The following is a 144,179-nucleotide window of genomic DNA, read 5'->3' as shown; positions in this document are numbered from 1 at the left end:
CATATTTTGCAGCCTTAAAGAAGACATCTATTGTTTTAGCCTGGCCAACATCCAGCTCCCCTCTGTAAGTCAGCCTCTGGTGTTCTTTCAGGGAACCAGCCCCTTCCCAGCTCCTCTGCCACATGATTAGATGAACTGACCCCACACCCCCACCAGCCCCCACGCTCTAGAAATGAGCATGTGATTCACATTGCTCAATTAGAGCATTCCACTTTCCAGGCTACAATGACTGATTCAGGAATGGACCAGTGACACAAGATGCTTCAAAGAGAACTGGCTCTAATCCCTTTGTTGGAACTGGTGGAAAAGGTGAGCTGTTTTCCCAGAGGTGCTTGGCTGGCATGATGATATCCTTGTCACCACAAAGGAGAATGTAGCCGAGAATGAAGCCAACACAAAGAAAACAGAATCAGGAACTGAGAGAGACATTACTGATGGTGTTTGGCACCTGGATTTCACTGTGCCTGAAACACTCCTGCTTGACTCTTCAGATATGTGGGCAGATATTTATTCTTTTTCTGCCCAGGTTAAGCAGTATTTCTGTTATTTGATACTGAAACCGCCCAAGGTCTCCACTACATTGATTAACAATGAGATGTAACATTCCCGGTATTAACAAGGACGTCGGTCAATAGGGAGCGGAGCAGCTGAACTGTGATTTCCTTTTGAAATGAGCTCCACTCTTGTGGTCACATGATGATTTATGAAAATGTTAGTGAATGTCCAAAATAAATATGCTCAAAGAAATCATGGGACTTTGCAAATCAACTCACCTCCTTTCCTTCGTTCTTTCGTGGTCTCAGATCTGGCTTCCAGAAGCTAATGTTAAGATGAGGATTCACATGCAAGGGATTGATTTAGAAGTGGAGAAACTGGTAAGACAAAGGAGGAAGGCAGACAAGGAAGAGGGGGAACCTAGCCAGGTCCAATCCAGCAGAGTCCAGCGAGGGTGGCGTCAGCCTGATCGTGCTGGAGAGCTCTGGAGGGTGTCACACCTTAGAGTGCTTCCCATTTGAGGCAAGGAGCTGGGGCTTTCCCCACTCCTGAATCTGTACAGCCCCCAGAGAGTATAAATTCTATGCACAGTCAAAGGCATCCAACCGCTCAAGGACAGACCTCTGGAAGAACCAGGGACTTCTGAGGAAAAAGCACAACGATGGAGGAGACTCAAAATGGATAGGAAGGACACACAAATGTCTGTGTGGAGCCCCAATATTATCTACCACGTTCCCCCTATCCCTTTGCCACTACCAGTGACTTCAGGCAGGTTCTTCTAAATTTATACTTGAAAGAATATGGAGAAGGACTATTATTCAGGCTTTCAATCATTGTTTTTCATTTTCTGCAATCATTTTAAAATTAATCTTTATTAATACTAAAAAGACTATATTCTAAACTTATTGTCAGCTGGGCTTCAAAAATTCAGTAGAATTAATATGGAAAAAAACCCCAGATTCTTCCATTTGTAGTTCTTCTGGCTATTTAAGTCAGGAACTTTGAAAAGTTTGAAGTCTTTCAGATTCCTTGGTTTCGATTCATAAATGCTCTGGTGGCCTTAGAAGATTCACACCTCATTTATGAACAGAGACTATGTTTACCCTCTATTCTACCTTGGCCTTCAATCTCTTTGTAGATTTGAAAAAGCACATCTTTTAGATCATAATACAACGTGCAGTCATCATACTTCAAAAATATGAGCTTATTTTTAAATTGATAGTCCATGAGTGACAGTGGTCTGAAGGCAGAAGACATAAAATACCATGTATGTTATTTACTCATACACATCCTCATCTTCTAGGAACATCAGATAAGTATAAAGTCATATAATTGTCCTGTTATATCTGTTTGTATCTATTGTCCATGATCTCCATTGATCAGTATTTAAAATCATTCACATTCAATGAATTTTTGTTTACTGGGTTATTTATCTCACTTTTTTCTAAGCTCTCTCAATGCATAAAATTTTGAAGATTGGTTGACCTCGATTTACCAAAAACCTTTCTAACATCAAGATATATTCTAGCCACTGAATGCCTAAGAGGCTGCCCACTTTCTTTAAACATGTTACAGAAACTATGAATCATTTTACTACCAAGTTATAAAACTCTGAAAATGTGAGAGAACTGATGAAGATGCTAAGATTCCTTGGAGTGTCTCTGACCATATCAGCGACTGTTTTCCTCCCTTTTGCCCAGGAACACATTCTTCCCATTTCAGGTAGAAGTCAGCTTTTGATCATTAAACTCTATTGCAGAAAGAGCTGGGTACAACCATGGGGATTGTGATAAGGAAGGAATAAGAGAGAAATTAATAGGTCTTCTTTTGAAAAGCTTTTCTCTAGATAAATCTGGCTTGAATGAAAGGAGCCAAGCAGACATTGTTGATCTCTGATTCCTGAAGATGAAGAGAAGAAAGACATTTGCAGGTCGGGGTAGGGGTAGGTATCAAATTAGAGTCTCAGATATCATTCAGTATTCTTTTGCCAAATGGTTAAGCACTGAAGAATATTAAGTTAAGGTCTGAGAAGACTCACGTTGCCAACAGAAATGAACTCTTTATTTGAAAGAAACTGAGAATCCACCGACCATCTGTCATAAAACTCACAGAAGACTTTTAAGGGGATCCTCTTCCAGGAAAAAGAAAATCATGTTATTCCCCAAATACTAACACCACTTTTCTCTTTCTTACCATATACACACTCACAATTCTTTATGTCAGCATCATAGTACTATTAAAAGACAAATCTGCTGTCATAACCCTTCAGTGTCAGATTAATCAGTGGGTATTCCTCCTCTGTTGGGACCCAAAAAAAAAGTTTTAATAAAGAAGTTGGTACTCTAGGAAACATTCACGCCAGTTCATGCCAGTTCTCCTCACTTCCATACAAAAACCAAAGTTTCCCAGACTTCTTGATTCCTTTAGCCTTCAACACCTGCTCCTTCTTAAGCTCTTACCCCAGCCCACAACCACAGAACAAACACCAACAAGCTCTTAAGCACTTAGGGAAAATTGTTAATGTTTTGATCACTTCTCTGTTTTTCCAAAAATAAATAAAATAAAAGTGTACACAGTCATATATGCCTGTATCCCCCTGCTTGCTGGCCGGAGGCAAATGTCACTGGGATTACGTGTGCTTTATGGGTGCATCCGACACGCAATGACTAGTACTTTGCGATTGTACAGTAGGATTTGTGGAGCTGTTCTGAGCACAGTGCTGAACTGATTAATGCATCATTGAGGGGTCAGCATTCATTCCTCAGACTTTGAGGGCATTACAGCGTGCTTCTCAAGCTCAAAACTGTCAGATTGCTCTTGTGAGCATCCTCTAAAACCACATCCACTAGAAAATAATTTGCCAGCCTAACTGGAGCAGAATGAAAAACCTCAGGAAAAAGACACATTAGTTGACTACTGGGTTCAATGCCAGAAGCAGGGAACTCAAACTCTGTGAGATTTCAGGGTCAGACCCTAGTCTCTCCTGTGAGATAAAGGTCTTTGCGACATAAAACTGTCTGGATTGATGCAAATGCTGCTCTCCATTGTGACAGAGTATTATTTTAGTCATAAGAATGTACTTAATTGCTGTCTTGAGGTCAGAGCCATAGCAATTCTTCCAAAGATAAAGCCTATAGAATAAAATAAAGATATTTTTAAAGTTTGGGGGAATGTATGACATCATGCCTTTTTAACTTAAATCATTTTTTGGTTGACCAATGAATATCACATATGCTGCCTAGATTAACTGAGGTAGTCTTAGAGAAAAAATAATGTCCAACATGTTACACGAAGTATATCGGGTATGTATGTATGTGTGTGTGTGTGTGTATATTTGCTTCTTAGGCTCAGTTTATCACAGGTGTCCCAGTCCTTTTATAAGTACTAAATCTATAACTATTATGCTTTCTTTTCTAAAAGTAACCACATCAAAACACAACCCATTGTACGTTTTGTAATTTCAAGTGCTTAACAAATGCTAAGTGATTTCATTACCAAGAATAATGACATATACAAATTTCAGGTTAATAATCATTCCATCTAACGTTCTTTAATTTAAGATCAACAGAGACAATTACAGGTTCTTTTTCAGTAATAATGTCCTTTATTTCCATGGTCTTATAAGGAGTGTAAAAAGGAAAAATATTTGTCAACATGCTATTTAAGTTGGAATGATATTTAGTTTCTTAAAACTATACACAAGCCAGATTCTTGAAGCAAAAAGTACTTCTTTGTGCCTCTTGTTAAATTTAAGTCAGTGGTCCAATATTTCTGTGCTTAGTCAAAGAAGACTTTCTTTTCCTCCTGATTATCTACCTCTGTATCCTGAGTTTTAAGTGCTGTATCTTTGAAGTCATTTTCACATTCTGACTTCAGGCTCTCAGACATGTATTTCACAGATGCTATTCCTCTTGTTTACTGATTTGATGCGTGACTCCTAGAACTTATGGTCTTGGGAGAACTGCCAGGTAAGATCCAATCAACTTGCAGCTCACTTTCAGTGAGGAACCTAAAAAACATTTAGAAATAGAATACCTTAAAAGCAAGGTGATTTTTCCCCCGTTTCCTGAATGTAATATTCTAAACACGCTGATGGCAAATTTCGCAAACTAAGTGACACTAACCACAAAGTCCCTTTATTTTTCTATTACCAATTTATTGAGAATTAACATATATAAAAAGATTAAATGACTTCAACATTTGATTGCCAGCTTGCTGTTAGATGTAAATGATATTGTTCTGAAAACGACTCTCCAGGGCTGAAAACTATTCATATTGAAACAAGGGTATTGAGTCTTCAGTGATCAAAGGGGACTAATACAAACATCTTTGGTGAGTGCCATTTTCGTAAGGAAGTAAATTTTAAATAAAAATATTCTGCTTACATTTGGATACCAGCTTTAACTCTGTTCAAGTATTCATAAATATGTCTTATTAATTACCACTGTAACTGTATTTTCCAAAGGATTTCTCCTACACTCTATCCAGGTACCCAACGCAGTGACCATGGCTTTCTCATTCATCAGCCCATGCACTTCATCAACTTACTTCGGCACATTCATAAGCAATGTTAAGAGGAACACAAATAAAATGTAGCGGACCTGGCATTTTAACACATTCTGCCCAGTCTTGGCAAATTAACAGAATTATGAATATAAAGTTAAAGCAATCACTCTCGTGGCAGTGATGGTCGTAAGTAAACAGAAATGGCCCATCAGCTGCTGACTGTTGTGTCTCTTATTTACTGTTTTGAACTTCCTGCTTTTGAAAGAGATTTGTCATTAAAATCTGCTGCTTTAATTAGTGTATTGGGGAAGCCACACAAGGGAGGGAAGCTAAATTACCTAATTACCTGAATTACACTAATTATCTCCACGTGGTAAAGCTCCTTCCTCTCTGCAAAATTTAAAGCCCTCTCTCAAATTAGGAGTGTCTTTCCACTCCCAATCCTGGTAAAGGGGAATCTAGTCCACTTTGTGGTTATTCTCTCTCCATTTTGACCTCTAGAGGGCGATCCTTCCTAATTTTAAAAGGATCTGATTCTAAAAGGAAAAAGCTGAGAAACTAACCAAGCCTCAGAATTGGAAAATAATCACTCATAAAGGCTATAACAGGAGAAAAAGCTGCTTTCAAGTTACCTGTGACCCAGCAACCACCCGAGTCTTTGTTCTTCACACAATGCCCTCTCTTTTCATTCCCGCATTCATAATGGTTGACCCACTTTAACTGCCTTGAGATAAAGAAAAAAATTACATAATCTCCTAAAAAACCCTTTCAGCTTTATAAATCCTACCTGCTTCATTGTGCCATTTTGTTTCTGTTTCCACAGGTTAAAATATTGACATGTTAGGTTTCCCACCTCTATTTTCCTCTTCCTGGGCTTCGTTTGTTTAGTGTGGTATTGTTTTTAAGAGAAGAAACATGCCACTTCGTACATGATAAAGATGGCCTTAGATTGTGGATTCATGGAATATATCTTACCTGTCCTTTATAAAGTAAAGTTTCCAAATAAACTTATGGTTACCAGGGAGGAAAGGGGGCGGGAAGGGATAAACTGGGAATTTGAGATTTGCAGATACTAACAACTACATACAAAATAGATTAACAAGTTTCTTCAGTATGGCACAGGGAACTATATTCGGTATCTTGTAGTAACCTATAATAAAAAAAGATATGAAAAGGAATATATGTATGTATATGTATGACTGAAATATTATGCTGTACACCAGAAATTGAAACATTGTAACTGACTATATTTCAATTTATTAAAAAAAAGGAATGATAATGTTTTGAGAGATCTGAAATAGAGAAAATTTAAATACATCATCTACAAATCAAAAAAATATTATTTACAGAATGATTGACGGTTATTTCGCATAAGCAAAATTTTAACTGGGGAAGTTTTATTGTATTTTAGAGAATCACTGTGACAATTATAATATCCTAATACTAAAAGATTATGTTTAAGTATTGAACGTTGAGATATTTTTAAAATTTCATTCTAAGTTTAATATTTTCTCCTAAGTTTCTCCTGACAGAAGTACTGCATCATTTAAGATAAGATTTTGTTAATCAGTACATTTTTCCCCATGAACAATTCAAACCTAATTTGGAAAAAAATAAAGCAATGCATACAGGTTTAAAAAGCAAAAAATAAATAAATAAAATGTTCATCTAAGATTTCCTTGTTAATCCACCCACATTCTATAATTCCACCACTAGGTTCCCTATAAAAACAAGGACCAATGTTTATTTATCGAACACTTTCTATGTGCTAGGCAATTTACCTGAATTTTATCATTTAATCCTTAGAACAACTCAAGGATATATTATTACCCACTTTACAAGTAAGGAACCCAAAGCTCAGAGACAGTAAGTAACTTGCCCAACATCACTCAGTAGGTTTCACTAGAATTCGAACCACTTCCGTCTAACACAGGGTCAATTTTCCCATCCACAGCTGCCGCATCAACCTGGGAAGACTGCCCTGAAATGCCTCCAAACCTGCAAGCTTTTAAGTTCTCCTTTCTTTCAACAACAGTAAAGAGACCTTAAAGAAATCTCGGGAAAAACAAGGAATTTATTTTCTCAGTATTCCCCCTGGCAAAACTGACTCAATATGGCTTAGAAAAATTCCAAATCCGGATTTCATACCATACTGTAGTGTTCACATTTAAGCTAGCCAGACAGCCTCGATCAAAACTTTAGCTCTTCCCTTAACTAGCTGAAATCCTTCTAACACATGGTTTAATCTCCCTGGGCCTCAGTTTCCTCATCTGGAAACTGGATAATAGTGTAGACTTCACAAGTGAGGCTTAAATAAACAGCTCTATGTGATGGACTCACACCAACACCTAGTCAATAGTCAGTAAGTGCCAATTCTAATTGTTTTTCTTGAGGTCAGAGGAGAGAGAGGTTTAATAATGGGAAATATGAGAGAGGATCGCCAACCTGAAAATAAATGAATAAATAAAAGGATGTGCACGTCGTTTAAACTTAACAGATAAGATTTTTTTTTTAAGTCCCATGTAAATAGGCCCGTTTGGTTTTGGTTTCTGTTTGTTTTGTTTGGGTGATACAGCTTCCGTGGGTACATAGGAGGTTTTTCTGGGTGAGAAAAAAAAGTTTACCTAGTTTAACAGGTTATGCGCATATTTCACTCCAAATGCCGAGCTCCACCCCTGCCCCCACACAGCGAAACTGAAATGCCTTATTTCCTTAAGAAGATTTCAGACACCAAAGCCATCTGTGCAGAAAAACTAAGAAATCGATTACGCCAATCTCACTTCCTTTCTATCAGGTGTTTCACAGAATTCACTGTTCCATCTCAGTATCCCAACCCTGCCAGTCACTTTGTGTTGCCTTCGGTCCTCAACAGCTCGGTCTGAACTTCAGAGTAGGGCCTCTCCTTCGGAAATAATGTCGTGCATCTTCAGTTCAGGGATACCTCCTAGGAAATGTACCGGCCATGGGCGATGAATCCACAGCACGTCTGTTGCATGAACTCTTCAGCCTCCACTCACTTGCCTTTGAATTTCCTTTATATTGAAAGCACTCAACCAGTAAAACAAGACGTCAAATGTGGTAAACTCTACCACCTGCTGGGAGCAGTCGGTGGAGAAGGCACAGTCAGTGGGTCCACTGAAGGATCAAGGACCTTAGGCTTTGCTTTTTGGTTTCTATCTGCTTGTACGATTATTGCTCTGGATAGCAGCACATTCATCTTTGGCAACGTGGCGGGGGAGGTTTTCTATGTGAAACTCTAAGCTCCTTTTTAGTGAAAAGAGCTTCTTGTTATAGGAGGAGCTACATGCTTTATATATAATCGATTTGATTAATCTGGCTACAAATCCATGAAGCGATCAACACCACCTTTAACCCAGTGCATGGCAGCCTTTTATCTATACCCCTAACTATTTCTAAAATGATCCTGTCATATTAACACTCATATAAATTTGTTTCCTTTCAACCTACTGCAGGTTTCTCAGCCTTGTCTCTATTGACATGTTGGACCCAATAATTCTCTGTTGTAGGGGACTGTCCTGTGCCCTGCAGGGTGTTTCGAAGCATCCCTGGCCTCTACCCACTAGACGCCATCAGCAAACCTCTCTCTGTTGTAACCACCAAAAATGTCTCCAGACATTGTTAAACATCCCTCGGGGGCAAAATCATCCCTGTTAAGAATTGCCGATCAACTAACATTGTCCAATAGCACTAGGTGTTTGATTTTCATTTTGAATATTAATAGTAATTATTGAGGCTTTATTTTTTTTCCCCTGATTTTGGACTTTGCTTTTCTCTGCCAGCGGATGCAAAAGCATTCTATAAATATCAAAGATCCTTAAGTCGGCATTGTTGAGTTGTGAAAACCATAATCAAACAGCTGTGTGATGGTCCAGGACATTGACAGTGAAAGTAAGCGCCAGCATCGTGTAGGCACCTGCTCTATGGTTCAGCCTGTTGTGCTGGCTTCTGTGATCCGATCCTAGCAGTCTTCCTGTGGATGCTCCCTCCAAAATGCCTGCATGAGGCAGGGCCCACAGGAGCCTCAAAACAAAGGCAAGCAGTTGCCTAACTATGAATGATGCCATATCCATGCACAGCAGGTGTGACCCGGGCCCCAGGAAGCAGTGAATTGGACAATACTGCCTCTATGTCACCTGACTGCTGAGGAAGTAAAAACAACCTGGTTATTCAAAGCACAGATATCTGTGGCACTGGGGCCAGCCCTCCATCAGGTTCTGAAGTATGCGCGGGTCACCTGGGTCACATGCTTCGTCTTTCAGCATCCTCCCTCATCACAAGTCCAACCTGTCTCCTGCCCCAGAGGAGCTTCTGGGGCATCCTCCACCTGGGTTTCCTGGACTAAAACATCTTTTCATTTAAATGTTCCTTCCTGGAGTCATGTGCAGCTGATCCCACAATCTGATCTGCAGTTATCTAGATCCAAGTGTCTAAACTGGCAGCCCATGGGTCAGGTCTACCCCAGGAAACATACATCCCTTTAGCTAGCAAGGTGTTTTTTAAACTTTTTGGTCTAACTGCCAGCATGTATAAACCTGGAAATTTTCTCTAAAAATTCCAGATTTCCAACTGCTCTTGAAGACCTTGCCTGTGACACCACCGGCACCCAGCAGTCACCTGTGGCCACAGAGCCATGCAGCCTGTTTAGACAGACCGGATCACATGCTCCCTGGACCATCCCCGGGCCTGCTTCCCTCAGTTATTTGTGTCACCTGCCTCACCCCCATAGGCATCTGAGTAGGTCATCCCCTCGTTCGAATCCCAGAGATTCACGTGCTGAAATTGTAATTATTTCCGGAAAACAGAATCAGCAAGACTGATGGAGGATGTAATAAAATTTAAAACAACCACGTTTTAATGCTATTCATGCCCTTTTCCTAGACACCATTGTTTCCTAACAGACAATCATCAAGTGCCTCTTACCAAGCACCATTTTCGGTGCTGCAGCCCATTGCCAGTCACAGTTGGAAGCACTTGACAAGAAATATCTCATTGAATTCTCACAAGGGACATTTGAAGTAGGTACAACTATTATCCTCCGATGGGAGAGAAGGAAACTGAGGTACAGATGGGTTAAGAAATGTGTTCTAATGTCAGGATCCATATGGGGAAGAACCCAAGTGGTCTGACTCTCGACTCCAGGCCAAGCTTGCCTTGGCTCTTTACTGCCTCTCAAATCGTGAATTCCCACAGTAACTCAGAAGCAATCGTTATTACTATCCCACCTTTACAGATGAAGGAGTTGGAGATCAGAGAAGTTAAGGCGCTCTCCTGAAAAGAGTTGTCCAAGTGCTTCAAAGGAGAGACCAGCTACTGTCTACACCAGCTTCTCAGAGTCAGCCCCAAGCAGCAGTGCTGGGTTTTCAGGACCACGGACCACCCAGGGCTGCAGGCCCTTCCCCCTCAGACCTTAACCAAAGGAGGCTTGAAGGGCGGTCTGCTCTGCTCTGCTCTGCTCTGCTCCAGCCCCCAGGCCCTGTGCGGGATCAGCACAGGCAGCCAGCAAAGCCTTCCAGATCGGCCACACCGCCCAAAGGGCTGGACCCGTCCAGCAGGGCCGATGCCAAGTCCGCTGAACTTGCCGTGCCCTGCAGGGCGGTTGCTGCTGTGCCGAGGTCAAGAGGAAGTAGCAGAAGTGGGAGCGGAGAGCAGGGGTGGAAGCTGGGACAGCTGGGGGAAAACTGAAGCCAAAGTCACAAAGGAATCCACCCTGCGTATACAGAAAGAAAAAAACCTGAAGGATTCCGGAAGCAGCAACATCTCTTCTTCAGTCTGACCAAATCTATAGCCCAGTCTCAGTTCCCACGGAGTATCGCACACACAGGCTTAAATGAGCCTGTCTTGTACAACACAAGAACTTGCTCCATTTTAAAATACACAGCGGGGCAGCGGAGAAAGTCCTAGATGTCCCAACAGACACATCTTCAGCCAAAGCCTGGAGATTATCCTTGGTCCCCCTCTCCCTTTCACTTCCCATGTTCTATTCTTGTAGGTCCAGTCCCCTCTTCTCCAAACCTTCTCCCACACTCATCCTCCTCTCTCCATCTCAGCTGCTAAAACCCTTGGCCAGCGCACAGGCATCTCTCACCTGGATTGTTGCCTTGGCCCCCTCATGCTTTCCTTTTCATGCCCCCTTGTCATTTTCACCCCTCCAATCCATCTTCCAAACAGCAAAACATAAATCTGATCGCATCATTCCAACGTGCAAAACCCTCCGACACATTTAAAGTCGAACTTCTTGCCATCCTAGAAAAGCCAGCCTCTCCATCTTCACCTCCGACGATCTCTCTCGTTTGCTGTCTAACACTGGGAATCCTAAACTGCTTTGCTCCCCAGACACATCAAATTCATTTCACTTGCATACACTCTGCCCAAAGAGAGTAGCAACTCTCTTTTCTTACATTTTCCCATTGCTATTTCCTCACTTCCTTCAAGTTTCTTTTCTGATGTACACGCTTTCTGACCATCTTTTCTAAAACAGCCTCATTCACTGTCTCCCCCTTCCCAGGTGTCTCTGTGTCCTCACAGCACTTGATCTTTTTTTTACCTCTTTTTTTTTTAGCACTTAGCACAGTCTGAAATTGTCTAATACATGTATCTGCTTTTTTTTTTTTCTTGAGTCTCCCTTCACTAAAATATAACCTCTGAGAACATCTACCTGGTCTGTCTTGTCCAGGGCTGTGTCTTCAGAACAAAGAACCATGCCTGGCACACAGGAGTTGCTCAATAAATTTTTGTTGAATGAGAGAACAGAGTTATAAACTCACCACCACAGTTCTAGCTTTGGAGAGAGAACAAGAGAGGAAGAAGACAAAGAGAAATTAGAAAGAGGACAGGGAACCCAGTCACGTTTTTAAGGGCCTCCCAAGGGCACACAAGAGCACAGTGCCTCACATGTACTGAGTCCCCAACAAATGGTGGCTGTATTTGTTGATCCTATTATCCACTGATTTCCACACTTAAATGAACTTCCTGCTTTCATGGGTCCTGTGAGGTAGACATTAGTGTCCCCAGTTTAGAGAAAAGGCCGCTGAGGCTGAGAGATGTTAAGTCAAATGGGCCAGTCAAACAGCTAGAGAGTGGCGGCACTGACTCTGAAGCCAGAGATGGTTTCCCTCCCACCTGTTTATGACTTTGACCATCATTTCTGAGATTCATGGCCGTGACCTTATATCCCTGCACTTTCTCTTTTTTAAACAATGAGGGCTGAAAAGAACTTGTCTCCTAAATCCTAAATCCTAAATGTGACAAGGTAAGAGATAACACTCAAATAGTGTTTTCAACATCTTGGAAGAGGAGCAGCCGAGGATGACAAAGTGCCTCTTGATTATCTGGGATGCCAGAACCAACTGTGTCCGCGTGGATAAGGTGAGGGCAACCGTGCAACTATGGCAGGTCTGATGTGCTTGTTTCTGTTCCTATCCATCCAGCTTAGCCTCTGGATCTGTGGTCTCTTGTAAGCCATTTACTAGGATCCGAGTTTTCCCCATCAATTGTGTTGTCTGACTTTGCAAACAGAACATAATGCAGTTAGACAGAATAATCACAAACCTATTCATAAACTGACTTGCTCCATTTGAATATCTTTATCAAGAATCAGTTTCCAAAGGAATCAATGCTTGATTTTTTTTTTTAAGAATAAAAATAGCATGCTGGGGGTACTATTTACCATAGCCAAGACATAGAAACAACCTAAATGTCCATTGACAGATGGCTGGATAAAGAAGATGTGGTATGTTTATATAATGGAATACTACTCGGCCATAAAAAAGAATAAAATAATGCCATTTGCAGCAACATGGATGGACCTGGAGATAATCATATTAAATGGAGCAAGTCAGACAAATATCATATGATATCACTTATATGTGGAATCTAAAAAAAAATACAAATTTTATATATAAACCAGAATTAGACTCACAGACATAGAAAACAAACTATGGTTACCAAAGGTAAAGGAAGGAAGGGATAAATTGGGAGTCTGGGATTAACAGATACACACTACTATATATAAAATAGATAAACAACAAGGACCTACTGTATAGCACAGGGAATTACATTCAATTTCTTGTAATGCGCTATAATGGAAAGTTATCTAAAAATATATACATATATATGTACATGTGTAACTGAATTACTTTGCTGTACACTTGAAACTAACAGTGTAAATAACTGCACTTCAATAAAAAATAAAAATTAAAAAAATAGCAGGCTGGGAATGGAAAATGGTACAGCCACTCTGAAGACACAATTGGGCAGTTTCTTTAAAAAACTAAATGCATACTTACCAGATGGCCCAGCAATTGCATTTATCCCAGAAAAGTGAAAATATGTGCGCACACAAACCTGTATACAATTGCTCACAGCAGCCGTGATTGAAATAGCCAGCAGACTGTGGCACATTCATGCCAGGGAATAGTGCTGAGTAATACAAAGGAATGAACTGTTGATGCACTCGACAACTTGGATGGATGGCAAGGGTATTATGCTGAGGGCAAAGAGCCTATCCCCAAAGGTCACATACTCTATGATTCCACTAATATATCCCCAAAATGACAAAAAAATAGAAATGGAAAACAGATTAGTGATTGCCAGGGTTTGGTTGTGGTGGAGGAGGGGCAGGTAGCAAGAGGAAAATCTCTGCGGTGTTGGAATATTTCTGTGTCTAGACAGTGGGGGCAGTTACACAAATCTACACATGTCATAAAATCACAGAGAACTATGCACACACATTGTACCAATGTCTATTTCCCGGAGGGTGTTTCTCACTTGATGCCATAGTGCCTTGTGCACATACAGAAAACACTATTCTCTCTAAAATCAGACATTCTAATAGAAACAATTAAGATAAACCTTGTTCCTGAGGTAGTCCCAGGAAACTCCTTTGAGTTCCAGGTCAATCCCAAATCACAGTTCTTTACAGCTGGATGTAAAGATAACTAAATTTTGAGGGTCCTTCTATTGGTTTGAAACCTCAGGAGCTTCCCAGGTGAACTCTGAAACTGGCCCCTGTACAAGGAGGATAACGAGAGACGGAAAAAAGAGGCGTCTCCTCCAGATTGGTAAGTGGCAGTGTTACTAAGCAAGGAACTTACATAGAAGGCTTGTCCTGGGCAGCTGCGAGATGAATGGATCTCTGCATCTTGAGTTTAGATGGAGACTTTACCTGGTTCAGTCATGTATTCAGTCCAGACGGTCCCAACACCTTACTCTCTCAAGGCTGTGACCTTGAAAATGGCTCCCACTGTGGGAACAGTGGGCAAAGCGTACATTCCAAGGACGGGGTTGAGGGGTGGGGAGCCTCTACTTGGCCGTGTCCAGCTCGCAGGTAAAGCAGTGGTCACGTCGTCTCAACTTCCTCCAACACCTTCCATACAGGTTTCAACTCGATTCTGGAAGCAATGATTGAAAATATATTTATTCAAGGATGGTGCTTTCCCCTGTATTTTCCTGACTTAAATAAATAAATTCAGCCTCGATGTCTATTTCCTTCTGTGGTTTAGTCGGCCGTGGCATGGGGGCCGGCAGGTGATGTAAATATGTCAAATAGGAAGTAGTGAGACTTACAGTGAACAGAGGAGGGCACCTCATTCAAAGTCATTCAAATTCAAATATTATAAAAAGGAAGAAAAACCACACACATTATCCCAGCCCAACAAATTTGCAACCTCTGGTTAGACCATCCCGGCCCACAGCAGCAGAGTGACTGCTCCCCTCTGTAAACAGTCCCACAGGTGCACAGTCACGGAGGTGGAGACCAGGCTTGTTTGTTTTCTTTTGAAGCAGTCATCATGAGGAAGTGGGGAACGTGTTGCCATGAAATACTAAGGGTTCCTCCCAAAGACACCCACCTGTTGAACTGTTTACTTTCCAAAGAGTTTGGCATGGAACACCAAGGTGTCACTGATGCAATGAAACAGAATGTAACTCTTACAGCTAGTAGGTTGGGCACATTAGGGTGCAAAAGGCTGCCACAAAGTATTCCTGAGTATTCTGCTCCCTCCCAGTCACAGTCATCCAAAGTGGGCCATTGGTAACATTTGTATCGTCCTGGAGAAATCGGGAGGAAAACAGAAGAAAAGTTGCAACAATAATCAGGAGTTCCTAAAATCTTGCTTACTGTTGAATTTCTGTGGAGCACCATCATTCTAAGTTCCAAGAATCACTAAATCTGTTAGACTTAGCTGCAGATACCCATCCCACGTGTCCATTCCCCCATCTTCGAGCAAAATCATTCTCAATCTAGTAATGCAGGCTGGAAATCTGGAAGCTGCCATTGTGTGAAATTCAGAAGCTCATTTGATTCAGGATCCAAATTGCTTATGAAAAAAATATGTAGCCCTGATGCCTATTTACTGCTAAGTGTTATTCAAATGGTGACATCTGGTCTATTATACAGTCCGATGTAATTTGGGTCCTGGTTATGTTGTGTGTTCCTCTGTCCCCTGTGGGTAGGATGCTCTTACAAATGCCTTCCTTTTTAATTCCAGGATGCCCAGGATTATTTGGACTTTTTTTTTAATTATAAAACAAATATAGGTCAGTTTTGACGCATTTTTGGACACTCATTTATTAATTTATTTAGTCAATGGCTTTTACTGAACAGCTACTATGTACGAGCCACCATGATAGAAGCCTGAAAGGAAAGAGTAAGTAAAATATAGTGCTCGTCCTCAGCAAAATCCAGCAGAGAGAAACAGAGTAGGTGGACACTGGCGATGGTCTATGTAGCATGTATTCCCTGCTTAGGCCTTCCAGACAGAACTCTAGCTGAAGGGTAAATCCATTCCTTTTGTCAGTGATTAGCAGGAGAAAATCCTTGCCAATGAGTCATGAGAAGAGGTGTGCTGGGAGCTTCCCTCATGCTCTTCAGAAGGAAATTCTGGAAGCTTTTTCTGTCTTCCTCTGATGATATTGTTCATGGATTATGTGTCTGGAACAGCTGCCTCTAATTCACAACCAGCCTGAGGATGGAACTGATCCATGGAGAGGTACAGAGCTGAGAACGTCACAGGCAAATGGAGTCAGTCAACGGATTAAGGCAACTGAAAATGTGTCCTATGTCTGGGCTTCCTCTTAGGGGACCCAATGAATTTCTTTGTCATTTAAGCCAATTTTGAGTTGGGTTTCCTTATACTTGCAAACAAAATTGTTTGATATATTTTTACCCAAATCTCCTCCCAAGGAGAAGATCCTTGGTTGGCACCATTTTGGCCTCAGTGCTGAGACTGACATGTAATGCCACACACATCTCATCACACGGGCTTCTTCTGACTGTTCTTCTTCTTCTCAGTTAAGGCCCCTGAGGTTATCGGACACTTTGTCCTTGCTCTTTGCCCTTGTAGTTAACGGTGTTCCTTCACCTATTCCCAACTAATTTAACCTAAACTGCAACATGAGAAATGCAAGGTTGGCATGGGGGAGTTTCTCAAAATATAATGGTTTCTGTAGGCATATTTTCAGCTATAAAAATTATTTTTAGTAAAAGTATATTTAAAATTAGAGATCGATTGCATTCACCTGGCATGGCTTTTGGATAATTTGGCTGAAATAAGGCCACAGACACAGAGTAGACAGTCTCTCAAGAGTGGTTCCAGCCCCAGCAGCCTGTGAGTCACAGCTCTATGTGTAGCAGACACAGCAGAAAGCGAGCTGAACTCTCCTCATTGCTATCCTCAGTAGGAAAGGGCTGAAAGAGAAAAAAGATGGGCATTTAGGGTGGCTCAATTGAGGGACAGGGTCCAACACCAATATGGCTAATTCTAACACTGAGTATCTGATGGTCTTGAACTAGCTGTGGCTTTGGGTTTTCATCCATCAGTATTTATATCAACCATAAAGGATGTCATTCTGGGTGTAAACCTCATCAATTCAAAATTGAGGGGCAGGGTACCAGGGAGAAAGAATATTCTGGAACTGATTTTACAAAGGTTGTGCTGATTCCTGGTGCATCCTATCCACCATCTCTAACCTTGTTTGCACATCATCATGAGCAGCCAAAGTCTCTTTGAGGGGTTCCTCTGAGAATACCAAAGTGACACAGAGTCGGTTACTGATTAACTTAGGTTACCCTTATTTTAGACTATTATGAAACTATTATTTCAATTTTAAGGTAATAATCACAAATAGCTTAAGGATAACTCTCACATGACTTCCCTCTACCCCACATTGCTTGTCCTAGTGCTTTAAACGTAACAGGTCCTGAAGTACCCCAGGCCTTCTATCTAGCATGTGTAGGAGTCAATAAAGGGCAGTAGCTTGAAGCAAATTCCATCTTTCCAAGAGGTGCTGAAATACAGCAACAGAGGTCAAGGAAAAGCATCCTGCTCTCACTTTCTTACCTCCAACAGGGTCAAAAGGGAGCCCCAGATATTCCACTTTGCCCAGTCCCTAACATTCAAAGCCTAAACACCTCTGCCTTGAATCCCCCAGGACAAATCTCATTATGCCCTGTACGTACACATCAATCACCCTAATAAGGCCCAGATTCTCAGGTCATCCTGAATCTTCCTCACTCTAACCCCCACAAAGCTCTGCAGAGCCCCTGCTCAGTCCCAGCTCTGACTCCTTGGAACTCTCAGAACCCTTCCCACTCTGCCCTCTGCAATTCCCAGTCCATCCTTCGCAATACCTATATCCTTAAGCTGTCTCTGATGTTTCCATCTTTATCTTGCTCTGACTGTAACCTGGCTCTCCCTTGAGGATGCTGTTTCCCCTGCAGCCTCCCAGCCGTTGGACCTCTTTTCTCCCACAGCCCTTGTGTTACCTGGATGTCTAATAGGCATCTCAAGGCTAAGATGCACAAAACACCTCCTGATCTGCCTCCACAAAATTCCACTACAGACTTCCCTATTTGACTGATGACAAATCCACCCTTCTAGACATTCCAGTCAAAAGCCTTGGAGCCATCCTTGATTTCCTTTTCCGTCACATCTCACATTCGATCTGTAGGAAACTTGTTGGCTCTACTCTCAAAAACACTACATCCAGAATCCGTACTCTTCTCATTTACCCCTGGTGATCCACTACCATCCCTCACCTAGATTACTAGAATAGCATCTTTGAAAGTCTCCCTGCTTCCACCTGAGTCTCTTCTGTCTTCCTGGACTCTATTCTCAAGTCATCAACCAGAGCAATCCCTTAAGAGGTAAGTCAGATCAGGCCCCAGTCTGCTGGAAACCTTTGGTAGACCCCCGGTTTAAACTGGAGTGGTACAAACCAAAGTCCTCAGTGGCCTACCAGGTCCTGCAGGATCTGCCCCCTTGACCCATCAGGTCTCTTCTCTCCCTGACTGAATTGCTCTGTTCTACACATTCTTCACTCCCCAGTGCTCCCAGGAGGAACTAACAAGGACTGTCTCTCTTAAGACATTTGCACTGACTGTTCCCTCTGCTCTTTCTCCAGATATGTCCCCCAAACCCACTCCAGCACTGCAGATCCCCATACCCTGCTCTGTGCTGCCTCCTAGCACTCATCCCTCCAACATCTGTGTGATTTTCTCATGTCACGTTTCTGTCCCCAGCCTTCCATGAGAATGTAATGGCAGAAGCTGGAAACTTTGCTTGCTTTGTTCACTGAGGTGTCCCAAGTACCTACCTAGAGAACAGGACTGACTCCTGATCATCTCTCACAAACCTGCTTCACAACAGACACTCCCACATCTCGGGTGATGGCAACTCCATCCTTCCAGTGGCCCAGGTCAAAACTATTGAGGGCATCCTTGACTCTTTTAGCTCTTACACCCACATCCAATCAGTCAGGAAGTCTTTGGGGCTCCACCTTCAAAATAATTGCTTGGTAATTTCATGTTGAAAGAAGGACTGATTGATCCATGAAATTGGCTAATAATATGACCCAATCCCAACAGAATGCCATGACCTAATCCCAACACATCTAATCCTTTTACATATCCCACCCATTGATACCCTACTAATTATATGTATATGGGTAGTCTTTCTAAATATTATTTTTGAATCTAATTTTGTATAGCTTGACTTATACTTTGTATAGACTTCATTAACTTCCTAAGGGCAGAAACTATGTGCAAGATAGTTCATAAATTTTGTAGGTCCAGTTTAGTCCTTCTGGCTGTGAAAGCTCAGTAACTGTTAGTTGATGGTGAGGCAAAGAGTAATGTCGCAATCTGCAGTCAAAAATCTAAACATGGAGTTCTTGAGATCCTATTAAAAAGTCAATCCAATTCAACAAGTCTTCACTGCATGACTATAGTAGGAATTCTACTGGATGCTGAAGAGGACAAAATACATAACTCTGAAGACAGAGAACACAGTTATTTAAACTAATAATCTCAATACACTGTGGTAAATGCCATTTGAGCATTGATACAAGGTGAGAGGAATTAACCCCAGAAAGCCAGAGGAAGGCAAAGGCAAGTCAGAATTTATCAGGAATACAATATGGGAGAAAACATTACAAGCCAGGGAAAATTGAACAGGAGTTTTTTGTTTGTTGTTAAGCTTCTCTTCTTTATTATTAGTGATGCCGCTTTTGGCCATAAGAGGCCTGATGGGGAAGGGAAATTCAATTCACGGACCAGAACACATGTATTAGGTAAGGAGTTTGAATTAATCTGTTTCTGGATCCCTTGTGAAATTTTGATACATAATGACTCAAATGATCAAAAAAGGACTATATTAATTTATTTAAGTTTTGACTCATAGTCACTCATGCTTTTGGCAAGGTTTGCATGAATAATACTATTTTATGTGTCTGATGCCAAAACTGAAATATTAATACACTGTGTTAAGATTTAAATCTAGTCATAAACATGTCTCCAAGATAAGATGCATGATAATTAGGAGAAAAAATAATCCAGAGCTGTTTCTTTCTGTGAACATGCAGAACAGCTCCAATCTGTCTTTGCATTTTCCTTGAAAGTAAAATAGAGAAACAACAAAGAACAAAACTGCCTGTACTTGTACAACAGTCTGAGTATAATTCTGTTTCAGTTCCATTTTAAGAAATTTTGACCACTTGCTATGGAAACGTTTTCTTCTGGTATCTGTAAATTGTCATCTCTTTTCCAGTAGGCATGTGTAAATACATTCACATCTTCCCCAAACTAAAAACAAACAAAAATTTCATCTTTCTTTGGAAAACAGTGTGCTTCTTTTGACATTCCTTAAGCTATTCTTGAAAATAGAACTGGATCTGAGTGCTGACATTAGCACATACTAAGCAGTTATCTCTGATAGTCCCTGTTTCCCTACCTGGAAAGTGGAAATTACAGGACTTGCCTTATCTCACAGTATTTGTGAGGCTCAAACCGATATCATAAATGTTAAAACATCATATGCTAGCAAAAACTTATATACGAACGTTCATAGCCATATTATTTGTAATAGCCAAAAAGTGAAAATAACTTAAATGTCCAACGACTGATGAATGGATAAACAAAATGTAGCATAGTCATACAATGGAATATTATTCAGCCGTAAAAAAGGAATAAAATACAGATCTTCCTCGATGTATGGTGGGGTTACATCCCGATAAAGCCACTATAAGTTGAAAATATGAAATGTCATAAAATGCATCTAATTCACCTAACCTGCCAAACATTATAGTTCCGCCTAGCCCACTTTAAACATGCTGGGAACACATGCGTTAGCCTAGAGTTGTGTAAAATCACATAACACAAAGCCTACTTTATACATGAAACGTTGACTACTTCATGTAGTTTACTGAATACTATACCGAAAGTGAAAGACAGAATGGTTGCTAGTGTGTCGGTTGTTTACCCCCATGATCACGTGCCTAACTGGGAGCTGTGGTCACTGCCGCAACCTAAAATCGTAAGTGTGTCACACCCTATATCACAAACCCAGGAAAAGATCAAAATTCAAAATTCGAAATATGGTTTCTACTAACAGGGCGTCACGTTTGCACCACCATGAGGTGGAACATCATCAGTCCAACCGTCACAAGTCAGGGACCACCTGGACTGGTGCATGTTACAGCATGGATGAGCCTTGAAAACACTATGCTGACAGAAGCCAGGCACAGAAAGCCACATTTATATGATTCTATTTTTATGAAATTGCCAGAGTAGGTGAATCTACAAAGAAAGAATGTAGATTAGTAGTTACAGGGCTGGGGGGAAAGAGGACAGACTAGGGAGTCACTGCTAATGGGGACAAGGTGATGAAAATGTTTTGATATTAGGTCAATGATGATGGCTGCAAAATTCTATGAATATCCTAGAAACCACTGAATTTTGCACTTTAAAAGGGTAACTTTATGATTGATGAATTATATCTCAATTTTATAAATTATACATTGCTAATATAATATATTAATTCTTAATTTTAATTATTAATATTTATTGTTATTATTATTAAAGATTTAATTATTATTGTCATTATTTAGGAGTCTATTTCAATTAGTGAGTATTTCCCTGTGAATATGCTATAGTTCCTTCCCCCTCTATTCAAAGTTTCTCCCTAAAGTACTTAGAGCTGCCCTACCGGGCTTCTGGACAATAATACAGAAAGTAATTGGTATTTTAAAGAAAGCAGGTGTTGGGGAAAGGGTTGGAGTTCATAAACATGACGGCATAAAAGAGGTGGTCCCAGGGCCAGGTGTGTTGTGACATCACTTTTTATGCACAGTTGCACTTAGTGCTTATTTTGAGCCATTAGTTTCACCTGGGTAAAAATGTGTATTTTCAAGAATGTGTGTGTGTGTCTGTGTGTGTGTGTCTGTGTGTGTGTGTGTGTGTAAGGAAAATATGTGAAGATAGAACACAATTTTACCAGGGCTCTTGTCTTCTTGCCACTAAAGTTCACCAACTTCTTACCATTTCCCATGTTTTGGAATAATTTTTTCTTAATTTCTAGAAATTCTGCATAACCAGTTTTAAAAACTTCTGTCAGTAGATGAATGATGAAAATCTAATTTTAAAATTGTATACTCTCATCATCCAAATGTGGCATAACATTTATTTTCTACCCACCAATTATTTTCAAACAAAAGAGAATATAATTTTATTTAGCTTGGTCACTTTTTCAGAACAGCTAGGGAATACACATCACACCAAAATATGTTTTTAGTAAATTCACAACATGAGTTTCATAGAGAATTAATTTGTTGTTGTACTAATTACTTTCACCACCCAAAGAAATAGCATGGAACAATGCATGCAAAAAGAATTCTTTTAAATAACTTCCTTCCGTGTAAAACTATGAATACAAAAGTGAAAGCAAATTAAAAAGCAGCACACGTAAGATGCTCTTGTTTTCTTGTTTGTAGTGCATAAGCGTGAAAAGAAGAGGAAGTGAAGGCTGTTATAGTAGCTGTCTCTGAGCAGATGGATGGCTCATCTGTGTCCTCTGACTTTTCTGTCATAGAGATCTCATAAAAGAGGATGGGACCAAAATGGCAAAGTAGGAAGACCCTGAACTCACCTCCTCCCAGGGACACACTAAAATTACAACTATTTACACAGCAACTATCTGTAAGAAAAACCTGAAGACTGGCAAAAAGAAAAGAATTTCCACAACTAAAGACATACAGAAGGAATCACAAGACAGGCTGGAGGGGCAGAGATGTGATATAGTCAGACCCACATCCCTGGGTCAGTGACTCACAAATGGTGGGACTATCACAACTGTAGAAGCCTTCCCCAGGGAGTGAGGGGTCCAAGTCCAACATCGGGCTCCTCAACCAGGGGCTCCTGCCCTGGGAAGATGGGTCCCCAGATGTCTGGCTTTGAAAACAAGCAGGGCTCATGTTTGGGAGAGCTGGAGGGTTACGGGAAACACCGACTCTACTCCTAAAGGGAGCACACAGAATCTCACATGCCTCAAGTCTAAGCCCAGAGGCAGTACTTTGAAAGGAGCCTGAGTCAGACCCGCTTGCTGATCTTGGGGAGCCTCCTGGAGAGACAGAAGGCAGCGGGGACTCCCCTGAAACACTGGAGGCAAGCACTTCTGGGAGCTGGTTCCAGCACAACAGCAGCAGCATTGTCAAGCACCATTTTGGAATACTCCCTCCAGCCTATCAGCAATGGGGACCCAGCCCCGGCCTCCAGCAGGCTGGCATGAGCATCAGGCCACACAGACAGACCCTACAAGACCTGGCCCCCCACCAGCAGGCTAGCAGCAGTCCCACACCCCCTAGAACTCACAGCCAATTTGTCAGGAAGCCTATCATACCTTACAGCAGGCCTGTTGCCTCCTCAAGAGAGATGGCCTCCCAGTCAACCAGGCCCGGATCCAGCCCCGGGATCCAGCCCCACCTACCAGCACGCTCACAGTTGTCAGCTCCACCACAGCAGAAGAGTGCATCCAGCCCTCATAGGGGGCACCCCTAGAGTATATAGCTCTGGTGACCAGAAGGGAGTGTGCTTCTGGGCCCCATAGGACATCTCCTACATAAGGCCAGTTCTCCAAGATAAGGAAATGTAACTAACCTACCTAACTCATAGATATAAACACAGACAACTAGGCAAATGAGATGACAGAAGAATATGTCCTTAATGAAGGAACAAGAAAAAAACCTCAGAAAAAGAACTAAATGAAGAGGACATAAGAAATCTACCTGATAGGTTAGGTAAGGATCATAAAGATGCTCACAGAACTCGGGAGAAGAATAAACATACCCAGTGACAATTCAAGAAAGAGCTAGAAAATATAAAGAAGAACCAAACAGAGCTAAAGAATGCAATAACCGAAATAAAAAATATACTAGAAGGAATCAACAGTAGATTAGATGACACATAGCAATTAATTGCCCATCTGGAACATAGAGTAGAGGAAATTACTCACTAGAACAAAAAAAAAAGAAAAATGTTTTTTCTAAATGAGGATAGTTTGACACTTCTGGAACAACATCAAGCACACTAACATTCATATTATAGGAGTTCTGGAAGGAGAAGAGAGAGAGAAAGGGGCAGAGAATTTATTTGAAGAAATAATGGTTGAAAATTTCTCTAATCTGGGGAAGGAAACAGACATCCAGGTCTAGGAAGCACAGAGTCCTAAACAAGATGAACTCAAAAAGAGTCACATTATAATTAAAATGGCAAAAGTTAAAGATAAATAATCTCAAAAGCAGCAAGAGAAAAGCAACTATTTACATATAAGGGAACTCCCGTAAGAGTCTGAACTGACTTTCCAGCAGAAACTTTGTAGGCCAGAAGGGACTGGCAATGATATAGTCAGAGTGATGAAAGGGAAAAAGCTACAGTCAAGAATATTCTACCCAGCAAGGTTATCACTCAGATTTGACAGAGAAAAAGAGTTTCACAGACAAGCAAAAGCTAAGAGTTCAAGACCACTAAACTGGCTTTAGAAGAAATGTTAAAGGGACTACTCTACACAGGAAGACCAGAACTAGGAATATGAAAATTATGAAGGGAAGAATCGCATTGGTAAAGGCAAATATACAGTAAAGATAGCAAATCACTTACAAAGCCAGCAGCAAGGTTAAAAGACAAAAGTAGGACAATCAGCTATATCTACAATAAGTAGTTCAGGGATATGCAAACAAAGAGATGTGAAACATGCTGTCAGAAACATTAAATGTGGGGAGGACTAGTAAACATGTAGGGTGGTTAGAGTGCATTTGAACTTAGGAGAACATCGACTTAAAATAACCACGTACATATATTGGTTGCTATATATAAACTGCATGGTAACCACAAAACTAAAACCCATAATAAATACACACACAAAAAAAAGAGAAAGGAATCCAAACGTAACGCTAAAGATAGTCATCAGATCACAAGGGATGGAAGCCAAAGATGAAAGGAACAAAAAATAACTACAAAAACAACCAGAAAACAATTAACAAAATGGCAGTAAATGCATACCTATCAATAATTACTTTAAATGTAGAGAGACTAACTGCTCCAATCAAAAGACACAGAGTGGCTGAATGGATTAAAAAAAGAAAGAAATAAAGGAAAAAAGAAGACCAATTTACAGGCTGTTTAAAAGAGACTCATTTCAGATCTAAAGATACATATAAACTGAAAATGAGGAGTTGGTAAAAGGTATTTCACACAGTGGAAACGAGAAGAAAGCTGGGGTAGCGATACTTATATAAGACGAAATGGACTTTAAAACAAAGGCTATAACAAGAGGCAGAGAAGAAAATTACAGTTGTCTCTTGGTATCTTGGGGAGATTTTTCCCAGGAGCTCCTGGATATAGCAGAATTCTCAGATACTCAAGTCCCTCATGTAAAATGGCGAAGTGCAGTGCGCACAGCTGGCCCTCTGTGCCCGCAGATACAAAGCCATTCGGCCCTCCTGTGTCCCCATCCTGCTGTTCACCCTGCAGATCTTGGGATTAGGGTTTGTCAGCCCCCGTGTGTGTGTGTGTGTGTGTGTGTGTGTGTGTGTGTGTGTGTGTGTGTGTGTGTGTGTATAAAACCTATTCGTGCACTTTCTTTGGAGAACCCTGACATACTTACCAGATTACAGAAAATAGGACCCCCAGAGAACCTAAGAAACACAGATCATGCTACTTCCCAACTCTTAAAAGTGGCCTTTCTGGATGAAAAGTGTACTGGGGCTGGAAAATTGGTTTAGACATCCACTCTAATACTTTTACTAGAAACAATACTGAGAAATCGGCCTACATTTGCCCTTTTTTTCATATTTGTTTCACATCATCTTAAAGGAAGCTCAATTTTGACATGTAAAATAGCAGCTAATGTTTACTGTTCCTGTCCATCTGGTACAAATGGTCATGGTGTAAATTGTAGATAAAGGTTTGTTGATAAGTCAACAGGTTTGCTAGACCGTGAGAAGAGGCTGGTTTATAACACATCCTTCCAGCTGCGGCATAGAACTGCAACCACAATAAACAACACATGTATTTTTTTGCAGGTGAGTTGTAGATAAAAATACCAGGCAAGCAGCCGCTGGGGTAGGTGTGCCAGGACTGGGCATCGTTTTTGCTCAATTCAATTGCATTTGACGAAGGAAGGTTTTTAATAAAATCTCAGAACGTATAGCCACGCCTGGTATTGGACTGGAGGAACAGAAGGATATTATCAAAGGAGTTTTATCACTCATGAGGGAAGCCAAAGACATGAAAATATCTGGGAAATAGGCAATTGTTCGAGAGGGAGATTAAGAGCTGAATTTACACTTCCAGAAAAGGAACGATTTGATAATAAAGTCTAATGGAAACATGTAGACAGTGAGTACACATGCAAATAAATGGACAGTGGAGACTTTAACATAGCAGTGCTTTCCTCTATACATGGCTTTATCTGACACTTACATCTCCACGAGAGAAGAGCTACGGTCCTGTTTCACAAAATAAGAAATGGACGGCTTGGAGGAGTCAGTTGTTTTAGAATCCTAGACTCGCAATCAGGGCAACATACCACCTTTCATCCGTGTCCCATAAACGTTCCACTTTCCCCAGCCACTTACTTCATCGCGTTCATTATTTTCTCTGCAGTCCCAAGACAACACTAACTGTACTTCCCAGTGAAAGTGCATTATTATGAAACTCATGGGGTAGAGTTTTTCTCTTTCTCTTTGTCCCTCTGAGGCATTCGCTGCCTGCAGGATGATTCTTCTGGACTTGAGTAGCCTGTGATGAGGGCTCTGTGTGAGTAGGGAGTAACGAGGAGACAGACAGCCCTCTCATAGACACCGCCTTGAGTGCCTTTGGCTGAAGCGACCTTAAAGCAGACCCCTTAAAGAGTTAATCCAAAGCTTGCAAACAAAACCAGACACAAAACAATTTGGCACACAGGGCATTTTTTTTTTTTAATTAAGCTAAAAGCCTCTAGGTGAGACATAAACTCACCATAGCCCCGAGCTGTCTTACCCGTGGCTGCCTCTGATATGTGACACCTCTGTGGCCCCGAAAGCCCCTGAAGCAGTTCTTTCCCTCCAGAATAAGTGATGCGTATTCCGAAGCTGCACTGCATAGGGCATGAAGGGACTGAGGGTGGGATCAAATATTGTAGCCCTTGTCTGGATACTCCGTTCTTTAAAACCTCACTGTGGCTAAGATTTCATGTCTCACTTTGCTGGGTGAAGGGATTAACCCCATAACGAAGCATCCAAAGCTTTCAGAGGGTGCCCCCACCCCGAATCCCCCTTGTTTCCTATCTCCAGTCTCCCTTGAACCCCGTCTTCCCCTCTAATATCCCAATCCCTTGATCTTTTCCGGGTGCTTTTCATCCTCTCTAAAGAAATAACCAGGTAAAGTCCACATCCCCAGGCACTGAGAGCCAATGACAACAATCATGATAGTTAACTTGGGTAGAGTTTATACCATGTGCTTTCATACTGTATATAACACTAAGGCAACTGTTAGCCATGTTTTCCCTATGACAAAGTTGAGGCTCCAGGCACAGATTGACATTCTATAGGATCCTAATCTAAATTGCCTGTCCTGGGCCCTTGACCCCAGAATCTCTTCTGCCTTCTCCTCCAGCCATCTGGCACCCTCTGCTCTGAAAAGGAGAGAGCTGGACTTTGACTCAGGCTATGAAAGTCTGCCCCTGGGAAGGGAAGGCAAGGGGAGGGTGGCAGAAGAGAGGGAAGGCAGGAGTCTTTCTTCCAGGCTCCAATCCCACTCCTACCTGCTCTTACACTTCCTTTGCAAAGAAGCAAACCAAACACATCCACCAAGAAGACAAAAACCCATTTCCTTCTGAAACTTCATCTGGGGGATCTAGAATAGAAATTCATACATTCCCCATTAACATAACTTAGACTTTATTTCTTGCAAATTAATGCCCTAATCTTATGAGATCTGGAAAGCAATTGCCTGACTTTTCCTCAGATCACATCATGAAGAATCCATGTAAACTAGACAGTGACTAGTAAAAGGCTCAAATCACCTTTCCCAAGAGAGGAGGCGGGGAAAGGGAAGAAAGAAGTAGAGGAGGGTCTCAGTGTTCCTTTCCTAGTTGAATATATGATAAATTTCCATTAAACGTTGATGCATTTTTAATATGATGTCTTTAAAACTACACAAGAAGAGGAAAAAGGCACCCAGGACCTGCAGTCAGATGCAGAGCCCTCAGGGTCCAGGAGCACCTACAGATCTCAAACCTGGCTCTGTCCCCATGCGTCACAAGAGGCTGGCTTCTTTCAGGGAGGCTGGGCTGTGCGGGTCACCCAGAGAGCCTGCTAAGTGGCCTAAGCCTCCTGTCACCTGGAAGTCCATCCATGTGATGGTCACCTCGGAGGCTTTTTGTGTAAGTTAAATAAATGGATAGGAAAATAAATAAGACATACATGCATTCATACATTTGTAATGTATTCAGGGCAGAAATCCATTCAAAGCTAATTGCTAAGCAAATTAACAGACTAACTGAATTGCCCAGAAATTGTTACTTAGTGTGGGTAACATAATACAGTGTGTTAAATATAAACTATCGTTGACCCTAGAGGAACTTTTATTTAAGAAGAGGAAGAAATTATGCCTTAGAGCCTTCATTTTTTTTAAGCTCTTTACCATCTGTTTGGGTGAAAGACTATATAAAGGCCACTAATCACCATTATCACTAATTATCTGTCACTAGAAATCTTTTTCAGTTTACCATTAGCATTAAATTCTAAGCAAGAAGCAGGCTTATGAAATCCTAGAGTAGATTTTTATTCTCTACAGAGACAAGTAGTTTACAAAACACTTTTGAGATTCTAATGTGGACTCTAAATCCAAAAACAGGGCATCCAAGCCCATTTTACCTTTGTGCAGGGAGCTGCCTATTTGGTGCTCAGACTCAGAGCTGCATAATCCAGGCTCAGTTAGGTTCTGACCCAGTTAGGTTCTAGTCGGTTACCAAGGAGGCTCTGATAGCTGCAGAGGACTAGCAGGGGAGTGGTAGAGGCGACGGCCCTTGGCTTGGATTGCAAAGGCCCTGCAATTCAGTGAGTTTAGGCCCTGAAAGAGACAGGTTGTGTATGTCTACTAGACCATGAGCAAAACCCTCCCTCACTTACCCTGCTCCATTCACGCAACCACTAACACAAAGAGGGACCCGTAGAAGAAGCTTGACAAATGTTAGTTGTCGTTGTTTGTGGTTGTAGTGGAAGGACTCTTGGCTTTTTGGCTTGATTTTCTAATAAGTTGTTTCTAGGGATCAACTAATTTTATTTTAAAAGAGTTGAGATATTAGATAGTCCATCTTTTTCAAGAGCTTACTAAGCAGACTTGAATTCTAGTTTCCATATATCTAGTCATTTCGTGGCTTGATTTCCCTCTCTACACACTTAAAACTGTATTAACCTGCTATCCAACTCTGGAGCCCAGAACTTACCCAGGAACCAAAGAATATTTTCTAGGAAAACATGGCAGCTTTCCTCCATGGTGTGCCCTCCGGGATTACGGACACTCTGGAAAGTCTAAATGCCTCAGTTTATCTCTTATTATCCTTGACAATATGATACCATCCTATATTTCCAGCCCCATTGCCCAATTGTTACCTACATAAACCTTGGTCTATAATAAACTCAGACTATATAATGATCCCTGAACCTCAGAATTTAGTTCATCTAGAAAATTTACTGACCATATACAAAATACCTTTGCTCTGTATCTTTGTTCATGCCATTTTATCTTCCAGTAATTAATTTCTTCCATACTCCACTCACACTTTAAAGTTGTCATAGATAGTTTTTGGAAATTTATCTTCCCAGACTCCCTTTCTTGCCACCTGACACCATCCGCCCCATCCCACTAGGGCTGCTAAAGGAATGGGTTTAGGGGACCGTGTTTTTATCATGGATTCCTATTTCTACTCTCAGCAGAGTGAATCATGTTGGGTGCTTAGCTGACCCAAACTGGACCTATCAGATTCTTTTCTTGGGAATCTAGAAATAACACAGAGTCAATTCAACATAGAAAACTGTGTAAGACTCATCGAGGGTCTATTCTTGTGTCAGTCCCATGTTAACCCAAAGTTACATGCAAAACAAAGTTATGGAGCATTGCAGACCAAGGATAAGCAAACAAAGTCGGTTTGCCATACAGAAGAGAGCATGCCTTGCAAAATTATGCACGGAAGAATTATGCAGCCACTGAAAGGAAAAGCAGCGATGGTCCTTGGCAGCTCCCCAGGGTGCAGCTCCACTCCCAGCTGTATCTCATTTATGTGAGAGCTCCACTTCCTAAATATAAACCTTCTTTTCAATTGGAATTAATTTGAGTGGATTTCCATCCCTTACAACTATTGAGTTTTGCCTTTAAAAAAATACTCTCGCTCAGTTGACAACTCTTCCATGACACTTTTTCGACTTACCTCAGCCGAAACCATTCTTGCCTTGCTATGCTACCTCGTCATGAGCTCCCTGCTTCTCTATTCTCACTGCCTTTCAGTTGCTGCATGGACCCCCCAGAGGCTTAATCCCCCCCAACCCAAGCCCTAGGATAGATCACGTTTTATTATCTGGGGAAATTAGAGAAACCTTAGTTTAACCACCTCACAGTGCTCTGCTAGGAGTTCGTGCTGTCAAACTTCAGCTTGTTTCTATTATCAAACTCCCATCTTTGTCCCCTGCTTTGATAATTTTGTATATGAGATCTTCCTAAATTGATTCCACCTTGCCCTGACCAGTTGTTTTCTGAAAATCCAGTTCAAAGGCAGGGGCTCTGTTAGTAACCACTTGGTATTGGCAGTGGTTCTCAAGAAGGGGGAATGATTTCGACACATGACCATGTCTGTTATCACAACCTGGGGGGAAGGGGCGTTACTTGCATTTAGTGGATAGAGACCAGAGAAGCTGATAAAATCCTTCAATGCACAGGACACCGTCCCACAACAAAGAATCATCCAGTCCAAAATGAGAATAACATGAATAAAATACTGAAATTGAGAAACTCTACTTTAGTGGGCAAATAGCCTTGAGCCAGTTATGTAACAGAATTTCCCTCCATAAAATATAGGTATATACTTCCTGTAGGGTTATCATAGTACCTAACACAATGCTTTCAAAGCTTTTGGCACTTTGTCATGATTATGTTTGCACAATGAAAAAAGTTTCTTAAATAATTATGTCATTATCTAACTATTCCTTCCTTACACCATCTAAACTTTCGGGTTAGAAAAATTCTTGGCAGTGATGGATTCTATGTTTACTTGTCAAATCTCTCGGGATTCTAAAGGCTTTGATCATATTTGTCTGTTGATTTTTTTAAATAAAATTTTTAAATAAAAATTTTTATAGTGATAAAATATACATAACGTAAAATTAAAATTTTACCATCCTAACCATTTTTAAGTGTCCAGTTCAGTGGTGTTAAATACATTCACACTGTTGTGTAACCATCATCACCATCCATCTCCAGAAACCTTTCATCTTCCAAGATGGAAACTCTATACCCATTGAACAACCACTCCTCATTTCCTCTTCCCCCACCCCATGGCAATCACCAGTCTACTTTCTGTCTCTATTTGACTACCCTTGGCACTCATGTAAGTGGAATCACACAGTATTTGTCTCTTGGTGACTGGCTTATTGCACTTAGCCTAATACTCTCAAGGTTCAGACATGCCATAGCATGTGTTAGAATTCCATTACTTTTTAAAGGCTGAATGATAGTCTATAGTATGTATATGCCACATTTGGTTTATCTGTTCATCCATCAATGTACACATGGGTTGCTTCCACATTTTAGCTTATTGTGAATAATGCTGCTATGAATATGGATGTACAAATATCTCTTCAAAACCTTTCTTTCAATTCTTTTGGCTACATACCCAAAAGTAGAATTGCTGGATCACTGGTAATTCTATTTTTAATTTAATAAGGAACTGCCATATTGTTTAGCAGAGTGTTGTACAATTTTACATTCCCACCAACAGTACACAAGGGTTCCAATTTCTCCACATTCTCACCAACCTTGTTATATATATATATTTTAATAGTAAGCATCCCAATGGATGTGAGGTAGTGTCTCAGTGTAGTTTTTATTGGCATTTGCATAACTATTAGTGATATTGAGCATATTTCCATCTGATTATTGGTCATTTGTACATCTTCCTTAAAGAAATGTCTATTTAAGTCCCTTTGCCTATTTTTGATTTGAACTCTTTGGTTTTATTCTTGTTGCATTTTAGGAATTCTCTATATAGTCTGTATATTAATCTTTTATCATGTATATGATTTGCAAATATTTTCTCCCATTCTGTGGATTGCCCTTTAATTTGTTAATAGTGTCTTTTGATGCACAAAAATTTTTATTCACATGAAGTCCAATTTGTCTGTTTTTTTCTTTTATTGCCTTTGTCTTTTAGTGTCATGTCCAAGAAATCATTGCCAAATCCAACGTCGTGAAGCTTCTGTTCCATGTTTTCTTCTAAGAGTTTGGTAGTTTATTTATATTCTCCTCTTGATTTATTTTTGAGCTTTATTTTTCTAGATAAAGTCTGTAGTCTAAACATGCTCTGGGTAAAATACACACAGATGTCTTACTCATCTATAAAATCTGAAGGTAACTAGCTCTCGTGCCTGCACTTGTGCACATGTGTGTATCCAAGTCCTTGTGCATCTGTGTTAGGGTATCATTGTTGCAAGAAATAGCAAAAGCATTTAACACCAGGACAGGAAAATATGAATCTATTAGATAGGGTAGGCTAATGACTAAACAAACAGACCCCCAAATTGATAGCTATTCAAACAAAATAGAACTTTTTTTTTGTTAATGTAACTTCCAAAGCAAATATTTTTGTTTGATGGCGAGCTTTCCTCAAAGTAATGTTTCAAAGACCCAGGCTCATATGATATCACTTACATATGGAATCTAAAATAAGCAAACAAACTTATTTACAAAGCAAAAACAGACTCACAGACATAGAAAACAAACTTATGGTTATGGGGGGAAGGGGTGGGAAGGGATAAATTGGGAGTTCAAGATTTGCAGATACTACCTAATATATAAAAAATAGATAAACAACAAATTTATACTGTATAGCACAGGGAACTACATTCAATATCTGGTAGTAATGAGATATGAGAATATGAAAATGAACATATGTATGTTCCTATATGACTGAACTATTATGCTGTACACCAGAAACTTACACAACATTGTAAACTGACTATCCTTCAATAAAATATATATATGTGTAATTTTAAAAAGACCCATGCTCCTTCCTTCTTGTGCCATCTTTAATAAGCTGCATGTCCATTGGCATCAAGCTGGTGAAAAGGGACAGAGAGAGTAAAGAAGCTACATCTGCTTCTTAACTATCTAGAACAGGTTCTCAGGAAAAGGGCACAGGTAGGTTCGCCCAGCAAGTAAAATGTGGAAACACTACACGGGCTTGGCAGCTATCAACAGTCCCCAATTTTTACACTTTAAAGACTGTATTTACTTTGAGGCCTTTTGTAAGGACACTGTGTTGAATAGATGATAAATTTAATCCGAGAGTAATCTATTTAACTCACATCATCACTAAAGAAAACATGTAACTAATCTTTACTTCTGGGGTTTGTACCAGTGCCCAGAAACAGTCAACCTCATTGACAAGGCTTGAATTTTCAGCAGTGTACCTTGGGCTCAATACATACTCATAGAACGTCAGATTTAGCCATAGGACCAGGCTCATGAAATCAGACGCAGAAATTATGTGAGGGCACAAAGTTAATAAATGGTGGGATACCCCCCAATATAACTCTCCTGTAGGACTGAAACTTACACATTTTAAAGGCATCCTCTGGAGTTTAAGAAAGGTCTCCAAGTAGCCCCTGTTAGGATATGTGTATATTTGACTTACAGAAATTACCAGATGTGTTTATAGTTTCAGGAAGCATTTATATGCCAGTCACTGTCCTAAATCCTTTATACCATTAACAATTTATCAGAAATGTTTTTCTTTTTCAGATTATTATCTTCCACTTAAGGAATGGCATACAGGGGAGTAACTTTTGTTAAAACGGGATTTGGTTAGCTTCAAAATATGTCCAGGGGCCCTGCACAGCCAGTATGTGCACTGGGATTCTGTGGGAAACAGGAGACAGGAGTGTCACCAAACACGCATCCTACCTCCTTTATTTTTCTGATAGAACTTGATTTTGACAATGGCACTCCTTTTGCTGGTCCAATTCCGTGGCCCTACTTTGAGGCTATGACCTTCAAAGTTAGCAAGCATCTCCTAAGTCTCTGAGATTCTTTTGGACTTGTCTCAGTTCATGGATGACCTTCCAGAAATAAGCTGACATTTCTTGTGGCATTTTTAGGATGCTGAGTGGGGCTGGCTATAAGCTGAGCTGTTCAGGATATATCTTTGCCTTTCACTCTCCTCCAGAGCTTACTCAGAATGCAGCGGGCGTGTGGGTCTGCCAGGAGGTGGCCTCCACTCCGCCTGTGCGTTGACCATCTCCCACTGGCATAATGACCTACCTCCCAAGAAGCCTAGCCTATTCCTAAGGGGGATACTCTCACCCTTTCACAAGTAGAGGTGGGGTGAGCGTGCTCCTGCCAGCTGTGCTCCCCTCTCAGCTTGGAATCCAGGCAAATTCCAGAGGGGGGCATTTTGCCAGGAAGTGGGATGTAGTAACACAAAGAGCTTAGGCATCTTCCACAACTTGTGGATGGCTTGGAGGGCTATGCATAAATCTTGATTGAATCATTGGCCTTGTAATTTATGTAACAGATAGTAGTTCTTAGCTCACGTACTTTCTAGCACATGTTCCTGAAATTAACATCTTGCACGTGTTAGATTGCACATGCTAGATTATTAGTTCTATGAACGCAGGGACCACTTCTGTTTCAGTGTCCTGTTTTTCCTAGTGTCCTTAGAGCTAAACACTAATTGAATAAATGAATGAATGGATGAGTGAACAATGAATTTACTAATACTCTTGGTGTTATGTTGTCTATGTTGACTGTGCATCTTTGCAATAGTCATTTTTTCTGGGAAGAATAAGATCTGTTTTAGTTTATTCTGTTTTATCCGGGAACCACTTACTAAAAATTATTTGCTAATAAACAATTGCACAAGAACACCCAGAAATTTGAATTGTAGAAAATAACCCTTTTCTCTAAAGCATGGACTTCTTTTTTCCACTTGCCATGTGAAAATAAAAAATAATGGAAATCACACAGAGATAATAAACAGTATCTGCCCAGAGTTCTGTCATGAAAAAAAAAAAAACAACTTCACATACCCTGTTTCATTTTATTTTTAGAGCAATTTTCTCCTAAATAGAGCTGGCATTACAATCTGTTTTATTGATAAAAGAGTAGCTGAAGACCCAGATAGTGCGTGTCTCCAATAAAACTAGAGGGGTTGAGATCACTAATTATAACGTGTGGCTTATTTTAACTTTGAAATCTGGGTACAGAATTCTGTCTCAAGTTACAGACACAATTGTAGCCAAAACCCTTATTTCATGTCTTACTCCTACACATCCCTCAGATCCCAATTCAAATGTGTCTTTCCCAAGGAAGTCCTCTCGCTAGTCCCCAGGCTGGGTCCAGTCTCCCTAGGACGTGCTCTCATAGTGCCTGGTAGCTTCATATGTGGTACGTACCAGAGGTGGCTCCTATGGGCTTTTTGGGTGACATTATTTGATTACTATCTTGTCTCATTAACCAGGAAGCATGCCGTTTTAGCACGGTATTCCTGGAGCTAAGCACACAGTAAGCGTTCAGCAAACATCATAGCATTAATAAGTAAAGGAACAAACAAATGTTGACTAAGAAAAGGTAAGCATTTAAATCATTTTCAGAGGATTTGAATTAATGTTTACTTCTCAGAAGAATTCAGAAGAATTTTAAACAGTTAAATAAATGTAGCAAAGAAATTAATTGAGTTATTACTAAGATACATTATTTTTATAGCTGCATATATGCACTAAGACTATTTAAAACATTTAAAACAACTTCTTAACATCCATAAATCTGCAATACAATTTAAACTTATTTTCAACTTGATTTATTTTATGGTTTCTTCCTAAAAGTAGAGGTTAAATTATGAATTTCATTAATTTTTCCTCCATAATGGTCTATTTTTAAGATAAAAATATTTGATTCACATTATTTATAGCAAAACATTTCATTAAAATGATGCTGAGGATGAAAATGGCTAGAAAATGTCAAGAATAAAAATAACATCATAGTACACATGAATCAAATGTATAGGAAATTCTACTCCCTATTTAGAAAAGTTTTATAGGGCAGTGAGATATCAAAAAAAAATTTTAAAGGTGGCTAATGGAAGTAAAGAAAGTTTACAAGTTTTTCTAACTTTCTGGTTCATGATAAAAATAAATGCCATCCAAACAGAATTCAATAAACAAAAAACCAATAGCTAAAAATAAAGCATGTCTCATTAAAACTGTCAAAATTTTAATGTGAAAAACTATGGTTATTTTTCTTTCAGTCTAAATACTGATAAGGTACTTATAGAAAGATTATAATTTTCTTATTTTTTTCATATTTACATATATACACATATATGTTATATTGAGATATCCTCAGATTTAGACAAAAAATAATAATACCTAAGTTAACAACTGCAAAAATGAAAAAAAAAAGGATTTTGGGGGAAACTCTTGAGATAATTTCCTTAATATAAAGACTTAATATAAAAATATATATGTCTAATATAAAGACATAAGTATATATGTTAAGGTGATTGAGTCCTTTAAATTAAGAGATTAAAAGTCAAAGCAGAGTAAGCCAAGAGGACTGTTTGGGCAGAATAAAAGGGAATGAAAGTCAGGAATTTTATTAGAGTGGGAAAGAGGCAGATCTATAGATCTTTAAAGAGATAGTTTCCATAAATATGTCTCTCCCTTAGTAAACTGTAATTTCCTACTCATGTGTTTAGCTTAATAGCAGAATTTTATCTTAATCGAAAGTTAAGTAGGCTTACTAAAATTCTTGAGTGTTTTGTTTTGGTGAATTCCATAGTTACTATGTTGCCAATTCACAGGAATCTGACATAAATAATACATAATGTTAGAAAATTGAGTTTAAAATACATTTCTCTTTTATATTCTCATTCCCATAATAGAAGAATAGAAAATTGAATTTAAAGCTGCTGTGTTACTGACACTTCAAATAAGATTTAATTAGTTTCTCTGACAAAGCTGTAAATCTTTAAATTAAAGAGTTCAGGAGTGCTTAGACCCATAAATTCTCTAAAGAAATTTAAATAGGAATAATAAGTTTTAAGCACATCCTTCTTGGTGCTTCCCATGAGGCAGCCAATGTTGGCTCAAATGATAAATATAAATAATACTTGAATCTATAAGAGTCCATCTCAGGCATTTATTTACTAACACAAGGCTTCTTGATGTTCAGGAATCAGAAGTCAACCTCCAGAATGTCAGAGAATGATATAGATGAAATCGTAAGCAATCAATAAATGTCATCTTCTTTATAACAATAGCCAACATTTACTAAATGCTAAGGAGATGCTATGGCCTACTTAAAGTATTTTACACTGATTGAATCTTTAATTCTCCCATCAACCCTATGTGGTTGGCGCTATTATGATTCTCATCTTATAGAGGAGGAAACAAGGGCTTAACAGGTTGAGTGACTTCCTAAGAATATACTGATAGAGGATGTCTGTAGCAAACACAGTGGGTATGCAACTATATTCCCTTGGCCTTATCAATGTAGTGCACACCCAGGCCGTACTTCCCACTGCCAGGGCCTCTGCAGGCCACTTTGTGCTGTATGCAAGACAAGCCAGGCAAACCAGAGCTAGAATCCACCCCAACCTCCTCCCAGGCACCTGCAACCACTGACAGAGGGGATTTGGTCCCTCGCCCCTCAGGTAGGGTAACTCAGAGGCACCTGCTCTATATTGCCTACTAAACTTTTGTCATCCACAAACTTACTTGAAAATTCATCATTTATTGGCTGTCTTCCCTCCCCTTTCTGATTTCCTCAGTCCTTAACAGTGAATTCTGGGATTACCTCCCAAATAAACTGTTTTCTCTCATATCTTTATCTCAGAATTTGTTTCTGGGAGAACCCAAATAACAAAGAGCCCGGACAGTCTGGTCACAGAGTCTAAATGTTTAATTACTATAATATATTGCCCATTCTCCCAAAAAAGATGACATACATTTTGTAAAAATTGTCTCAAGACATGGTAGGAGGAAGAATCTTCCTCTCCTTTTTACATCCCATTCTTGTCAAGGATCTTGTGAAGGGTCTGAGATTTTACTCTTCTTGCAGCAAAGAAATTGGCCAGCCATAGATTCATGAAGGCTGGTGGAAGACATGAGACTCCTGGGTCAGAGACCAGAGACACTGTTAAGCACAGCAATGGCAGTAGCTAAAGAATCAGCACTTGTACCAGCTCCCTGAAGCCCCTTTCCCACTGGGTGACATGGACAAGCCCAGATGGAAAACTGCACAAGCAGTGGATTGTGTTCCAGGAGAGAAACCTTGAGGTTAGGGAACCCAGATTTTTATACAGGACAATAAACTTGGCTGCTCTTTGCCCGAGAGAGAGACACTATCTCTGCTTTTCAAGGCTATTAGTTACACAAAAATCTTTGAAAATGTAGTCCATAATAAAGTCAACCAGTGCCTCACTTGAAAAGTCTGCAGATATGCAAGAGACCCGTGAAGAATCATCTTCTATGCTGTGAAATCAAGAAAGATGTTCACAGTTTCATCACACAAAGGAAAATATAACTATGCCTTACAGAAAATGAAAAAAAAAAAAAACAAATGGCGTTGAAAAGTTGTTTATTGCATTGTCTTCAATTTTTATTTATTTATTTGGTTTTCAAGGCATAAACCCATTTTCCTTTGATATCCATGACAATCCTGTCAGGTAAGTATTTTGTGGCTGATGGAAAAATGACTCAGAAGACAGGGAACTTCACGGAAACTCATCTAGTGAGTGGTGGACCCACAAGTTAAACCTAGGACTTCTTACTGCCAAAGCCACTGAACATTTGACCAATAGCATTGGAGCAGGTGAACGACTACCCAGAACTTAAAACCTAACAGATTTAGTGGGTCTCTTCATTTCTTCAATGCTGTGACACTCCCATGTCAGAATTTAGGGAGCAGAACTGAAGACATGAGTTGAGGTGAAGGGAGGGATGCAAATGGAGGAAAGGGCATAACTATGTCTTCTTTGTTTTTTGATACTCAGTTTCCCCTTATCTACATTCAGTTTTTTTAAAGGTAGTTTGCACTGTGTAAATCAGTCACTGCTAAAGAAATAAATAAATAAATCCTAGAAACTCATGGTTTTGGAATTGAGCTGTGAAAAAAACTCCATAATTATCAGAATTATAGCATTTTCACTCAAATAGCTGCAGTATATATTCATTTCAGAATTTTGTGCATTTTCCCCCACCGGGGAAATGTGCACAATTTCAGTGTATTCAAAAGCTCAGGCTAATGTTACATTTTTAGACATACTGTTTATAGCATCAGGGTGCCATTGTTTATGACATGTATGATACCTGAAGAAAAGTATATAGATCAAATTCTACTTTATCAAATTATGGTTGAAGTGCATTATGGAAATTTGTTACTTAAAGGAATCCTATAGTGAATCCTTTTTATGAAAAAACAACTGTATCCAGAGAGACATAATGACCAGTGGCAAAAGCCTTGGCCAAAAAGTAGGAATTCTGAGCTTCTTTGTGTCATTTGTCACAAGGGGTGGGGAAATTGAACTAGATAATCTCTGAATGTCTCCAATTCAGATTGCCCTTTCCTGGAGTGCAGAGACGAATGTGTTTGCTGTAGACGCAGATGGCTGTGGCTTGACTCTCAGCTGTGCTGCTTACGAGACATACACCTTCCTGCAAGTTTTGTAACCTTTTTACACCTTTTCCTAACTTGTGAAAAAAGGATAATAATATGTACTTCAAACAACATTTGTGAGTATTACATTAAATTAGTTAACACTTACTGCTTCGTACAATGCCTGGCACATACTAAGCATGCAATAAATTGCCATCAGTATCATTACTTCTACATTTTCATGTATCAGATTCATCTACTGTGAGACTTCTTATAGCACAGGCACATCCTGGACTCCTCTTTTCAGTAAAATATAACTATAAGTAATTTAATCCATGCATTCATGTTTTATTCCAACATTTTATTGGAAAATTTCAAACCCACTACAAAGTTGAAAGAACTATGCAGTGAATACCTATCTCCACCACCTAGGTCTTACAATTAACACTTCCCTAGATTTGTGCTATCACATATCTATCTGCCTACTCCTATTTCCCTCCAGCAAGCCGTCTTTTTTAATACATTCCAGATTTAGTGGAAAACATCAGTACACACCTCTCTCCTAAATGTATCAGCCTGCATGTTGTTAAATAGAGTCCAGAATTTGTTTGAGGGCTTTTTTTTCCCTATTTGGGGTAAAACTTCATGTACAACAAAATTATGCATTTGCTTTTATATTCTGGGGTAATTTGAATATTCCAAACTGACTCTCTGGTGATGATAAATATTTTCAAAATTAAATCACCAATTATATTTGCTGTAACCTGTAACATAATGCATTAAAATGCCTTCAAAGTCCTGGTGCTAAAGGGCAATCTTACCTTACAGGTCAGGTAAACTGCATCGTTTCTCTTTGGTGGTGGTTTTATTTGGGCACATTCCGTTTGATCTTGGTGTCATGTATCCAAATCCATTTGTATATCCATTTGTAAACTATAATAAAAAGAAATTCTACCACCAAAAAAAAAATGTGTATCTATGTGTGGTGTTGGGTGTTAACTATTATTGTGGTGGTCATGTCACAATATGTACATATATTGAATCATTATGTTGTACGCCAGAAACACATGTAACGTTATAAGTCAATTGTATCTCATTTTTTAAAAAAAGAAGTAAATAAGTCTATAAATATGTAATAAGAAGACTTCAAAAAATAAGATGAATACCACAAATCAAAAAAATTAGAATGATGACAAAGGTGACGTTCTGGTTCTCCAACTTTTGTTTGATTCTACCACACTGAAGCACTCAAACTCAACAGTTCCCCATGTGTAACACCAAGGGAAGGATGCCTGAAGAGATCTCTTACTGAAGGAAGGGCTTTGGCAGTCTTAAGTCTTATTGGGTGTATGGCAAGAAAAAGGATTTCAACAAAATTATACCCTAAAGTGTACCTGCTCAGAGTGAACTTATAATTCACACTTACTCCCTTCCCAAGCCTCATAATACTTGAGGTACAAAGTAAACCCTGGGCAGAAAGAAAGTTCCGCTGTAGTTACTGTTTAAAAAAAACATCAGTTAATCATAGCTGGGACCTTCAGATATACCTACATGTTCTGGTGAACTAAAGAAATTCATTTAGCTCCAAAATCTTTATTGAAACTTCAGTTCCTTTCTCTACTATGTGAGAAGGACATACTCAGCAAAACTCAATCTTCCCTAGCTAATTTATGGCTTAAAGTACATAGAGATGGTCTTAACGAGTAAAGATCAGAGTAACATGGATAGACTATTATTACATTTTCAGGCCATCACTCAAAATTGCAACACAATACAGTCTTCCCTCGGTATCCTCAGGGGATTGGGCCAAGGACCCCCATGGATACCAAAATCCATGGATGCTCATGTCCCTTATATAAAATGATATAATATTTGCATATAACCTACACGCATCCCCTGACAAACTTTAAGTCATCTCTAATTTACTCATGATACTTAATACAATGTAAATGCTACGTAAATAGTTGTTGGTGCATGGCAAGTTCAAGTTTTGCTTTTTGGAACTTTCCAGAATTTTTTTCCCAAATATTTTCAACCCTTAGTTGGTTGATGGACTCTTCAGATGGAGAACACACTCAACCTGTCAGTCATTCACCAACATCTACTTAGTGACCCCCTAAGAACAGAGCACTCAGGAAGAAGACCAAAAAAATTATTTTTGATCCCCAGCTTTTAGGCGGTTCATCCCATTATCCTATGAGGAATAGAGTGTGTGAAATAGATGATTCAGCATGAATACGACATGCTTGTGAAACATGCAGACTCTAGAATTGGATAAACCTGAAATCAGATAAAAGCATTTGAATGCCTCTCTCATGACAACTTACTGATGTGGTGACCTTAGGCAAATTACTTAACCTCTCTCAGGCAAGTCAAGTTACTTATCTCTTTGAGATACGACTTTCTGTAAAATAAGAAAAACAATAAAAGAAGAGCAGGTTTTTACTAAACGCTTATTTGCAAGGGGCTTTACGAAGATCATTGAAGGTTCCTTAACCCGTTTAATTCTTTAAAGAATTTCATGAGAGTAGTTACTGTCTTTATCCCCTTTTGATATAGAAGCATCCAGGTCATTCAGTTAGTTAGTTTAGTGACAGGGCTTGAACCCAGAGCTCTTCATCATGATGCTAATAATACTGAATTGCACAGGATTGCTTTAAAGATGAAGCGAGCAAAGTTGAGGCGTTAAAGTCAGGTGGTATATGTCCAATCAATGGTAGCCTCCTTTCCTTTGCAATGGTACCCAAATAAGAACACTTAGAAATTGTACTTTAGATGTTTTCTTATTTATTTATTATTTACTCATTTACTCATTTATTTAATTCAAGTATAGTTGATGTACAATATTATATAAGTTATGGATGTATAATATAGTGATTCACAATTTTTTAAGGTTAGGTATTTTCTTACTTTTAGGAATTTAGTGAATGTAAAAGCAAGCAAAACAATAATACGTTAAGACTAGATCTGACCTAAATATAAAATACTAACTTCTATTCCCAAAGGAAAATTTCCATGTTTCGCCAGCTCTTCCCATCTTTGGGAGACACACACCTCTGCTACCAAAGAGCAAAGACAGAATCAAGAGCTGTAAGGGTTCCAGGATGGTTAATAAATGTTTTGGCATCAGTCAGGTATAAACATCTCTGAGCTAAACATCTGAACACAAAGTTCTCACAAAGCTACTCACTCCCTTGAGGAGGGTCTAAAATGAACCCAAGGTCATACTTCATTCTTGGGAGACATCTGGATTAATTTCCACTGTAACGTGGACAGGAGCCAATCGCTTACCAACAAGCAGGAAGTGAAATAAAGAGCGAATCCCAGGATTCCCCTCAGGAGCCAAACCAGGAGAAGAGGATATCCCAGAGAACCACACAGCCCTGCTCCCAAGAGCCCAAGTTCCTGGTTTCTTCATCATATATACTGGCTCAAGTAGGGTACACGTTTGAACCTCATTGTCACATTATTTTCCCCTAGGGTTTATACAGACATGTTTTTCTTGTTGAAAATCTAAGCAGAATGATAAAGAAGTTGCTTTTACCTTTTTAAAGATCCTGCCCATCTAGGGAATTTGCTTGTTTCCAGGCACACTGAGCATCTATGATGTAATAATTAATGCTAAAGTGTTGGTGGCTTCATGTAGTCTTCTTCCCACAAGCATTTACTTTAGAAAAAAACTTTAGACATGCTTTATCCAAGAATGGAACTGGTGGCTTTGGGGCTCATAGTGGAGTGCTCTGGGGTTGGGAGAGACAGCACCGAGCTCATAGCCAACAATCTTGCCCACCTCAGCAGATGGCTAGTTCGATCTCTCTGTGTTTTTGTGCATTTGGTTTCCTTTTTTTAAAAAAAAAAATGTATATTTTATGATTTGTTTTTTACATTTTTTGGAGGAAGGTAATTAGTTTGATTTATTTATTTATTTATATTTAATGGGGTACTGGGGATTGAACCCAGGAGCTCATGCATGCTAAGCATACACCCTACAGCTGAGCTATATCCTCTCCCTGGTTTGCTTTGTTTTGTTTTTAGAGGGGAGCATTTTGGAGGGAAAAGAGGTCTCCTCATTTCCTGTCAAGTTGCTCTATGTAGACATCCACCTTGGCCTCATTTGCCTGGTCTACAGAGCCCATGAAAGCAGAATATGGGCTTCTTCAGCACCTTTGAGAGACAAGCCTGTGACCCCCTGAAAGAAGTGTGCAGGTGTCTGTACAAATGTGCATACCCATAGTATCCTTTGAAATACGCCACACCTTTCTGTGGGTCCCTGGTGGTGATGCACTGCTCTTTGATCTCCTTATCTGTGTTTGAGAGCTACCTTTTCATTGTAGTTTGGGGCCTGAGATCATGCCTCTTCATTAGCCAAACAACCTTTTATTCACACACAAACACAGATAAACAAACTTACTAATTTCCATGTAAAATCTCTTCACACTGAGATACATAAATGTGCTCTGTACTAATAGATGGCAGTAGTTGACCCTCCAAATCTCTTCTACTCCAATGATTAGTGTAAACTATGCTCATGTCCCTTGCCACTGAGTGGGTTAAAACAGACATGTAACCTCGTCTTGGCCAATGAGCCTTGAGAGAGTCTCCTGGGACTGCTTCTGGGAACTGTTTCCTAGCTCGTTACACGGAGCCAAAAGAAACAGACAATCTCTCTTTTTCCTCTAGTCTGGACTTTGTTGTGTCTGTAAGTGATACCTGCACCGACTACAGCCACCTCCCCAGCAGCCCAGGGCCGGGGCCAGGAAGACTGCCTGCCATAAACCTGGGCTGGAGCCCTGATGTACCACGCCCGGAACTCATGCTAACTCTGGACTTCTTGTTATGTGAGATAACAGCCTTGATTGTTGTGTATGACAATTTGAGTTGGGTTTTCTGTTACCTGCCACAAAAAGTAATTTAGCTGATTCACGTGCACTATTTTTACGGACAACCTGAACTGTTCTCTTGCTTTGATAACTTCTGTTTGATTTGATAACTGCTAATATTCTTTGTCCAGACTACGTGCCAGGTATTTATATAAAGGAGAGTCTGCTGGCTTGTTTTGAAATGTGATACTGCTTAGAATGCATTCATTTGTAATCCTTCTCTATCCCTACCCATGGTCACTTGTTACCACACTGGTTAGGTGCTAAATGTGTAAATTCACCAAAAACTGATGGTGAATGTGTTGATCAAACCAGAGCCACATAGATCTTTTTTTTTTTTTTTTTTTTTTTTACTTCTACAAGTGTGGACACAATTATGAAAAGAACTGCTTTCTTATCAATAGATATAAAAAATTCAGATAATATAGGATCATATTTTCAATCAAAATCTTAGGGATGAATTTAATTCACCGTGTACTTTTGTATGTTTTGTATGTTTTGGAAAGAAAGGACACATAAGACGGATCATGACAAGGGACAGTCAGGTTACATTGCTTCATGTGTTTATTTTTTAAAGTTTATTGTTTAACCTTAAAATAAGCATAATAGATTCAAAGTTTTAACCCTAGAATTGTGGTGAACCCACATCTTAAACTACAGAGAGAACATCTTAACAATTTAAAGCTTGTCAAAGATTTTGACATGGCTTGAAAGTCAAAGCCATCATTGTTTCTTCTTTTCAGTTGCTTTTAGGAGCCTTGCTGCTCCTGAGTCTCTCTGGGAGGACAGATAACTTGCGAGTATCCTCCACAGATAAGAGACAGCTAGTAAATAGGCCTGGGGAAGCAAAAGTGGCAGCGAAAATGAATGTTGATTGGAAAGTGATGTGATTGAGAGGATGAAAGTGTAGGTAGTGGATACAGATGACAGGAAGTCCATCAATTAAGGGGGTGATGGGACTGCTGTGGCGGCTGCAGGAATGAAAGACCAAAGAATGGTTTTAGAAATTAACCACAAAATAATTGTTAGTGTTCTCTGAGTTCAAACTGCATGCCAGGTGTTGTTCTAAATACTTCATCTCCACTGTTTCATTTAATCCTCACACTAGCTGTGTGATGTTGGCATTATTACTAACCTCATTTCACTGATGAGAATACATGGGGCTCACTTGATACACTGCAGAACTCAGATTAGAATCCAGGTAGTCTGGTCCCAGAGCAGGCACGCTTAACCACGGTGCTATACTATGTCATGGTTTAAAATATTAGCGTACTGGCAATGCTCAGCCACTACTCATCTATATGATGGTTTTAATGCAAATTAGAAGAGTCCAAAGGGCCCTGCCCACCACCCAGTGAAATCCAGCCCCATAGCTTCACCGTTTAGAGGGCAGTTGGCATCTCTGATCAAGGAACCACCTGCTCCGATCTTCAGGTAATGACAGCATTTGCAAGGGCACATGCCTTGAGTACCAGCCTCTACTTACTTCCTCAGTAAGGCACCTTCTCACAGTGCACAGACTTTGCAACTATGTGAGCGGGGCTTTAAAAATGATCAAATATGTATATTTTACTTTTATCCGTCAAAAGTCTTTTTCGCAAGCACTTTACAGGAATATTCCTGGTTCCTTCTCCAGATCTATTCTCTACCCTTCCCCATTCTGCTGTGTGCTCTGGAAGGATGACCTTTATGGGCTCCACCAATGGGATTACTGGCCTTTTGGCTTCCAGTTAGGTTCATCCGATAGGAGGCACCGGCCAAAAGTCCAAGGGAAGCGAAGCTGGGGTATTTCATCCCCTGGCTGCCTTTCTATTGAGCCAGTTACTTGGGTCCTCCCCTAAGGCCTCAGCTTGTCAGGCAGCCCTATCCCACAGGTACAAAGAGAATTCTCCATCCAGGTGCTGGTGGCCACTTCTCCTCTTGGCCCTTCTAGCCTAGAAGCAGTGCAAGGCTCCCTCTTGTTGCTAGTCTTGAGATGCTTCGTCACACCCTCATCACTCCCTAACTCTGCCCACACTTCTGTGAATAGTCCCCAAATTAAAGTCGCCTCAATTTCCCTGTTTGAGTGAGCCATCTGTTTCCTGCTAGGACCCTGACTGATACACAGAGGAAACAAAATGATTATTTTCAGCAAACATGGAATTGGGGGAAGGCATCTTAGGAGTCACAGAAACCAGGGGAGGTGGGAGAACCAGAGCTGGAGAACAAGCAGGAACCTGGGGACCTCCAGAAAGCGGAAGAGCAGGAATGACAGCACAAGTCACTCAGTAGGAAGAGCCTAGGCCACTAACTGTCACTGCCCACATGCTCACTGACTGTCCCTGTGACCTTTAGACACCTACTCAAGAGTTTCCAGGCAAAGGTCTGATGGCCTGAGTCCCTAGTGTACATCCCCAGGCTGAGCTGGGGAGTGGCTGCCATAATAGGAAGTGGATACTACTATCCACCGAGACCAGACCCAGTGAGTGAATCCTTTAAACTAAGAAATCAGGGTACTAATAGGAAGCACTCCCTCCTCAAAAGGACAAACCTGGCTACAATAATTAATAAAATAATGTGAAACTGCCTTAATAATCCAAGCATCTAAAGCAACTTTTCCCAAAAGCTGAAGGTCTATGCAGAGAGAGGTACTTCTCAACAAGGATTTCAGTAGCAGAGAAGAACCATAGCGAAAGGTCTCATAAATGAAAATTTACAAGGTTTTTAACTGGGTTAGATATAAAGTTGCTGGTTTCATCTTAACAAGGTGTCCATGTTGTCCCTTTCTTAGAACCACCCATTCAGTGGGTCTTCTGCTCAATAACCAGCCACTCAAAAACTAGAAGATTCAGATACCAAGAAGTTCAAATCAATTTAGTACTAGGAATTAACTGATTATATCAATTTGGGGCTAGAAATTGGCCCCAACATTTTTTTTTTTAAATCTCTTAGTCTCTTAAAGGCTACTCCTCATCTCTACCAGTACACCTTTGCTTTGTTCAGATTCTAATTTTTACTAGTTGAAGATCTAAGAATAAAGAATACAATTTTACTGTGAACTAAATACAAACAGCTTACTGCAGAAGTTTAAAGATAATACTATTATATTATATTTGTTGACGTATTTATAATTCACACAATTACTAAATCTAGCATAAAATTTAGACTATTTAGTTTTACAGCTTTCTGCAACCATGCTTTATCTCATCTCCAAAATTAACTTACTTCGCAAAAAAAGAGCTGATGAGCTATAAATTTTAACATACACTTTACTTGTCAAGAATGAAAGCAATACATACTGGTAACTGTCCCCTGGAGGTTTCTTGATACAGTTACTGTTATCAGTAAGAGGAAATTATTTTTCTTCAAAATAAAATTACATGAATGCAATGCCTATAATTTTTAACTGAGAAGATATATTCTGTTAAGTTAGGTTAGTTGATTATATACACAGATATTTTTATTTTCAAAATATTAATTTACTGGATAATATGGAATAAACAGAATACTGTCCAGGGCAACTAGAAGGTTTCCAGAGTTGCTGTGAGATGATTTTGTTTAGTATGACAATGTCAAAAAAAAAAAAAAAACCAAGATGGATTTTTATGATATAATAGGCATTTAAGATTTTCTTTTATTCAAGATATAACTTGTCTTATATGCTCATAGATCTTATAGGCCTCTCGTCTTGGTGCTATATATAAAAGAAAGTAGTAAGGACAAAGTAAAAAAGGTGGATGAAAAAGATCTACAGTTTTCATAAATGCAACTGTCTGTGGTTATGTTCTCAATCGGATACTCCTATGCCATCATGTAAAGTACATATGAATGGTATTACTCTAAATATGTACAAATTTAATGGCCTACAATACTTACCAGTTGCCTAATAGAGACAAGAAAGTGGAATATCTAGCCCTTTTTTTCAAGGAAGTGATAATATTTACAAATCTTCCCCTTCCAATTTGAAAAACATGCATCTTTCCCTGACACAAAGCCGTTGAACAGAACTTTCTAACTGAATTGGTAGATAACCAATACCTGCACAATCAAATCAGCAGGTATGATACAGTGATTAATGTGGCTTGGTAGCCTGGATACCTAGAAATTCACAGCCAAGAAGCTATTGCCTTTCACTGGCTTCTCACAGTCTGCACTGCCCATTTCTAGACTGGGATGTAGAAAAGGGACAGGTCCACTCAGCCTCCTGGCTTCTCTGACTGCACGCGCTCCACACGAACAAATGGAAACGGGGCCACAGTTCTCCTGTGTCAGGACACGGTCAGCATAAGTAGGAATACCAACCAGCAGGCATGTAACATCTAGTGAGTTCCTATTCCAGCGCTGCTTTCTCTGTTAGATCAGGTGGCAGTTGGCAGAAAAATGAATATCCTGAAAGTTCATTTGCTATTTGCAAGTCAGGGAATACTACTAGAACAGAAGAATGGTCAACTGCTGCTTTAAAGAGTATTTCTTAGACATTTTGAGGATGCTGTTTTCCTAGGAAGGAAAATCTCTGATTTCTGGACTGAAGTGTATAAAAAGTTGTTGCCAAATCCGACTTGGGTCCATGGTTTCCAAATTTTGAGGCGGGGAAGAAGGACTATATATTCTGTGATGGCAGTTCTCATACGTCTTAGTCACATTAGTGCCTGACATAGAGCAGCCATTAAAGAAATATTTCTTAAATAAGTGAATTAAATAAATGAACCAATAAATGGGCAATAGATTTTTGTATGGCAGTGGCAGACAAATTCATTTTGAAGAACTTTTCTGAGTCTTTGTGGTTAAAAGCCTAACAGAAGACGGTTGACAGTGATTCTTTTAGATGCAGCTAAATTTTGCTTAAGCAAAACCAAAATATGAAAATCTGGGTCCACAAAACAAACAAAGGGTGATTATATGCTTCACAGTTACATGGAAATATGCCTTAATGCAGGACGTTCTTAAATGCTGGCCCACGGTGTTTCCTCAGGTTCACACTGAAATGAGAAAAATCAGTTCAATGTATTGTTTTTCAGAAAGCTAAATTAACCAATTTAAAGAACTGTCCTTTATACACAAATTGACCTTCCTCTATTTCTGTACTTAAAATGTTTTTAAAAAATAAGATAATGAAGCTAGTCTATACTTTTACTTAGCTATTCCTTTTTAATGCTCTTACTTGACAAAATAAAGTTGCCAACTCTACAAGATGGTTCCTTAGCTTTTTGAAAACTTTATTGGTTTGTGAATCCAAGTGTTGGAGATAAGCCTAATTTTAAAATAAGATTCATTTTATAAAAGCATACTGGGGGGGGGGGGTATAGCTCAGTGGTAGAGCACATGCTCAGCATTCAAGAGGTCCTGGGTTCAATCCCCAGTACTTCCAATAAAAAAAAATTTTTTTTAAAAAGCATTCAGCATTTTTAAAGAAACTTACATATTGAATAAAGGAAGTTAGTGTAACCTGGGCCTTAATTACCCACGGTAATAACAGCCAACAGATTTTGAGTGGCTACTCTGTGCTAAGTACTGTTCTCAGAGCTTTTAAAAATGTATTAATCACCTAAATTTCATAGTAGCCCAAGGAGGAAGTATTATTTTTATCCCCATTTTAACAGATGAGAAACTCTAAACAAGAACAGTCCAGTCCTTGCCCCCAAAGACACAAAATACAGCCAGTAAAGCAGTAGAGCTGGCCCTGGGACATATAGTCTTACATTGCAAAGAAACTGGGCCATATGACACTATAACCAATACAAAAACATTGGTTGTTAATATAGTCTAATGATTATGGAAATGGAGGTTCAATCAGCATACAGATTATAAACTTCTATCCAAGACTCACAGTATCTCATATTTAAATCAGAGCCCCTCCCAATCTCACCTTACCAACACAATTCTTGATGACCTATTTTTAGCTTTTGTATTTACACAGATACTGCTTTGAGCAAAATCCTTGTTTCTTAAGCTCTTGTTTTGATTATAAAAAAAGTAAAATAAGAAAATAAAACAAGAAAATACGACGTTTCCAGTGGGATATTTCAACAAAGTAAGGGGTGAAAGCACAACACTCATAAATCTGGTTATCAGGATTAAGTTCATCCAGGGCAAATTCAACCTTATAGTGAACAAATCAAAAGGTATATTTCAGTTTACTTATTTTTTTTAAAAGAAGTATTAAAAACCCCCAGCTTCTGAACGCTTCAAAAGTATTAAACCCCATCTTGTTTTCAAAAAGGTATTAAAAATAAATTTTAAAAGTATTAAAACCCCAGCTTCCAAATGTAGATACCCATCCCAACAGTAGGTTCTTATTTAAAATGAGATCACAAACTTTAGTGGGAACTCACATATACCCCTGTAGAGTCAAAAATCCACATATAACATCAATTAGCAAAGAGGTAAATTAGGAAGTAAAATTCATAATAAATGAAAAGCAAAACTGGTGAATCAAACTAGACTTTTGGACCACAATGTCAAAAAAAATTTTCCCCCAAACTTAGAGCAAACTGGAATCAAAGACAAAAGGTTTCAAAACCTGTCATTTTTTTTAATGTTAAAAATGACTTGGCAGTTTAAAGATAGGTTTTTATCATCCTATCTTCTATTCAATACCATTTACCAGAAATATTGCACTGCATTAAGGGAGTTGTCATTTTATTTCAACGGCAACGAAAAAGAGATTTTAACTCTAAAAGTCCTGGGTCCCTCAGGAAATATTACTGAATCAAGAGCTTCTTTAGTTTAAGGAAATTTTGTGGATAACACTTCCACCCCTTAATCCCGACAGCTGGAGTGTGCACATACAAGCCGAATACCTCGGGCATACAGGACCCTAATCTCTGACACTGAAGGTAACTCCTGCACAAACTCTTCTTTCAACTTTCTGGCTTCTGCTCAAGGACCCATCCCTAGTCCACATGCCCTAGAAAAACACAGGAACCAGTTCTAGGACGTGGTTATCCACCTAGCAGCCCACGCTCCTCCGTCAAGACTATCCTGCTACCTCCCTAGCCCAGCCCCGCCCCGCTCAGCCCCGCCGGACCCAGCCTACTACAGTCCCGCTCCTGCTCTCGGAACTTCCCCCGCCCCCTCCGTCCACGTGAACAGGACCCCCCCACCCGCTCCGCGCTCCACCAATCAGCAGCCACCTCCGCCCAGGATACGGTCACCAACGCTCCCCTTTCAAAAAGTCAGCTTACTCCTCCCGCCCTCAGTCCCGCCCCTTTCCCACCTCCCCGCCCCGCTTGCCCCTCCCACTTCCCCAACTCCCTGTTCCTCTCCTCCTCTCCGGTTGGCCCCCTCCCGCTCTCAGACTTCGCCCCGCCCCACACTGGGCCGCGCGCTCGCCCTCTTCTCGCGAGATCTGAGCGTCCCCGCCGCGGCCGCCCGCCTCCCCCTCCCGTCCTCCCACCCCCCTCCCCCCAATCTCTCCACTCTCCGGCTCTCCTCCCTCCCTCCTCCCCCCTCCACCCTCTGGGCCGGATCTCGTCTCGCTGAGGCGGAGGAGGAGAAGGAGGAGGAGGAGGACGTTCGGCCTGCGCAGTGAGATGTTTGTCCGTCGCCGCCGCCGCCGCCATCGCGGAGGAGCGCGATAAAGGGAGCCGAGCCCGGCGTGAGGGGCACCCCGCGGAGCCGCCGCGCCAGTGCAGACCCCCAGCCAAGCCCGAGCCGCCGGAGCCCGAGCCGCCGCCGCCGCCCCCGCCGCGGCCGCCCAGGGGCCGGCCAGCTCCCCAGCCCAGCCCGGGGGCAGCGCCGCCGCCGCCGCCCCCAGCGTCGCCCCTTGCCTGCCCGCCCGCCTTAAATGTGACACCGGCGCCTCGGAGTGCGACCCGAAGCCGCCGCCGGGGAGGGGACGAGCACCATGTCGAATCTGAGCAAAGGCACGGGCAGCCGGAAGGACACCAAGATGCGGATCCGGGCCTTTCCGGTGAGTCTCTTCTCGGCGCCTGGGGCCCGGGGGCCGGGGGCCCGGCCGAGAGCCGCACGCGAGGCCCGGGCTGAACTCCCCCAACAGGCCGCAGGCCCGGCCTCCCCTCCCCCACGCCGCCGGCCGCAGGGCGCGAGCCTTCCCGGCAACCGGGAGGCGCGGGGCCCCGGCGCGGCCGCCCTCCCGGGCCGTTCCCCGCGCCCGGCGCCGCGCCCCCGCCCCGGAGCTGCGCCTCGGGTCGCCCCGCTGGCGTCGGCCGCAGCCGGGGCCCCTTCGACAGTCCCAGCACCTCCCCACGTTCCTGGGGGTGTAGGCCCAGCCCCAGCTCTCCTCTCCGCGCTCGGTTTTCTGGACTCCCAGCCCTGCAAGGATGGGGACTGTCGAAGTCCTCCTCGTGCGGGGCGTGTGTGTAACTTTTCACGTGGGGCTTCGCTGCGGTTGAAAAAATAACCCAGCCTAGAAGATGGCCAGCCAAACGTTTAGGATGATGAAGGGGACTGTCCTCTCCCTCTCTCCCTCTCCTTAGGAAGGGCTGTACCCTCAGCTTACCCCCGACGCAGTGACAGTGGTTCCACGTAATGCTCTGTAGTAATACACTAATAACATCGAGTGTGTTTATATCATCCACAAGCTTCCGAAGCACTTTACAAACTCTTGTGCGGAAATTGCCTTGCCACTCAAGAGGAAGCAAGCGAAAACAAACTAGACGATGGAGTCTCCATTTCTTAGCCCTGGAAGTCCAAAAGAATGAGTAGTCGCCACCCTGAGTTGCTTTACTCTAGGCTTTAGTGACAGCAAACATATTCTGTTTAGAAACTTTCTCTTTTAGCATTTCATTGAGTTACACGCTTGCAGTGTTTAGTATATAGGATATAACTTTGGATGTCGTATCTGATTTAGATAGCCAATGGCAAGCAATTAAAATGCACTGTTGGTAGAGAAACTGGACATACTTGCTCATGTCGCTACAGTAACAGGTACACGTCAAGACAGACAAACTAGCAATTGGACAGAAGATTTTAAAACGGTAAAACTAGAGAAAGACCTTGGGTTTCCTTTCTTAGAATCATAAACATTATATCCTGTGAAGGGGAAGAGAGGGTTTGTACTCAGTTTTTAAAGCGTGCTCTTTCTAAAGTGTAGTTTGCAGAGAGGGAACATTAACAGTTGTCTTAGTTTGAGTAAGAAACAGACTCGGAGAACTTGAGGACCACCCTGAATTCTTCAAATTTAAAAGAAAAAAATACATCTGATGCAGAATTCTGGACTTGTAATAACAAATATTAATGTCAGCGACTTCCTGCTTAATGTACATAAAGGTAGGATATACTCAGGAGAATGAAATGTTTTGATGTTAATTAAAGGAGTTTTGAATTTTTTGAAGTTTTTCCCTAAGTGAATGTGAGGAACTACAAAGAAAGTAAGAAATGTTGACAGAAGAGCACTAATGAAGTTCACTGGCAACTTTTCCCTCATAATGGAACAATGAACTGGGTTTATGAATTTGTGAGTAATGTTAGTTTTCCTACTAAATCAGTTCTGGACATTTTTAGTAGAATCTATAATTATTTAGAATTTTAAATAGTCTTATACTACGAGATTTTTAGGAAAATTTGCTATTCTTGAAGTCTGACTTTTTCTAATTCACATTATTACTAAGATGTGGAATAGGTCACATATGACACCAACTCACTTACGTTAATACTCTGATTAACCAGCTGTATCTTTATCTATGTGTAATCAACTCTTTGAGCTTGTGATTTGCCTGTTCCTACCTGTCCTCTCATTCCTTCATTCATTCAACAAATACTGAGGACTCTGTGCCAGGCACCGTTCTGGGGGCTTGGGATATGTCAGTGTAACTTGAAAGACCAAGATCCCTCCTTGCTAGATCGGTATTGTTGGGAGGAAGTGGTGGGGGAGAATTTCATTATTCCCTTAGCTGAAGATACTACTATGTGACAGGTTACCACAGAGTACTGATTTTTTTTTAAGGAGCACTATGGTCATGAGCTAATTTGAACCCTTTTGGTCTATAACTTGTTGCCCTCAAAGTTTTTCTAAAATCCTTTAATGAAGTTTGTAAGTGTCTAGCGTTTGATAGTCATCAGTAGTTAATATCTGCTAATTTTTGAACACATAAGAGTTTTTTTAATTTGGTAAATATTGACATCACTGGTAAGTAGTTTCCACTGAAAAAAACCATTGTATTTTTTAATATGTAAATCTTAAAGTCATAGTTCCTTGAGCCCTCATTAAGGATACATACATACATACCTCAGTGGGGTGACATTTCACTAATATATTTGGTAAATGCTTGGGTACTTATAGACCTTCAGAATTTTTCTTTTCTTCCCGGTTAGCAGTCTTATACATAACTATATTCTGCATGGATTGCTAGTCAGAAGTAGTAAATGCATATTATTTCATAAAGAAAATATTGTTTATGTGTATTCGTATGTACATACATACAACTATTGTATTTTACATTACCATCTGAGATAATATAGTTACTTTAAGGGAAATTGTAGTTTAACCGAAGGTCTCAATTGTTTGTTTCAGAGTGTTTTATAAAATTGATGTGTAAAAAGTATAAAATATATTTTGGAATTGTTTTATTTTCCTTGAAAAATAGTAAGTAAAGGTACAGGGTATTTTATACATGTGTAAGCCTACTCCAGGTATAGTCCCATCAGTAAAATCAGGTTCTTTTTAGTGCATATATTAAGTATGCCTTCCTCACTGATCACAAGAGTAAAAGTTATCCCATACCACAATTTTTAGCGAAACTTGAATTTTTAGTAGATCTTTTTACAAAATTTTAAGAGAAATTCGTTCTTTTTGAAATGAAAAAGTGAGGAACTTTCTATATGTACAGATGGTGATGAAGGAAATGTTTATTTCAGTTTATAGTGTTCCTGCAGTGGACAAAATATATGTCATTTCACATCTTTTTGGTTTTTTTGGTACCCAGAGTAACAGCAAGGGCCACAGAACTTTTTCAAGGAAGGAAGCTGTAGTTGTGAAACTGGAAACTATACGGATTTGGACCAGAGAATGCTGCTCCAAGGAGTTCCTGCTCTTCTTTCCTTGCTGTTGCCATGTGTGTCACTCCTGAGCTTTTGTTCCACTATGTGGGGTTAGTTGCTGTCAGGTGAACCTTTTGTCCTTATCTTTGAAAAGCCATTCCTCACCATCTGTACTGTCCAGTGTTTGTCCACATGAGCTTGAAGAGTTTGATTGGATTGAAGAGGATATGTTTGAATGGAAATACTGGCCTCTCTGATTCGCCTTCCTTACTTAGCCTTCACAGTTTAGGAGGCATATTATGAAAGTGAATGTCTTTAGACTGTGATCTAGAAATGTCTTCAGTTAATTGGTTTATAGAAGCTGCTAAATCAACGAATCTCTTGTTGTGATGTCCACGCCATAATTCTGAATACACTTCACAGAGCACTGCCTGTGTGGCGTGGACAGCTAATGATGTAGAGGTTGCTGTTACATGGGACCCATAAAGTGACTGACCGTATTAGAAAGTTTTAAGATTATTTGGGATGTAAATACTTAAGACCACAAGAATTTACCAACAAATGGGGACAGTTAATGTTTTTATTCTTCTTAGCTACAGTGATATTTGCTAGATTTAGGGGAGCAGCTTTGATCTTCATAGTAGGTTTCTCTTCCTTAGGGAAAGTAATTGTTGCCTAAAACTACCTGGGTTATACCTCCAGGAAGGCTGAATAATAGTCTCGGAAATCGCACAGAGTTGGGTATTAACTATAAGTGTGTTTTTCATTCTGTAGTATTTTCTTGTAGAGATAAGGAGTCAGATGTAACATTCATTAAAATGTCGCTTTTACTTAGACTGATTTTTTTTACCCTGTTTAATGGTCTTAGGACAGGCAGCTGTGTTGTAGCTGTTAGTACCTCTCTGGCTTTAGAAGTTTAAAATAAAAGGATAAAGCAGTTGTCTATAAAGTGTCTTTTTTTTTTGTCTTAGCTCCCTAGAAAGTAGTTCAGAGGAGCCAAGAAAATTATTAGTACCGAAGTTACTGAATTTGCAACAGTTCTGGTAGTATAGAATAAAATGAGAATTTGACCTTTTAAATAATACACTAGTCATAAGGGCAATTCATTCAAACAAAATAAAATTTCCATTGTTTGTACATCATTCATTCATTATGGCTAAGTAATAATATCATTTCTTTATTTCAGCGAGATTGTATAATTAAGACTAGAAAAAGTAGTATGTCTTCCCTGTGTGTTATAAATTGGGAGATCTTAGAATTTTTTGCTGATATTTTTATTCAAGATTATCTGGGTGTTCTTTAACAGTTTTGTTATATTTTTATAAAAATTACTGGACAGTTTGTAGTTTTAAGTAATGCAACTTTGGAAATGATTCTCATTTGTCCATTGTTAAGTCAGCATGAAGTAAAGGTGCCACTAGTAAGAAATCACTTAGATAAAATATGAATTACAGTTAGTGTCTATCAGTGTATTGTGAAAACTATTTAGCTGTAGTCTGTCAAAGCTATGAATTCATTTTAGTAGCTTTTCTAATTGTAAAAGTTATGTGTATTCATGATAGAAAACTTAATAAATATCTAAACTTATAAATAGGGAAATAAAAGTCACCCATAACCCTTCATCTTTTGGAAAAAAGCAATATTAACATTTTGATATGTTTCCTTTTACTCTTTCATACGTGGGTGAGCACACAGTAAAATTGAGGTGTGATCTTTTTATATGCTTCCTTTTAAAAAATATAGTATCTTACTATACATGTATTTCCATGTTAAATATATTGGAAACATGATTTTTAATTTCTACATAACTCATTTTCTTTACCCATTTCCCTACTGCCAGTATTTTGATTGATTCCAGCGAATCCGTATTTTCTCTGTTATGGATAATGCCACTGTGACTATTTAGGCACATAAATACTTGAGCCCATCCATGATTATGAAATTACTGAGCTAAACATAATTGATACATATTACCAAATTGACCTCCAGAAAGATAGGACTAATAGTAGTACCACCTATTGAATGATTATCATGTGCCACATGCTGTTCTCTGTGCTTTGCATGTGTAAACTCATTTAACTTGCACAACTCTGTAGAATACTACTGTTACCTATTTTACAAAGAGGCCTTGAGAGGTTAAGTAATTTGCTTAAGGTCATTTTGCTTGTAAGTGGCAGAACTAGGGTTGTTTCTAACCCAGGCAGCCTGGCTCTTAAGTGAATGCTTTAAGAATTAATTACACCTCTCAAGGTTGTATCACTTTTAACTTCTACCGTGTAGCAGGTCTTAGCGAACATATTATGTCTTTAATTTCATAGGTAAAAAAATAATGCTTTAATTTGCATTTCTTTGCCTGCTTGTAAGAATAAAACCATAGATAGTCCATAGAGAATTTTCATTTAGTTTTTCATCAAGAGTGTTCAACATATGTTTTTGAAGTATGACTAAAAGGTAAAGACTGAGAGCATAATAGTTAAGCATGTGGACTTTGGACTGCCAGCGTTTGACAGCTCCACCTCTTTCTAGTTGTGTTATCTGTAACAAGTTACTTAACCTCATCTAGCCTCAGTTTCCTCTTCTGTAAAATGAGAATATTATAGGACCTACCTTACAGGGTTCTTGTGAGATAAAGAAAATAAAGCATTAAAAGAGCACCTAGCACACGGTTAACTATTGGTAGTTATGCCTGCATTTAGCCATGATTATGCCACAGTTTATGCTTTTTTTTTTTTTTGCCACAATTTGAATGTTATTTTTGCAGGTAGTTTTATTGGAATACTGTATACTTATTTTAGTGATGCTGCCATTTTTTGGTGCTTTATTTTTAGAACTTACATTTTGAAAAGCTTACAGAGTCAACTTGTGAACCACACTAAAAAATCAGTCTCAAAGGATATAGGTCTGCTCTGATTTAAGAGAATTCCACTGGCTCTTGGGAGGTGGGGAGTAGACTCAAAAGAGAAGTTTCAATAATGATTCTTACATGGTCATTGGAGTAAGTGTAACCTTTGCGGAGTTACTTTTTTGAAGGAGTAAACACTCATTTGGTATGTGCATTCTAATATGTACATGGTGTTCATCTAAAAGTACGTTTTGGTTTTCTTATTTCCATCCTTTTTTCTTCCCTTTCTCCTCCACCCTCTTTTTTTGTTTCACTCATCAACTAGGCTGTTGTCCCTGCCCAAAGCTTATATCAGACACCCTTTTGAACCACAAAGTACTTAGTGTTTGACATAGTGTAGGTAGTTAGTGAATGATTAAGTGAGAAACTAGTCCTTAGATAAGTCGATGCAGGTAGTACTCCGAGATGTTTGAACTCTTTGCAACTACAAGTGAAGCCTTAAATTGTAGGTCATTAGTGATCTGAAAGGTGAATCAGCCTCATCTCCTAAAACAACAACGACTTGAAAGTCAAGGCAGTATGCCGTGGCGGTAACCTTGGATTGCCTGTCAGAAGACTTAATCTCATGTCTAGTCTTTTCTGTTTACTAGCTGTACTCTGCATTTCACTCCCTTCACCGTGACTCCTTCCGACCAGCCTACAGCCCTCGTCCCACTGCAGACTGACTACTCTGTATCATCAGCCTGTTTGGGGAATTTTCTTTACCTTCTTTTCATCTGAGGTTTGGCTTTGCCTTGAGGATACAGGCTCATCTTCTTGAATTGAGGTGTCTGTTTCCTTATAATCCTTGCATCATTGGGCCTAGGTGCCATTTATTGCCACATCTATCATCCTCTTTTATGGCTTGGGCTCTTGTGAACTACTCTTTTGAGTGCTTCTTGTGACCATCTCGTAATTTCTTAACACATGCTCCCTTAGTCACTGAAGACTTTAATACCTTCTGCACAGACGTTCTTGCTAGTTTAGATCTTTATCCATTGCATGTGTGGCAGAGTCATTCATTTAATTTGTTTTAAAATATATTTATTCAGTGTTCCTGCTAGGGGTCTGGCACTAAATATACAACGATGATTAAAGAGATCTGGACTTTTCTGTATTACAGTGATCTTCACTCTGTCTTGGAGCTTGTCATCCCACCACTTCGGACATCTTTTAACTTCAGTATTACATTCTTTCCTAGCTCTTTATGTATTAGGTGTAGGACTTGAGCAAATCACTTACCCTCTGTTTCCTCTTTTGTAAAAATGAGAAGACAGTAGTACCTACCTCATAAGGTGGTTGTAAGGGTAAAATTAATACATGTAAAGTTCTTAGAATAGTGCCTAGGACATAGTAAGCATTATAAATAAATGCAAGCTATTACTATTAAATTATTCTGTCCTGCTTGTTGCTTGTGTCCTTCTCACATTAATGTGCTCTTAGATTTCAAGAAGACCCCTTTCATTCTCCCAAGCTGTGGTGCCTGTTACTAGTTGCCACTTCTTTCCTACTACCTCCCCAGAGCAAGGCCAGAAATATCAGCAAAAAGCCTCTTGAGTCATTTCACTCATCTGCCTTCACTGCTCATATTTTTTAGATTGTTGTGCACTCCGGGAGACAATTCCGAGACTGTGGTCTCTAACTTAACTGGACTCGAGTGCCTCTGAGCAATTTTTTTGTGTCCCTGGTAAGCTCCCTTTCCACTTTCTTACATGAGCTATTTCTCACTTTAATCAGAAGCTCTTAATTGAGAATTCTCTTACCTCTCTTTTTCAAGAAACTTAGCTACTAATGTTGTCTTGTGTAAGTTCCTTCAGCTTTCTTCCTTTTCAGTTATATTATTCTTTAACCTGTATCCTTACTCATTCTTGACTTCTTCCCTCAGGTCTCAGATAAAGAAGATGTTCCTTTTTCTTTCTTCCCTATCATGGCAACTACCATACTATCTCCCTTCATAGCCAAAAATCTACAAAAAATAGTATCTCCTTTATTAGAACATGGTTTTTTTTCAGAGGAGACAGCAGGGCTTTTTGTATTGATCTTTGTCAGTGCCACACAATAGTATCCAGCAGTGTTGAATGAATGAACTGACAGACTCTAGTTTTTCTCATCTTTAAGATGAGAATTTTAGCAACCTTTCTCACAGATTAATTGGGAGGATTAAAAGAGATAATATCAGAAAGTGCTTGCTAACAAACAGTGGCATCCGTCAGACAGAAGAATTTTCTAATCAGAAAGTCAGTAATTTCAACTAAAAGTAATATGTTTCATATAGGACAGTTTTCTCAAACTCTTACAGGGTCTCCAGGGACCCAGGAGGTCTAGGAGGAGTGGAGTAGGTATTTTCAAAAATCTCCCTCTAATCGTTTAGAGCAGTTTATACTTTGCTCTTTGTATAGAAGATTTCATTTAAAAAGTTCTCTAACCATTGCTTTAAAACCACTGTCATTAATCCAGGCTTTTTAAAGTCTAGAAGAGTCCTACTTTCCCAAGTTGACACAGTTAATAGGAAATCGAGAACTGATCCTGTAGTTGCCTTAACCCCTAATCCAGAGTTTTTACTGCTAGAAAGCACTCCTTTATTTTTAAGTCATTTTTAAAGTTGAAAATGTAATTAAGTTTTCTTAACTTCACTTTCATTTATTTAGTAATTGAAAAAGGAATGGACCTGAATTTGCTCTTTAGATGAGAAAGGTTACTGCTAAGCAAATGAATAGACTTTAAAGGAATATCTTTTAGCTACTTCACGAAAATATAAGATTCTTTAGAGATGCTTTTCTGTAAATGCAAGCCATCATTGCTAAGAGGAATTCTTTAACATACTGATTGTAAGTCATTCTTATCTAAAGCTCTTAACTGAGTGACACTTAGCCTCTTGAGTTTGCCCTATCCTCTTGAAAGTAATCATGAAAAATTCTTTTTCACTTTTCTTTTCCAGTTTATTAATAGTATGAGATGTTGCTTTATAGAATTAGTAACTACAACTTGTTAAATGTCCACCTTGTGTTAGGCTCTGTTTTAAGCACTTTGAACTATAATTATCTCAGTTCCTCACAACAGTCTTCAGATGTTGTTTCTTCATAATCTGTCCAGGGGCTCAAGAGAGACATAGTAAAATGTGTATGTTACATACACACCTAGGGAAGGGCAGAGCTGGAATTCAGATCCCAGGTGTGTCTGACTCAAAAATTCATGTTCTATTACACCACAATGCCTTAGTTATTTTCTGTGAAGAATTTGCTAGATTCTGGAGTATTTACTTCCTTAATAGGAATATATTGGAAAGTTAATTCTGAGCTTGCCATTTAGATGACTCCCCAGGGACAGATCCAGGGCCCCTGAGGCTTACACAGTGCAGTGCTCTCTTTATGAAAAGAATTCAAAATTAGTTTCCCGACCTTAGAAGGAGCTTTTGCAAGCTTAAGCTTCATAAGATTCAAGGTATATGCACCTCTCATAAGGAATACAGTTATAAAAACTTTGAATCAATTGAAGTCTGTATTGTTCAGTAAAATTTGAGTATATAAGTTGCTTAAGGGGGTCCTAGTTTGTATGGACTTGGTTAAAGCAGTCAAAATCATAACCCATAAGGAAGATATATTTAGTGACGTATTTCTAAGTTAACACTTTTTAAATTTTTAAGTTAAAGACCAATAATACACGTTTTGAAACTTTTTTCAGTTGTTAGAAAGTTATCTTGTTAAATATATGTTTAGAAAAAGTAATTCCTTAAAGTTAATATGTTTAAATACGTTAATATAATCTTTAATTTTTTGTGTCTTTCAGAATATGCTAAGTAGTAGTAGGTTAAATAATGAAGTGAGTTTTGAAGTACAAAGATCAGATACTGTAATTCACTTTTCCTCGTGGAATATGCAAATGAGACATGAAAGAAGTGTATTCTGATGAATGTTATCACTAGCCAAATAAACAAGTGATTTGTTTACTCCTATTTGTTTTCATATTTTAATTTTTAAAAGCTAAAAAGGACTTCAGAGAGGATCTATTCTAATGTTATTTAATAGATGGGGAAGCATAGGACTGGAGAGGGTGATTTACCCAACTGCTCATGACTTGAATTTATGGAAGAACCATGACTAGAAGCCTGATTTTTGGTTAAAAGCTCTTTTCTCTAGAACAAACTGAAATAAGCAGATAGGCTTAATAATTCGTGTTAGTACTAGGCTATTCAATTATAAAATGATTTCTTAATACCAAATACCCAGGTGACTTGAGTTGACACAGTGTAATGGAAGGATACTTAGCTTAGCTAAGGACATGTGGATTCCTTCATTGCTCTGAGAGATCATGGATAAGCTACTTAGCCTCAGTTTCCTCATTTGTAAAATGAAGAGATTTTAATTTGGGATTTTCTTAGGCTCATTACAGCTTTCAGAATTTCAGTCTAGGAGCTGAATTCTTGTGTGTTCTCCTGTGGCCTAAAACATTTTGTGTGATTTTGCAAAAGTCACTTATCTTTTCAGCCTTAGAATTCTCTTAAAAATAAGAATGGTGTATTTCAGTGTTGATTGTTAAATCCTAATATGAAGTAGTGGGAAAGTTAGCTGTGTTCTTACCTCTTTCTGAGTAATCTGTTAGTTTTAGAGAAATTTTGAAATTTGATACCAGGTTTTTGTAAAAATTTCCTATTATAGACCTTTGCTGTCATATCACATTTGGTTTAGTTAGGTTCATTCAGAGACAAAACTGGCAATTACACTGTTTCACATTTTTTTTTTTCTCTTTCTTTGGATTGTGTGTAGCTGATACTAGTAATATTTTGGATTTAGTAGTATGTTGGGAAATACAGCACATGTTTTTATTATTTTTAAAGTGTTGATCTTGTAGATGTAATAACTTATTTACTTAATAGTGAGGGTCTCTAATTGTTCGAAGAGTTCTAGTCAAGTTAAATATTGTATTCTCTGGATAAAAGATATTTCATGGTGCCCAGTAACATCTCTTTATCGGTGAAAACAGCACCAAAAGGACAGTGACAAGCTTCTTGACTTAATGAGAATACTTAAGATTGCATCGTATTTGTTGTGGTCATCATCAGACTATGAAATGTTACACATACATTTTTAATGTATGCAAAAGTCACTCGCAGAGATATAGTTGAAAGAATATTGTTAAGTACTTTTAAGTCACTTGTGACTTCACTGGACTTTTAGTAGGCTAATCTGAAAGCTTGGCCTTATGTCTTTGACAGAAATTTTCCAGATTTTCTAATTGATTTTTGAAAAACCTACTCATGTTGAGAACTGAAATGCAGATTAAAATAATTGAACCTTCTGTTGATGATGTAGCTTTCTCATAAATGTTGCTGTTGTTATATAGTGATATTAGAGGCCACTTGAATGTAGATCAGACTGAGTTTGATTTCACAGCATTGTCCCAGACTAATAGGCTCTTCTAATTGATAATCTTTTTCTCCTTCCTTGACATCAGTCATTACTTTGGCAGCACAATTCCACTCCCATCTTATCCTCACTTTTAATCAAGAGAAACCAGTTAACCAGACATCAGCAGGCTTAACTTTATGTTCAGGTTTAAGTCATTACATAAGGTTGAATGTCTCTTCTGTGTAGTAAAGAAAAAAAGAAATTTATTGAGCAAGTGTTGTATGTCAGATACTTTCACAAACTTTCTTAATTGCCACATAATACATCATCTCCCATTTCTCTTGTTACAAGCAGATGAGGAAAGTGAAGTTTGGAAAGTTAAATTAACTTGCCCAAAGTCTGAGTATATTCCACTGAGCTGTTTTCCTCAAAGCTTGGATCTTTGGCTATATTTTTGATGGCTGAGAATGTTTAAAGATTAACTGTTGGGTAAATGGGATTATTGCTGATGTCATAAGTCATTGCATAGCCATTGGTCATCAAATAAGATCATCATCATTATTAACTATAACTGGACTGCATTCAAATCATCTAAGCATCATGCCATGTATTGTAAAGGATACAATAAAATAAGGGAAGAGAAACAGTATATTACTCTGAGGTGCTTATAATCAGGAGGAGGGAGCATCCTTCTGTCGTTTATGGCTTAGTTGTATTTGTCTAGAATATTGCCATTCTTCAAATATTTGTACCAAAGCAACTTTTTTGAGGCTGAAACTCAAAATTAAGATCAAGCATTTTCCCTTGTTTATTTTTTTTCTAGCTGTGTCATTCTGAATTGCTTGGAATTTCAAATTCTCACCCTTTTCCCCCACCCACCCTGTTCTAAATTTCTTATAGAAAATTATTCACAGGGGACTAAAGACTTCTTGTCCTTTGTAGTGGATGTGAAGAATACAGTTCTCTTCATTCTTGTTTTAATTGGCTCATGCTGTAGTTCTCTCCAACTCTTAGTAATTACAGAACCTTCAAGATGTGTAAGTATGTAATAGACTGACATCCTTTTAAATGCAGCATTTCGGAAGTTATGTTTTTATATTTTAAAGTAATGTAGATGAAAAACCAGAGATGTTTGTCAAAGAAAATAAAGATTGTTAGTGTTATTTTTGTTATTGATACTTAATAATGAGGGAATTATAATCCTGGATTAGGAGAAGGTAAGGGGTGAAGGTCACTTTTAAATAATAAAGTCTTGATTTGGTTTCTGAAAGCTCTCACTAAACCATGGGCATTTAAGAATACTCAATTATATCTTTCCTTCAAAAAGAGCTTTTTTTCCTTCTTTTGCTAAATGAATTTACTTTGCTGAACACTTTGTAACTAGAGCTTCTCAGGGAAAGAATACAGTACATAACTAATAATTAGCAGACATTAAATAATTAGCAGACATATGTGTGTGCACATTTTATCATTTTATTATTTTAATGAAGGATTGTTAACCAGATCCCTTCCTGAGTAAATCTTGCAGCCTAAGTAAGTAAGTTTCATCAATGGGATTAAAATCCTGCTCAGATAATTTGGAATATTACTTTAAAAGACTGTTATTACTCTTAAGAATGTACATAATGTTAGGGCCTTTAAATGACTTTCAGTGAAGTATATAGACTGGTGTTTTTATGGTTAACATATTGATGAAATTAGAATTTAACGTTTAGTCCTTTTAACAGTCATTAACAGTTAATGTTGTGTTCTCTGTCCAGGATGGGTGAGAAATTAAAGTTCATCAGTAACATAATTATGTTGCTGCTGTTGTTGGCATGTTCACTTGATGCCAAGACCAAAGCGTGTATATGTAGGAATTTGCACTTTAATTTCCTTCAGTGTATTGTTTTTTAGGCCTGTTTGATATAGGGAAAGATTGTAGCTTATGGATCTTCTGCTGAAGAGCCTATTCTATCCACCATTTTCCTCCTAGGTAACATTTATTAATAAAATTAATGATTAAGCAGTCTTCTGAGGCGTTTAGTTAGGTGAATGGGAAAACCTGAAAATACTACTTAATATATGAAATTTGAGAGGCTTTTGCTTATACATCATTGTACTTTATTTCTATTTGAAACAGGTATTTCATTATCTTAAAATTAAATTAATTGCTGTAATAAACTCAAAATATTTTTCCATATCATTGTGCTTAGTAATTCAAATGTTCATGTTTTCAAAGTTGTGTTGATACAACTTGGGTAAAACAACATTCCCCAGACATTTGTTTACAGCCTTCTAAGTGACATTGAAGAAAAATGCACAATCCCTTAAGTATCTCATAGTCTAATTGAAGAAAAAATTTCACAAACATAATTGTGGAGCAGAATGGAAGTGTAGTGAGAGGTATAACCCGGGTGTCATGAAAGAGCTAAGAAGGAGTTGCTAGCTTTGCTTGAAGAGGTCAGGGAGAGATTTTTGGAGGATATGACACCTGAGGTGTGCTCAGAAGCCATATAAAGAATCAGCTAAAGAAGAGGCAGAAGAGAGGGTATGAAGAAGACCCAAGAGGGTGGTGTATGGAGGAGAGATGTGACAGTGGACAGGAATAACCTTTGGTTTAATGTTGCCAGGGAGTAAGTGTAAGACAGGGAGTAGTGAGTGAAAGCTGAAGTTAGGTAAGTAAGCAGAGACTAGTTCATGAAGTGTTATGTTTCTTTTAAAGCACCCCCCCCCCACTGTCCCCCACTGTTGTTAATGAGAGCTGGGTTTTGAACAGGGGCATGCTGCTCGTATGTTTATTTTAATGATGATTTTGAGGAAGATAGATTCCAGGAGGTTATTAGATTTCATGATGGCTGGAAGGCTGTTGCTGTTATCTAGATACAAGTTTTAGGACAGCTGTATTCAGGATGAAAGAATGGGAACATATTTGAGAAATACCTTGGGCCTGATGTTGGATTGTACTTGATGATTGGTTGAGAGGATAGAAGAGAGAGGAGAGAAGAAAAATTAAGGCTTATGCTTCCAGCTTGTGTAACTAAGTGGTTTGTGTTGCCACTGCTGAATTAGAGAATGCAGAAGGAAGATTTGGGTGGGTTTGGAGAGTGAGTTTACCAGGGATTTGGGGCGGGCATAAATTTGATCTGTGTCTGGAGCACTTGGTTGGACATGTCCAACAGGTAGTTTAAGCTTTGCAGGAACATCTAGGTAACAGTATAGATTTGGGAGCAATTAACATGTAAGCCAGTAATTTATCTTCTTTGAGATGTGGACCAAAATTCTTGGGAAATCTGATAAGAGCTAGTGACACACTATCCAGAAAAGAAGTGTGTATGTATTGTGTTTGCAAAATTTTATATGCAGTTTTAGGAGACCCCAGAATCTGTTGCCAGTCTAGAGCCTCGTAAATTTTGGAACCCTAAAAGTGTGAGTAGTAGTTGTAACCATGATAATGAATGGAAATGAATAGGGATCCAGTGTAGAGTGAAAAAGAACCAAGGACAGAGCTCTGGGGATTAAAATGATGTAAAGGACACTGGATGAATAGGAGAGAATAAATAGAGGAATATTGTTTCTGAAAGAAGGCTACATTTTACTGACTTGCATTGAGTATAGTTGTGCTCCTAACGTACTTTTGTTTTAACTATCTGTTTATTTGCTAAACTTGCAAACTATTTCTTTCTGACATTTTTTGCCTATAGAGAGTTTAGTAGATTCTATCATTTTTGGTTGATATGTGAGGGATTATACAGTAGTCCTTCGGTATCCGTGGGGGATTGGTTCCAGGACTCTCATAGATACCAAAGTATGAGGATGTTCAAGGCCCTTACATAAAATTACGTAGTACAGTTCGCTCTGTACCTGTGGGTTTTGTGGGAGAAGAGAGCTGACTGTACTGTGCCCTAGGCTGGGCTAAATTTTATTGACACTCACATATAATTTTCATGATACTCACTTGAGATAGACACTGTTATTAATACACTTTATAAATGAGGAAATAGAAGTTTAGAGGAGTTAAGTAATTTTCCCAAGGTCACATGGCTTGTGAATTTAGCAAATCCACGATGCAAATCCAGGCCTGTCAGACAGCAAAATCTATTTTCTCGACTAACATACCATGCTATGTTTACTAAGATAATCAGTGATCATGCTGTAATGTCACTTTACCCTATAAGTGTCGTGGAATAGGAGGTGAGTCCAGTGGTTTGGACTAGATTTGAGAATATGAGTTCTGATTCCAGCTGTGTGATTTGGGGTAAGTCATTTAATCTCTCTGGGTTTATTTTCTTCTCCTTTGTTTGACAACATTTGTACCTGAGCAGTCACCAGAATAAACATTGTCGTCCCATGTCTTCATCTCTGTCTGCAAAGAACAAATACTGAGGAAAGTACTACGTATAATCTTAGATTTTAAAGTAACTTTTGATTTATATATGTGAGAAATGATTCTTTTATTATAATGTAAGAGTATTTGTACAGTATTTGAAGCCTCTTAATTTATATTTTTAAAACTTTAGTTTCTCATAGAAAATGAGTAAAAACCTTTTTGTGTGTTTTCTATCTTTCATGGGATCTTATGTCATAGAGCCTGAAAAGGTCATTTGAAGTTTTGTTCAACTGTTAGCAGTATAGTTATCTCTGGGGTTTTTAGTCCACATTAACTTTGCTCTTTCTTTGAAATTGTTTTGAATATTCTGTTTCATATGTTTGTTATTTAACATCAAGGGTGGTGTCTTTGTCTGCCTAATAGCCCTATACATATCCTGTCAGCACATTAAAACCACGTTGTGCATATATGGAGTATTTGAGGCCATCCTTAGCACGTTGGCTTGTGGCTTTAATTTGTGAAAAATTGTAAATAGCCACATTTTATTTATAGTTTATATAGATGGTGTCCTGTTTATCAGGATATTGATGCAAATAGGTGGTAGTTTAAATGTTAGAGTAAATTTTCTTAAGGCCATTTCAAAGAAGTCTCTCATAGACCTGGATTTGAATAAGATTTGAGTAATAGGAAAGAAGTTGTTCTCTAAAGAGTTCCTTTTTCAGCTCTCCAGAAAAGATTAGAATAATGACTCAGTTTGAGTCATCTACTTAAGAATCCTCTTGACTGGGAGTTGAGCTGGTTTTTTTTGCTTGAGCAACTACAAGAACTATTTTGCCTACATACGCCTTCCTCTTGACATTCATATTCATTGGCTAGGACTTGGAGGGGATTCCTTTTTTTTTTTTTAATACCACTTGATTGAGGTGTGATTGACATATGAAAGGCTGTACATATTTAATGTAGGCAATTCCATGAGTTTGGAGGTAAGTATTCACTTGTGAAACCATCACCATAATCTATGTAGTAAACATATCCATCACCTCCAAAAGTTTCTTCCAGCCTTTGGAGAGGATATTACGAGCTTAGTAATTTTTATCCATTTCAGGTCAAAAGTATGTGTGAAGCTGATGAGTACTTGGTACAGTGTTTTCCCAGGTTGTAAACACAGAACTTACAGGTTTTATGTGGCATAAAAAGGGCTGCTTAGTCAGAGATTAGTGAAAAAATCAGTCAACAAGTATAAGTGCTTGTTATATACCAGGTATTATTTTATTGGCTGAGGGATTCATCAGTGAAGAAAATCCCTGCCTTTGTGGAGCTGACATTTGACTGGGAGGAGGGAGGCCAGGACAAGAAATAAAGAATATGAGGTTGGAATTTGAGGGTCACTACCAGGAGGAGGCTGCTATTTTAAGTAGAGTGGGCAGTTAAAGCTTCATTTTAAAGTGACAATTGAGCAGAGTTTTGAGGTTGATAAGTGAGACCGTGGAATCCAAACAGAAATGAGGAAAATAAGAGAATGCTAGGTGAAACAGAATGTGTGGTTTTATTGTTGTTTTGTTTTGTTTTAATTGCAGATCTTCTCTTGATCTTTAATTTGCTAAGGAGCTCTGCAGACCTTCAGGAGAGGAAAATAATGTTCATGTGCCCCATGTTTTTTTCATCATGGAACCCTTTCTGCCTCAGTATCTCTCTGAGCTTATATTCTACTAAATAAATGTAGGGAAAAGATGTCTTACACTTTTGGCTAAAGCAAGTATTAACATCAGGGCTTATGATTTTATTTAAAGTGGAGGGTTGTGCTGCAAATAAGAAAGAAGGGAGATCTTAAAAGGATTTTTAAAAATTGATTATATCAGCTCTAAAAACTTTAAAAATGTATCCCTTTATTTCTGTTAAAATAGATTAACATCCTTGTAAGTTATGCAGATTATGATCATAGCCATATAATAAAATATTTACTGTATGGACAAATACAGAAAGATTTTCAACCATTGGTTTTTTTTTTTTTTTTTTTTTTTGTCTCTTTCTCTCTTTTGGATATTACAGATGACCATGGATGAAAAATATGTAAACAGCATTTGGGACCTTCTGAAAAATGCAATTCAAGAAATCCAGCGTAAGAATAACAGTGGTCTTAGTTTTGAGGAGCTCTATAGAAATGCATATACAATGGTTTTGCATAAACATGGAGAAAAGCTCTACACTGGACTAAGAGAAGTTGTTACCGAACATCTCATAAATAAGGTATCCAACTTTAAAGGACTGTTGCTAACTATATTGAATCTAGAAGTATTATTTTTAAAGGTTACAGGAAGTCTGTAGAAATAGTAATCAATTAATAGCTGTATTATAAAACTTCACTTAAAACTTAAAGTCAGCTAAACCAGAATTTTTGATAATTGAGGGGAGGTGAAGTTTGTGATCTATGACAAATATAACCTTGGAAGCTTTTAATTTATAAATGCTTGTTTATTAATATGTTAATTACAGATTATTCTTTTTTCTTAAAATGTTTGATCAGCCCATTTTAGCTTTTTCTACTTCCTCTGTATATTTAAAAATAAAGTAAGACTACATTGTTTGAAAAATAATGTCTAAGACTTTTCACCAAGTGAAATTGACTGTTCATTTTAACTGAGTTTTATTACAGTGAATGTGAATTTTTTTTAAGACAAATTAGTGTTGGACTGTTAACATTATAAAATGGTTCTTTTGTTCCAAAAAGATGTATTTTTTTTTTTTAGAACAAATGTCTTTATAGAGCAAACTCTTCCACTGCAAGTATGTCTTGCCTTAAGATTGTCAGATAAAATGTGAAATACCACAGATAAATAAAAACTTTTCAGAGTTTTTGTGTGGTATTAGGGTCTTTGTTTTTTAAATTTTATTTTGAAAAAAATGGAAAAGTTGCATCAGTAGTACAATGATTTCTTATATTGTGGATTTATCAGTTAACATTTTGCCACATTTTAGTCATTCTTTCTGTTGGTAAATGTTATTACTAATCTTGGTATTATTATTGCAGAACAATTAGAAAGTAAATTTTAGATTCATTTACCCTCAGATACATTGGAATGTTTCTCCTGAGAACAAGGAAATTCTCTTACTTAACCAAAGAACAATGTTCAAAATCAGGCAGTTTAACATTAATATAAAACTGTGATCTAATACGATCCACATTCAGATTCACCAGTTGTCCTTTGTGGCAGTGATGTCCATTATAGCAGTTAGCAGTTTTCTTTTCTGATCCAGGATCCAGTCCAGGATCACCCACTCAATTCCTCAGCCTTTCTTTGTCTTTCAGCACATTGACATTTTTGAAGAGTATAGGTCAGTTGTTTTGTAGATTGTCCCTCAGTTTTTGGTTTGTCTGATTGTTTCCTCATGACTAGTTTCAGGTTATGCATTTTTGGCAGGAATAATACATAAGTGATGTTGTGTCCTCAGTGCATCACATCAGGAGGCACATGATGTCAGTTTATCCCATTATTGGTGATGTTAACTTTGATCACTTGGTGTCCGCCAGATTTCTCCACTGTGAAGGTACCTTTTTTCCCTTTGTAATTCATAAGTAATTTGTTCAGATATATTTTGAGACTGTATAAATATCCTGTTCCCCAAGAAACTTTCATGATGATTTTAGCATCCATTGATGATTCTTGCATGAATCATTATTACTGTGATGGTTACAAAATAGTCACTTTCTATTTCTAGTCTTCCTTCTAGAATTCTTTTTGCTTAAATGGGGTTACATAAGCAGGTAGCTAGTATCCCATGAAGCAAGACGATTGTGTTCTTCAAGCATTCAACAGTTTTTTGTTAAATGCCTACTATGTACAACTTTCTAGAAAAATATAGTAGATGTGAAGAGATTCGATACTGTCCCTTCTTGGGTTTGTTTTTGTTTTTATTCTGATGTGAGAGATGATTCATACATTTAGGTAACAATGTGAGACATTATCTAATTAAATGGCAAATGAGTTGTATAGACAATAAATGGCTTAGGAATTCAAATGAGGGAGAGATTACCCTGGGCTGTAAGATTTCATGGGAAAGGATGAAATTGAGCTGAGCCATGAAAAATTTGAGCTGTAAGTGAACAGTGTGGAAGGAGTCCCAGGATGGCAGATGTCACATGATTATACAGAAATAAACTTAGATGGTAGGTAGAGTTTGTGAACAATTAGAAAGTAAATTTTAGATTCATTTACCCTCAGATACATTGGGGGGATTTATGGAGTATAGTGTTGCAAAGTTTGGGAACAGATTGAAGAACAACTTAAATGCCAAGCTAAGGAATTTGGACTTAACAGTGGAGATTTTATTGGAGGTTGTTAAGTGGATGATAATGTGACAATATTTTAAGATGATTAAGATGAGAATGATATAAATGTAGACTTGGGGGGGTGTGCTACGCTAGATGCAGAAGAGCTGGAAAAGTCTGCAAAAGGCTAGAAATGAGTGGTAGTGTCAGAAATTCTGAAGTAAGACTAGGCAGAATTTGGCTACTGGGAGAATTATGGTGTCGCAAATAGAATTATTGTGAACTTATAGTGGAAAACTGATTTGGGATGGGTAGAGGAGATGACAAATTTTGTTTTAGATTATATTGGAAATTTTTTATAGTTAGAAGGCACCTTAGGAATCATTTTACGTGTGAGGAAATTTGAGTGTGAGATGGTAATAAGCTGTCCAAATAGAAATATGATGTGTTTGGAGATATACAGGTTTAGAGCTTGGGCAGGAACTGAAAATTAGAGATCAAGATTTGACATTTGGTAGCACGTACTGAGAAATACATGTTGAAGTTCAGAGAATGAAAGTCCCAGAGCCAAGGGATGACTCTTCAAAACTATGGTAAGTAGATGTGGGAAATGAAGACTAATTTAAGAAGCTTGGCGTCAAAAGAAAGAAGGAAAGTAGAGTGGGAGAATTTTGCTTAAAGCTGTTGAAGGGGAGAAGATTGGAGCAACTGAATTTTTGGTTGTAGAGAGAGTGTGGAATTGAACAGTGGAGAAGTAAAGGTAGAAGGGGGCGGCTGGCTGTCATTTGCCAGAGATTCTATAGGGCATAATAATGATCCCAACTAACTTGTTTACTGTGTGCTAGGTCCAGTTCTAGTGCTTTTAGGTGTATTAACTTAGCTAATGGTCACAGCCCAATGGGCCTATTGCCTCTATTTTAAAAAGCAAAGGAACTGAGTGGCACAGAATTGGTGATTTGTCCAGATGCATGTAGCTGGTAGGTGGCCTAGCTGGAACAGTATTCAAGCAGTGTGGCTTCAGGCTGAGTCCTTGACTTTTCTATAAATCTGCTCCTGAGCCATAACTAATGGATCAGGGTGCAATAAATGTGCTGAAATTGAAGGTGCGTGTGGGGCTTCAGGTAAATTTACTCAGTGTTGGTAAAGCTGTAGTCCTTTACATTTAGTTCTTGATTTATTTATAATTAAAATGAAGGAATTGCAATAATATCTTTGAGATTCTTTAGTTCTAAAACTGTCATGAATCTAGTAATTAAGCAGTGCATCTTCTGAAAGTGAGTTGAGAGACTTGGAGTAGCTCCTGTGGGGAATATACTAAGGAATTGGCAAGTGAGGAGAAAGATAGCTCAGTAGGAGTTGGCCTGGATGTGTGATTTATCATGTTTTTTCTTTCTTTTCTTTTCTTTTTTTTTTTTTTTTTTTTTTTGAAGCGGTGCTTTGCAGCTTGGGCACAGATGCAGAAAAAACATCTGCAGCTGTGTGCTTTGGTTGGGAATTGGCTCATCCAAAAAGTGAGGCGAGGAAGGGAGGCCAGAGTGTGAGGTCAGTGTTAAAAGTGACTGATTTTTGGACTCTGAAACATGGTTAGGTAGAAATTGAAGTCATGTGAACAATAACTCCATGGTAACTGTAAGAGCTTCAGCATGTTGTTAAGTCTCTTTAAGTGGACCTGTTTTTGAAGATTAACTGTCACTTCAAAATATAGGCAGTTCTAATACTCCAGAGAACATATATTCAACTTGATTATGCTAAAGAAATTAAAAATACATATACTAAATATTTATTTCTCTTACAGATATTAAATAATATAGCACTAGTTTCTGAAAATGTTCTTCTATTTTTTTTTTCCACAAATACTCATCTGACCACCTTAAACTACTCAATTTCTGACTAGGATATGTACCAATATCAGCATTTTTATTGATTTCTTTATTTCAGTTGAATTATGTTTTTGAACCTCTGCTAGTATCTATGCTTTAATTTTTGTATTTCCTATTGATCTTATTTCATTTTTACTCTTATTTTATAAGACACTTTAAAAATCATAAAATACAGTACTGCTGTCCTAAGGGGACACTGTCAAAGGAAGTCTTAGCTGACAGGGCCTTCTTGCAGTAGCCCAGAATGTTTGTCCCTGGTGTAAGAAGTCTCCATTTGTTCTACCAAATGGGGCTCAGGAAGGTTACTGATACAATGTGAAGAATTGTCATTTGCATGGAAATCAGTACTGCCTGTTTGACTGGAAGGTAAGAGAATGGTTTAGGGTTCAGTGGTGTCAAAGAAACTGTCTTTAGTCTCACAGAATATATGCCTTTTTATAGTTCTGAAAGCATTACTGCATGGTCCATTCATTTTTTTGTTCACTATGCTTTTAATAGTTAACTGCATTGCCTAACAAATTTTTTTTAAGTGAAATTACTTTCCACTGAAGTGGACCTTTTAGTGCTATGATATAGACAGCCAGGACCTTTTTGCGTTGAAGAAGAATTGGAAGAAATACAGTGTTTACGTGCAGAGTTTGTTGGTTCTCTGATTTCAAGATGAGAACAGTGATAGTTCTGAGGAACGTTCTTGGTAAAGCAGAGTGATAGAAACTACCAGAGGGCAGCTGAAGGGAGGACAGTTCTTTGAGATGAAAGTAGCTGATTATTGGCTTTGGAAGTAAGTTCACAAAATTGAAGCAGGCATAGGAAGAGCTAAATGCTGTTTCTCTTTCTTAGTAGTGTATTCTTCCTATCCCTAAAGGAATGTTTCCCCAGTAAACTGAGACCCAAAGTAATTCAGGACATTTCTCAAGACCCCAAAGCAGAACGTGGGGTGTGTTGTGGCCTGTATGCCTCATCATAAGAAAAATCTTGTCTTATTTCAGTAAATATGGAAATATTTCAGAATTCACAGGGATTTTTTTCCTTTAATATTTTTTCTAAATAAAATACCTTTAAAAGCATGGTTATATTGGAGGAAAAGTTCTGCTGCTTTCCACTTGTAAGGATTTTTAAATTATAGGTCATTTTGTCAAAGCCTCAGAAGTATACTTACAGATTCATCATCACAGAATTCAATGTTCAAAAGTATTTATTATTTGCCAGGCTAGGACTTGGGTGTAAGAAATATATTGGTAAATAGAATGCATCTGTTCTCTACATCCATGGAACATATAAACAAGTTAAAAAATGTTTAGCTGTAAAACAAAATGAAGAAAACAGGATGCATAGTAGGGAAGAATAATGAGAACTGCATAGGCCAAGAAAGGGCTGTTTGAGGAATTGGTGATATTTAAACTGGGACTGTAAGAATAAGAAGGTGCTCATGAGAGAGCATTCTGGCAAAGGGAATGGTTATAGAACATTTTTTTTTCTGTAAAGGACCCGATACTCAGTATTTTCAGCTTTCTGAGCCATATGCAGCTCCTCACTCTCCTCTTGGAGCATGAGAGCAGCAGCAGACCATATGTAATGGATGGGCATAACAGTGTTCCAGTACAACTTTATTTTAAAAAGACAGCAGGACTTCCTTTGCCAGTCCCTGGACTAGAGAAACTGGGGTTCGGGGAAGCTTGTTGTGGATGAGGAATTGGGTTGGCTGTGGGAAAGAATGGGACAAGATGAAGTTGGAGAGAAGAGCAGAAGCTGGATCATGCCAGGCCTTGAAGCCATGCTATAAGGACTTCCTGCTTAATTATATATGTACCTTAGGAAGCCATTCAAGAATTTTAAACAAGACAATGAAATCCAATGTAGGTTTTTAAAATATTTCTTTAGGTGCTATGTAGTGAATAAGTTACAGGGCCTAAGAGTTGAAGTGAGGGGAATAGGCTAGAATAATCCAATAATTCAGATAAGTGATAGTGGTGATTTACATCAGCCTAGCGACTGGAGACAGAGAAATGCTTTTCAGATTCAAGATACATTTTGGTTATAGAAAGCTTATTACCTGCAGATAGACTGATTGTATGGAATGAGGAAGAGAGTAGAGTCCAAGATGACTAGGTTTTTGGCTCTTGAACAACTAGGTGCTTCCATTTTTTGATACAGATTTGAGTTAGGAAAAGGAGCTCCATTTGAATAGATTAATTTTAAGATGCCAACAAAATGAGATATGTAAATCTAGTTCTCTGAGAACTTTGGACTGGAAATGTAAATGTGGGCATTGTGAACATATAGATGATAATTAGAGCCCTGGAAGTAGATGAAATCATTTGGGGGGGGTGGGGGTAGAGGGTTCCAGATCTGAACCCTGAGGAACTTAAACATGTCAGGTAGATTGAGGATTACAATGGAGACAGAAAAATGTCCAGTTAGTTAGTTGTACTTTAAGACTTAGCTCTAATCTTAAATTATGAAATAATTTTGACGTCTGTTTAGCAGAGTTGTGGTTTTTACAGCTATTGTGTGTGTGTGTTTAATGTTAAAAGACAATTTTAAATTCAAAAATAGTGCTAATCAGTTCTGTTACTTGTGGGCAGGGTTAGGTTAGGGTGGAGCCATTTTTTTATGTTTTTTTTTTTTCAACTTTATTGAGGTGTAACTGAGAAAATTGTCAGATATTTAAAGGGTTTTTTTTTTTTTGTTCGGCATTATCTCCTTTTAGAATATTCCTATTTGAGATTCAAACTTAATAGATGTCTCTAAGCCCATAATAAAGTAATGGAGGACTTGCCTTTTCTTCTACCCACTCCTGGGTACTCCATGATAATAAGAAATAATAGAATTAATAATAGAAGTTTAATAATAAATAACTTAGAAGTAGATGCAGTGGGAAAAGTACTGCATAGAAAGTAGAGGGAGAATTGGACTTTAGGCCTAATTCTGCCACTAACAATCCTGAACAAATTACTAGATTTTTCTGGACTTCAGATTATTAATTTATAAAATGAGACTAGGATTGATTTTGTTAGCCTAAATGAGCATTAAAATTATATAATGATTATATGTCTTGATAATTTGGGGTTACTAAAAGTATTTCCATTTTTAATTGTTTCTTTAAGTCAAGGGAGAAACTTTCTTTGGTTTTAATGTGGCAAGAACTTTATTATCCCAATTTTGTGATACTTAACAGGTTTCTTAGATTTGCCTTATGCTTAATTGCCCCTTCTCCAAATTATTAGTCTATAGTAGTAAATAAAAAAAAAAAATGACAGCCTCATAGGTGAGCTTATAAAAGCCAATTCTTATGTTTTGAAAGTTTATTCTCCGCTTAGATAAGTAGCTGAATAAAAATGTTGACTTTTTAAGTCTACCAGAACAGTTTTTCTTATTGCTAAAAAGAACATTTGTTCCAGTGGTTTCCAAAGTCTGTCTTTATATCTTGTTCTTCAAGTAACATCTTACTCTGATTGAGTGGGAAGAAGGCAGGATAAGAGGAGCTTCATCGTGCTCACTTTTCATTCATTCAGAAAACTGCCTGTTAAGGACCTATTATTACGTACCAGGCACTGATAATAAGCATTTGCGTTATATCAAAGATCCCCATCTTTCTGGAACTTATATTTTGGACTTACATAGTTGAATCTGTGCCTTGTAATCCTGATCAATTCTAAGCACTTTATTTTACAGGTAGGAAAAATGAAGCCTTGAAGGGGAAGAGTTTCAATTTTTAAGTGACTTTCTTGTTTGAATTTTTCTTTGTGAAGTTTCCTTGTAGAGTAATACCCTACTGTTTATATTTTGTATATAGGATCTCATTTGCTGGAATTGGTGTTTCTATGTAAACTATTTGTTCAGTATAGAGAGAGAATGGAAAAAACCAGAGATTTAAATATTTATTCATAGGTAAATTTATATGATTATGTAGTAGTACTAATTGCATGTGGAAACGAAGTTGGTAATTTTATAGTAAGCTGTGGACTGTTTTGTAGGCCAGTTAAACAGATACAGCTTTTTAAAAAAATTTTTTTTAAATTGAAGTGTAATTGATTTACAATGTTTTGTTAGTTTCTGGTGTAAAAACAGACCTAGCTTTCATAATAAAGCTTTTTTAGTGTTTTTCCTTTCTTTCTAGGCACATGTGAGTGAGTGTAGAGAGATTTTTAAATGGTGTTTATGTACAAAATATATTATAAATATAGTGACTGCAGTAAATTACGAAGGACATTAATAGAAACACTAGGGAATAAGATTTTCATTAGCAAAGACAGATTCAATTCAGAGACCCACAGGTACTGAGTCTCTACTGTGTTATATTCCCCTCCAAAATAGTTAAGATACCATGCCTGTCAGTAGGAAACCTCCCAGTTTTAGTGAGGTAATCAGATTTTGAAGGGAAATTGTTCTGCCTAAAGAGTTCAGGGCACAGTAGAAAGAGGAGGTCACTTTTCATGAACCTTAAAGTATTATAAAAGAGTCATCATGTGAACAAAGGCAAAAGATAGTCTTGGAAGGGAAGATGGCATGAGTTAAAAAGTAGATAGGTATGAGCATTATTAGGTGGATCCGTGTGAGTGGAACATAAAGGACTTCACATGCATTTGAAGGAAATGAGAATGGTAAAGTTAGTTGGACTAGGTTTTGAGAAACATTGTAGGGTATTTGGCTTTTATTCTATGAGTGGTAGGAGCTATTGGGTTTTGATCTTCAAAAAGAGCCTGATTAAAGTGGAAAAGATGGAGTGAAATGTTTAGTAGGAGTGCCTTTTTGAGTGCTTCATTGCTACTTACTGTTTTGTTCTGCCACCTTGTCCTTTTTTCTAACTTAAGTTTGTAAGGAGAAATTGAAAACCCATTACTTTGAATGTTGGAGTTGCTAAGGGTGATGACAGGAGTCAGAAAGAAGAGAAAGGCTCTCAACTAGCTGTACAAACCATGAACAGTATGATTTGGAAGAGTGTCTTGAATACAAATAGGGTAATGCTAAAAGAGGAAGAGATTATTAGGGATAGGGTGGGGAATAGGCATTATTAGAGAGTCAGAAAGATAGCAGCTGTAGAACACGAGAGGCATAGGAAATCACATAGCTTCTGCTTTGAAAGGATTGGAAGAGAAGTGATGTTGGGGGAGAGGTCAGTTTAGAGTGTTATTTAACAAGTTCACTCAAGTTAAATACAGTTATTCCCACTTACATTATTGAGTAGACTGTTAGCACTGTGAGGGTGGGTACCCCTCTCTGTCTTGTTTTCTGTTGTATTTTCTAATGGTGTTCTGTTAATACTTATTGCATGAATGAATGAACAAGCTAGGACCTGTTTCATTGGTCTTTGTGTCTCTTGCTCTTAGTGTAGTTAGCACTCAAATAATTGTCTGTTGAAATGAATCTCTAAGAATAATACTAGCAGTCAAATGGAAACCATCATAGTTTATATCCATGGACTGCCAGGATCTGTTTTGTCTTCTGTGTGTAGAGTAATAATTTTACTTACCTGAGTTAATTACTGAATCAGACCACTTTAAGCAGAATGTATTATGCCATTTAAAAGTACAGTGTAATTTTTCGGCTGTTTACTTTTGATTTCTTGAGACCGGTGTCTGTCACTCTGCTGGGAACCAGATCGTGTGATCTTGTGAAACTGTTTTTTCCCTCCATGGTGCTCAGGAGAATTACAATAAGACTAATTACCACATTGCTGTGTTTTGTGTATGTTTTACTATTTATTCTGTCATTGTCCTTGGTATTCAAAGATTAACTATGGTACTAGTGCTATAATGGCTTTCAATGTATGTCTTATTGTCTTAACCTTTGGGAATGCAGTACTTTGCAAGTGTGATAATCATACTGTCTTTCTGTGGTATATTGCTTTTTTTTTTTTTTTTTTCTGTTTTCCTTTCTAACCAGTAGGTTAAAGCTACCATTTTTTTCATGACATCACTTTGTCCTAAAATCCTAATTTTCCAAGATATTTTATTTTTAAAAATTGGGAAGAATATTTGAACTAAGAAAATATTTTTTAAAAATCTCAAATTCATGTTTTTTATTTTAACATGTAGCAGATTTTCTTTATGAAACTATGAAAATGTGTTGTCCTAACTGCCATCATATGCCCATGCTTTGAACTGCATGACTTCTCCAGTACTAGTCATTGAATTTTACTTTGTATTGAGGTCATATGATTGCTCATATTAGGCTCTTTTCTCCCCTCCCCCATAGAGATTGTAAAGGGACTGAATGCATTTTGTATCCCCCATGGTGCCTAGCACCCTGCCTTGCTTGGAAGTAATCGTTAAACATTTGAATTGTCAGTTTGGGGAAATTTTTTTGTATCCTTTTGTATTAAGAGCTTCATTTTAGACACTTGAAGAGTAAGTAGGGAATATTGCCACTAGGAATGAATTTGATTTTGAAATTACAAGTTCTGTGCTCTTTGTGAAATGCTTAAACTTGTATTACTAACTATGTATACATTAGTAAAATTACTTACAGAAGAATCTTCTGACAGCAATCAAGAAAAGTTTTCCTGCAGTGACTGTCTTATGTTTTGTTATTGATACTGGTATGATTCCTCTGAGTTTGCCACCTTTATTCTAAAAGTTAGGATAATGAGAATAATATTGTCAGTCTATCTAGAAAATACCAAGAGGGCAGTGAATTTTATTTCATTCAAGAATCTCTTATCATTAGTGAGTTTTTGGAAGGTTTAAAATACCTGCAAAAGTTAAGATGAATTCTCCTGACCTTAGTGGAAGCTTGCTTTGAAATAAAAATCTTAAGGTGGTTGTATGTATTATGAGATGGCAGCTTCTATTCACCAAACCTGTATGGAGGTTGACTCCATTATGAACCCCTCAAAGTATGAGATAAAAGAATTCCTTCTAGTTATCAAGAAGTTTCTATTCTTTAGAGGAAGGGAAAGCAAGAATCACGTGGAAATTGAGAATTTAGAAAATACTGTATAAAATATGTGAACATATTTGTATATGTGTTTTATGTCACTTGTTTCAGAAAATTTAAGGCACTTAGGAATTTTTTGGGCATCTTATTAAAATGCAGATTATGATTCATTGGGTCCAGCTCACAGATGACGATGATATTTACCATGATTCTGCTCTGTGCAGACCACAGTTTGAGTAGCAAGATTCAAATATGTATACGAATAATATTATGAATATGTAATACAAGTAATATTATAATAGCAGCAAATGCACATACGACATTTACTGTGGGACAGGCACTGTTCTAAGTATTTTGTGTATATAATTTATTCACACAACAGCTCCTTGAAGTAGGTGCTGTTCCTATTTTATAAAAACTGATGCACAAAGAAATTAAGTAAGTTTCTCAAGGTCACACATTTACTAAGTGTTGAGTCAATGATTTGAATCAGGCAGTTGGGCCTTTTGTCTGTATTCCTGTGCTCCCACTATTCACCATGTAATCTTTTAAATCAAGACTCAGCATAAAGGGAAGAGCTGTGGAACTTCTTTCAAACAATGTGTCAAGATTAGGAAAGATGCTCTTTCCACTCCATGGCTTGGCTCCCACTGAGATTCACTTACAGAGTAAGCCACTTTTATTGGTAAGTTTGTATCACGTCACTCTGGTGTGATGAAGTGAAAAATATTTTGAGGTCTTCAGGAATAATTCTTTAATGACATCATTGGAAAAACAGGATTTATATAACTGGTAAAATTTGTAAAGTGACAAGCCCCCAGATAACATGTGCAGGCTTTGAAAAATTCACATGTTGCAAGTAGAAACTTAAATGCTGTTTTTGATCATGGTGTATGTTGCATATTTATATAAATACTCTGATTCCATCATGTGAAACAAGCAATATGTTTTAGAATTTAGAGCCAACAAAGATACTTAGTACTTACCCAGTGGCTCTCAGTTATAGCACATCTTGTTTTATTGTGCTTATTAGCTTTACTGCACATTACAGATACTGCATTTTTATAAATTGAGGTTTGTGACAACCCTGTGACTAACGGGTCAGTCAGGCGCCATTTTTCCAACAGCATTTGCTCACTTAGCGTCTCTGCCACTTTTTGGTAGTTCTCCCAGTATTTCAGACCTTTTCGTTACTACTGTACTTGTGATGGTGAGCTGCGCTTAGTGATCTTTGATGCTGCTGTTGAAATTGTTTTGGGGCACCACAGACTGTGCTCAAAGAGGATGGTGAACTTAATGCATGTTCTGTGTGTTCTGACTGTTCCCTGACCAGCTGCTCCCCTGTCTCTTTCCCTCTCCTCGGGAATAGAAATTCCTTGAGATGTAACAGTATTGAAATTAACCCAGTTAATAATCCTGCAATGGCTTCTTAAGTATTCAAGTGAAAGGAAGAGTAGGCCATCTGTCATTTTAAATCAAAAGCTAGAAATGGTTAAGCTTTAGTGGGGAAAGCACGCTGAAAGTTGAAATAGGCTAAAGCTAGGCCTCTTGCACCAGGTGGCCTAGTTGTGGATGCAAAGGAAAAGGAAAAGTTCTTGACAGAAATTAAAAGTGCTTCCCAGTAAACACACAAATGATAAGAAAGTGGAAGAGCCTTATTGCTGATATGGAGAATGTTTGAGTGGTCTGGATCGAAGATCAAACCAGAAACAACATTCCCATAAATCAAAGCTTAATCCCAAGTAAGTTCCTCACTGTCTTCAGTTCTGCGAAGGCTGAGGTGTGAGAGCTGCAGAAGGACAGTGGAAGCTAGCTGAGATTGGTTTCGACGTTTAATGAGAGAAGCTGTCTCCATAGCATAAAAGTGCAGGGTGAAGCAGCAGGTGCTGATGGAGAGACTCTAGCTAGTAATCCAGGATATCTAGCTAAGATAATCGTGAAGGTAGCTATGCTAAACAACAGATTTTTTTCAGTGTAGACGAAATAGCTTTCTATTTGAAGAAGATGCCATCTAGGACTTTGAATCATAGCTAGAGAGGAGAAGTCAGTACCTAGCTTCAAAGTTTCAAAGGACAGGCTGACTCTTGTTAGGGCCTAGTGTAGCTGTTGACTTGAAGTTGAAGCTTATTTACCATTCTGAAAATCCTAGGACCCTTAAGAATTATGCTAAATCTACTCTGCTGTTCGCTATAAATGAAACACAGCTTGGATGATAGCACATAGTTTGGTTTAATGAGTATTTTAAACCACTATTGAGACCTACTGCTCAGAAAAAAAGAAAAGATTCCTTTCAGAATAGTGCTGCTCCTTGACAAGGTACCTAGTTACCCAAGAGCTCTGATGGAGATGTACAAAAGATTAATGTTGTTTTCATGCCTGCGAACACAACATCCATTCTGTAGCCATGGATCAAGGAATAATTTAGACTTTCAAGTCTTATTACTTAAGAAATACATTTCATAAGGTTATAGCTGCCACAGATAGTGACTTCTCTGATGGATCTGGGCACAGTCAGTGGAAAACCTCCTGGAAAGGATTCACCATTCTAGATACCATTAAGAAAATTCATGATGTGGGAAGAGGTCAAAATATCAATATTAACAGGAGTGTGGAAGAAGTTGGTTCCAACCCTCATGGATGACTTTGAGGGGCTGGAAGGGTAGAAGAAGTAACTTCAGTTGTGGTGGAAGTAGCAGAAGAACTAGAATTTAAAAAGTGGAACCTGAAGATGTGACTGAATTGCTGCAGCCTCTAAATAAAACCTTAATGGATGAGGAGTTAATTCTTATGGATGAGCAAAGAAAGTGATTTCTTGAGATGAAATGTACTCCTGGTGAATATGCTGTGAAGGTTGTTGAAATGACAAGAAAGGATTTAGAATACTACATGAACTTGGTTGATGGAGCAGCAGCAGGGTTTGAAAGGACTGTCTCCACTTTTGAAAAAGTTGTACTGTTGGTAAAAGGTATGAAACAGTATTGCATGCTACAGAGGAATTGTTCTCAAAAGGAAGAGTCAATTGATGCAGCAAACTTCATTATCTTATTTAAGAAATTGGCCACAGCCACCCAACCTTCAGCAACCATCACTCTGATAAGTCAGCTGCCATCAACACCAAGGCGAGATCTTCCATCAACAAAGATTATGACTCGCTGAGAGCTCAGATGATGCTTAACATTTCTCAGCAATAAAGCATTTTTAAATTAAGATATGTACATTGTTTATTTAGACAGAATGCTGTTGCACACTTAATAAACTATAGTATAGTGTAAAGATAACTTTAATATGCACTGGAAAATGAAAAAATTCATGTGACTCCCTTTTTTTTGTTTTTTATTTTGTTTTGTTTTCTGGAGGGGTAGGTAATTAGGTTTATTTATTTATTTATTATTGTTATTATTTTTAATAGAGATACTGAGGATTGAACCGAGGACCTTGTGCATGCTAAGCACACACTCTACCACTGAGCTATACCTTCCCTCTCCTTTATTTGCTTTATTTCAGTAGTTGGAACCAAACCCACAGTATCTTCAAGGTATGCCTCTATTTTACAGCAGTGAAAAACTTCACTTTTAAAATCATACAAAACCAATATAAATCATATTTAATCAGGGGAAACAGAGCTCACTCTGGAGTGGTACCAAGGCATCTCAGCGGAGCATTGCATGAATGCCAATGATCTACTCAACCCCAGCCATATTACAGGGAAGAGGACCAACGGACCATATAGGTTAAATAACTTGGTCAAAGTTCTGATTAGTAACTGCCCTGAGCAACTAACTGATTGTTTTAGCTCCTGGATGAACATTAAAATTCTGCAGGTTTATAAGAGGTCGCACCTCTTAACATTATAGTGTCTCTGTGATACTTTTAAATGGTTTTTTATTAGCACGTGTGCCATGTTATTCATGCCTCATTTTATGTTTTTAATACATGATGTGTATTTCAGTGTAAAATAATGCTAAATAAAAACATCGTATTTTCAGAGATTTGTCTATTTTGCGATTAATTATTGTCCTGAGTTTTAAGACTTTTTAAGAAGAAAGTCCTTTTTAGTAGTCTGTGCCATCATTAATTATATAGCTCAGTTCTGGTTTCAGTGAACTTTAGAATTAAAATCTTTATAAAGATTAATTAAAATCTTAACTCATTTTAGCTGATTTCTTTGTGTTACTTAGATATTTAATTAGGATTGGCTGGCTGGGATTTTGCCCCAGGCATTTAAATTTAGAGGGTGAAAAAATTTTCATTAATGATTAAAAACAATTACATGTGTGTTTTAGAGGGTGGGGGGATACTGTGTAGATTAATAATATCCTTCAACTCTCCAACAGCCAAAGAGTTGCTGGCCCAAGGTCAGCCTCCTTGTCCGTCCATGTGCTACAATCCTTGTAGCTCCCAGTCACTCTTGTGCCTGCTCGCCTCTCCGTGTCATCCCCCTTTCCATCCATCTCTTCCTCCTTCCTTTGCCAGTAATTTGATTGATTTGAAGATGTATTTTTTGTAATTTGGACATTAATTTATCAGTGAATAGGTGTTACTATAGTGTTGAAAAATAAAGATTTTCTTTTGATTTAGTAATACACTTTGTTTTTGCTAAGGGTGTAATAAAGAGGACGGGGAAAGCTATATTCACAGAAATGAAGAGTGTCATATGCCAGTTTGAATTACTGCAGAGGACTTTGTGAAGTTGATATACTCTAAATAATGAACAGTTCTTCATTGTTTGTCATTCAGGTTGCTTTTATGAATAAAGATTGTGGATTGTAGCTTATGTTTATAGTATAAGAATCATGAAATAGACCCCAACTTGAGAATCGTAATTGCTGCAAGTTTTAAAATGTCAATATACAATAAAATTAGCCTTTTATTTTTATACACATTTCTATAAATTTTAGCCCGTGTATAGATTCTTGTAACTGCTGTCATAATCAGAACGTCCTTCTCCCCAGAAAAATTCTGTCTTCCCTTTATAGTCACATACCCTCCCACCCTTAATACCTGGCAACTGCTGCTCTGTTATCTGTCAGTATAGTTTTGTTTTCTCAAGAATGTTGTATAAATGGAATCATACAGTTTGTAGCCTTTTGAGACTAACTACTTTCATTCAGCATATTTTACGATTGAGCTAATCTGTTGTATGTATCAATAGTTGTTCCTTTTTATTGTTGAATGATACTCTGTTGTATAAATGTATCATAGTTTGCTTATCCATTTACCTATTTATTTGTTGAAAGACCTTTGGGTTGTGTGTGGTTTCTTGTGATATAAAGTTAGTATGAACATTTGTGTATAGGTTTTTGTGTGAATGGAAGTTTTCATTTCTCTAGGATAAATTCCTAGAAGTAGGATTGCTGGGTCATATGGTAAGTGTATATTTTCATAAGTACTATCAAACTTTTTTTGTGAGGCCATATACTTTTTGCATTCTCACCAGCAATGTATGAGAGTTCTATTGCTTGGAATCTTTGTCAGCACTTGATATTGTCAGTATGTTTTACTTTAGCCATTCTAATGGGTGTGTGTAGTGGTATCTAATCATGATTTTAATTTGCATATCCTTTATGGCTAATGTTGTTGAACATCTTTTCATGTGCAAAATTGCCTTTGTATATCCTCTGTGGTAGAGTGTTCAAGGCTTTTTCCCATTTTTAAATTGTTTGCTTTCTTTACTGAGTTGTAAGGGTTTTTTGATTTTTTGGTTTTATCCTGGATACAAGTTATTTGATATTTTCTCTTAGTCTATTTGTCTTTTTATTGCTTTAACAGTACCTGCAGAACAAAAGGTTTTAATTTTGATGGAGTCCAGTTTATCTTTTTTTTTTCTTCTGTAGATCAGAAGTTAGGTTGGAAGTTGACTCTCAAATGACATTTTTTCTTACATTTCATTCTAACATACCCTTTCTCTTTGAAACATGGTGGTTTAGAAATGAAAAGATAGAGCAAGAAACTTTTGTCTTAAAGTAAGGTTAATGTTGAATGTTAATTGATGGCTTAAAGAAATCAGACTCAACTGCATCAGGATTATTATTATAAGTGTATAAAAACGTTCATACTGAAGAACTTATGCAAAGAGAGGGAACAGAAATAGCTAGTGTGGTTCTTTTAAGTCAGTAGTTTCCTAATCCTGGCTGTGGTGTCAGAATCACCTGGGTAGCTTTAAAAAGAAAAACACTCAGATTCTCTTTCTTCAGGTCTTGAGTGGGTCCCCCAATTTTTTAAATAGACTTTATTTTTTCAGAGCAGTTTTAGATTCACAGAATTGAGCAGAAGGTACAGAGATTTCCCATATGCCCCCTGACACGTGTAGCCTCCCCAACTATAAATGTCTCATACCAGAGTGGTGTATTTGTCACAATAATGAATCTGTATTGACATATCATTATCACCCAAAGTCCATAGTTGACTTAGGGGATCATTCTTGGTGTTTGTTGTATGTTCTATGGGTTACCAAATGTATAATGAAATACCACTGTAGTATCATGCAGAATATTTTCATTACCCTAAAAATCCTCTACTCTGCCTATTCATCTCTCTTTCCACCTTAACCCCTGGCAACCACTAATCTTTTTTACAATCTCTTTAGTTTTGCATTTTCCAGAATGTCATATAGTTGGAATCATATGGTATGTTGCCTTTTCAGATTGTCTTTCACTTGGTGATATGTACTTAAGTTTCCTCCATGTCTTTTCATGGCTTGATAATGCATTCCTTTTTAGTGCTGAATGACATTCCATTATCTGGATATACCACAGTTTGTTTATTCACCTGCTGAAGGACATCTTGGTTGCTTCCAAGTTTTGGCAGTTATGAATAAAGCTGCTATAAACATCTGTGGGGTTTTATGTGGATATAAGTCATCAGCTCCTTTGATATTTATACCAAGGAGCATAGTTTGCTGGATCACAGAGTATGTCTAGTTTTGTAAGAAATTGCCAGACTGTCTTCCAGAATGGCTGTATCACTTTGCATTCCTACCAGCAATCATTGAGAGTGCCTTCATCTTCACCAGCAATTAGTGTTGTCATTGTTTTGGATTTTGGTCATTCTAATAGATGTGTAGCAATATCCCATTGTTATTTTAACTTGCAGTTCCTTACTAGTCAAGTGTTGAACATCTTTTTGTATGCTTTTTGCCATCTGGTATCTTTTTGGTAAGGTTTCCAGGTCTTTTGCCAGTTTTCTTAATTGGGTTGTTTGTTTTCTTTTTATTGAATTTTATAAATTATTTATGCATTTTGGATAACAGTCCTTTATCAGATGTGTGTATCTTTTGTAAATATTTTCTTCCAGTCTGTATCTTACCTTCTCATTCTCTTGACTGAAATCCGTTGGTCTCCAAATGATTCTAATTCTTTGCCAAGTTTGTGATCTACTCTTTTAAATTAGTCTGCATCTTGCTTTATTCTTTGCAAGGCTAGATGCCATGCATAGCCGTTAGTTTTCAATTACTCATTTAGCCTCTTTGTGACAGCTAGTCCATCCTACTCTCTACCTCCATGGCTTTGTTACTTGTTCTTCATCGTCTCACCCTTCAAATTCCAATTCTTCATCTGGATAATCTTCATGTGGATTTTCCCAAGTAATGATGCTGGTCATACTTGATCTGCAGGTCCCTATGGTTCTTGTACCACCTCTACATCAGAGTTCCTTCCTGTTTGCCTTTGATGGTGCAGAAACTAATGGTGGTTTTGTTAGGTTGTGTGAGGTTAACAGTGTTACCCACATGCATACACATACAGAGCCTCCACTTTGTTTTTCAAATTTCCTGTATTATGTTAATTTGTAAAAATAAAGGTTAAGCCTTTTCACTTAATGTGTATTTTGCTTTTCATGCCAACTTCCTTTTGAAAAGCATGTTTTAATGGTCATAAAGGTTGAATTTTATCTCATTCCTACCATTTTGTTGTGTGTGTTTGAACCAATATGCATTAACTTTACATATATCAGTACAAAAATATTTTTCTGAGGCAGTTTTAGAGGGACGGTTTTTTGCTCAGAGTGACCTGAATAATTAAGATTGCAGCAAGTATACCTAAGGGCTTTTAGTCATACCTGTGTGTGCATATGTGTAATCATTCAGAAATAAACATAACAAAATTAACTCTTAATAGCTGTTTTCTGCTAAGTAAAATTCACCGTGTTACTGATTTATCAGGGTAATTTTTTGAAGCATGATGTAAATAAAGCAGTTTTATCATTTATGACACATTGAGCTAGTTGATTGTATTTTTATTGTTGAAAGGCAGGTGTAACTATAGATGCTATTTAAATATTTCATATATTTATTTTATTAAGTATTAGACCATTGATTTCAGAAAATATGCCTTATTTTATAACTTTTTAAATTTAACTGTTCAGTTTTTCATTCATTCAACAAATATACCAAGCACATTTTTGTGTTCCAAAATCAGGGTGACTTTAATACAGCTAACATATAACTTGATTTTATAACAAAGGGGATATATAGAAGTTCACTTAAGTCCTTACAGATGATTGATTTCTAGATATTCTGGTGTTTGAAACATATAATTTTATTTTTATGTGGTGCAATTTCTCTAGTATTGTCATGATTTTAATTTAATTGCTACTCAAAGTTTAGTGCTTCAGTGAAAGAATAGAAAGCTTGATGAACTTTGTAAATAGGAACATTTTCAGCTTGCTGTGGGTTTTTTTGTTTGTTAGTGTTAGCTACCTTGGGAATTTGCATCTGACAAGTGGTAGACTTAATGAGTTGAAATAAGTGATATATTACCACTTTGCATGAAAGTATTTGTTTACACAGTACTGTCAACTAACCGACATGGATGTTAAATCACTTTTGATACAGTCAACATATTTATGGAGTAATTTCTGGGTGATGTATTTGAAGTCAAGGAGCTTAGTCTTGTGAACAAAAGATTAAATATATAATAAAATTCTAAATTATATGTATACACTAGTGGCTTTCATACTGCATGTTTAGTAGAGTAGATTTATTGTCCCATCACTAAAATCTCTTACTGACTTCTTTTCCTCTAATATATAAGAAAAAGTAAATTAGATACAGTTTTCTCCATTTCAGCTTACTCTCTCAGGTGTTGAGAATAATGTGTTATGTACCTTTTCTTTTAATCTTTGGCACTTCCAACAACTTGTTTGATTCTAAGTCGAATGACATTTTGTTTACATGTGTTTATAATTCAGATTTATAGATATCTGTATATCTCAACACACATGTTAAGTAATTTGTTTCTCAATACCATGACTTAAGATTCTCCCCAACCTGGAAAAGTTTAACCACTACTACAGATTATCTATGGTAAAGAATGTTTAAAGATAGAAGATGTCTGTTTAGGCTGGAGTTACTGAGAGTTGAGCTAGACCATTGGATTGGTTGGATTTGAATAACTGAATGGGTTGGCAGTATAGTCCCAAAGCATTGTAGGAACTTAGAGGACAAACACACTGCTTTATGACAAAGCTAGACCCAGAGTCTAGATTCTGTTTCCTAGTCAAATAATCTTTCCATTGGACTGATAGTGTAGCAGGAAGAAGTAGTGGTCAGTCACCTTTTATTAGAGAAAGTGGCAATACGTGTGTGGACTATGGAAAGGAATTCCTGAATTCTTAACCAGATTTGCACTAGGAAGGCATTTCAGATTGAAAGGAACTTGATGTGCAAAGGCAGATATCCTGAAAGAGCTTACCCTGTTGGCAGTGGATCATGGTATTGGAGGCTGAGGATGAAATAAAGGGTCTTTTATATGCTAGGCACTGTTCTAGATATGGGAGGTACATGTGGAAAAGACAGAATCCCTGCTTCCGAGGAGCTTACATTTTAGTAGGAGAAACAATAAATATGTAAATATGTAATACACTAGTAATTAGGGAGTGATGAAGTACTATGAGGAAAAATAAAGTGCAGGGTACGAGAGTAGAGAGAGGGGTTGTTTGAAATAGGTGGTCATGGAAGACCTCTTTGTGGAGGTGCAGCTGGAGCAGAAAAAGCCAGGGAGTGAGCTGTGTGAATCAGGGCAGAGGAGACTCTCAGCAGAGCACGTTTGCTATGTGCAGCTCCGTGGTAGCTGGAGTGCAGTAAGTCGCTAGTTTATGCTCACTGAGTGTTTTCCTCTTGCCAGGCACGTGCTATTACTAGTGTTAGTTCAATCCTTAAGACAATCCTGCAAAATAGATACTATTTCAAACATAAGGAAACTGAAGCACAAAGATTAATTTACCCAAGGTCACACAGCTAGTCAGGGATCTGGGATTTGAGCCCAGGTAATTTGACTGCAAAATCAGTGTTTTTGACCATTCTTCCAAGGTGGAAGAGGGGAGATGTAGTAGGGAATTTAATTGGAGCAGTAACCTGGGGCCAGTTCTGTGGAGCCTTATAGTTCCTTTGTAAGTATTTAGGATTTTATGCTAAGTGTGAGGTTTAGTCATTGGAGGGTTGAGAAATGCCCAGGAGGTTGCTTTATGATTCTGAAGGTCAAGAGACGGGTCTGGACTGTACAAAACACATTTGTTAATTATCTATATACATAGGTTATATTATAGCTTGAAATATTTCTACTGGCCTGTAACATGTTTCTTTGATTTAAAATCGAAGATTCCACTTCATTATTTTGTTGAACAGATTTGTGCATGTATACGTATGAGTGCAGTGCGTGTGTGTATAAACAAACTGTAATGAACTCTTCTGTTAATAGGTGCGAGAAGATGTACTAAATTCATTGAATAACAACTTTCTTCAAACGCTAAATCAAGCTTGGAATGATCATCAAACAGCTATGGTGATGATTAGAGACATATTAATGTATATGGTAAGTAGAGCTTTTTTGTTGTTTTTCCTTTAAGAAGTTAAGTGTTTCAAAACACAGTGTCTTCTTTCTGTCACATTTAGTTGGATGGTGAGACTCAGTGTGGAAAGCTTTTGTTTGTTTAATATTCCCTTCGCGAGGACCAACCTTAGTATATTTGAGGTAAAATCTTGGTTGTTCGTATATTTAATGATTAAAATGGAAAACTGAAAGGGAAAGATTTAGTATTTTTCTCAGTGTCTAGCACTTGTGCTTCAACATGAGAAATGCTGAAAAGCCTGCCTAACATCTCTCCTTGAGTGAGGGTGGCCGACAGCGTGGGAGGTGAAAGCTGGATGTTCTCTGGCAAGCTTTTGAACCCTAATGTCCTTACAGCTTCAGTTACGGGGATGTCATATTAAAACAAGTATTTTTGCAGTAGTTTTACTCTAATAGTTGCCATCTATCTCTCTTAACAGTAAATCTCTCCTAATAGTAAATCCTTGGAATATGTATCTATTTTATATATATATTATAGATGTGTATTCCAATTTTCACGTATTCCTGTTTTTTGCTTTTTGTTTTTATAAATCATGAGAAATACCTTGTTCATCAAGACAATTTGGAAAACATTGACTTGAGCTAGGCAGTTTAATCGCTTTCAAGGAGATTAAACTATCAGGCTTTTTTTTTTTAACTTAAGTATGATTATTAAGATCCATGAAGTTTAATTATTGTGTCTGCAAAACCATCAAGCCAGATAACTTGTCTTGTTCAATGTTTATGTTTGGAGATTGGTCATAATGATTTTCTTCTAAGATTTTGCTCTCTGCTTTTCAGATTTTTATTTCAGTTTCTTTCATTTTGATTATTAGTTGTAGTGGTGAGAGTGTGTCCTAGTTTCTTTTGGTGTAATAAAGCAGTGTTTGGAAAGAATTTCCAGTGAGAGCAAATAGCTGTAAAGTTTTTTGTTCTGCTGAGTGAGTTCAGTCAGGCCTATTGCCCCTGGTTTATAGGGCTTATTGACAAAGAGGGTCAGGGAGTGGGTACTTCAGTTTTCAGGGTTTTGATAAAAGGCTTAACAAGTTATTTAGCCTTTCTGAGACTCATTTTCCACTTTAGGATATAGATTCATCTTATGTTGACATTTTGAGGTTAATGAGATAGCTTGTGAAAACACAATGTCTGGGATTTAAATGTGAAATAAATTAGCTTACTGTTGCTCTCATTAAGTTGTAGATGTGGTGAGTCTTTAAATTCCAACACAAACACTGAGGTAGAAAATCACTTGTGATTTCATGGTCCATGTCTCATTGATAAAAGAAGAATTTTAAAATTGTATCTTACAGCATGCTATTTTTAATTTCAGTTTTATTTCAGTCCCCACCCCCTTTTCTGTTGTGGGAGTGGGCAGATGAAATCTCAAACTTTGAATCCTGGGTATTATGTGACCATAGTCAAGAAACTAATTAAGTTCATTTCTCAGCTTCTTCATTTATAAAATGAAAATAATATTGTGCCAGTTGGGTAAAGTCCCATGAGGCTTAAAGTAGCCACTCATGTAAAGCACTTACAGGGCCTGGACCATAGTAATGTGCTCAGTAAAAATTAACTGATGTATTTCCCTTCCTCTTTTTATCAAACCCATCTGTTAGTACCACAACCCTGAATAAAACCAGCAACTTGGGCTTCTGCTGGTGGAACCCCCTGCGGGAAATCTCACACAGGTAGCTCAGTGCCCTGTTGTCCATTGTCGGAAACCTCCAGCAGCCCTCCACACTGCCCAGGAGTCTCACGCTTCCTCTAGTCAGCTAGCTTATTCCGCCACTTTGAAACAACCATTTCTCTTCAGACCTCCAGCTGTCCTGCTAGTCCCCTTACTCTTAAACAGTCTTGCCTTCTGCCTCGCAGAGAGAAAGAGAAAGCGTCAGTGGAAACTATATTCATTTCTTGCCTCTGAATCTGCAGTTTCACCTGTGTTTTCTTCCCTTTTGTGTTTCTCTTTTTCCCTCCTGCTTTAGTGGAGGGCAGTGTCTCCTCTCCTATCAAATGCCAGTTCCTCACCTGTGTTAAAAGAGCACCTCTCCTTCTACTTTGCAAAAATCCTGAAGTATTTTCAGATTCTGCCTTTTTACTGGTCTCTTACTCATCAGCCACTTGTATCTTCAAAATAAATCCCACTGAATTTTCTTTTGGACTCCTGCACTGCCTCCCAGGGTCTCGCATCGCCATTCACAGCTAAATGTCTCATGGGAAATGTTGACACTTGATGTCTCTTTTTTCTCATCTTTTATTCATTTTGTATGTGTTCCCATCTTGCTTCTACCTCAGCTCTTCTGTTCAGTCTTGCTCTTCCTAGCGTCACCATGTCTACACATCTCTGAAAGCAAAGCTCACTGCTAATCCTCATGCGCCTTGATTTTTCCAGCAGCATTGGCACAGATGACTACTCTTTTCTTCTTCTGACGTGTTGGGTTCTTAATTTCTGTGACCAAGCACTCCCTTGTTATGCCTCCTACTTTTCTGGCTGTTTCTTTTCAGCCACTCTTCCTCCTCCTCTGCCCGCCTTTAAATGGCAGTGCTCTTGGGGCTTAGTCCTAGTCCTTAGTCCTTCCTTCTCCTGGTACATATTATTTGCTTTCCTTAGCTCTCTGTGCTGCCTCTGTGCAGACGGTTCCCACATTATGTCTCCAACCTCATTCTGAGATTGAAAATCGTAAATTCGTTTGCCTAGTTTATGGACCCTTCATAGTCTGAGAGGTACTTCAGACTTGGCATTTCCACATGAGCTCATAATCAGTGTCATTCCATTTGATCATGACAGAAACCTGGGAATTATTTTTGTCAGTTTTTTCTCCTCTGTTCTAACATCATGTATTTCTAGAATCTGCGATTTCTTTGTTTTCATATCTACCCCACAAGACCCCAGAGCACCTTCACTTCTCAGTAACTAGCCATGCAGCATTCACTATGCTCTGCTCTATTCTCTTTTTCATATTGCTGCTAGAATTATTACTTTAAAGCATGTGATTATGTTACTGCCCTGCTAAAATCCTTCTCTCTCATCTTGGAATCTTCACACATATCTTCTGTCTGAAAATGTTTCCTCCCTCCGTGTGATTTGTTCCTACTTATCCTAAGTCTTAGCTTAAATTTCTGGTAAGCTTTCTCTGGCCCCTGCTATGTATGGCCCACTGTCACAGCCGCTCTCATTCTACCTGGTGCTGCCCCTTCTGGAGCATCTGTCACAGTCATTATTAACAACTGTCAGTACCGCCTTCCTCACTAGCCTGAACTTTATGAGGCTGATGTCTCTGTCACCACTGCATCTCCAACACCTAGCACAGCTCCTTGTACAAACTAGGCACATAAACCTTTGAATTAATGTGCATATTCTTTTTTAATGGATCACACTTTTTTCAAAATGCTTATTAAAAATATGCAGTCTTAGGTACAGAAAGAAATTAAATTATTAATAAGTATCTTCATATCTATAAGGTAAGAATTCTTTCATCCTTCATTCTCTTTACCCTGCCTTTTTGTGTGTAGTGTTCTGGTCTTAATTAAATAAGTACTTTTTAAAATTAAGGTAAAATTTATATACATTGAAATGTGCAGAACTGAAGTGTATAAAATATTTTTGATGCATGTATGCACCTGTGTAACCAGTACTTCAGTCAAGATAAATAAATGCTTTAAATTTTCCAAATATCAAGAGAAATTTTCCTATTGATGTTTTATGTTATTTTCTTTGAAGTTTTTACCCTCATTCCAGACTTGTCATCAGATCACTTTATCTGCTAGATGGGACACATACGTGAGATGTATATGAGTTTTCTAGACAGATTTCTTCTTCCGATGAGTACTGGCTCTGACTGTTGGAATTTTAGATCTCAGGCTCAGAGAGAGATGAGAGAAGATGCTACACTGTCTACCCACCTGCCACCTACTCAGCCAGCTGACTTTTGCTCTTAACTAGGAGGTGTCTGTCTAAAATGCCCTGCCTCAGCATATAGACACCATGGGACACACAGACTATTGAAAGTGAAAATGGGATCACAGGTTACATGGAGGAGCCACTGGTCAAAATTTGCCTCCTGTACTTTGTTGTTGGCAGGTTCTGTGTTCTAAAAAGAAAAGTGTACAGATCTCTAGACACAGCATGTGATCTTTAGTTTCTGCCACTGTATTCCTTTCTCACATTTGAGACTTGCATCTCCTGTTTAGCCTCTGAAGGCACTGGAATTTGTAATCTCTGCTTTATTAGTTTGTTCATTTTTTTCTGTAAGAAATGTTAACATGTTAAACTTTTAAGGTTGATTTGGGACTACTTAGTATAAGTTTCCTTTTCCGTTTTTTAATTGCTTAAAAGATTAATGATTGGGAAAAGATCTGAGTATTTTATGGAGAAAATTTGTTATAACATAGCTTATATTATGGCTTTAATTATCAAAACAATACACAAGTATATTAGTGTTCAGTTAATTTTTTCCCCTTAAACTATAAAATGAATATAATATTAAGGAAAAATTAAATTTATGCATGGTGCTCCATAGGTTACTTTTGAGCAATTAGAATTAATGTCAAAGGAAATAGGAAAGCATTTCCTATTGTGATATGTAGGGTTAATGTAAGGTTAGTAGAGGAATTTTCTGCATAAGACTTGGTGATTTTCAAAGATATTTTCATATTTTTACTTGGATTTATATTTCCAGTCATTTTCACAAATATCAAAGATATAGTAGTAGTGCGGGTTTTCCTTGAAGACTGCAGGCTGTAAATTCAGAGGCATGGGGAGAGAGAGAACCCAGGAAAGGAGGATCACCGCTTCTTTGAGCTATTTGGAAAGTCATCAAGGATGGGTGACAGGGTGAGGTGGAATGTAGCAACTACTTTGTAAAGAGGAGAAAAGCTGAAGAACTGATGCTCCTGGTCTCCTTAGCAAGGTAGAAGATGGGACCATCAGCTGTGAGTGACAGAAGCATGTGAGGTGTTGAGGAATGTGGTAGGCTGAGTAGTGGACTCCCAGATGTGGCCATGATTAATTTTTGGAACCTCGGGATTGTTACCTTATATGACAGAAGGATCCTTGCAGGTGTGATTCGGTTAAAGATCTTGAGATGAGGGGGTCATCCTAGGTTATCCTGGCGGGCCCAGTAGAACCACAGGATCCTTATAAGAGGGTTGCAGGAGAGTCTGAGTAAGAGAAGGCAGTGTGATGACAGGCAGAGATTTGAGTGACACACTTTGAGGATGGAAGAAGGGTTATAGCCAGGAAATACAGGTGGCCACTAGAAGCAGAAATAGACAAGGAAGTAGATTCCCCCTTCAGAGCCTCCAGAAAGAACCAGCCCTGCCAACATTTTGAATTTAGCTTAGGGAAACTTGTTTGAATCTTCTGAACTCCAGAACTGTTAGAGAATTTTAATGAGGTGCTAAATTTGTAGTCATTTACTCAACAACAGTCGGAAACTAACACAGGGGAAAAGTTTGTAATATCCACTGTGCTGGGGTCAGCTCTCTGTACGTAAGTGGATCATCCGTAGAGGATAATTTAGGTGAGTTGGCAAAAATTTTGTATGGTGGAGGCAGTCAGCAGCGTTTGTACTTTTTCCTAGGGTACATCGCAATCTCAGAGAAGAATATTCAAAAACTAAGGAAAACCCACTGATAGAATTTGCCTTATTGAGTATGGGGAAGAATTCTAAGATAGTAGCATTGTTAAAGTTGTTGATTGTGAGTCTGCTGTTTAATAGGCATGGCAAGTCACTCACAAGATCCCAGGAAACAGTATTAGGTGTTAGGGATCGGTAGACCTGTAGATACAGTGAGAGTGAAGAGCGGTTTAAGAGAGAGGAAGAAGCGGGTCTTTGATACCAGAGATATTTTCTGTCTTCTAATAAGGCTCAAGGTGTGCCCATATCAATATGTGGGTGAAGGGAATCCTGATAAGATGGGAGATGAAAATTTCAGCATCTGTAAGGAGTGTGTCAAGTTGGTCATTATTATGAATACTGCAGTTACCAAAGGTAATAGATGTCAAGGAGCAGAGTTGAGAGAAATAAAGTAAGCTATTTTCTGAAGCTACCAAGGATTTGTATGTCCTTGGAGGTCAGAAGGTAGGATGAGAACGTGGAGATGGTGGAATTTGTGAGTCTGTACTTTCTCTTGTAGATTTTGTTGTTTTTAGGTCCAAAAAACATTTCTTCTTTACAGTATTCTAGATTGCACATTTAGACAAGTTTGAAAACAGCTGTATTCAGGAAGAGCACAGATAGGTTGCTTAAGTCTTCTTGGTGCTTTCTCTGCTTTCAAAATAACATCTTAGAAGCAAATAGAATCCAGTGACTTTTGAGCTGTTAAAGCTTCACACTTGTTCATTATTTTTACTGACCACTTTTGCAAGAAGGGTCTGTGCAAGACAGGTTTCCTATGTATGCTCTAGTTTTTACATTTGTGACTGTCAGTGTAGTACCTTGACACCTTATGGTTAGGTCAAAAGCCAAGTTCCAGGCCTTTATGTAAAATTAAACCAGGGCAACATCATAGATGCTGTAAAGGTTAAGAGTGTTGTGCTTGATAATTAAGATTTCTTTCTTGCCTTCCATTTCAGCTTCTGTTTCAAACAAATTAATAGAACCATAAACAACTTAATTACTATGCCCTGTGAGGTGATTTTGTGTGTGTGCAGTGATGATGTGGCAATCTATGACATTGAGGTTAGGGGGGAAAATACTAATTCAGCATGAAGTATGCCCTGTGGTGCAGTCAGACATGGAGCACATACATGTATCTTGGTGTAGGAAAGGAAAGGAAAGGAAACTTCTTCCATAAAGGAGGCTGCTCCCAATACACATGTATAGGATGTTTGGAGTAGTGAGAAAAATACTCAGTGATGATGAGTTGAGAGACATTCATCTTTAATTCCTGTTTTGTCATTAATTTCCTTAAATCATGTAACCTCTCTGGCAAAGACTCTTGCTGCTTTATCCATAAGGAAAATACGTTTATTGAGTAAGTGCTCTGGTTCTTACCTTTTTGAAGTTAGAGATGCCTTGGAGAATGGTGAGAATTCCTGGGCTCTTTCCTAAAAGCAGGCATCTGTGTACCTGTTGTGTATATGCACAACACACAACACACACTTTTATATGCAGTATCAGGTGATTAAATGGGTTCCCTGAAGCCTATCTTTGGGATCTGGTTGAGGATGTATTGTTTAGATCATTTTAGATTTTAGAGCTCTTTTAGCTCTGAAGTCTTAATACCATTTTCAGGGTGAAAGTGGACCCCTGTATGTGGCGACTGGGTCGTGGTAATGAAGGGTAAAACGGGAGGTATGAGTAGCTTAGTGTTAAGTTGACAACAGTTTCTTTAAGAACTCTTAAAGTGGATTGATAGAGCCTCGGTTGGCTGAGTCTACCCAATACTATTCATAATAGTAGATAACACTTTCATGGCTTAGTGTGTGCTAGGCACTGTTTTAAGTACATTTAAGTATATTAATTCATTTAACTCTCACAATATTTTTTATTGTTATTTTTAAGCAGTAGTTTGGGAAAGTGAAATACATTTTTTTTTACTTAAATTTTTTTTCTTTGAAACAGTAAAAATACTTTTCTGAATGCATAACAACAGATATCATTTATTACATGGCTGTATTCCTGTGCTAAATGTTTTAAATACCTGACCTTCCAGGTGAGTATTTACCTTTCCATTTTGGGAATGAATAAACAGATTAGATTAAGAACTGAGAATAGAGGAAGTAACTAACTTGCCAAGGTTGCACAGTTGCTACATTACTATTGTAGTGAATTGAATCCCAGTCTGTTTTGATTCCAAGGCTGATTACGGTCGTCACCACTTCGCTGCACCATGTCAGTGCAGAAGAATTATGTGTATTGACTCTGCTTTACAGAATTTATGATCATTTACCCAGAGTTGAAGTAGCATTCATTCACCTTTGTGCTTATGAAGATAAATTTATTTATTCGGCAAGTATACAATGAGTGTGTATTATCTGTCAAACACTGTTCTAAACAGCTAGGTTCTTTTTCTAGTTTTTTCTATCATTGGGCTGTTTTATGTTGTAGACATTCCATTTAGGCAGATAATCCTGGTTTCCCAAGCCTAATTTAAGAACAGTGGCTTTATCAAAGCATATTAGAAATCTTTAGTATTCTGCTTCTTTTCTCACTTTTTATTTTGAATCGTGTAATAAAATTCTCACTGAAGAAGTAACTTTCTAAGACCTAAGATACCTAATTGTTATTAGAAGTTATTTAAAACCATCATTATTTGAACACTCAGAAACTCAGCAGAAATATTAGAAACTGTAGCAGTTATTTTATCCACTTGACAGTATGCTAGCCTTACACTAATTTGAAAGTCCTCTTCTAATGCTTTAAAAAACACACTTGTTGATATATAACATAGATAAAACTGCATGTCTTTTTTGCCCAATTTTTTTTTTAAAGGTGGATTTTCTGGGGGTAATTTGTGGTAGTCCTTTATATGTTTTGGGTTAAACCCCTTTGTCAAATAATATATGCATTGTGAGATACCATCTTCCATTCTGGGCTTGCCTTTTCTTTTAATTGTGTCTTTGAAGAGAATGTTTTAATTTCAGTTTTTCAGTCTGCAGTTGTTGGATAAAGTATATGTATCCATTGGTCACATTTACTAACAAGTTCAGATCTTCCACATCTTTACTAAATTTTTTTGTCTGCTTGTCCTGTCAACTATTGAGAAATATTAAAATCTTCAGACTTGATTTTGGGTTTGTTTATTTCTCCTTTTAGTTTATGTATTTTGAGATCTTGTTACAAAGTGAGTATAAATTTAGGGTTTTAGCTTCCTATTGAATTGACTTTTATTTTTATGAAATATCCTTCTTCATCCTGAGTGATAATTCTTGCTTAACGACTACTTTGGTATCTTACGTTTAATGTTTGCATGGCGAACTTCTTTCCATCCTTTCCTTTCCACCTTTCTGTGTCCTTATATTTAAGGTGTGTCACTTATAAGCACCATATAGTAACATACTTCTTAACCCCATCTGATAATCTTTGTTTTTAAATTGAAAGGTTGAAGGATGTAGTTCATTTACATTTAATGTAATTATTGATACTTTTGAGTTTATATTTGCCATCCTACTGGGGTTTTTTTCTCTTTGTCTTATCTGTTTTTTGTTGATTTTTCCCAGCTTTCTTTCCTTTTAGGTGAATCAAGTATGTTTTATTATCCCATCCCCCTCCCTGATTAGCTGTTATTTATATATGCTTTTATTGTTTTAAGGATTACCTTAGAGATTACAACATAGATCCTTATAGTTTACCTTATTAGTTTTTAGTTTTTGCTTTTTTTAAAAAAAACACTTGTGGATAGTACAAGAATCTTAGAGTATTTTGACTTCCTGGGGTTTTTTCCCCTTGGCTTTCAGACATTTGATCCTGAGATTTTTGTTTTGCTGGGGACAGGACTGGTAATTTTTCCAACACTGTGTATGGAAAATTGTAGAGTCCCTAGATGGTGATACTTTCTTTCAAAGGAAATGTAATTTTCTTCCGGCAGGCAGGCATGATATCACTGTGATCTAGTTGAAGCTGGCGTTTAGGCTTTGTTAAGGTTGGTCTGTGTTTTGCCTTTATTTACCAGGCATATTTTTACTCACAGGAAATAGCCCTTCTGGGGTCTCAGCTAAAAGCCCGAGTTATTTACCAGTTTGATCTCCACATTACTGTGCCTTGAGGTTTCAGCTTTTGTCTCCTCTTCACTGCAAGTCTGCCCACAGTCTCTGTTTAGCTCTTTAGCCTCGCAGTGCTGCTTTCTATTTGGTGTTTTGGTGTCTCACCCATGCTTAGGTGGTGTGTCAGGAAACATCTCGATGAAAATTGCAGAATTTCTGGTTCTTCTTTGCATTTCTCTCTTCTTCAGACTTTTACCTCGTGGTCTTTGCTGCTTAATAGCCAGCCCATCTGTGACTTTCTGCTTGGCTTCTTATTTCCAGTTCTCCAGATACAACAAATGACCCAAGGGAACGAGAGAAGGCAAATGTAGGGCTCCTATCAGTATACTTGCCTTTTCTCCAGGATCCTGGCTCCGCAAGTCTATGTTGCCTTTGTTGCTCCTTGATACTCTTACACTGTTTGTTTGTTTGTTTGTTTTAATTGTTGTAAAATGCACATGACATAAAATTTATTATCTGAACCATTTGAAAGTGTATAGTTAGTTCTGTGATACTAAGTACATTCATACTGTTGTACAGTCATCACCTCCATTCATCTCTAGAATTTTTATGTTGCAAAACTAAAACCCAATATCCATTAAATGATAACTCTCTATTCCCCCCTTCTCTCACCCCCTGGTCACCCCCCTTGTACTTTCTGTCTTTATGAATTTGACCTCGAGCTACCTCGTGTAAGTGGAATCATAGAGTATTTGTCCTTTTGAAACTCAGGTTTCATCCATGTTGTAGCATGAGTTCAAATTCCTTCCTTAAGTGATTAGTGGTTACCAAAGGGAAAAGAGGGGTGAGGAGGGCTAGGCAAGACGGGTAAAGGGGGTCAGCTGTGTGGTGACAGAAACTAAATTTTGGTGGTGAGCACGTTGTAGTGTATACAGAAGTCAAAACATAATGTTGAACACGTGAAATTTATGTAATGTTATAAACCAGTGTTGCCTCAACTTAAAAAATTCCCTTGCTTTTTAAGACTGAATAATACTCAGTTGTATGAATATACCACATTCGCTTATCTGTCATCTGTCAGTGGCCACTTGGATTGTTTCTACCTTTTGGCTATTTTGAGTAATGCTACTATGAAAATGGGTGTACAAATATTTCTCTAAGACCCTTCTTTTGACTCTTCTGAGTATATACCCAGGTGGTGGAATTGCTAGATCATATAGTAATCCTATTTTTAATTTTTAGGTAGCCACCATATTATTTTCCATAGCAGCTGCACCATTTTACATTCCCAGTAACGGTACTCACGCACTCCAGTTTCTCCATAGTCTCATTGACACTTGTTCTTTCCTTTCCTTTCTTTTCTTTCTTTTTTCTTTTTTCATAGTAGCTATCTTGATGGCTGTGAGGTGGTGGCTTTTTCTTTTCATCTTGCTTTTATAGTTCTTGCCAAAGGAGTCAGTCTTATAAAAGTTATTCTTTCAAGACTTAAAGTGGAAATATGTGGAATAGCATTTTGAGGTGGATGTTATTTTACAGATGAAGAAACACACAGATGTTAAGGTCACACCTAGTAAATGGCAGAGAAAGGATTGAAAACAGCCTATCTGGCTCTTAAATCTGTGCTCTCAACCACTGAATTATAATCGCTTCTCTAATACAGATCTTCTTTTCTAAAAGTCTTAATCTCTTTGCTTCGAAACCTTGAGGATGATTATGCTTATGGTTCTTTTTTATTATTATTATTTTAATTTATTTTTTCAGTTGGGGAGAGGTAATTTTGTTCATTCAGCATTTATTCTTAGAGGAGGTACTGGGGATTGAACCCATGACCTCATGCATGCCAAGCATGCAGCTCTGCCTCTTGAGCTATATCCTTCCCCACTGATTACTCTTATGGTTCTAACAGGGACTGTATTCCAGTGTTGTTGGTTTTTTCCCCCCACCATTACATTTATTAAATTTTGGAGTAGAGAACAGTGCTTGTATTTTGTGATTCAGTGCAAATACATAGCTTTAGAGAAACATGACTAGAGGTTTGATTTATCAGCTATCCTAAGATACAGTTCTTAAAATAAATGGGAATTATTTGAAAATACAATTTCTTGTAACTGTACTGTTTCAAAAGCTTTCACAGCCCTAAGAGGGAGATTTGGGGTCCATTTTATGGTGGCAGAAACTATTTGACTTTGAGCTTTAGTTGTCGAGCTAAATTTTCAAGCCAGGTTTTTAGACACCATATTCAGTGCTTTTCCATTCACTTTACCAGTAATATTGTTAAATCCAGAAATGTTAATCTGTGCGATTTACTATTTCGTATCTTACAGATGTTTTTCAGCAGTGTAGTCAGGCACTAGCATTCTGGAAAATATTGGGACAGTTCTTTAAACTTTGATCCGATTAACCTTTTTTGCCTACTGTAACTCTGCAGTAGAAACTTCTTTGTTGCTTTTCTGTTTATTTTTAATGTTCTGTTTCTGTCTTCATTGTGTTAAGCCATTTTAACTCATATGTATCTCATGTTTTCAAAGTGAACCCTGCTTGAAAACGCTCAAGTTTATTACTTGTTAATAGAAGACTACCTAGTGATTAAGCTTGGGGAAAGCAGGTTCAAACATTATTCTAAACCACAGTAGCTACTTGTTACAGAGCTATTTTCTTGTTTTTTTTTTCTTTAATGAGTTTAATTTTTCAGAATTTATCTCTAGTTTATGAGTGGGAGATGTATTTAATATTTGTAAAGATTTTTAACCTCGTTTACATTCCTTTTTTTCTATTCTCTTTTTTAAAAAAATAAAAACAATTGAGGATTTTCTTACTTTGAGGACAAGAAACTGAAAAAGAATTAAGTTTAATTAACGATTTTGATAGTCGTTTGCTCGATAAACCAACTTTTAGACCTATTTGCTCCAATTTAAAAAATGGTCTTTGCCTAAATAAATAACCATTGGCCACAGTGCAATCAAGCAGGAAAGTGCAGATAAATGAGTACAAATCTGTAACTGCCCTTATTAGTTCATTTAGTGGTATTATTGAAAGTACTGAACTACTGGTATTTGAAGCAAAAATTTTATAAAGAGCTTCCTTACATTTGAGACAAGGATTGTTACATTTCTATTATAGTAGTACTAAGTTTTCCGAGTTGAATGTGACCCAAAGGTTAGTTTTAGAATTTGCTTCCCAAATACCTGTTTCATCTTACAAGCAAACATTGTTCAAATGAGACTAGATTTGAGTGACATTGAAAGGAGCTTATAATTTGTTCTCTCCTCAGGTGCACCATTGATTCCTGTGCCCAGTACACATGTATCCTCGTGTGCTTTTATTGTGACATAAAGACTGTTGGTTAAAAATATTTCCTGAACTATTTCTTGTGGGTAAAGTAGTGAGAGTTATTTTTTTTTAATTTTTTTATCAAATCTTTGTCATTGTTTTATTGAAGTATCACTCCATGAGTAAGGAAGCTGTTCAGCCCACTTAGAGAGTCACTCCTTGACTTTGCACAGGTTTAGCTTTCATAAGATCTATGTTTTTGCATAGTGTGTCTTGACACCTCTGAGATGCTTTTGCATGCTGAGTTTGATCTTTTGTTCACTAGCTAAATATTTAGGTGTCTTGGTGAAGCCATCAGTTAAGGGGAAAAGACAAATATTTGCCAAGATGCCGGAAATAGTGGTATCTGTGGCTTTGCAGGGTGAAGCACATGTAGGCTGCTGTCCTCTTGTCTGCTGGGCACGTAAAGAGCCCTTGGTCATGAGTAGGAATTTGCCAAAAGAGTTTTACGTGGGGATCAGCTGGTTCTTTCTTCTTAAAGCAGAGGAAGAAAGAATCCATCTCTCTCTACCTCAGCACCTACAGGCCTGCCTGTGTTAGTTGATGCTTTTAAACATGTGATACTTCCTAAATTTATCTAGCTTTATATTACGGTTGTTTTTGGCAGGCAAGTTGGTCGTACAAGAGCTATTCTTTTAAGACTACAAGTGGAATAGCATTGTGAGGTGTGTGTTGTGTCATAGATGAAGTGTTAATGAGTTGGTTTGTCAGCTTAACTGTTCAGATGAAGTCAAATGCAAAAGTAATGTGACTTCCTGATTCTGAAAATAGGAGCAATGAGATGGTCCTGTCATTGGTTACTCACTCTCATCCCCTGGTCCATCTGACTTGTAAAGATTCTTGTCCACTTCAGGTTTGCTCGGCCTAGGATAGCAACTCCTATGAGAGGAAACCATAGATAGAGATTTGAAATGTAGTTTTATCTCTGTCGTGATGAAACTCACATCCCTTTAGTAAATCTAATGTTTGATTCAGACATTTAGGCTTTCAAATGTATTTTTAGAACATCTTATATTTAAAATGCCTATATTTTGGCTTTAAAAAGGCAAATAGAAACAACCACCAACTTTGTATCTCTGCTGAACTCTTTTCAGTAGATAAATGACTAATGTTGAACTCATACAAACTATTTTTTTATCAAATTAAATACTCACACAGAAACATATATGAAATAAAAAGTTCTGTAGTGATTTAATTTTTATTTCATTTTTAGTGATTAGGGTTAAATTGATACTGTATTACATAAAATTAGCCACTTACTTTTTAACAAAGATTCCTATTAGAATCTGTAATGAAAATGTGTCCTCAAAACCTGATTTTTTTCTGATATTGCCAATAAGCAGCAAACAAAAGATTCAGCATATTTGTTCAGCAAATATTTTAATATATATCACGTGCAGATCACAAGTTTCTTGTGAATGTGTGCATGCATTGCTGTTTATGTATGAAACACATAAACACTCAGGTGTGTGTATGTATAGCTTTTATTTTGCTTGATGATAGTTAATCATTTATACCAAACATTTAATATAATTGACTATTCAGTATTACTAATTTAAGTAGTCATACTCAAGTTTGCAGGCTTTCCCTTCTATATTTATTAGCTCTCCGGTATCTATAATCAAATTTTAGGGTTATTGGGTTTTCTTAATATTATGTCATTTAACTATAATCATTATATACACCTTGATAGTATTACATTAAAAGACAAAGGTTTAGCCCTTATACAGCATCATCTGTATTTCCCTTATCTCCAGTTGTCTTCCATGGACCTAAATTTTCTATGCTTTGCTCAAACACTTCAACCATGTGTTCTCGTCGTACCTGACTTTCTCTACTCTGAAGCATCATTCCCCCCTTATGCAGTATACCTGAAGAACTCATCAGCTGCACCTGGCTCCCTTTCTGCCTTTTTGCCAGAGGGCTTAAGATAGCAGGCATTATACGCCATACAGTTATAGACTTACCTACTTTGGTAGTGACAGCATCTCTGTGTTCAGGATTGAGCAGAGGGAAACCCAGGCCAGGGGAGACTGATAACAATTAGAAAGGGAAGAAGTAATAGTGAAATGTGTCTTGATCCGTGGTGTGTGTTAATTTTTTATCAGAGAGTTAAGCTTCAAAGGAAATCATATTATCGAGTTTTAGAGACTAAGGTCTTTACCAGCCCATTGTAAACCAGAACCAGATTGGATAAGTGACTTACTCAGGGTCACATCACCAGTTAATGGTAGAGCCAGAGATCATACAAAGAAATTCCTAACTTTGCATCCATTTTTGTATTCAAAAATTTATCATAACTGACACATCCACTTTAGAAAACAGTTTCACAGTTTCCATATGGCCCAGTACTTCTCCTAGAAATCCGTTTAAGAAAAATGAAATCATATGTCCCAACAATAAAGATTGTACCCAAGTGTCCATAGCAACATTACTCGTATAGACTGGAAACAGCCGGTGAACTAGAAACAGTCCCAAATATCCATCAGCTGATAAATGGACAAACTGAAAGTGTCACAGTCATACAGTGGAATACTATTCAGCACTAAAAAGGAATGAAATACTAGTCCGTGTTACATTAATGAACTTTAGCAACTTTATGCTTAGTGAAAAATCAGACACAGCAGACTACATATTATATGATTCCTCTTACATGAAATGTCCAGGAATGGAATTGTACAGAAAGAGAAAGCAGGAGTGCTGGAAGTGGAGATTGACTGCAGATGGGCTCGAGGGATTTTTTTTTCTTTTCTGAGTAATGGAAATATATTCTAGAGCTAGATTGTGGCAATGATTGCATAATATAGAAATTTTATGTAAATTATTGAACCAGGCTCTTAAAATGAGTGAATTTTATAGCATATAAATTATACTGCAGTAAAGCCAAAAGGGGGAAACATTTTTTAAAAATCTCACTTAAACACTCTTAATTTACTCTGAAGATTAGGTTGCTTGTGTCTTTTGTTTTGTAACCTTTTACCAAAAACAATAAAATCTGACCTAATTCTTTTGACATTTCTCTTAGTCTAAATTAAGAACATGTCGTTTTTTAAAAGGTTGATATCTTAGTAGACGTATGTTAAACTTGCTAATAATACATATATGATACATATATATATATATGATGTTACATATTCCCTACAGGATGTGCTGAATGTCACGTAGGCATGTAGTATGGTTGGAACTTAACAGTACCTGCCAGAATCACCAGTACTTTCTATTCTAGCTGTGAAATAGCTTGACTGATACAATTCTCTCAATGCTGTTCCACTACTTTTCAGTGTATCTTCTCTATTTTGCTCTTATCAGTTGAGCTTTGCTTACTGGGAGTTACATTTGTTTTCAAACCTGTTTATGCTAATTGTACTTCTTGTTATTGCATAATTTAATATTGTGTAGATCAACAAAATAGTGTGGCTAACAATACAACTTGTTCTTTGGCAAACTAGATAGAATGTTTTGGAAAGACTTAACAAAGGCAAATCACTAAATATTGGGTAATTTGTTAATTTAAAAGACTGACTGAAGTAGAAATTGTAAAAATCTCAAAGGCTTTTACATTTGGATTGCTTTACAATTGTCTCTAGTTCATGATCCATCCTAATGAAACTGGAAGTAAAAATGCTAGGCAATTTATGTTGTATGGGTGTATGTGAGAAAGTCAGCATTGAGCTCTAATCACATAACTCGTGTTCAGAGAAAAAGTCTTTATCCCAAAGAATGCTTATATGTTTCAGATTAAAATATTTAAGGTACTGCTGTGTGTATGTGTGTGTGTTTATTAAATAGTTTTCCTCTTTTGCCACTTGAATTAATCAACCAGCTACTGGTTTTGATGGCCTTGGGTAAGAGTGATTCTGTATATGGTACTTTTCTGCACTATAGAAATTTATATTCAGAACTGTAAAAATCAAATTTATAAATAATTTGTGTAATAATTGGAATAAATATTTTCATAATAAGAACTCTCATTCTTTTGTAAAGTATTAGATTTATACCAGTTTTTATTGAATACATTTTGTTTTTTGCTGAAAAGTAAGCCAGAATCAGGATGTTAGTAGAGGAGTGTTGGGCCTGCAAGTCATGAGAGTATAAAGTAGCTTAAGTACATAGAAAACACTGAGAGCCATCAAAAAGGAGGGAGGGATGTGGTCAGGGCAAAACTCAGAATTTAAGATCTTGAGGAAGGAAGTTCAAGAACTTTTTGTTGAAGTCATCAATGAAAATTTTTGAACTTAACTAAAGTTGCTGTTGGGATTTGAAAAATGTGATACAGAATGTAGAAAGTGAACACCAAAGATGCTAATAAAAGAGCAGCTTTCTTTATAGCCATTAGGTATGTACCATTGTGTAAGATGAATGAAAGAAGGTTGGAGGCAAAATGTCTGTGAAGAGTGGTACTCATGGGGAATTTAATAAAAATTGGTTGGAAGGTTGATAATACCATTTTATGTTAATATGTTAGAACTTCTGTTATGTTTCTCTTTTAGCTTTATTTGATGTTGCTTGTTGTGACCAGTGTTCCTTTAAAAGTTCAGAGATCACAGCTTGCAGTGGGTCTTGTTTTTGGATTTGGAATGCTTTTAAGAATCTGGTAAAACCAATGGGCTCTGTTTCCAAAGTACTTATGTATGAACAAACACACAGTTATTTAAAAATTTTAGAAGTTCACAGACCCACCAAAGCCCAGAGAGATCCTGGTTAAGAACAGAAAGGAATTCTACTACTGGTTAATCTTTTTTTGTGAATTAAAAACAGTAGTTTTATTTCAGTGTCTTTTGGTGTAAACATAGATTTTTAAAATATTGCACAAAACGGGACTTTTGTAGCCCGTATTTCTGGATTATCTATACTCTATAAAGTGAAATACCTGTAATTGTGTTGGTGAGAACTTGAAAGTAAGATGACTACCAGTAAATAATTAGAAATGACAGTAGATGGGAATGTTTTAATTATGTAATACTTCATGCTGCTCTGCTAAATCATTAGAGCCTTTTAATATTTACCAGTACGCAGTCAGCTTGAGTCACATGCATCTGTATTCATTCAGCTCTGAATTTTACTTGAAGAATATGATCTTTGAATATGGTTTTTAAGAGAGTAAGAGCCGTAGTTGGGCATGGAATGGGTCCAGGCATAGGCTGCCTGCCTTTCTCCTCTGCTTTCTGCTGACTTGCCTCTCTCCCTGGCGCAGTGCTTGCTCTTTTCCCCCATTTTTCGTAGGATAATGGACGACCACCGGCGGCCATTGTTTGTTTCAGTAAAAATTGTAAATTGTAAAGACTTACCGTCTTTTATATAGCTTGGAAAGTACTGAAAGATTCCGTGTTACTTGAAGTGTTTCTCACCTGAGAAACTGACCTCTTTGGGAATTTTATTTCCTTTATTATTATAACTCACAATGATGATTTTTATGTTCACAAGCATTGTACTCATGTTTATATTATGATTTTGTTTTAACTACAGGACCGTGTATATGTACAACAAAATAATGTGGAGAATGTCTACAATTTGGGATTAATTATTTTTCGAGATCAAGTTGTGCGTTATGGGTGTATTAGGGATCACCTCCGACAAACGCTATTGGATATGATTGCAAGAGAGCGGAAGGGAGAAGTTGTAGACCGGTATAATAATCTTTTTACTCTCTGGGGTTTGGTGTATAGGGATTGTATCTTGAGAACCAATTCACTGTCATAATTTTATTTAAAAAAATAGAAGTTTGTCCATGTTATAAAAATCCTCAAAAACCTTATATCACAGTTAACCAAGTTAGCTAGATTTCAGCTTAAAAGTACACATTTATTTTTAGAAACCATCCTAAGCTTTTATCTGATATACTTTTTAAAAGCAAATCAGCCATTAGTCTCCTTTTTGATTTGTCATGTGTTTTTTATGCTGGCGTTTTGTTCTTCTTGCTGTTTGATAACATTTTTGTTTCTTTGTCATCGTCTGTAAGGGCTGTTGGCTAGCATTTATTCGTCGTAACCCCCGCCCCCAACATTGTTGTGGTGCCATTTTTGTGACTCTGCAGCCAGAGTGGCTGAAACATGTGAGACTGCTTTCTCTGCTTTTTTGTATTCAAAGCAGCTGTTAGATGAAGACTTGTAAAGTTCTTTTTATTACAGCTTTGGTGTTTGGTCAGGATTGCCCAGAAGCCTTCTGGTACAAAACATTGTATTGCCTATTAGTAACCATGTGTGCTCGAGCACTGTACCCTCTCTCTCCTCCCTGCTTCCTGATAAATAGCCCTTTTATTCTCTCTGTTTTTTAATACACAGAAATATTTAGGTATTTTAATATTTAGACATTTTAAACGTATTTTCTTTAAAAATTCTAAGTTACAACAGCATGAGAACAACTTCATACCAATAGCTGTACAGGCAGGATACACTCACCAGTTCAAATTACTCCAAATCCGTACGTTCTAAATGACTTGCTTATGGGAGACTGGTCACTTTGGTTTAAAAAAAAAATGTTCTGAAAGTCTTTGTAGCTACTTCTGTTGTATATTTTACATGAATCTTTAGTGTGCTTTTATTATCAAGTGGTTTAACTTCTTTTGACAGAGGCGCAATAAGAAACGCTTGCCAGATGTTAATGATTTTAGGTCTTGAAGGACGGTCAGTCTATGAAGAAGATTTTGAGGCTCCTTTTTTGGAAATGTCTGCAGAGTTTTTTCAGGTAATCAATGAAGATAATAAGTGCTCTTTTCAGAAGTTCTTAAAATTCTCAAATGTAGTTACTAATCTTAACCCTTTGAACTTTTTGGACTGAGGCCCTTTGGGGAAGAGGGTGCAGAAAAATACCCTTCAGTGGAAAACAAACTGGAGAGTTTGGACTTACACACCTGATTTTTTTTTAATTATATGTATAAGACATATAAACTTACAAATAACCTTAACATTTTATTATATTTATGTTACTAATTATTTACCATAAATTCACAGGCAGTATGTCACCAATAAAGTCTCACTATTCAGGCTTATAAAATAAATATAGGTATTTGCATGGTTCCATAGTGCATATATGTCTTAAAAACTTTTGATACCAATTTGCAGCAGTATATATGACCCCAACCCAACTAAATTGCCAAAAGTGAAGCTAAACTGGTACTAATTTGTAATAAATGATAATAACAATGACTGAGTGCTATGACAAACGCTGAGACAGTATTTATAAGGTCGTGATAATCAGGCATTCTTCATGAAAGCCTCAACTATCTGAGCAGTTTTATATTGTGGCTAAAATAGACTTAGTTGAATATTTAAAGTTTTTACTTCAATAATAACCTTTTTAAAAAATAAATGAAGAGAAATTTACAATAATTCTTCAGTAAGAGCCGTTGGATGTATATAAAAAGGAACTTGGTGAATTTTTGTGTCATTTACCAGTAAAGAAACAAAGGTGAAATTGCTGTGCCCCTCCCTTCCCTTTAATCAGTTTGTAGTCTGTCAGGAAGATTTTTTGTGGCCTGTGCTGGTGAGTCTGGACAGTGCTTTATGAGCTATTAATTTTATAATGTAGGAAGCAGTTGTTATTTTCTAATAACACAGCAACTAGTTCTAGATATGTTCGACAATATTTTTGACGTTTGCATTTGTTTTAATTTCCTTCATTACAGCATAGAAACACCATTAGATACAATCATCAGGATTCCTAAATGTTCTGCAGTGACATATGTATACATATGTGTATATATATAAAATACAATTTTTAATAGTGAGTGGACTGATTGTCTCACCAAGATTTTTGTTTAATGTGTTAATACCTGTTCTTACTATCAGGTTAAAATCAATTGGGTTAACATTTATAATTTGCTGGAACTTCTGTAAGACTGGTGTTAGCAGACAAGATTAATAGTTATTTTAAAACTCTGTTTCTCAAACTTTATGTATAATATATTCCTTTGAGAGTGGAAGTGGGGTGGGTGGCAGAAGGACTTCAGTGACTAGGAGAACTAGCAAACTGTACGATAAATGTGATGAATCTTTCTAGGTGTAATTTTACAATAAAACAAATTGAAGAAGAATGTCCCACTCTCTCGGGGTCATATGCTTCATTCTGTACTTTTGACCTTCGCTGGCATGTGCTTACTCTTTCTGATACTTAGAATACACTGGCAAAGTTTGAAAAATGCTGCTGAAGGATAATGTATTAATATAGTCTTATGTAAGTAATGCTTTACAGGTTATAATTGGGACTTCATGAATATATATATATATATATAAGAAGACACTATGTAAAATGTTAATAGTGCTTATGATACTTAGTTTGGTTTATGAGAAACACTGTTGAAACCCAGTTGAAAGCAGAAACACATTTCACTTCTGTATTTTCTTTTTTAAATCATACTTTTATTTGCAGATGGAAAGCCAGAAATTTTTAGCAGAAAACAGTGCTTCAGTATATATAAAGAAAGTAGAAGCTAGAATTAACGAAGAAATAGAACGGGTGATGCACTGCCTTGACAAATCAACTGAGGAGCCAATTGTAAAGGTGGTTGAGAGGGAACTCATCTCCAAGCACATGAAAACTATAGTAGAAATGGAGAACTCTGGGCTAGTACATATGTTGAAAAATGGAAAGACGGAAGGTAAGTGTTAGGAAGTGAAAAATAATTAAATCCTTATAGTTCTACCAGGTTCTCATTATTTTTTTACCTCTAATAGATTACGAATGTCAGTTTTCAAGAAGCTGTGGTGTTTAACATTAATTTATCACTGTTGTTACTTTGATAGGATTTTACAGTAAAGCTTTACACTTATTAATGAGGATTTTAGATATTTCTAGTGAATCGAGTGGCTTTTTTTCTTTCCTCTTAGGTCTCCTCACTTTGTGTTTTTCTTAACCCAGAAAAAGAGTCTAGTGTTACTGATGAGGCCAACAAGCTCCTCACCTATTCCTGCACTTTGTTGTTACATACCAAGGGGTTTAGACTCTCTTCATTCCCACACTCTCTCCTGTAGTTTTTGTGATTCTTTTAAAATCTGAAGTTTCAATCTTAAAGTTTTTGTAGGCATTCCTTTGGGAGTTAATCATGATAAGGGTATCCAAAATGCAGAAATATGTGTCTTCCATGTTGACATATTTAGATAAATTAATAGATTGGTTGGGGGAACTCTGAAGTATAGACTGAAAAGGAAGAAAGGAGAATTACATAAAAGTAAACATTCTGGAGATAACCATAACATTTACTCTTTGGCTATTTACATCTGTTTTCCTAAGATGGTATTTTGTGACGAGTACCCTAGAAGAAATTATAAAGAACAACAGTCATGTTGCCCTCATTTTTAATTTCTGCAGCTTTAGTTTAAAACTATAATTTTATAATATATATATACACACACACATATATGTGGTTTTAAAAAAATAAACAAACATGGTGCTCTTGCTATTCTGTTTCTTAGATCAAGTCTTAGGGATATTTTAACCACATACTACTTATAAAAGAGATACATACTGCCTGCTGGGTCATAACCTAGGTAGGGAATGAAAAAAAAATTTTTTTAAGTTAATTTAAAAGAGGAGAATGTAAAAGAAGGGAAAAAAAAGATAATGGGAAGAGAGGTTGTTCTGTGCTGCGTCTAGTAGAATCCTTGCCTTGTGTTTTGAAATGGTTATATTTCTGTATATGTGCTAAGTTCCTGAAAAGTTGTATGTAAATTTGTTGTTTTTATTAAACTAGAGACAAGTTACTTTTTAATAAAAAGACCCTTCTCGTAAACCTTTTTTGTAAAAGCAAAACAAAAGTCATTTTTAAGGATGTTTGTCATGTTTTCTAAAATAAGCTACTCCTGGATGTCTAAAGTCTAAGTCAGGGGTTGACAAATTTTTTTTGTAAAGGGCTAGATAATAAATATTTTAAAGGTGTGAGTCATGCAGTAAGTTACTCGTCTCTCCATTTATTTATTTATATATATGTGTGTGTGTATATATATATTTTATTGAAGTGTAGTCAGTTTATAATGTATCAGTTTCAGGTGTACAGCATAATGCTTCAGTCATACATGAACATACATATTAAAGGAACAAGTACAATGAGATAGACCTGGACAGTCTACTACTAGATCATGATTTCAAAAAGGAGGTGATGAAAGCACTGAGGGAAGTAAGAGAGATTATGAATAGAGACAGAGATTACTCATCTCTAGTAGTGGGGAAGTAGACATAGACAGTAACACCAGTGAGTAAACTTGACTATGTTCCTATGAAGCTTTTTTTTTTTTTTTCTAACCATTTAAAAATGTGGAAAGCATTCTTAAGTTGTGAGCTGTAACAAAAAACAAGCATTGGGCTGTGGTTGGTCCATGATGACTCCTGTATTTGATGGTCACTGACAGATTAGGACTTTATGAAAAGCATTTTTCTTTACTTACACAAAATAAGGATCGATAAATTTTCTAATAATACTGTTTAGTTATTGAGTTGATGCTTTCTTACCCACCTTGAGGTTGTTGAGAGGGGGAAGATTAAATGGGCTTGGAGATCAGGGGCTAGGAACTGTTTGATGGAGTGGTTATTGGGCGTACCTGAATTATACCTGTAACCTGCCTGGAGACTTACGTTAAAGGCATTAAGTTTGCCTCTAACAATGGTAAGTGCTTAGGTATATAAATGAAGCAGCATAAGAATAGTTACTTACTGTAGTTCTCCATTTAGTTCTTAATGTTCTCAACAAGTAAGCAGCTTTCTGTGATTCTAAATTAAATTTTAAAACCTTGGCTTCAATTTTTCTGACTTTCCACTAGAAACTAAACTGCAAAGGATTTTAATTGTGCTAGGCCCTGCTCTTGAGCAGTATGTCAAGAATGTGTTAGAGGCACAACTCCACCATTTTGAAGCCAAATGTCTCAAAATCAGAAAGTGAAAAAGTTTTTTTCCCCACCATGAATGGAGGATGAGTTGGATTGACTATTAGATGCAGATAGCACTATGAAATTAAGTTCAAATGGTATCATTTTATTGTTTTATTAAATGTATACAAAAATAATGATACTTAATTTTTGAATGCCACGTATTTTTTCATTTTCTCTTTCACACTCTCCACTATGCCATACCTCTGTAAACAGTGAATTACATACAATGAAATTGTATTAATTTGCATACAGTTAAATACACAACACATGATGAAGCAAAACTAACAACACAGAAACAAAGTAGACAAGTCAGGAACTGTTTTATTAGAGGTATTTGATATGCTAAGTTTACTGTAGTGTAAGTCCATAAATTGCTGTTGCGTTTGTAATAATCTGTTTTTAACACGGGAAACTTAATTTATACCAAACGTGAGATTTGCTGTGTGTAGATTACTTTGGGCATATGTTATTAATGAAAACATTTTTTAATAAAATTTGCTTTTGAAAGTCACAAATTTTGAAACCATTTTTGTAAAATTTGCATCCAAGTATTTTTAAACTATATTTATCTTCAGTTTTAGGATCTAAATTGCTCTTACAAATATAGACCAGGGTAGACAAATTACAGCCTGTCTGCCAAATCTGACCCACCACTACTTCGGTTAAAAAAAATCAAAAGAGTAATATTTCATTACACATGAAAATTATATACATTTTAGATTTCAGTGTCCATAAATCAAATTTTATTGGAGCATAGTTGTGTCCATTCATTTATGTATTATCTACAGCGGCTTTCTGGCTGCAATGGCGAAATTGAGTCATTGCAGCAAAGACCATATGGTCCACAGGTTTAAAATATTTACTATCTGGTGCTTTACAGAGAACAGTTTTCCAGCCCCTGATCTAGAAACTGCCCTTCTAACTCCATTTTTAGAAGTTCTCGATTATGAAACCTTTTTATAGCACTGTAAAGTTTTGACACTCTAGTCTTCCAGAAAGTCCTTATTTGAAAGAAACACTGGACATATGGAAAAGCAGTATTTTAACTCCACATTTTAATCTTGTAAAAAATGGACAGAGTCCAAGGTTTTCATTCTAAATAAAAACAAGATAGTGAGATAAACCAATTTTTAAAATACAGATACTGGCTTAGGTCGTCACCTGGGAAATAATTTGTGATTGCTCTGAGGAAAATACCAAAGAATAGGAATTAATGCTTTAAGTTTCACATGAATTTTACCATGATGTACAGTGAAATAAATCCTAGTGTATTTAATTTTATTTATTGTCATTGGTGTCATTTGAACTTTTGAGATAGACATGCTTAAAAATATCTGTAAGATTTTAATTGGTTTTTAAATTTCATCCTCAGTTTTATTGACTACCAGTTATATACCACAATTAAAATGATCATTTTGATAGTTGTTTTGTAGTATGACTAGGTTCTGGGTTAGAATTATGTTAGGATAATTATGTAGAATTCAAAACTGCAGTTTTCATTTTCTGTGGCTTTGTTTATTATGCTGTTTAGACATCTTCACTTCCACATAAATTAAAATTTGATAAGACATTTTACTTTTGCTTTCAAAGTACGTCAGCTGTATTTTGTAAATTGCAATAATAACCATTAACTAGCTTATTTCCCTCCTTTTTTTCTGTTTTACTGGGGAGTTTTTTTAGTTTTTTATATGATCAGCAAATGATTGTGATGGGAGAAATCAGCTTCTTTAAATGTCACAAATCAGCATGAACAGAGATTCACACTTTTTTTTCTTAATCTTTAATGTAGCCAATTTGTGTGTTTATTCTGATTGCAGATCTTGCTTGCATGTACAAGTTATTTAGTCGTGTGCCAAATGGTTTGAAAACGATGTGTGAGTGTATGAGCTCCTATTTGAGGGAACAAGGTAAAGCCCTTGTTTCTGAGGAAGGAGAAGGAAAGAATCCCGTTGACTATATCCAGGTAAGTAAATACAGAAGATTCTCTTTGTCATAAAGTAATTTTGATAAGTGCTGAAAGGGTCACTTTTACTGAGCTATGTAGTATGTAATTTTTTTACTTAATTGTTCCAATGGTAAATTAATATGTGTAATTATCCTAACCATTTGAGAATTTTGCAAAGTAGTACATTTATATCAGGGAGCCAAACTCAGCTGCTTTTCATTTATGAGCTTGTCTGATGAAGACCTTTTTGAACAGTCAAGAATTCTTTCTACTTTTCTGTATGCCTTAATGATCATATATCTTAGTGTATTAGAAAAAATAACTGCTGTAGTAAAATAATTCTTGTTTCAAAATATTTTGCTTTCAAGCAATACTGCAAATATATTATGCCCTCAAGTTTATCATGTTTTAACATAAATAAGCTTTGTGTGTGTGTTTAAAGCTAATTTTCTCAGACTCATCCATTTAGTCAAGACAGAGGAAGGTGGGAACAAACAGTGAGGAAGATCTTTGATTCATCTTTAATAGAGTAATACATCAATGGAAGATAGACTGCTTCTCTCATCACTAATTTTTTTTATTGTTAAGTAATCAGTGAATATTTATTAATTAATGAATTTTATAAAATCAGAATTTGAGAAGAAATTTTGTAACAGAAACACTCAGCAGGTTAACTGTTCATAGCTCATGGCAAACACAGCACATTTATTAACAGCAAAATTAAAGATAAACGTGTAGTTACATGTGTACTGTTTATAGGAGAATTATTACTGTATACTAAATTTCTTTGTTTTTATCTGGAAGGGCTTATTGGATCTGAAGAGTAGGTTTGATCGCTTCCTCCAGGAATCATTTAATAACGACCGGCTCTTTAAACAAACTATTGCGGGTGACTTTGAGTATTTTCTCAACCTCAACTCCAGGTCCCCTGAATACCTCTCATTATTTATTGATGATAAGCTGAAGAAGGGAGTCAAAGGGGTAAGTATTAATGCATTTGAAAATACATTAAGTTTTATTTGTATATTTAAAATTAGGGAGTTTTGTAGATAAAAATTAAGTATAGTCCTCTGCTGTGTTTAAATGTGTGCTGTGATATTAGAAAGGATTGTTTAAAGTATTTGTTCACAAGTACTTTGGCATTTCACTTAATGTGTAATTGGCATCAAAAACAGCTACACAGCCATAGTTGTTAGACTGTGAAGGTTAGATACGCTATGGAGATAATAAGTAACTGGAAAAGAGCTGTCCATGACACACACAACGTTGCTTGCTCTCATCTGGTTCTGGGGGTTATGTATCAGAAAGTACTTGGGTACCAAGAATTTGACAGCATAGACTAGAATAGATATGAGAAAATAGTCTGAAAGCATATAATGAAGCTCAGTTTCAAACCTTTATAATATATTTGGGATCTTGGAATCTCACTACAGCACAGAAAATTAAAATAAACATTGTGAACACACATAAATTGGTCTCTTTGACTTCATCTTGGGATTTTTGAGACAAAGGGGAAAGCAGCAAAGGGCCACAGGTTTTATAGGTAGCTGTAGCAAACAAACAAGAGGAAGATCACCAAGGACACTGAATAGAAAAGACACGTCTGTGTCATCTTCCGTAATTTTTAATATAAGCTTAACACAGCCTGCCACAGTATCATCTTGCCCTTACTTAAAAGATTAGGGGCAAGAGACCTTTTTACTTTAGGAATTATAACAAATTATTACACTTCTGTTTTCACAATTTAAATTTTGAATGAACTTAAATGAAAATATCTGTCTTTTGACCATGTACGTTTCTGCCTAAATATTATGCAAAGGCATTATAAGATTCTTTTTTGTGATTAAAATTTTAATTTCATCTGTTCTTAGTCATCCTTCAGTCCAGCCATGCATGTATCACTTCATGCCTCCATTTCACTGGTGGCCCACCAGGGAGTGGAATTCCATCCCAGCCCCTGATCAGTGTTGCACTGATGAGGATATGAGCTGGGCTGCTGTGTGAAGTAGGAAGCGCTTTCTCATTCTAGATCCTGCCTCCTGACATGGCTCAGCCAGATATTTGTGGTTGTTATCAAACAGTGTTGTTGTTAAACTACTGATGAACTGTGACACTGTTTTTGTAGAACTAAAATTTTATAATTGTTAAATCGTCTTTTAATCGATTTTTCAGCTAACAGAACAAGAAGTAGAAACAATATTGGATAAGGCAATGGTCCTTTTTAGGTTTATGCAAGAAAAAGATGTATTTGAACGTTATTATAAACAACACTTGGCAAGGAGACTTCTCACAAATAAAAGTGTTTCTGATGACTCCGAAAAAAATATGATTTCTAAGTTAAAGGTAAGGTAAAACAGAGTGGAGTGCACTTAACTAATGTTTATCACATGATTGAAGACCAACAGCATGTGACTGGGAAATATTTAAATGATTTAAAATACTTATTTCTGTAAATTAATAAAGCTAGTCTTTTTTGTGTTTTGTTTGTTTGTTTTTTGTTTTTTTTTTTTGAGCAGGCCATACTCAGATTTGTTCAGGTTCTGGGACATTCACAGTGTGCTGGAATTCCTTTTGGTGTGACAGTATATATTCACGGAGACCTGGGGGAGGTTTGGTACAAGGGAAACAATAAAGGGAGTATTACCATGTAATTCTGTCTCACAAAGTGTGGTCCACAGACTACCTGTACCCGTATTAGCTGATACAGGTGTTTCTTGTTGAAAATACGAATTTCTGGGCCTTGCCTTCAGTGAGGTATATAGGAATCTCTGAGAGAGTCTGGGAATTTGCATTTTAAAGTAAAATCCTTGAGTTATTCCTAAACATACTAAAGTTTGGTGCCCACAGACATAGAACAGCTGTTGGAAACATTTAGAAAGGATGACAGTAACGTGAAAGAGTTTCTTTGTACGTTTTCTCATGGTAAAATCCATCATTTATTTGTGTATATTTGTTTTTCTTCCACAGACTGAATGTGGATGTCAGTTCACATCAAAACTGGAAGGAATGTTTAGGGATATGAGCATCTCAAACACAACAATGGATGAGTTCAGGCAACATTTACAGGCAACTGGGGTAAGATTCTTCATAAACTTCTACTTTGTAAATGTGTTTATGTAAAGTCTTTTGTAATGTGCATAGTCATTCATATATCAGAAAACTGAATGGCTGATGTTGTTTCTTTAAATGTCGTTGATGGCAACATACGTATCATCTACGAGTGCTTTAAAAATTATTTCCCCCATATAACCTCTTTTTCTAACTGTTAATCTTAAAATTTTTTTTTAATTCTTCTAAAGCTTAGTTTGTCCTCCCCACTTGAAGGAATGCACTGAAAATTTAATAAATACAGTGATTCTGTCGTTAAAACCGTTACTGATTGTGGAAGGAATATCAGGCTTAGGCAAGCTTCCCAAGTGTTAATACTCTTGCTTTTACTTTACCCCTAGGATTGTGCTGTCTTAGAATTGTTACCTGACCTTCCTGTACTTCAGTATTTGCATTCTCATCTGAAAGATCAGGATAAAGGCCTGACATCCTCGGGGGCGGCGGGGGGAGGTGAACTGAGTATAAAAATGCTGATGTTAGTGTGTTATAAATGTGATTTTGTACTGTGACTTTCAGAAGGCAGTAGGCTGCAACTTACATGGCTTTGGAGTCCAGTGGGGTTTTTGTGAAGATTCAGTGGGATTAAATGATGTTCAAAATTTTCCCTTTTTTTTTCTTCTCTTCTCTCTCTCTTTTTTAAACTGTTTTTCAACTTAAGCTTAAGTTTTGAGAACTCCACATTTTTTTAAAGTTTTCTCACTCAGGTGACCATATACTACTTTCTAATTAAGACACGTCACAACCATTAAAAAAAAAATTTGGAGGTCTTTCTTTTGGTCTTTAAATATGAGATCGTCACTTCTGATCCTGCAGTCTCATCACAAATTATGTCAAAAATACCTAATTCTGTAGAAATGGACACTGATAACATATTAAGGCATTCTGACTCAGAGGGACTTCTGTTCCATGTCCATTATATAGATAGTTGGCTGATTGCCTCAGATGTTTATAGTGGAGAAGAGCTGAGAGAAGGAAAGAAATACATCTGTGATAAGTAGAAATTTGAATGGACAGGAACTGCATGTGATTTTCCTAGATGTTTTGTTTTTTAGATTGTTCAGGGATTTGTACTTCATTCTGTCTAATGCATGGATAAAATTATGTTTTCATATACGTTTTTTCTTCCGCAAATGTTACACATATTGAGAACTATAGGGAGATAACCTGGCCTGACTAAATGCTCTGTTGAAACCACCTAAGGGAATATTCCTGGACAGGTCTCACACCTTATTTTTTCAGTCTCAAATTATGTGTCTGTGATAGTTGAAGGCCTTTTGATAAGAAAATTAGGAGCTTTACTCTTGGCCACTTTGTTGCACTCATTTCATTTAAAAAAGAGGGAATGATTGTTCAATATCATCTCATCAGATTCTTTTTGCTTCTGTTATTTCCTGTTGTTATGAAGTTTGTGAATCTTTCATTCTTTCATTTTGACTATTCAGATATATCCTGCACTTCATGGTGGAATAGTTGTTCCGTAATTTGTTAACCTGTAAGTAGAGTACTTAATCAGGATGTTCAGAGTTAAGTATTTGCTGATCTAGCTGCCGTTTCCACTTTGTAAGGCCATTATTTGCATGCAGTTATTGGCTGGTTTGTCATTTTTTATGCTAAGGATCTTAAGCTTTAGGTCTCCTCAGCCTTAATCTTCTTTAGAAAGATTTGATGAAAAAGTGACAAAGTAATCAAAATAAATTTTGAGCTTTCTGAAATCTTTGAGCCCTTTTAAAACATCACCAGTCCTCAAGCAGACAGTTCTATATAACTTTCTTAAAGGTTCTTGGCCTGTTAAAATATATCAAGAAAGTGACTCTTTGTGGGGAGGGAGTAGCTTAAGTGGTAGAGCACATGCTTACCATGCACAAGGTCCTGCGTTCAATCCCTGGTACCTCCTCTATAAATAAATAAACCTAATTACCTCCCCCACTGCCAAAATAAAATAAAGAAAAAACAAAGAAAGTGGCTCTTTATTTACTTTTATTTACTTTAAAGTGTCATATAACAAATATTTTTTTAAATTCTAAATGCTTATGGTATATTTTATTTAAACAAGTCGTGCTTATTATGCTGAGGGAAACTTAAGTATTTGTCCATTTTTTTCCCTGTGTTCTATGTTTTTTAGTGGGGACAGGGGCAGGAAAACCACTTTGCTGTCCTATTTCTGTTTATTTATATCAGCAAATCATATCCTGACAGACCTTTCTGGTACCTCTGTCTCTGTAGACATGTGGCATTTTTTAATATAAGCTGAATGGCTTAAAAATATTACAAAGGTAGCTAGAAAGAAAAGATCCAAACCATCAGAGTAATAGTTCTTTCTTCTTCTTTTTTTAAATTTAACAAATAACTCACTGTTTCTGTGCCAAGCATTGTTCTAGGCACTGGGTATATAGTAGAGAACAGACAAAAATTCCTGCCATGATAGAGCTTACTTTCCAGTCCAGGAGACAAATGATAAACAAGATCAGTAATCACATAGCATCTTAGCAGGTGATGGGAGATAGAGAGGAAATCTGTAGCAGGAAAGAGTGACCAGGCAAAGCCTCCTTTAAAAAAAAAAATGACATTTTGAGGAAAGACTTGCTTAGGGAGCAAGATGTGTGAGGATATGGGAAAAGAGAGAAAAGACTATTGTCCTAGGTGGATTGTGGCCCCCTTCCCCACTTGCAAAGTACAAACAGTTCTCAGCCCGCCTCCGTTCATCACTTAAGAATCTCTGCTGTGATTCTCTCTCTTGTGTGTCATCTAAGAGTTCTAGTTTCAATTTCTTTAAAATGGAATAATCATTTAGTAGATACGTATGAAGAAATCTGAGTGTGGAGTACTACTTGATATTTTTAAACTCTTTCTTAAAAATGAAAACTTCTCTTTTAAAAATGTATGTCACTAAATCACCCAAGTTAGATAAAAAGGGAATAATGGTTTAGAACAAGCTGTGACTATTAATAGTAAGGATAATATTTCACCCTTAAGAATTTCTGTTGATGTGCTTTATTGTTGTTTTCGTTTAAAAAGAAAAAATACCTAATTGTGATAGTAATGCTAACATATATTTTGTAGAGGTAGTCAGCCGTTATACAGATGCTTGTAGGGCACCTACTGCATAGAACTGGATCTGGTGTCCTGTGCACCTGCATGTGAAACATGAAGGTTTTGATCAGTGTAGTTGAAATGTGAATGGGATATTAGGAATATGTTGTTTCTGTGTTAAGACGGTTTAAAAAAAAAAAAAGAAGCTGAGATGAAAGGTATTATTATCCCAGAATATTCTCTGTAATGATACTGATACTGCCCCTTGACATTTTATCTTAAAAAATCTTAAGAGCCAGAACTTTGCATTTTTCAGTGATAGCAGTAAAGACTCTGCTCATATGCTAAGAACTATCCTTTGATCAGTATTTTAAAGTCAGCAATAATTAGAAATATTTGCCAGGATAGTTAAAATTTGGAAAACACTGGGATGGGTCTAACTTTTAAGAAGATATGTTTTATTTGTTAGATGTTGGATATGGAGATAACTGCTTTGGTAACTCTTAACACAGTGTCTGTATGGAACAGATAACACATCCTAACTAATTTGAGGGGACTGTTTCTCCTCTTTCACACAGGTGTCTTTAGGTGGTGTTGATCTCACAGTCCGGGTGCTCACGACAGGATATTGGCCTACTCAGTCAGCCACACCAAAGTGCAACATCCCACCAGCACCAAGACATGCTTTTGAGATATTCAGAAGGTAAATGAAGATCAGACTGTGTATTTTAGTACAAATAATTGAGATAAATTTGAGCATCAGTAGTGTCCCTGATTGAGGATGAATATACTCCATTTTTTATCTTATGTTCGAAAGGAGAATTTTCCCTTTATGCTTTTAACATGTAAGGATAAGTTGCATAAACTTCTGAGAAGAATGTTAAAAGTCCTTTCTGTAGCAATAGTGCATGGTTAGTAGTATATTTTGTATTGTTGATGTTCACCGCTAGCTTAGGGCGAGTTGCTTATTTTGGGTCACAGTGGAGAAAGCTGCTCTTAGGAGCAGCAGTGGCTGAGCAGCAGCCGGGGGCAGTAGATGTAGTGGGAGAACTTGTTTAGTGGACCACCTTTGTCACTTACTAAGCTAAGTTACTTAGGTCTGTCTTTTTCTCTCTCTTTCCCCCTACCTCTTATTTGTGGTTCCTTTTCTGTAAAAAAATTGTAACTAAGCTTGATTCCTTAGGTTTCCTTTAGCTTTTAAAGTATACATACCTTTTTGTTAAGGGTTGGTAGTTTATAGTTTCAAATACATGAACTGTATGATTCTCTAAAATCTGGTTTGATTTGCTGTAGGTTTTACTTAGCTAAACACAGTGGTCGACAGCTTACACTCCAGCATCATATGGGCTCTGCAGATCTCAATGCCACCTTTTATGGACCAGTTAAAAAGGTAAATAATAATAGTTTGAATTTAAAATTAAGTTACTGAAGTGATTATTTCAGAATTAGCAATGCACCAGTGAATTGCCTTCATTTAAAAAATAATTTTTTTATATGTCATAGTGTGAGGTTTAGTGTATTAATTTATTTTCATTGCTTGCAATCAGGGTCATTTGCCTTAAAATGGCTAGATAATGAAAAGCTTCTTAAAAATATTAAAGAAAAATACCTGAGTTATTATCTAGGCAACAAATAACAATTTCATTAAATATTTTAATTAAAATCTTAGAACTTTTATGTAAGTCACTGTGAAACCAAAGATTTCTTTATGTTGTTGAAAATGCCTATATACATACTCTGATTTTTATATTTAATTGAAATGAGAAGTATTCCTTACAATTCATTTCATTGAATGTTTGACACTGTTACAATATTTAACCATAAGTGGGAAGGTCAAGAATATTAAAGAACTCAGCATTTAATTATTGCTTGCTTGTTTCTGTTTTAAAGAAAGGTTTTTTCCTTAATAGTCATGTTATCTTTTGAAGTTTTATTAAACAGATCATTAGGTTTTAAAAATGTAATTCACATGTTAATTGTTGAGGACCTAAGTTGCTGCTTTATACTTTTAAATCATAGAGCAAGAACAGGCTTTAAGGATGGCAGAGCTTTTCCCCCCTCATTCTGTGCTATTATTTGATCTCTTACTATGATCAGACCACACAGAAAGAAACCTAACCCTACTACTTTTGGTAGTGGTATAATGGCGGTGGTATCATAATTCCATCATTATCCCATTTTGTGCAGTTAAAATAATTTTAGCTATAAATATAAGGAATTATTGATTTATTACTTGCTCAGATACATTAAAATATTCATAATGGAGGAAAAAAATGGGACAGTCCTAAATGAAGACTTGGTGCGTGTGCATGTGTGTATACACACATGGATACACACATACTTTTTAAATAACATTTCCTTTTTATATAGAAATGAGTTAACTGTCGTTTTGTTAAGGTGGTGGTTGGACATCACAGAGCTTATTTCTCACGTGTACTGTTGCTAGGAAATAATTATATATTGTTTCTATTTTTATATTGAAAAATTAAACAGGAAGATGGATCTGAAGTTGGTGTTGGAGGCGCACAAGTGACTGGCTCTAACACACGGAAGCATATATTGCAAGTCTCCACTTTCCAGATGACCATATTAATGCTCTTTAATAATAGAGAAAAATACACATTTGAGGTATGGGTTGGTTATGTGAATTTTAACCAATTGTATTATTTCTAATTCTCACCTGTTACTTGAGTCTTAATTTGAGTAGCCTCTGGGGTTACTATTATTGAGGAGGAGAAGGAGGAAGAGGGAGGGTGATTTGAGTAATAACCTTTCAAATATCATTAGAGGACAAAAACACAGTGTAAAATTGGGCTGTGGAACTATATGAACATCATACACTTACTGGGTCACATTTCATTTGGTCTTTTAAATCAACTTTATTGAAGTATAAGTTTTATATAATAAAGCATACCCCAGCCAAGTGCACAATTTGATGGGTTTTAACAGATAAAATGCCCCTGTGTAACAACCATCACTGAAATCAACATAGGCTATTACCCCCTCCAAATTTTTATATTCCTTTGCAGTCAATTCCCTCACACTGTCCCCTGACCCAGGCAGCCAGCAGGCTGCTTTATATCACTGTGAGCTAGTTTTGCCTTTCTAGAATTTCATATAAATGGAACCACATAACATGTATTGCTTTTGTCCAGCTTCTTTTACACAGCATATTTTTGAGATTCATCCATGCCGTTGTGTATATAGTTCCAATAGTTCATTCCTCTTTATTGCTGAGTGATAGTCTATTATATGGATCCACTACATTTTCTTCATCCATTCACCTCTTGATAGGCATTTGGGTTGTTACCAAATTTAGACTGTTAGGAATAGAGCTGAATGTTTAACATTTTAAAGAAACTGCCAAACTGCATCCCAATGTGATTTTACCATTTTATCTTCCTGTCAGCAGTGTAGGAGAGTTCTGGTTGCCCCACATCCTTTCCAAAATTCAGTATTGTCAGTATTTTAAGTTTTAGCCATTTTAGCTGGTATGTAATTATATCTATACATGGTGAATTTAATTTCTTTCCTTGACTATTAATGATGTTGAGCATTTTTTATGTATTCATATGCCACTTATATGTCTTGTTTCTTGTGTTCTTTGTTCATATCTTTATTGGGTTGTTTAAAAGTTCTTTATAAATTCTGGATGCAAATCCTTTGTCAAATTGTTGTGCTCTGTATTTTCTCAAAATCTATCATTTGCCTTTCATTTGCCTAACATGTTTCGAAGAGCAGAACTTTTTAATATTGATACAGTTTAGTGGCCACTTTCTTCTTTTATGGTTCATGCTTTTGGTATCCTATTTAAGAAGTTATTGGCACCCCAAGGTTGCAAAGATTTTATGTTTTCTTCTAAGTGGGTTATAGTTTTAGCTTTTATATTTAGGTCTATGATCAGTTTCAGGTTAATTTTTTTTGTATGGTAGAGGTAAAGATTAAGAATTAGTTCCTCCCCACACATAGGTATTCAGTTATTCATTTCAGTATCTTTTGTCAAAAGTACTGTTCTTTTCCCTTTGAATTACCTTGGCCCCTTTATTTAAAGAAAAAAAATCAGTTGAATATATATATATACACACATATATGTCTGTTTCTGCATTCTGTGATCAGTTTCATTGATTTCTGTATCTATCCTTTGTGCCAATTTTACGTTATCTTGATGGTGTCAACTTTCTTTTTTCACCCATCTTTTTTTCCTTGAAGTAACTGATTGTTATACTTATTACCTTTTCCTTTCTCCCATTCAGTCATGATTTGATTGAATTAAATTCAGTTAGTCTTTTCCCATACCTTTTAAGAGTAGGTTGGAGTTGAAATGAAGATCATGTGATTTTTATTAAGTTTAAATTAAAGATAAAGAATGAATATCTTTGAAAGCTGAATATTTCTTTATTTTTAAATTAAAGATAATGAACATTTTTAAAAGAATTACTACCATATTTATACTTAACTGAAAGCCAGTTTTCAGGTATAGGTGAACATACGAAAAAATAAATTTAACTTTGAAATGAAGATCAAGGTTGAATAATTCTATGCCTATTTTAATACTCATCTCATATTCCCTTTATGTGATGATGATATAAATAAGAGATGACTATTTTTATGTGATATACCTCAAGGAAGTATCTTGAAACCTAAGTGTTTTGGGTCAGTCAGTGGCTAAGTCAAGAGTTTTTGCTCTTAATGTATTTCCAGGTGTTTTACCTAGGTAATAACCTTAATGTTGAAGCACAAGTTATAAGTGATTGAATCCTAAGAATATTGATTAACAGAGTATGAGTGTCTTACTCAGACACTATGGGCCTTCTCAAACAGAGGTGGAATTGAATTATCTCTAACAGCTTGGGTGTTTTAATCTGTTGCTCTCATGGATAATGTATTTTAAACAAAACAAGCTACTTGATAAATGCTAGAGTCATAGTTTATAAAGAACTGGCAAAAATTGTGGGATAAACAAAAACATAAATTCATTTTCTTAAGCCATTATTGGAATTGCCAGTACATTTAGTGATTCAAGCTTACTTTTCCCCTTTCCAGTCGGCTTGGGATCATTGAGGCTAATGAGCAGTGATTAGGTAGAAGGTAAAATTAAGTAGAAAATTCCTCTTAATATTTTAAGTTTTAGCTAAGTGATAAACCAGAAACTGGAGCATAAATGGCGTATATAAAATGCCATTCCTGTGGCTCCAGAACCTTCTGGCTGCCTGCCTCTCGAACCGGGCCATCATGACAAGGCACGTGAAGTTTGCTGTCTTTACTCAGACCGTGTGTTTATAGTCTTTGCATAAATTTTATTAGACAAGCCTTTTACAGAAATCTGCACAAATTAGAGGAGACAGTTAACTTTAATAATAGTTTAATAATTATTAAAGGAAACTTATCTTTGAATATTCTTTCTTTATGAGTTCAGTAAAATGGTGTATTTGTTACTTAATGCTGCATAACAAATCTCAAAACTTATGTTTTAAAATGACCACTCATTATTGTATTTTGTGGTTTCTGTGGGTTAGGGATTCAGGAGAAGCTTGGTTGGGTGATTCTGGTTTGGAATCTCTCATGAGGTTACATTAAGATATCAGCTGGGGCTTCAGTCATGTAACGTTTGTCTGGGACTAGAAAATAGTATTGCTATGAATCTTCTTCCACATGGCTGGCAAGTTTGTTTTTGCTCTGTTGGTACAAGATCTTAGTTTCTCTCCCCGTGGGCTTTACGAAACATGGCTGTTGGCTTTGTCCTTGCATCCTGGTGGTTAACTTTCCGTAGAGCGAGCAGTCTAAGAGACCCAGGCAGAACTTGCCTGGGTCCCAGCCTTTGTGACTCAGCCTTGGAAGTCACTCCTTTATTTTGTTGGTCACCCAAGTCAGCCGTGATACAGTGAGGAGACCACACAAGGTTGAAACATACCAGGACTGTTGCAGGCCGTCTGGGGAAACTGCCTAGAAAAGTAGCATTATTGTAGTGTCACATTATCCATTATAGTCAGGCTGCTAAGGCTTTTTCCTCTTTTTATATATTTTCTTGAATGAATAGAAGTCTGTATCGTGATTTAGAACAAGCTGAAATAAGGAAATACGTATAATGGTAGTCTATACCTTGAATTTTAATAACTAGCATGATTTCTGAAAGAGATGGATGTTAATACTTATTTTTCTGAATGTTACTAGACTTTTTAAAAATGTCTAAAAATGAGTCTGAAATGTAGAAGCTAATTGGGTACAGCAGCAAAATTAATGTCAGACAGTAGAATTTAAATAGAAAACCATTAAACAACAGTGATAATTGATATTTCATCAAGAAATTATAAGTCATTAATGTGACATAACTTCATATATAAAGGAAAATGGTTGGAAGCTAAAGCAGAAATAGACAGTCCCACAATTACAGATATCCCTCACAGATGTACTGACTGACCAGACAATAGAAAGGGGGATACAGAAGATTTGAATAACACAGTTAACAAATTAAAATCAAAAGTTGCACAGGGAACTTTGAACTCAGAAAGCAGAACACACAGATTGTTCTTGGTAAATATCTGAGGCTGTCATAACCTTATTACCAAAACTGAGCAAGGAAAATTAAAAAAAAAAAGAAAGCCATAGGTTATTCAAAATATATGTACAAATCTTAGGTAAAATATTAGTAGCAAGTTATATTCAGCAGTGTATTGAAATCATAATCTACTCTGTCTAATAGAGTTTATTCCTGAAATACAGAGAAGGAATTTGTTAACAGATAGTTACTGAGATTTTATAATAATAAAATTTACTGAGCACCTGCTGTGTTGCCAGATACCATTTTAAGGACAAAAATCAATGATTTCTACAGATGTACAAAAAGCATATTATAAAAGTCAGTGTCCATTCCTTATTTCCTGATGCAGGCCTCTTAGCTACCTGAGAATAGAATGAAATGCCCTTCATGGCATAGGGTGAATCTAACGAGAAACCTAAGCTCACAGTAGTTACAGTAAAACATTAGACACCTTTCCATTAAGACTAGAAACAAGTTAGGGTATCTGCCTTTACTACTGCTACTCAGCCTTGTTCTGCAGGTTCTAATTAACACACCAGAAAAGAAAAAGGAGTAAAATTTGTAACTATCAGGTGCTGACAAAGTTTGTAGATGGTATGATTGTCAACTGTGGTAATCAACTGAGAAATTATTCTTTGAGGAGAGTTTGATAGAAAAGTTTTCCTGTAAACCAAGTTTATACATCAGAATTAATCAGAAAATGACATGAGGAAAGGGATATTTTAATAAGAATCATAATCTTCCTAGGAATCATTCTATCATGAAAGGTATAAGGCATAACACCAAAAAGGCAATAAAAGCAAAAGAATGTGAAAGGATAAATGTACCAGAATGGGAAAACTGTGTTTATAAAGGAGGGTTTTTTTTCTTTTAAGTCTCCTATAAATTCAGTGAAATCTCAATCCAAATCAGATTTCTTTACTGTGAAACTTGACAAGTTGATCCCAGAATTCATCTGGACAAGAAAATGCACAATAGGCAGAACTTCTTTTGGAGGGACAGGGGTTTAGGGCATGAGAAAGCCCAATAAGAAGGGGAGAAATTTGTCCTAATACCCAGACATCCCTCAAAGTTAAAATTGTTTTTAACATGTGTAGACAAATAGTTCTTTTGAACAAAATAGAGAGTGTAGAAAGAGATACGCATATAGAGAGGTGTTTGGGATGTGATAAATTTGCCATTTCTAATAAACTGAATTAAAATAATTGCTACTTCATTTGTAGGAATAGGAGAGTAGTATGGCAACCTTAGTTCCACATGTCATATCAAATGCAAAATCAAATTCCAGATAGATGTAAGCACAAAACTATAAATGTAATAGAAGAAAACAATATTTTGATAAGCTTGATATAAGAAAGGCCCTTTTTCAAGCCTATCATATAAACCACAAAGAAAAAGACTGACATATTTAATCAAGTTAAGAGTAATGAAACGTCTATATGATGAAATACCCTAAGTTAGAAGATGAGACTAGAAGAAATTGTTTATGGCATGTAACAGAATTGTAAACTAATATATAAAGAGCACCAATAAATCAATACAAAAACAGTTGAACAGAAAAACATGGAAGGAATATGAATAGATGAAGCACAGAAGAAGAGTTAAATACAAATATCTTGTAAACATGATAAGGTGATTTTTTTTCTCCTTTTGGTTATGGAAGTACAAATTAAAATAATGAAAATAAAATAAGCCCACTAGATGGGCAGAAGAAAAAGAAAATTCTATGTTTGAGAAAAGAGAAAGTAGATACTCACAGACTATTGTGAAGTTGAATAGTTAAGCAACTTGAAAGGCGGTTTGTCTGTATCTGTCAAATGTAAAAACTTTCTAAGTTTGGAGAAACAAGTGCATTTCTGGAAATCTACTTCAGAAGACCTGGCTTTTCTGCTCAAAGGCAGAAATGCATGCTTCATCACAAAATTGGATACAATCTCAGGCTCTATATTGTGATAGAACAGTACCATGGAATTCCCTGTAGCTTTAGTCTCTTTATGCTGACGTGGAAACTCACCAAGAAATTAATAGAGGAATTCATATAGTGTGATCCTTTTTCTGTTTAACACTTAATACTAGTGTACAGGTTCATACCTGTATATATATGTAGATGTATTTTTAAAGGGCGTGGAAGAATACATATTGAATTGCAATACAGACAGTCCCTGACTTACGAAGATTTCACTTAAGATTCTTTTACTTTATGATGGTGCAAAGCAATGCTCATTCACTAGAAACCTTACTTTGAATTTTGATCTTTTCCTGGAGTAGTGATATGTGGACCGATCCTCTTGTGATGCTGGGCAGCATCGGCAGCTGCAGCTCCCCGACTTACAACCGTTCTGTGCCAGACAGCCATTCTGCTTTTTACTGTCAGTACAATATTCAGTAACTACATGAGCTATTCAACACGCGGCTATAAAATAAATTTTGTGTTAGAGGATCTTGCCCAACTGTAGGCAGTGTAAGTGTTCTGAGCACGTATAAGGTAGGCTAGACTAAGCTGCAGTGTTCAGTAGGCTAGGTTCATTAAATGCATTTTCAACTCACTATGGGTTTATTAGAACATAACCCTATCATAATTTGAGGAAGATTTGTAGGTACCTCTGGGAATGATCTGTAGTTGTAAAGTATCAGCTAAGAAGGTATTTCTGGTTCTTTGAATGTGGTTAAACAATAATATATGTAAATAAGTCACTTTTAGCATATATATAATAACTACAGTTAACATTCTAATTATTAATAGCACCTATATCATTTGCTGGCATTAACATTTATATTTCTAAAGTAGGTAGACATACCAAGATGATTTGAAGCAAAGGAATGTGTATCATCACTAAAATTGACATTTCTTTTAATTCTCACTTACCTGACAGTCCTTTAGAAAAGCCTAGACTGTTTCTCAGAGAAGTGTGAAAGGGAGAATGGCTCTCTCCAGATCAGTTACATAATCTGATTATCACCACCTTTATGCCCACTCTTCCTGAGCTACTTTTGAGAAAGAAACAGCTTTATACAGTGAATCAAAGCGATACATCCTAATGTGAAGACTTGCTGCGTCATACAGCCTTGTAGATGCGCAGGGACTAAACCATACATGTGTATAATTCTCTCGCTGTCCCATTGACATAAGAATACAATGAATTCAAAAGTTACACATTCATTCTTTCCTGAACTTTTTTTTTCAGTATTACATTTTATTCATACCATAATGAGTAGCAAAAATTATCACTTGCCCTTCAAAACAGATTTGTATTGCTTTTCATGTTCAGTATTTATTACCAAGTATTCATATGTGGGCAGTAAATATGGTCAACTTGGATTGTCAATGTTTATTGTGGTAGAAGGCCTTAGCTCAGCTTACTTTGCTTCTTTCTGTGAAAGAAGTTGCTAAGCAAGAGAATACTGTGGATAAACTTAGAAGGAAGATTGTAGAGTATTTCTAAAATTAGCAGTTATATGTTGGTTAATATTTTATGTAAATATGAAAGCCGGTTCCCAATAATTTGCTGAATGACACTTCAGACTAGATTTCATATCCCTGCAACAAAAAGTTCATGTCTTTTAAATATTTTGTAATTTGAACCACCTTTTTCTCTAGTTTGTTCAAATAAGTGAGATTTTAGGGAAGTGTAATAATCAGGAAAAATTTTGTTGTAAATTATTTCTGTAATGAAATTACCTCTCTAACTACTGCATGGTCAATTTTACTTCTCAATAAACTAATCTACTTTAATCTTTCAAAAAGCCTAATTATGTCAATCTGATGAAATTTCAGGAAATTCAGCAAGAGACAGATATCCCTGAAAGAGAACTTGTTCGAGCCCTGCAGTCCCTCGCCTGTGGCAAACCAACACAGCGGGTTCTCACGAAGGAGCCCAAGTCAAAGGAGATAGAAAACGGTCACATATTCACAGTCAACGATCAGTTCACATCCAAACTGCACAGAGTCAAGATTCAAACAGGTATCTGGAACTGTATCTTTCTCTTAAAAATGATTGTATACATACTTCTTTTCTCTAAAAAGAAAACTCTTATATATTAGAGTTCTATTTTTTAATAAAGTAGTGCTTTTCTGGTGCTGCTTGACCACGTAGGCTTAGGAAATAAAGCTGCTTTTGGCTTAAGAAATAAAGCTACTTTTATTGATAGGTGTTCCTATCAAAGTGCAGTTGAATCTAAGTACAGTAAGCATTTTAAAAAGTAATTCGTAATGTGAACAAGTGTTTATTTCCATATGGTTTTCAACAAATGAAATGCAATTTTACGAACATGTTAGTACTTATAAAATGTTTGTAACTGGTTGAGTTAGCTAATAGTCAGTGATGTCTACTTTTAAAACTGATACACAGATTTCTCAAAGTTGGAATCTGTTACCTATCTAAAATTTGATCTTTAAATGCAGCTATTTGTATCTTGAAAAATATTTTTTAAGTTTCAAACCCTTAAAAACCCGTATTATCTCTCTAACTTAAAAACAGAGATGACCCTGTTGTGAATAGTTTTTAGTACAGCTTTTTTTTAAGGTTGGCGGTGAACATCCTATTTATTGTATACTTAACAATATAAGGTGTCTATTTTCCTTGTATTTCAGGGGAGGGGAAGTCACTCCACTTCTGCTGACGTTTAAAACTGTAATGTAATTTGCTACCTGGTTTTAAAACTAGTATTCAGTAAGCTTCCCAGTGTTAATGTATCCCTTACAGCTAATATATCTGTGTAGTAAAACAGTGTATTAAATAAGATAAACTTTTAAAGCGACTAAAATTTTCTGATTTAAAAATTGTTTTGTGTTACATATTAACAAAACATAAAGTCTTTCAAAAATTACTTTAATGTTAAATATACAATTGACTGCCAAATACATTGATTGAAGAACTTTGTATACACACTTTTGTTTTTCTTTTTGATCCTAATTGGATAGTTATGTTTTTCAAAGTAAGGTGGTATCTCGTTACAGCCTTGACTACTTTGTCCCATAGTTGCAAACCACAACATTGTATCTTATCTTCATCACCAAAACTGGTCCATGTCTTTGGACACAGATGTGTATTAAAAATAAAACAACTGTGCTTAGGAGAGTAGTGGAATAAAATATCTTTTTCCCACTTAATTTCCCATAAATATATGACTTTATAGTTTTGGGCAGAGACAGGTTTTGGATTTCAGGACTGACTTGTACCCCAGATTTGGAGGATGTATGGTAATACATACCTGCATTACGTAGCCTCACCCTGCTTTATCTTAAGTAAATGTCTTTGTAATCCCAGATTCCATCATACCCAGCAGATATTGTCAGATTTTTTTTTTTTAATCCTTATTATTTTACTATTATTTTAAAAAGTCATCTTCATGGAATTTTAACTTTTGGTGACAAGTGTGTAGGTATAGTATTTTAGATCTGATGAAAATAGGAATGTAGTTATATATGATGAAGAGCATAACTAGATGACGTTTTAAAGTTCTTTTCAGCTGTAAAATTCTGTAAAGAAAAATGTTTCTCATTTCGAAATGGCACTTAGATTATCTTGGCACTTATTGATATTTTGTGGAAGTTAAAATTGTCTCTGATGATAAATATTGGGACCACATAGGTCTTCATAAGTTGTCAGAATACATGCTTGCCTTTTTAAGAAAATATTCAGGCTCAAAATCAAATGCTCAGAGATTCTGATCTTACCTTTTTATGCTGCTTTTTACTGTAGTCAGTAATCAAAGTATAGGCAAAAAAGTGAAAAGCATTTATTCAAATAACACAACTTTTGAAACAAATTAGGTTTGTTATATTTTATAGTGATTTCCATAATTGACAGCCTTCCCCCAGCACCACCACTCACATCTGTCCTTTCCTCCTGGTACCGTTAGATACTTACAGACCCACTTACACAAGGGAACACCCATGTCATGCTCTTCGCAAGTGCAGAGTATTGTGCTGGGCTCTGGGAATGAGCTCCTGCCCTCACATTTTTAAAAACATCGTAATTCAGTGTTTATCACTACAATCTTCCCATTTACCTTGGAGTATATTTATTTAGGTGACCAAATTTAGATGAACCAAACGGATTGTTAAAAAAATTTTTTCCTCCACCATTTTATTTTATCTATTTTCATGTCTGCAGAAAAAGTGAAAAATGCTACAGTAGACATTGATAAAATGTTGCCGCATTTGCTCACATGCCCTTGTTCCCTCCCTCCCTCCCTCCCGCTCCCTGTGTGTGTACCTGTATTTCCTACAGCATTTGAATTACTTCAGCCACACCGGTCTCAGAATACAGTTGTCTCAAAAATGCCTTTGGTGCTTTATTTTTTGGATCCAAGATTCTATCAAGGATTCTACATTACACTGATTTTAATGTCTCTTTAGTTCTATTTAAACTAATACCTCTATCTTTTTTTTTCCTTATGACATTGAATTTTTGAAGAAAAGCATTTTTCTTTTTTAGTTGACTATTTTAATTTGCTCGTTTTTGCTAAGATATTGATTATCTTTAACTTGGGAGAAGATACTGAAAGAAGAATTCTTAACCAAGGGATTCTAATTAGAAACAGTTGAATGGATACACACACCAGAATGATCTTCTAAGTTGCACAGTCTGCTGTCTCATGGGCGTGCTCATGCCTGTCAGCAGTGTCCCATGTGATTGTTCTAATTTTTCAATTTCTGCTTCTGGAAACTTCACATCCAAATGTGATGACCAAATAAACAACAAAATCAATTACCACTTTTCTTTCTCTGCTACTTAATTAGAGCAAAGTTATAAGAGAAAAAGACTTTTATACTTAATTCTTTAGCAGTTGTCTTGAAAACTATAGAAAATAACAGAGTAAGACTTCCTAAAAGGTGGAATATACTTTACATTAGTGATAATGAGATTGTGACATAAAAATACTAAATGAATCATTGGCAAGAGGTACAAATGAATTACTTCATTGTTATGGTGACACATACTAAGTGACATTCTAGTGGTACTTTAAAATTTTTTATTTAGCTGACTAAATCTTAGTGATACAAGCTCTTTCCTTGTCTTAAAGATTGTAGCCACATTTCTCCTATTTGAGATGCTTTTGGTGAAGTTTAACTTGCAGTCATGGTGATAAAATGCTAGTTGACCTCTGCAAGTCACAAGCAATGAAAATTATTTACTGATAATTTTACTACTAAGTATATCCAGCTACCATTTTTCTTCCCGGAAAGGAATAGTGTTACTGTATAAAAATAAAGTTGGCTTCATTATCTCTGTAAAATTAAATTCCTAATATTTAAAAAGAATAATTTGGAATTGAAGGATTTTTCTGTCACTGCTTGTTAATTATTTAAGTATTTATTAAACATTGAATTAGGCACTTTGGGGGGTTTTTTGTTTGTTTTTAGGGAAGAATAGTTAGGTTTATTTAGTTATTTTTATAGAGGTACTGAGGATTGAAGCCAGGACCTCATGCATTCTAGGCATGTACTCTACCGCTGAGCTATACCCTATCCCCTAGGCACTTTCTGAATGTTGACTTTAATTAATAAGTATATATATATATATATATATTTTTTTTCAGAGGTTGAAATTGGTTTTTCTCTGTGGATAATACTAAATTATGTTGTTTGTTTAGAAACCTTGTTATTTTTCATTAAATTTGAAATTCACATAGTAATCACATGGTAATGTCTTTATTTCTCTTTTAGTTGCTGCCAAACAAGGTGAATCCGACCCAGAAAGGAAAGAAACAAGGCAGAAAGTAGATGACGACAGAAAACATGAGATAGAAGCTGCTATAGTGCGGATAATGAAGTCTAGAAAGAAGATGCAGCACAATGTGTTAGTAGCAGAGGTGAGGACCTTCAAACTGGATTCATGTAGAAAAGGCAAAAAACTTTACCAGTTCAAGTTTAGAAAAGTACTATATTTAGCTAATTTAAAATACAGTCTTAAAATTAGGAGACCATAGTCAAATAACATTATTAAAAGCATGGCACTTACTTGATAGTTAGACATAGCAATGTATCAAAATATTTGCACACTTTAAGAACTGCTATGCTTGTGATGAATATAATAGTGAACTATTGTCACATAAAAAAGAAGAAACTTTTTACTGCTATTTAGTACTTCTGTATAAAACAAACTACCTTCTGAAAAGTAATCACTTACCATTTATTGAGTGCATACATATTGCAAATTAGGAAACTAAGAGAGGGTGGAGGACCACTGAAGAAACCACTGAAATAGTGAGGTAAGAGACGATGAGGGCGGAATAAAGTTTTAGTAGAGGATAGAGAGCTGAGTGAAGACAAATGGGAAGTGGAATTGACAGCATTTACTGACTGATCATGGGACATGAGAGGGAAGAGCAGAGGGTGACTTAGGTTTCTGGCTCAGATGGCTATGTAGAGGTTGGCCCCTTTGACTGAAAAGTGAGAGGCAACGTACTGCTGTGTTCCACAGATCACTTAATATCATTTTGTATAAGTTGACTTTATATCACATGGAAAAGGAAGAAAATTATGGGTGAGTGATCAGTAATGTCAGAAATCATTAAAAAACCAAATCAAGTAAACATTTAAGATGTGTTGGCAATTAGGTGACTGGTTCGTTTTCCACTTTTCATCGGATTAGTAAGAAGGGACATTCGATGGCAGTGCCTTGAGTAGTAAATGGAGGTGAAACCACCAAGTGAGTGACTTGTCCTTTGAGATGCTGGCTTGTGGGAAGGGGCACAGAGAGCAATACCAGAGGATTAAGTGTTGAGGGGCTCTGGATTTTGTTACCCTAGGTAGGAAGATACTGAGTCATATTTATATGCTAAGGATAAGGAAGGAATGCTTAAAAACAAAAGAGAAAAAAATGAGATGAGGGGATGATTGATATACCAAAGTCTAGAAGAGGAAAGACGAGGGGATTTTATAGCAGACACAGGTGGGTGGTAGTATGTTAACAGGGATGCTACTGAATATGCCTCTTCCTGAGAACCCAGGGCAGGGTGCAGGGTGGTTGTAATGAAAGGTGGATACAAGCATGTGTATGTAAGGTAGTGGGAGTTTGAAGAATTTCAAACTTTAATGGCCTGTTTTCCTGTGTAAAACAGGATGTGAGGTTATGGTGCTCAGGAACGTGCTGACTTTGAATGCTATAAATTAGTGTTACCAGTCTATACCAGAGATTGGCAACCTTTTTTCCAATGTCCAGTGCATGAGGGCAGCCATAGATAACAAATGAGAGTGGCTCTTTTCCAGTAAGAATTTACAACAGCGCAGTGGGGCTGTGGTTTTTTGACTCTAGGTGTACACAAAAGATGTAAAAACTACAACTTGACTCAGTGAGGAACTGAGTAGTGGATTTTTGAATGATGTAGTAGATGTAGAATGGATGTTTATGGAATAAAACCAGAAGAAACAGGAAGTTGAAAGTACTCTTGGGAATGTAGCTGAAGTGATCTTTCATGCAGTCTAGATCCTGTCAGAAAGGAGGTAAAGTCAAAAAAAAGTTACTAATAGCTTAGAAGAAGGGGTCAGAGGATTCAGGGTCTCAGGTGGGTTGAGAACAGATCTGTTGATACTGGAGTGATAATACTGGAAGGGTGATAAATTTTAGTTGGAGGGTGAAGTGCTGAAGTTTCAGATTCTGAAAAGTTGCCAGTCCATTTTGGTCTGCGGAAATGAACTGATCCAACAGGAGTAAAAGAAAAGCTGGCTTATGGATGGATGGATGATCTGCAAGAGCGGCAGGGGGGATTAGGGAAAAGCATGTACTTCAGGGGCAGGAAGATTCAGATTCTCATCTCTGCTGGCTCCATTTACTACTTGTTCTTGTCAGTTTTCCTCTCTGGCTCATTTTCCTCATTTGTAAAGTGAGACAACCTACTTTGCAAGAATAAGAGCATTAAATAAATAAATACACACAAAACTGAGACATAGCGCATCAGTCAGGTTTTGGCTGCTGCTGTAGTCACTGTTTTATTATTATTGATGTCGTGATACCTAGAATCCTGACAGCTGTCGGGGAAAAGAAGACCAGCACCTACCGGGCATGATTCTGAAGCATCCCGTCTGCTCACGCAGTTAGCGAGCACCACGTAGTGAGGTTAAGTGACTTTAAGCTGTAGGCTGGTGTACGTTCATGCTGATGTACTCCAACCGACTCACCCACTAATCCACTTTAACATTCACACTCTGGTGTGAGGAGGTATGTTCTAACCGTACATTACATTTTTAAATAAAACCTTTTTAAGTTTCTGTATTTTTAATTTTTGTAATCAGATTACTCAAGTTGGATCTGAGTCTTAAAATGACACATCAGTTCTATTCAAAGATAAGAAGTTTTGTGTGTTTATATGCAATTAGTTTTTGTTTGTTTGTTTTTTTACCTTCTCTTTTAGGTAACTCAGCAGTTGAAGGCTCGATTCTTACCAAGTCCAGTTGTTATTAAGAAACGTATTGAAGGACTTATTGAGAGAGAATATTTGGCACGAACACCTGAGGATCGCAAAGTATACACATATGTAGCATAAAATGCGTTCAGAAATTTGATTTATTATTGAACTGTACTCTTCGCATGGACTGGGAAGTTCTTTTAAATCATTAAATATTAAGACGACCATCTCTTCTATTAAATTACAGTACATGTTCTAGACCATTCAGATCAAGCCTTTACTCCCTTTGAGAGTTTTCAACATCAGTTGATTGAGCTTCAGGCTTTACAACGTTTATCCCTGTAGAGATCATCTTTACAGTTCCTCGGGAAAATGTGAATGTGCCGCGTTTTGTTTTCAATACTGTATGAAAACAGTTAAAAATAAAACAAAAATTTAGAAACTACAGCTTATTAAAATAAAATTGTTGGATTTCATTTCCCCAGGTCTTCAGTGTTCATGTAAATGTGTTTTGTAGTGTTGCTTAGCACTTTGCGCATTGTATAAGTTGGGTAACAAAAATGGTAAAAGAAATGACACAGTTCCCAGTTATCTTGCTCTGCTTAAGGCATTTCTTTATCTCGTCTTGTTTAATTTAAAAGGTTTGATAAATATACAGAGACCCAAGCATACAATCTGAGCATGCTTTATTCTGCCACTTGCACTTACTAATCTAATAACCTTATGACCAGGAACCTTTGTTTTGGACTCGGTACACACCCCAATTTGATTTTTCCCTGCTGTAATTTGAGATTTCCCAAATTCTTAAAATGATTAGGTTTTGTTCTGCATTATCTCTAGAGAAAGAAAATATTTTAGTATGTATAAAGTGTACAATGATTTTTTGCTGTTGTACTCACTGCTAATAGTGGATTGTATAGGGCAGTGTTTTTATTTCATTTATTGTAGAAAAATAAATGAATTTAGTATACACATATTCACTAATTCAAGTATGTCAGAGCACAAAGTTGGCAGCTGGTTGTATTTAATTCAGCCCCTTTGAAAAGCACATAGTCTACAATTTGTTTCTAAATATCTTAGGTTCCCCCTCTCTTAAATATATATTTTGGTGAAGCTGGGGTGCACTGTTAATTTTCTGTTTCAAAATGCATTCTAAAGATGCAATAAATATGGTTACCTTGATATTTTTAATAAGATCTTCAGTTCTTGCAGCTGTGTTTTGGAAAGTGATTAAGCAATATTTTTCAAACCTGATGATTCTTGGATATTTAGCTGTTTGTCCTCCAAAGAGTCATCATTTCATGTTTTCAAAGATGTGCTTTGTGCTGAAGATTCATGTCAGTTATCCTGTGCTTCCAACTTTCACCAATATTTTTTACCTGATCTGCCAAGGATTATAGTTTGCTTTATTTTAACTCCAGAGTATTTTTATCTTCAATTTTATTTAATTTTGTTTAATTTTGTTTTCATGAGACAATGTTTCAGATGTGTAATTGGGGCAAACCACTATAGATTTCTGTTGATAGAAAAATTCAGTGTTACTAATAAGTTCAAGTAACAAATTGACCCTTGGTTGACTATGATACTGTTGATACATTTATTAGAATGTATGTCTCAGAAGATGGTATCTGTTTAAATTTATGGTCACGTTACAACTGAATTCTAATATGGATTAAAAACTCCACATAAATATTTTTCCCCATGCGTCTTGGGTTATAATTTTCCTTTAAGACTTGCAAATATGCTCTTACTGCATTTAATTTTGTCTCCATTTGTACTGTAGAATTGTAAGCCTTATGCTCTTAATCTCTACATTTTCCGCTTTTCCAGGATGCAATTAAGATACAGATGAAAACTATCATAAACATGATTCTCAGGATACTTTCATCATACTTGAGCGAGAGGTCAGGTGTAACATGAAGGGTTTCCCTTTCTGATCTTCACATAGTTGGAATTTCTGTAATTACAGGGTGTTTATCTACAGGAAAATATTGGTATTTCAGGTTTCAGAAATTTTTTATTGGTCTCAATTCACAATTTAATGATATAACACTTTGGGAAACAGAGCATTCAGACTGTCAAGTTAATAAATATGAAAGATGTAAAAACTTTCATTTGAAATCTAAATGAGACATTAAAACAAAAATTTCAGTGCTGATTTGAACTATTAAAAATCAGTAAAGTTAAATTTATGACATTGTCTCAAGTATGGGTGTACAAATCAAATCTAGAATTTAAAGACAAACTTGTTAGTTTTGGAGTACAGGTTTGATATTTGTGCTTCTAAATGCTTATAAATATATGGAAACATTTCTGAATTGCAGTTGAGTTGAATGGCAGAAAATGATGCTGCATTGAAAAACAAAACCAGGTCACTTAAACATTTTATATGTGTTTTAGTGCATTAGTATTATTTTAGCTCATCAAGCTCATAATGATACATTTGACATTGCCTTCTTTTCAGCAAGAGATCATTCATGCTCTTTTTCTTTGTTTTTTAATGTCTTAATTTCAAAGAATAATGAGTCCTAACCATTCATTTAATCCTGTTGATGTGAACAGATTTTGGTGACTTGAAGAATTTTAAGGAAGATGGACACATAGTTTTCCAACTGCACAAATTATGTACTTTTTGTTCACTTGTTAAAATGTAATCCTCTGCTACCATTTTTGAATCCAGGACAGTGTTTATTTTGAATTGTTATATATATAGTTATACTATTTAAAGATTGAAAATTCATTGCAATTAGGGAACACACAGCCTCACAAAATAAACTGTGGTTGTGATTGTAAGGATTCTTTATGTCAGTGAATTTTAAAAGGGGATGGGGAAGGGATGCATGTCTCTAAAAGCTATGTTAGAACCGCCTGTGTAGCACTGTAAGCATAGACACGTGCCACTCCCAGTCCTCAAGATGCTGGTACGCTTTCTTGGTAAAAATCCTGTCCTAATGAAGCACTGTTGCTGTTCCATTCCCCCAGTGTGTATGTTGGATAGCAAGAAAGGCTTAGGGGACAACCAGTGATCTTAAGGTTATGCCTGCATCCCTAGGAGACTAGTACATTGGTATCATCTCAGGCTTCTAAATATTCAGTTCCTAAATTTGGAAAGTAATTTTAGTATGTTAAATCCAGATTACGTCTGGGTTTTGTTCACAGTGTTAAGTATATATTTTGAATATTAACAGGGTTTTTTATCTTTGCCTGCCTACTATAACTTCAGACTCAATTTTTATAGCCTTATTTTTCATGTGGTTGGTATCTGATGTACACTATTAGGTTGTCTCAGTCTGGGGAGGAAAGCTGTCACATCAAAACTGTAGATAGTGTATGGTGCATATAGTCAGTAAGTTCTGTCCTGTGTTGATAAGAATGCTAAAACATTTCAAGTTAGCAAATATAAGTCATTTCTATTCCCCAAAGCAGAAACAATTAGAAATGTTAAATAGTAATGACAAATTATTATTACTATGTGCCAGACACCGTTCT

At 37.0% G+C, this 144,179-nt stretch overlaps 1 protein-coding gene and 1 long non-coding RNA gene across 4 annotated transcripts; one reads left to right on the top strand and one right to left on the bottom strand.

The window, feature by feature from the left end:
- Nucleotides 1-4,053: 4,053 nt before the first annotated feature.
- On the bottom strand, nucleotides 4,054-14,522 carry LOC116153114 (uncharacterized). Its single transcript, XR_010380794.1, has 3 exons — nucleotides 14,115-14,522; nucleotides 5,634-5,725; nucleotides 4,054-4,504 (listed from the first exon to the last, which is right to left on the bottom strand). It is a non-coding gene; the product is annotated as an uncharacterized LOC116153114 (long non-coding RNA).
- Nucleotides 14,523-52,021: 37,499 nt separating this feature from the next.
- Nucleotides 52,022-141,166, top strand: CUL3 (cullin 3). 3 transcript variants are annotated; one of them, XM_031452273.2, is made up of 16 exons: nucleotides 52,022-52,468; nucleotides 70,082-70,279; nucleotides 91,753-91,866; nucleotides 110,324-110,484; nucleotides 111,427-111,541; nucleotides 113,225-113,453; nucleotides 117,534-117,679; nucleotides 118,466-118,642; nucleotides 119,834-120,004; nucleotides 120,629-120,736; nucleotides 124,378-124,502; nucleotides 125,093-125,189; nucleotides 126,293-126,427; nucleotides 134,113-134,299; nucleotides 138,010-138,155; nucleotides 140,697-141,166. In XM_031452273.2, the coding sequence occupies exons 1-16, from the start codon at nucleotides 52,403-52,405 to the stop codon at nucleotides 140,826-140,828; spliced, it is 2,307 nt and encodes a 768-aa protein (XP_031308133.2). In that variant the 5' UTR covers nucleotides 52,022-52,402; the 3' UTR covers nucleotides 140,829-141,166. The 3 variants fall into 3 exon arrangements, with proteins under 3 accessions (XP_031308133.2, XP_031308134.2, XP_031308135.1); XM_031452275.2 differs by lacking the exon at nucleotides 52,022-52,468 and adding an exon at nucleotides 71,452-71,578 and having other exon boundaries at nucleotides 70,148-70,279; XM_031452274.2 differs by lacking the exon at nucleotides 70,082-70,279 and having other exon boundaries at nucleotides 52,270-52,468.
- The last annotated feature ends 3,013 nt before the right edge of the window (nucleotides 141,167-144,179 follow it).

The sequence above is a fragment of the Camelus dromedarius genome, chromosome 4, assembly GCF_036321535.1.
Source record: "Camelus dromedarius isolate mCamDro1 chromosome 4, mCamDro1.pat, whole genome shotgun sequence".
NCBI classification, from domain to species: domain Eukaryota; kingdom Metazoa; phylum Chordata; class Mammalia; order Artiodactyla; family Camelidae; genus Camelus; species Camelus dromedarius.
This window is presented reverse-complemented; position numbering and strand designations above follow the sequence as displayed.

Coding starts and splice junctions, on each gene's coding strand:
- CUL3 (XM_031452273.2), top strand. CDS start 52,403: ATGTCGAATCTGAGCAAAGGCACGGGCAGCCGGAAGGACACCAAGATG. Junction 52,469..70,081: donor TGCGGATCCGGGCCTTTCCG/GTGAGTCTCTTC, acceptor TGGATATTACAG/ATGACCATGGATGAAAAATA. Junction 138,156..140,696: donor ACAATGTGTTAGTAGCAGAG/GTGAGGACCTTC, acceptor CTTCTCTTTTAG/GTAACTCAGCAGTTGAAGGC.